Here is a 109,558-nt window from a genome sequence, read left to right on the forward strand (position 1 = left end):
TCTCTTAATATGAAAATCTTTATAATAAGTAAAAATAACATAATTTATTCACTATTTTATATTTTCCCAGCCATGTTCACAGCCATTTTTAAATGTAATCCTGCCACAGGGGGAGGTACTATTTACCCATTACACAATGAATAACCACAGAAGAAATGGGTGAATTATTTACTTAAGGTCACAAAATGAATTAATGAGGAAATGAATCTAGAACCTAAATAGTTTAGTTTAGAATTTTCTCCATTATATCATGCTAACAGATAATGCTTTTTACTTAAAATAAATCAAACTGTATTTGATAGTTAACACTATACAGAAAGTATAGTGTTTTTCCTTATTAAACTTAGAATTATAACACAATCTTTAATTTTTAATTCATGAGATTAATTTTGTTGAATGTAATTAACTGCCATTAATACAAACATTTGGGGAAAAGTGAGTTTTTTGATTTATTGGCTATTCTCAGAGTCAGTAAAGAATTATGGTATGTAACACTGCAGATAACCAATTTTGAACAAGTAGAATAAACTGTATATGACATTGAAACATGATGGTGCCGACTGCTCTGTTTGGTTCAGATGCTCACCCAGCATCCTCCAAGGTCCAGGAGCTGTGCTGGGCACAGAGGCTCCAGGAGCATGTCACTGCCTCTTCTCGACCTGCATCCATTGGTTCTGGCATCAGCTCAGGACATATGACTTACTTTTCTTGAAGAAGAGACACTAAACATGCAATAACCCAGGTTTGGAGCCCCGTGGCTGTGTGGCTCTTTGGACTTGAAATAAAGTAGTTGATGTGCATTTTAAAACTCCATCTTTAAAACTTCACCTACCGTTCTCACGTAATTGCAAGAAATAGGTGGTGTTTATTCATCTGTGTTCTCTGTAATACAGTGGTACCTTGGTTTTCTAACGTAATCCGTTCCGGAAAACTGTTCGAGTTCTGAAACATTTGAAAACCGAGGCATGATTTCCCCATAGAAAGTAATGCAAAATGGATTAATCCATTCCAGACCTTTAAAATCAACCCCTAAAACTGCAAATTTAGCATGAATTTTAGTGCCTAATGATACCAGAGATCCATAAAATTCACAGTGTTCATAAACCGAAATGTTCGTCAATGAAGACGTTCAAAAGCTGAGGCACTTCTGTAGGGGAAAATGTGGCCTCCTCTCTTTTCCCCTCACCTGTCCTTGTCCCTTCTGGGACGAATGTTTCCAGAGCACACACTGTGCACCAGGTCTTAGGCTCAGTGCTACCGGACTGAGCCCTGCCCTCATCAAGCACGTGGTCTTGTTGGGGAGAGAGTCACTCAAAGCCAAAGACGATGGGGGCTGTGATAAGTGCTGAAGGGACAAGTCAGAGGTACCCCTGACCTGGTTCATCCCTCTACCCATTCTCCTGTCCATGCACTCATCTATCCGTCCATCCATCCATCCATCCACCCACCAAAGAATGATTACCGAGTTCCAGTTCTTATCCTGAATATTAGGAAGACAAAAGGCATGAGGCAGAGTCCTTGCCCACAGCAACTTAGAATCCATCTGGAGACAAGCCCCTGAGACAACTACAGGCATGAGTCGGGGAGGCTGGGGAGGGAGGGAGAGGAAGAGAGAGGCTGGGTCCTCCTGCCTGTGGGGTAAGGCACGTGTGCACGTAGGCTCGTCCTCATGTACTTCCATGGAGCCTTCTGGGATGCTGCCATGTAGGAATATACTCAGATTGCCTGCATATTGCTTTACATCCTCTAATCCTAGAATCCCCTGCTGGCGTGGCTCAAGGAACTAATCCAAAGCGTATTGACACAGAAGGAGGAAGGGAGGGGCATCTGTACAGGTTGCTCACTGCTCTTCAATGTAGGTGTCACCCCCCAGCGTTGTGCAGTGCACAGCCTGTAAGGCCAGACTTGGGGGCCTTGGAGACCCTCCAGGAGACCCCTTCACAGACTGAGTGGGCTCTGGGTCCTCCTGCCTGTGGAGTGGAGGAGATGGTGTGCGAGCTGTGCCTGTGCTTGCAGATATTATCTTATTCAGTCCTCATTACAAGCCTTCCACCTACAATTATTCTCACTGTACAGTGAAGAATGGAGACATTATACAACTTTCCCAAAGTCAAACAGCTAGTCAGTGGAGGCGCTGGAATTAAAGCCAAGCCTGTATGGTTGTAAGGCCCATGCTTCCGCTCTGCCTCCTGCCACGGGCCATGGTAGGACAATGAACATGACCGTGAATGTTCTCCCCTCCCTCATCTAATTGTTGCAGCCACCCTTTGAGTTTGGAGTTGCTGATCCCATTTTACAGACAAGCAAACTGAGGCCAAAGTTTAAATCACAAGTCCAAGCATCTCGGAAAGCAAACTAAGATCTTCTCCCTCCTAGTTCAGGCTCTTCCTGCTCCTCCAGGAAAGACCTGGTTGTTTTACTGGTGAGGAATGAGGGTGCAGTTTGAGGACCTTAGAACTCAGAGTACCTCGAAGACGTGGAGAGACAGCCCGTGTGCTTCCCAAGGCAGGTTGGCCTCGGGTGGCTGTGGTTCTGGTCCCGTGCAGTTCTCACGTTCAGGTACCACTTGGGGCCCCAAGTCCTTCTTTGACCAGGAACCCAGGCGGTGATTCCGGCTGTGCTGGAGGGTCTGATGGAGTCAGCTGTGCCTCCCTTGCTCTCTCCAGACCAGGCTGCACTGACCCTGCACTACCACTAGGTGGCAGGACAGACCAGTGCAGGAGGTCCCTTTGTTTCCGCAGCCACCACAGCCCAGCTTCTCGTTTTCTTTTGCCCAATTTGAGCCTCTTGCAGGCAAAGGGGAATTTGAAATAATTGCGCAGTCCTGCGGGGTCCTGGGCTCATATATGCTGGGGTGGGGCCCTGGAAATAGCTCAGAAAACGACGTTGGTCACTCAGGCTGGACAGACCTGGCACCTTCAGAACAAGGAGTTACTGGACGCTCTGCTCTGCCAATGTGGCTATGTGGGCACAGCCAGTGTGGACTCTGCTTTCCCACCCCGACCTCCTGCAGGAGGGAGATGTCTTCTTCCCCTTCCCTCTCCGTTTCTGGGAGGGAAAGGGCAGCCACAGCAGGAAACAGTCTCCGTGTGCAATGGAACCCCTGGGAATGAGTGAGTGTGGGGGTTTCCTGAGTGAGGACTCAGGAGGAGACAGCGTCTGCTGCATGCAGCAGGGTCTCAGGGTTTGAGCAAAGTTGGAGACCTGGCCAACTCGAGGAGGAAAGCCTTGGTGTCACAGAGCAGAAGTGCCCCTAGCCTGGGCACAGCTTTGGCAGCTTTGCGGGTCTCAGTGCTGGGCAGTTATAGTCAGGCAGGGAGGGGGACGTGAGGGCACAGAGGGGAAGGAACCACAGCTCCGCCAGGTGCCCCCTCGACCTCCAACCTTGAGCCTGTGTTGGGCAGAAAGCGTCGTTCTCATCATCAGACTGCAGAGTCTCACTTTGGAGACCCTGGACACCAAAGTGATTCTGATGAAAAGAGAGTGACAGTAAGGACTTCACTTGGGGTTTCCTTAACCCAGAGAATATTTAGGATTTGCACCCCACAAAGTAGCATGTGATTTTGGGAGTCAGGTTAAAGGTACCAGCTTTCCCACACAGGGCATGTCACCTAACCTCCCTGAGCCTCAGTTTGCCCGCCTATGAAACAGGGATGGGATTAGCATTAGTTAGGGTGCTTTGGGCTACAAGTAATGGAAACATTGACTCCAACAGGCTGTAATGATAAAGACAATTTTTGGCCTCTTGCAAATGAGAAGTCCAAGGCAGGATGGGCTTCAGGAGAGGTTTGATCCTGCAGCTCCCAAGGACCCTGGTTTTGTCCATCTTTCTGCTCTCCTTCTGTGGTTTCAGCTTTAGCCAAAGTTCCGTCTTAGTTCCCAAATAACCATGAGCAGTAATCGCGACTAAATGTCCTTCATTGAGGTCTAGCAGAAGAAAGAGAGTGTTTCCCCAGCTATTAATCAAAGGGGCTGTAATTATCTCTTGATTCAGACATCCTGGGTCGTGTCCCCAGGCCCAATCACTGTGGCCAGGAGGATATCCTGTGCTCACTGCTGGGATCTGGGCCACAGGCCCAGCCCGGAGTTGCTTCCATCCAGGGGCATGGCATTGTGTGGAGGCCACAGGAAACCAATACACCCAGGAGAGAGATGGGCTCCGTGTTTCTGCTTCACACCGCCCAGGCCTGGCGCCTGGGCAGAGAAGAGAGGCCCTGAGATGATTTTGACTGAGTTTGTATCGATGTTCGTCTCTCTGCCTCATTCCAGGGCTGGCCTGGCTCCAGGCTCCGTGGGCTCCATCTCCTGAGATGTTTTCTGGGAACCAGGAAGAATAACACAGGCTTCTCAAACTGTCCTTCGAGAAGGCTCTTAGTGGGCGAGCGATGCCTTTGATGGATTGCTCCTGCAGGGAGGGCTCTGAAGGCCCCGTAGAAGCCATCTTCTGGTTGAAGGTGGGCCTGGCAGTGGTTGCGAGGTGTGTGGGGGGAACACTGGGGTGCCTGGGGCAGCCACTCGAGTTCTCTTTTGATCTCTGCCTTTGGAACCCAGAGAGACACCGAGGAATCACTTGCCCTTTAGGGTGGGGGCTCTGACACCCACCCTCTGAGTCAGGAGAGGACCAAGCTTGTCCAACGCTGACCGTGAGGCCGGGAGCGCTGGGGCTGCACACACATCCCCCGCGTCTCAGTGCCACCGTCTTGGGAGGCCAGTGTCCGCATCTCCAGACCAAGGAAGAGAACGGAGGCCTGAGACACTAGCAACTCCCCCTGAGGAACCAGCAAGTACAGGAGCTGAACCTGAACCCGGGGTTGTCCGCGGCCATGGCCTCTGCACCATTTCCCAAAACGTGGACTGCAAAACGCCAGTCCCACGGGTATTACTGGGTGTTTCAGGGGAAGAGGGTTTATGTTAGAGCACATGTGAGAAAGGCTGGCTAAATAAAGCCACACGGGTGTGCTGTCACAGGACCTCTCGGCCACTTAACTGTGTGGTGGACCAGTCTCCACCCCAGGCCCAGCTTTGACCTTTACTCTTTGTCTCTGGAAAGAGAAGTTTCGATGACTCAGGGTGGTGGAGAACAGTGAACACATGGAGCAGGGGTGAGTGCGATGCCTGCCCCCCCTCCAGGTAGAGCTGGGTAAAGGTTAGCCCATCCCCACCCTTGCTCTAGGATCCTTGTCCCCAAGGAGGGTAGGGGTCACCTCCTGGCATGACCCCACAGGGGCTCGGATGGAACCCTCCCCACAGCAGTTCCCGCTCTCTCTCTGAGTGGCCGTCAGAAGCCATCCGTGCTGGGACTTCATCTCCTGGGAACCCCCCTAGTTACCCCGGTGCAGTGGGGACTCCTGGTTGGGTGGTGGGCCGCTCAGTGACGAAGGAGGCCATGGAGCCTTAGCTGAAGATGGAGGGGCACTTTGCTGCTCACACCTTCCTCAAAGCTGAGTCACCATGGTGGCGGGGGGTGTGGCCTCTGGCCCCTGCTGTCCCCTGCCGTGCTCTAGAGCTGCCTCAAACCCCTGGACGGTCCCGGCTGAGAAGGACTCAGCTCACCCAGCACCCATGAGCCGATGCGCCTTATTTGGGGCAAGTCAGCTCCTTGCCTGAGGCAGGCCTCTTCACACCTCTTTCCCCTTCCACTTGAAAGTCTGTCGTCCTGCAGTTGGTCTCACCCCAGGAGCCCACCTGTGTCTGAATTCAGTCTCAACATAAGCCGTCCTCTCGAGGGGCCTGGCCCACTCACAACAAGAAGTCAGACCCACCCGACACCCGCTTTCCCTTCTCTTTCCCAGAAAGGGCCTTGTAATTCTTCAGTTTCACGAGGGCTCCCATGTGCTCCCTGGGACAGACGGGACCCCGCATCTTCCAGCAGCCTCAGCAGCTTGTTGACATGGAAGCTTTTTCTTCTGTTTCCTCCTCCCAGTGGCAGGACCGGGGATTCTCTGTGGGCAGCCCAGGTGCCTAAATGACCAGCTTGTCAAGTCTGCATGGGGCTCTTACCCACTGCCGGCTACGCCCGAAGGAGGCAGGTGAGGGGAGTAGAAGTGATGGCAACGCCTCTCAGCCTGTAGGGTGCCCTCTGCCAGCTGCCTCCTTCACCTGCCAGCCTGCAGCCAGGCCCACACCTGCAGTGGGAGGGGAACGAGACGGAGGCCGGGGGAGGAGGCAGCCTCAGGGTCAAGGTCACTGCCTCAGGCTCGTCCACCGTCCGGCACTCTGGCCCTGAGCTTCTGGGCCTTCAGGTCTTGGGGCTTCCTGGCTCTGCACCTGAACTCGGGACAAGGCCTGGGAGACCAGCTCCTCTGTAGGAGGTGGAGTCCGGTGTCAGGGTGACTCTTACCAAAGGTCTCAGCAGAGGCCCGATAGAACCATCCAGAATGTCTGCCATCCCAGGTCTCAAATGCAGGCCAAAATCTTTTACACTATGGAGAGGGTAACCCCTTCTTGTTTGGGGTGGGGAAATGGTTTCTATAGTGAGAAACCTCTCTGAACTCCAGGAATGTTAGAATCAGGCACAGATGATAAAATGAAATCAAACCCATCGTATTAATCCTTCCCGGTTACGTTCAGGGACAGTCTGTGTGTGTGTTGGGAAGTGTTCAGTGTTGAGGGATGAAGGCACATCAGAGGCTCCCACCGCATAGCGTTTCTGAGTTTATCCCTTAGAAGAGCTGACTCTAGTTTAAACTGTGCCGCTCCTTACGGACTGCCTAATTCGTGGGGAAACGTGTAAGAGAAACAAAATAAATGTGTAAACAGATTGCTCACTAGACCCCAGGGGCCACCAGGTTTCCACGTTCAGTCGTCATTACCTTCTCTCGAGTTCTTTAAACTGCGTGGACTGTGTAGCTGAGGCACCTTACAAAGAAAATCAAATCAAGTTGTGAACAGTTTAAAATGCCCAGGGCAATTGAACTAACGGGATCGATTGGTTATGAGGGTTTTTATCACCGGACTCCATCAAACTCAAAAGGTCCGCTAGAAAGATTGTTGACCGTCCCCAGATGTATGCGAAATGTAAATACATGAATAAGCTTCATGAGCTGAATTTACTTAAGGGAAATAAGGGATCTTTAACACGGGAGCCTCCATAAATTAGGATTAAAGTTTCGGTCGCCATGAAGGTGTTTTCTTTGCCCTGGAGCCTCCTGGACACGCGTGGAGCTGTCTGACAGACACCCTGTCACTTACGTCAGTCAGGGCTCAGGTGTGCACACGCTTCTCAGGTCGGACATTCATTCCCAGGACCCAAGAGCAGCCAGTGCTTTCTGGGAGGTGCAGGGTTTGGGCAGCCCCGCCCCGCTGAGTTAACCCTTTAGAGCACAGGGACCTGTGGAGGGGAGCGAGTGCCTGAGGGTGCCCGTGGCCCCTCTGAGTGCTGGATTCTCGTAAAGGGGTGTCCTGGCTGCCGGGAAGCTGGCCCCTTCCTGCCTCCAGCTCCAATTTCCTTACAGAGCAATTGGAGAATCTGCCCTGAGACCCAGGTAGAGCTGGGCTGAAGGAGCAGAGGGCTCGGCAGGGATCTCCCTGCCCCCAGCCATGTGAAACAGCCAGTGCCTTCCCAGTGCGCGGTCAGGCAGAGGTTGCCTCAGCCTTTATGCTGCACCATACTTTACACACCTCTCCAAGTGTTTATAAATATTTTCCAGAGTAGCCAAAATTGCTATCAGCTTAGCAAAATAAACATAGTGGGAACCATGGTAACGTGTCAAGCATTTCAGCACTGGGCAGGAACAGCGGCAGGCGGACACAGGGCTTAATGCGTTTATCCAGAGTTTGACTCAAGGCGGAACTGGTCAGATTGAAACCCTTCACAGTCCCTGGTGAACTGTAGTTCTCATCTTTCTGCAGGTGTCTGTCCCGTTTACAACAAGGAGGCATTGTCCCTGGTGCCCTGGCTGGTCTCCCGAGGCCACGTCCAGCTCCCTGGTCTCGGGCTTTGACTCACTAGGACACAGTCCAGCCCATTCCTGCCTCATGGCCCGGACCCAGCGTGTTTGGGTTTCTTTTTCACAGAGTTGGTACCCGAGTATTACAAAGCTCACCAGCTAACTCCAGTCTGCTCTCTGTACATGTTGTGATTAAATGGAGTGGGAGACAGAGAGAGACAGAGACAGAGAGAAACAACAAAACCCCAAGGAACTAAGAGTGACAAAAACTCAGCACGCAGAACTTCGGTCCACACGCTTTGGAGCTGCAGTCACCGCCGGTTATGACGTTATGAATAGAGCCCAGCCTCGTCCTTGTGAGTTTCGAGTTGAGTTTCGTAGGAGGGGTGAAGGAGAGAGAGGGCTGTGAACTTGAACCTCAGCGCAGGGAGCTTGCCTTCGCTGGTGGCCAGCAGGTGGGAGGGCGCGAGGGACTGTTCCTGGCTCTGGGTCTGGGGGTGGGGCATGCCGGCTGCACCTGAGTTGGGCTCTTTGGGCAAGGACCCGCCAGGCTCCCTCACCTGTGAGACGGAGGGTGGGTGCGATGACACAGGAGCACTCTGATCCTAAAAGGTCTTCACAAACGTTCACAGGCACTAGAACTACCTCGGCAGGGGGTGCGCGGGTTGTATTGCAGACTCCCAGGCCCCACTCAGTGGGGTTCTGATTCAATAAACCAGAGGCAGCCTCACTTTGTATCCATGTTTCTTACAAGCTTTGGATGACCGTCCCCCCACAGTGGACCCAGCATTGCTGGAATCTTCTTTGCAGGGGGATCTCATTGGTCTGGTTGCTCAGGTTGGCTTGCGCTATAACTGGAATGGAGGTCCCACCTACTGCCCTGCTCCTCAGACCAGGCTTTGTGGGTGCAGTGGAATAAGTCACACAGCTGCTGGTGAAGAAAAGACTTGTTGAGCACCTATTATGTGCAAAGCAAAGACAACATTCTGGGGAGAGAAAAAGGAAAAACCCCACAGCCCTGCCCCTGAGGACTTATTGCTGAGAAGCGAGGATGGGTGAGGCAGAAGCCAGACTCAGAAAACTGCCAAGGAGCTCCAGGGATGGGGCCCGGGGGTGCAGAGGGCGTGGTGCGGCCCACGGGGGTGGGGCGGCCTCCTGCCGAGCCCTAGGTCCGCCCAGTGTACTCAAGCAGGGCGTGAGTCCTGGCACCTCGCCTGGCACCTGGGGGGCCGCTGCTTGGCCAGATATTCCCCGCCCACCGCTGACCCCAGGTCCTTCAAGCCCTGAGATTTCTCCCTTGCCACCTGCAGGCACCAGGGCCCTGTGGGGACTGGCACTCTGACAACCTCCTGCAGCCACCTTCTCTGGGCAGAGTGACAAGGAGGCGTTTCTCTTCTTTTCTTGGGCGGAGTCTCTGCACCTCCCAGGGCTGAAGAAATGAGAGGCCTCAGGGTGCTTCTGGATGGCATGAACGCTGTGCATGTGTCCCACGAACACACCTCAAACCCCACCCAAGCTTCAGACAGTCCAGCAACTCGGGCAGAGCTGCCCAGCCTTCAGCTGCCAGGGTCTGACGTCCACACAGGCCCCTGTAGGCAGCTTCGGCAAATAGAACCTCTTCCCTGGGCAGGGGTGTGGGGCCAGCAGCCCCAGCTCCCCACATTTGGTAGTGACCCCTCCTGGCCCAATCTGCCTGGAGGCTGAGTAGACTGCAGAGGGAGAGGCAGCAGATGGAGATACCAGACCAGGCAGGAAGAGGGGGCAGAGGCACAGGCAGAAAGGGGAGCCTGGACCCCAGCTCCCAGCTTTGCTCTCAGCTCGCACTGTGGCAGCAAACGCTTTCTATGGATCTTTCCAGACTCTGAAGCCCATGCCTTTGAAGCTGGAAGGAAGCACCTGGGATCTCTGACTTGGGAGGGACTGGACCATGAGGATAAAGTCTGTCAAGGCAAGGTGAGGGAGGTGGCTCAGAAACGTGAGACGGGGTCTTGCTCTCTGACCTTTCTCCCAGCAGAGATCTCGCTGTGAAAACACCACCTGCTCATCCCTGCCCCAGCGTCTGACAGCTCTTACCCCTGTCTCCCTCCACTCCACTTTCTCTCAGGTGAGGCCACTCGCTAGGTTGGAAGCAGCACCCCCACCCCCGCCCCACCGCCCCTTCAGTGTTCAACTGGAAACCCCAGATGTGGGCTCTGAAGGCTGGGGGTGGGAGCCAGGTACCCCCAGTCCAGCTGTGGCCGAGGAAAGGGGCATTTTCTGCTTTGCTGATGTGTTTGAAGGACATAACGCCCAAGTCATTAAAGAACAAAGGCAAGCCGACACACCATGGCTTTGCTGGCCGGGGGCCACGCCAAGGTCAGGAGTCAGATTCTGCAGCCACATCTGTCGGAGAACAATGCACAGCAGCCCTTGTCCTGAGGATGTGGGCTGGCTTCCAACCACTGTCGTTTCTGGAAAAAGAGAAGCCAGTCTTCCCCGAGAAGCTGGCTCAGTAAGGACTCAGCCCTTCCTGCCCCTTGGTCCGCAACGGGAGGGACGGTCGTCGCTCACAGGCAGCAGCACTTCACCCTGTTGTCGCAATCAAATCCTTGTGAGGACACCATGAGGTCCATCCTGCTGTCCTTTCTCCTCTTCCATGAAGCTGAGCGACTGTCCAAGGCCGGAGGGTCTGCCAGGCCCCCCGCTGTTGCCCCCAGGCCAGTCCCAGTGGCCCCAGGCCAGGAGGTAGGAAGACGAGGGCTGTGTATGTACCCGTTCCAGTCCCCATGGCTGCTATAGCAAGTCACCTCACACTTAAAACAGCACAAATGTGTTCTCGTATACTTCTGGAGCTCAGAACTCCAACAGGTGTTGTCGTGCGGGGAGGCCTGCGGGGTCTCTGCTCCCGCTCCCCACAGAAGAACGCAGGACATGGTGAGGCCAAACAGGAACACCCACGGAGCCATAGGTAGGGGAGTCACACCACTATACTGTCACTGGCCGCTGGGTTGGAGACACAGGAAGCAGGAGCCACACAATTCTCAACCCTCACTGTGCCGCTTGCAGACTCAGCCACCATCTCCTTGCTAGCCCCCATTTTCTGCTAGCCTAGCCACGGCAGTTATATTAGTGCCCAATGGCTCACTGGTTACAGCTGATGGCCAACTAGCCACAGCTGATGGCCATTTGATCACAGTCGATGGCCATTTACTACCTGAGCCAGCACCTTTCTATGCGAGGCCGAGAGCCTGAAAGCTGCTTTTTGGGGCTCTGTCCCCACACTTCACCCCTACAGGTTCTCGCCTCACAATCTACGCGACAATCTTCCGCAAGGGGCCCTGTGCGAGGAACCTGGAGGTGAATGCTATTTCCTGGACACAGCCAGGCTCTCTGGCCACAGCCAGGGTTTCTCAGGGCACCACCAGTCCTTCTGGGCACAGCCAGACTTCCTGGGCTTCTTAGGGTACCACCAGTCTCCCCGGGCACAGCGAGGGCCTCTCAGGGCACTGCCACTCTCTCTGGGCACAGTCAGACTTCCTGGACTCAGCCAGGGCTCTCAGGGCACGGCCACTCTCTCTGGGCCTCTCGGTACCGTGCTGGAACAACAGCGGCTCACAGTCAAGGTGCTTACATATTCTCGATGGTGGCCAGTCAAGACACAAAAGCAAACATCCACCAGTTCCACTACATGGTGGTATGTCCCCAAACAGTCAAGTGGTCCATTAAATTAGGGATGGAAGGCAATTCCCCATAGTTCATAGTCATTTGCCAGGGCTGTCCTGGGGGTGAGGGATGACCTTGACCTCACCCTCAGCTCTCACGGAGGACTCAGCAAGCCTTTCCTCCTGGGACTACAAGTCCTGCATCCGGGCTGCCTCAGCAAGCACTTCCCAGCTCACAGGGCCGCAACAGCCTTCGCTTTCTCCGGTCTTTGCTGGTTGGGGAACCGTCCACGTCTTCCCATCCCTCCACGGGGGTCCAGCTCTCAGGCAGCTGCTCCTCCTGGTCTTCCTGAGACTGAGTGTTCATATGCACAAACTGCTCCACCGCCCTTTGGAGAGCTTTGGCCGGCACCGTACCCTGCTCGCTGTGCCATTTGTCGTGCAGGAGACCCTGCTCACAGCGCCATGTGTCGTGCGGGGTGGCCTGGGGTGTCTCAGCTCCCGCTCCCCACATAAGAACGCAGGACATGGTGAGGCCAAACAGGAACACCCACGGAGCCATAGGTAGGGGAGTCACACCACTATACTCTCGCTGGCGGCTGGGTTGGAGACACAGGAACCAGGAGCAACACAATTCGCAACCCTCACTGTGCCGCTTGCAGACTCAGCCACCATCCTCTTGCTAGCCCCCATTTTCTGCTAGCCTAGCCATGGCAGTTATATTCATGGCTAATGGCTCACTGGTTACAGCTGACGGCCAACTAGCCACAGCTGATGGCCATTTGATCACAGTCGATGGCCATTTATTACCTGAGCCAGCACCTTTCTATGTGAGGCCGAGAGCCTGGAAACTGCTTTTTGGGGCTCTGTCCCCACAGGTGTCTCACGGGGCTAACCTCGGGGAGTCAGGACGGCTGGTTCCTCCTGGAGGCTCCCAGGCTGCCTGGGCCAGCTCCCAGAGGCACCCTCGTTTCTTGGCTCGTGGCCCCTACTTCAAAGGCAGAACGCTGGGCGAGCCTCTCTCACCTCACATCACGCAGAGGTCCCTCTGCCACCTTTAAGGATCCTGGTGACCCCTCCGGCCCCGGCCAGATTAACCCAGACTAATCTCCCTGTTTTAACGCCAGCTGATAAACAACTTCAATTCCATCTGCTCCCTGGATCCCTCTCGCCTTGTAAGGTAATATGTTCACAGTTTCCAGAATTAGGAGCTGGAAACGGTTTCAGCTGGGATGACCCTCATATCTGTGCCCGCCCCCCACGCCGCCTGTCACTCTGTTACTTGGGCTGGGCACGCCCAGGTGCAGTCTCTACCTGGAGGAGGTGCTGGGGCCGGTGTTAAATAAAAAGTTATGTAAACACACAATCGAATAAATTATATTAAAACAAAGGTAACAAGTGCTCATATTTGTCACTTTCTAAGTATGTTACCACAGCGTGTCACTGTCATCTACATGCCTGTGGTTATTTGCCTCTGTTATATCTGAATGGCAGAAATTCCAACCTGACATCTCTCCCCAAATCTGCATTTAGTGACATCATGGTGGCAGTTCGAAGTCGGCCACGACTTACGCCGTGGACGGTTTACACCGTGGAAATGAGCAAACGCTAGAAATGGGGGCTTGGTTTATTTTTTTGTTCTTTAGACTCAAGAAAGTCATGGAGGAAATAGCAATAATGCAGATTAACTGAAAAGCATGACATGTTTGTCACTGTCCCAATTGTGAATAGCACAGAAAAATGGTCAGCTCATCATTGAACTATAACTATCGATGGCTACACATTTTTGAGTTTGGCAAAAATCAATGAAAGCATTGTGTGTGAATTAATTGGCTCTATGGAGTTTATAGCAAAGTACTATTTTGTTATCTGTGAACCGCATGCTGTGCCCACTTTATTGCGATGAAGCAGAGAATAAACTGACCGCGTCATGCAGGCGCCTGCTTCCTGCTGCGGAGGGGCTGCGTGTTCAGGCTTTCCGGGCCACTGCGCAGCTCACCTCCCAGCACCTCGTGCTCTGCGTTCTGCCCTCTGAGCCACTCGGCTTTCCCAGAATCCTCCCTGCTTGTTCCCGTGCTGTCGCTCAGTGGGGCAGGACCCACCTCACTCCACTTTGTCCCATTGCCTTGTGATCCTGTCTGGCTCCTCCAGGAGGCCATCCTGGCCCCGGGTCGGGTGCAGTGCCACTCCTGTGATCTCACTGTCCCCGGCTTCTTCCTGTCTCAGCTCACATCACCGCCCACGGAATCAGGCTTCCTTCTCTGTCGTTCCCACAGGCCCTGGCTGTGTCCGGTGCAGCCCAATTCCCACATAGTAGGTGCTCAGTGAACACTCACTCAGCGCATTCATGTGAGGAGCTGCAGTGTTTCTTGGCTGGGTAAGGACTTCAAGTCTCTCCCAGGACACGGAAGGAAAGAAGAGGGAAAGGAAAGCACAGAGGTAGACACAGTGCCCAAGAGAGCCGGCTCCCAGCAGGTGGAGCCTTCTGGGCGCCCTGAGGGGGCCGTGGGGGAAATGCCACACAGCGGTGCCCTGACAAAGAGTTTCTTTATGCAGATCCATGGAGGAGGGGGCATGTAGGACGGGGACAGATCAACATCCTCCCCAGGGGATCCTGTGCCAGGTGTGTTTAGAGGATAAACAGGAGTGAGGGTGAGGCCATTAACAGGGAGACAGCTGCTCGGGCCCCCCACCCCCACCCCGGCACAGTCAGCCCAGACGTAGAGGCCATCCTCGCGGGCCCCCTGTTCTCCACCCCAGCAAACGACAGGAGGCACTGATGATGGCAATGCAGGCCCCGCTGGCTTCATGCTGCTGCAGCCCCGAGGGGTGGGACGACGGGGATCCCCGGAGAGATGCCAGGCTGGGTAGCAGTGACGGCAGCAGCGCTGGCTGGCACCTTGCCATGCCAGGCGCTAGGCTAGGCCCTTTCCTTACACAAACCTGCGTGGACAGCTCTCAGGATTACCCATCTTACAGTTGGGGGACTGAGGTTTGGCCCTGGAAGTGGCAGCACAAGGACAGCCCCATAGACCCTGAGATCACAAAATACTTCTTGACCGGCATCTTACAAACATTTAGTGCCACTTGCAAGTTACGCACCTGGCTTGAGCCTGGAGAGTTCCCACAAGCACCTGTAACACCCTCTGTCCTTGCCCTCTTGGGGCGCCTCTTCTGCCCGACCCCCAGGTGGAGGCACCCATCCTGGCACCTCCTCTTACTTTACTTGGAGTTTGGAGACTGCCCTGGCACCATGGGGAGGGTGGGGTGGGAAGCAGGACCTTCCCAGCTGCCCTCACACCAGGACACGCCCGTGAAACGGCCCACGAAATGGCTGAGGCAAGTGACTGGCGGAAAGCAGGCCTCACACCTGGCCTCCCTTCCCAGACTTGAGAAGCAGAGGAAAACTTACTGGCCTAAGGGAGAGGGGAAGGACGGATGGCGGAGAAAGTGAAAGGGTGATCAGAGCGGATACACTTTTAGAATGAACAGTGAGACTTCTGGTTTACCAAGGTGGCCCAACCTCGAGAGGACCCACGGAGAACAAGAGGAATGAGGACGGAAGGATAGACTCTCTCTAACGAAATGAGGCCTCGGGCCATGAGAGAGGCGGAAGGGATCTCGACAGCAATGGCCAGGGGAGCTGGAGAGAGGATCCTGCAGCTGCAAATTTCAGAAAAGGCCATGACAGGACACATGGCTAAAGGAAAATGGGGGGGGGGGAGCGGGGCGGGGAGGTCCACGGGCAGGCACAGGGAGCGTCCCCAACCTGTTTGGTTCTGAGAAGCAGAGCCTATGGCTGAATGAGGAATTAGCCGGCTTCCATATACCTACCAGGAAGCTGTGTATGGAAGTCACATCTTCGTACAAACAGAGAGAGTGTGACCTACACGAATGCAGAACTCAGATTAGGAGCATGTCAGGTCATTGAATGTAAATGGTCTAAACTTAAGAACTAGAAACCCAGCTCCACGCCCCATCCAGGAGGCGTTCTCCACCTGTTGAAAGGTTGCAGCTCCAAGGATGGTGGTTAATGTCAGGTGAAAAGCATTAGGCAAGATCAAGGGAGGCTCTGTAGAATAACAGAGAATGCAATTCACAACTAACGGGTCCCACTTACGAAAACGTATGTACCACATATGTTTCAACCTGTAAGAGTAAAAACTAGGACACACGAGGAAGAATATGCAAGGTCATGGAAACAACAGGAGACTTTAAGAGAACAACTGTTGCGGTTTGTTAACTCTCCCCACACACACACACACTATTTTGCTATGGCAAGTTTCAAAGACACAAAAAAGTTGGAAGAATTGTACAACGAACACTCACATATCCTCCCTCTCCCTAGACCAGGAGTCAGCCTCACCCACTGACTTTTATACATGACCTGGAAGCTAAAAATGGCTTTATGTTTTTAAATGGTTGAAAAAGTGTTTTGTGTCACATAAAAAATGAAGTGAAATTCAAATTTCAGCGTTTATAAATAGAGTTGTACGGGAAGCAGGCTCACACATTCATATACGCATGTGCATGGCTGGTTTCTCTCCGCAATGGATGAGTTGACTGGATGTAACAGAGACTGTCTGGCCCATAAAGTCTACGATATTTACTATCTGGCCTTTTACAGTTTGACCGACCCTGGCCCTAGATTCTAAAAATGAACATTTTTCTATAATCGCTTTATCACACATCTGTCCATCCCTCTATTCATCCATTAATCCACACTGTTTGGGATGCATTTTAAAGTTGTAGACATCTGTGTACGTCACTCTTTAAAGGCTTCACATCGCATATCATTAAACAGAGTTCATTACTAGTTTGTGGGTGTTTTTAAGATCAAATTTACAAACCGCAAAATGTATAAAATTTAAGCCTAATCCAAACTTCTATCAAGATGAAGTTCCCTCACGGCCTTTTCCAGGCCCCATCCCCCCTGAGGCAACCACAGTCCCCTTTTTTATTTTCACTCTTGCTTAGTTTTGCCGGTTCTAGACCTTCATACACATGGAATTGCACGCTCCGTGCTCCTTTGTGCAAGGGTTCTTCCACTCTGCATAATATTCTGAGAATCACAGTTACATGGAATGGGAGTGTAGACCTTTCTACTGAAGAGTATTATTCCATTGTATGTTTGTTTATTTATTCTCCTGATGACGGGCTTCCAAGCTGAGTCCAGTATTTGACTAGTTTAGATAAAGCTACTGTTTCTTGTACTATCCCTCTGATGCTTTTACTTCTCTTGGGTAAATCCCTCAGAGCGGAAACTTGGCTCATGGAGTGGGTGGGTGTTTAGTTTAATGGGACACTCTCAGACTTTGTCCAAACTGGTTGTAGCATTTCACCTCCCAACAGTGAGAATTCCAGTTATACCACGTCTTTACCAACAATCGGTGGTGCCTTTCTTTTCCATTGCAGCCATTCTGATGGGTGTGTAATAATATGTGATTTAGTTGGATTTTTCCCGATTACTAATAATGTTGAACCTTTTTCATGTGCTTTTTAGACATTCATATGTCTTCCTTTGTCAAGTAAAAAAATGGTTTTTGCCAGGAAAATATTTGTTGGTCAACATTTATTTCTCACAGATGAACATTATAAGGCTGAAGATTCAATATTATGGATAGTTTCTGATCCTGACATAATCAGTTAAAAATAAACAGCTCTTAAAATTTTTAACTTTATTGAGGTATAATTGACATAACAATAATACACGCATTTTAAGCGTACACGCAGTAAATATGAGGTGAGGTAAGGTTTGCGGTTCATTTTTTTTCCTTCTCATATAGACGTCCTGCCATTCTAGCACCATTTGCTGGAAAGGCTACCCCTTCCCTCATTGAATTACCTGGGCCTCTTTGCTGAAAATTAATTGACCATCTATGTGAAGCTATGTTGCTGGCTTCTCCATTCTTTTCCACGAATGTCTTTATATCAGTGCTACAATGTCTTGATTATAGCTTTCTAGTAAGTCTTAAAATTATGTAGTATAAGACCACCAATTTTACTCATTTTCAAAAAAAGCTGGCTCTTTTAGGTTCTTTGCATTTCTTTATGGAATTTTATAATCAGCTTGTTGATTTCAACAAAAAAAAAGACTACTAGGATATTTTTGGAAGAATTTATACAGAATTACTATTATTTCTGCCTAACGTATTCAGTAGAATTCACCAATGAAGCTCCCTGGGATTAGAGTTTTCATTGAGGAAAGTTTTAAAGTACAAATTCAATTTCTTTAACAGATACAGGGATATTCAGGTTATTTATTTTTCTTGAATGAGATTTGGTTGTTTGCATTTTTCAAAAAATTTGTTCAAGTAATTTATCAAATGTATTGCCATAGCTGTTCATAATATTCCTTTACTGTTCTTTTAATGTTTATCTTATCTATAGTGAGGTTCTGTTTATAATTCCTAATACTTGTGATTTATGGCTTTTCTCTTCTTTTAATTTCTGATTTTGGGGGCTAGAGATTTATCAATTATATTAATCTCTTCAAAGAACTTAGTTTTGCTTTCATTGAATTTTCTGTTCTTTTCTTTTTTTCCCCCATTGATTTCTACTTATTATTTCCTTTCTTCTTAATTTGGGTTTAATTCACTGTTGTCTTTGTAGTTTCTTGGCTTGCAAATTTAGAGCATTGATTCCAGGCCTTTGTTCTTTTCTTACAAAAGCATTAAAAGCTGTAAGTTTCCTTTTAGTCACTACTTTTGCTACATCCCACAAATGCTGATATGTTGTGATTACATTTTCATTCAGTTCGAAATAGTCTAATCTCTTTTGTGATTTCTTCTTTGGCTCATGGGTTATTTAGAAGTGTGTTGTTTAATTTCCAAACATTCAGGAGGTTTTTCACATGCTTTTTGTTATTGATTTCTAGTTTAATTATTTTATGGTCAAAGAACAGACATTACATAATTTGAGGCACTTTACATTTATTATGGCCTCTTTTATGGCCTGACATATGGTCTCTCTTGGTGTATGTTCCATGTGTACTTAAAAAGAACATATTTTGCAGTTGTTGGGTGGAGTGTTTATAAATTAGGCAGATTGGTTGACACTGTGTTGCTGAGGCAATATTGTTACTAATTTTCTATTTGCTCTAGTAGTCATTGAGAGAACAACAATTAAATACTAACATTGTTGACTTGTCTCTTCCTCCGTTTAGGTCTGTTAGCTTTTCCTTCATGTACTTTTGAATCTCTGTAATTAGGTGCTTGCACATTTAGTATTGTTACATCCTCACGATGAACTTATTCCGTTACCATTCTAAAATCTTCCTTTTTATCCCCAGTGATAGTCCTGTTCTGAAGTCTACTTCAGCTAATGTTACTATGGCGAGTCCAGCTGATCTTGTGCGTAGGACATGCACGATATGTCTCTTCCATTCCTTTATCTTTAATCTATCTGTGTCACTACATTTAAGGCAGGTTTCCTGTAGACGACAGATACCCGGGCTCTATTTTGTGGTCCACTTTGACAATCTCTGCTTTCTCTTAGCCTGGTCAGCCCATTTATTTTTGAGATAATTTAGGGTATGGTTCGGTATAAACCTATCATCTTGTTTATTTTTCCTTTATTTCATTCCCTTATTTTGATCAATTGAGCATCGTGTGTGTGTGTGTGTGTGTGTGTGTGTGTGTGTAGTAAAACAAACAACATGCATTTGAAATTGAGTTCTTTTTAGTATTTCATTTTCTCTCCACTTTGGCTCGTTAGCTGTACTTCATTGTTTTGTTACTTAGTGGTGGCTCGATTGTACCTTTAACTTGTCACAGTCTACCTTCAGATAATATCGCACCACTGCACCTACAGAGTGTGAGAAGCTTACAACTGTATCTATGTACTTTATTCTCCCCCATCCCTTCCTTTATGATATTGCTTCATACATTTCATTTTTACACATGTTGGGAATCCCAGAATATTCGGTCATCATTTTTTAAAGCAGGTCTTTTAAAATCACAACTTAAAGGAAAAATAATTAAAAAAAAAATATATCGTTAACATAAAATGCCAAAATGTCACAGCAAATGCACGGCTTCTTCCTCTTTCTTCAAGAATGTACTATTTGTACTGTGATGGCAGCATTTTTTCATGCTGTCATTATTTATTTGTCTTTCTCCTGCATTAGACAAGAAAGTCCTTGAGAGCTGAAACAATATCTATTCATCTGGTAACCTTAGCACAGTGCGAGGAGCTCGACGGAGTCCAGCAAATGTCACACCCCTCACTAATTTCCTGACTACGCACCCGACTGATTTACCAAATGCAGGGATGATGAGATGGCTGAAACACATGCCCTAAACGCAGTTGCCTCACGCTCCAGCGGGCAGAGACGAGCAGGTGACCTCCTCATCGCTTCTTCCCATCCTCACTTTCACCATCTACCTGCCATCCAAAGCCCGGCAGTCGGGAAAAGAAGCACAAGGACTTCCAAAGCACGCTTCAAAGACATCCGACCTTAAAAGGTCACAGATCAGGGCTCAGATGTGTTTGTGTTGCAAACAAATATGACCGTGGGTGAGGTCTGGGAATGGAGAGTGGGTCACTTCTGGATGGTGCCCTTGCTGGCCTGGAAAGTGGCCCAGGGCCCTGTGCGAGTCTTTGTGGACCTGACGGCTCCCGATCTCATTGGGGAAACTGAGGCAGCTAAGTAGCTTTATCAAATGCAAAGAATTTTCTGCAGCGGAACTGGAACACTGACTGGTTATTGGTGTAGATGGCATTAATTCCCTGGGATGTGGAAATTTCACGTTTAAACCTTTGAAGTTATACATCGAATGCTTTCTAAAGCGGTTGGGAGGCTCGGGAATAGTTAAAGCCAGCTCACAGCGGGCAACAGTGAGTTCTTCTGAAAATGAGGATGTGGGAATATTTCTCTTCTAGCATTTTGAGTTCAGAACAATCAGAGCATTATGGATTTTACCCTGCTTTGCTGCCCTTTCTCTAATTTTCTAATCCTTGAAATGTTGAGAGAGTTATAAAAATGCTCACAATGTGCTTTAAACATTTCTACATAAACAAATAAAATGACAAAAAATATGTTTCTCCCTTCCAGCTTGTTTCAACCTTCTAGGAGAGAATTTATTTCAGAGAGGGATCTTTAATGCAAACAGAAAAATTTTTTTAAAGCTGTAGAATTTTCTTTTAAATGTAAAATTAAACATGTTCAACAACCTTCCTGTTTCATATTTTATTGATTAGCACACATGTAGTAAGTACTTATCGATGGGGTGAAGAAGGGAACATGTGCCCATTACATGGAATAAGGCAGTTGGTGCTTTATGCCCAAAGACAGGTGTGGGGCAGTTCCCCCCAAATGACCACCAATTCTCTAGGTTTACTTTTGTCTTTGTTTGATGCACGTACGGGTTAGCCATTCGTTTCCCGTTCCGTACATCACAGAACGAGAAAGGCGTTTGAGGATAATTTACTGCAGTAGTTTTCAAAACAAGTTTTTTTTCTAGCCAAGGGACCCACTGTCCAGTGATTCAGTTGCAAGAGGGACTGCCTGATTGGAGGCAGGAGATTTGTAGCTCTGTCCTCTTCCCACCAGCCCATGGCTGGCCCAGCCTTGGGCAGCGGACATTTTGAGAACCGTTGACCTCGTTCAATTCCTTCACTTACACATGAGGAAGAGATGTGTAACACACGTAGCCCAGAGAGGCTGTAACTGGTCCAAGGCCCCACAGCGCCCAGGGGCAGAGCTGGCCTGGATACGGGGTCTTGTGACTCTTGAGCCAGTGTTGCCTCGTCCTTGGAGCTTCCTCTCTCTGGGGCGAGCAGGGGTATAGGTGGGGAGAAGAGGGGCTGCCTTGGGAAGCGACTGGCATTTCTGGGTACCCAGACAATGACCTGGTGAGCCACAGTGGTGGTGACTGGCTGAGTCAGTGGCTGGGACTCCCCGTGTCCGGGGGCCTTGGAAGAGGGGACCTCATTAAGCTGAAGGCTAAGACAGGATCCTGCGAAAAGGCCCATTCTGGGTCTGTTTGGGCCCCAGCCAGTGTGGAGAGCTGCCGGCTGTGGCTGGCAGTCATGGGGACTGCTAACCTAGTGACCTGCACAGAGAGGTCAGGGGGGACCCTCCAAGGGGGATTTGGACAGAGCTTTCTCCTCAGCGAACATCCCGTATGGCTCATTGGGAAGGAGAGGCAGTACATCTGCTCCAGAACCTTCCAGATTGTCATCCAAGACCTCCAGCGTCTTTACCGTATAAGACAGTGCCAGTACGTCCTTTGTATGTGTCCTTTGCTGGAGCTTAGTTTTCTGGAACTACTCAGCCTGACTCAACCAATTCAAAGACTGCTCCAAGAACGTGAGCCTGGTGTTGTTCTAGAAGTTCCACTAACTCTTCCAAAATCGTAAGGTACCATTTAGTAAATTACTGCTTTCTCGTACTTAGTGACACCTGGGAAGATTCGTTTCATCTCGTAACACTCTCCAAAGTGTGTGGGGTGTGTGTGTGTGTGTGTGTGTGTGTGTGTGTGTGTGTGTGTGAGAGAGAGAGAGAGAGAGAGAGAGAGAGGAAAGTATTTGGGGAATTAATGTATAAATGCGAAGGTTTATCTGTACCTCTAAAATGTAGATCATTCTTCTCTCAATGGCCTGAATTAACAGCCAGTTCTAGTTCTATTCAGAGCACTTATTAGTTATAATTTCCTTAAAATGCCATTTGAAAAACCATTATCATAAAAGGCTGCATTAGTCAGGACACTCTCTGAGCAATAGCCACCTCAAACTAGCCTAAGCAAAATAGGGCGTTTGCTGGCTCACATAGATGGGAAGTCCAGGTGCCCACAGGAGGCCCTGGCAAGGCTGTAATGATGTCATCTTTCAAAGGCACTGTCAAGGCCAGGCTGACAGAGCCTTGGCTCATCACCAGTGGACACACACTGCTTTCCCATTGGCTCTAGTGCCAGAGGCCCAGGAGAGACTCTGATTGGCTCAGCCCAAGTCACATGAGAATGCCCAAACCAATCACTGTGGCCAGGAGGTAGGGGGCTCTGATTGGTCAGAGCGGGACCACATGGTTGGTAAGAAGTCAGCCCTACCTGGGCCAGCAAAGGACTCCTGCCAGGGCAAGGGGGTTGGTTAACTGCAGAAAGGCAGGACCCACAACCCCTCCCCCAGAGTTAGTCCCTGCTTTTCAGACCTCTCAATGTAACACAGGCCCACGAGTAACACAGATTCTACCACCCAGTCCTGTCTGGAATAAGGCTGGGTGTCAATACAGATGCATATACATTGTGTTTCCTTTGAAACCTTGTTGCCTGCTGGCTTTGTTGCTAGTGCTTTCATTGTATTTAACTTGCTGTTTGGCTGTATTTCTTCATATAGAAATGCACTTGTTCTGACAATGCACTTTGCCCTTGACTTCCAGAATTCAGAGTTTTAGCGGCATCTGGAAGCAGGGAGCTTTTAGCACTGGAATATCGATGCAGTTGTGCTTTCTTACCTGTTGTCCTTGGCTACTCAAATTTCCTACCACATCGACCTTAAATCTGCCAGGAAGAACATTCCCGCTCTTCCTGGCAATGTTCTTTTCCCCCATGGCCCTCTAGCACTGGTTTGCACACCTTCACGCATAGCCATCTGCATGACGTGGGAACCTTGTGATCACCCCAATTCTCAAGCTTCTTGGCTCCTCAGGCTTTCTCTTAGCTGCCATTTAGATATTTTAATCTGATGGATTTTTATACGAAATGACCTCAAATTGCACGAATGGCTCTACATCTCCAAAGCTGGGGACCCTACCCTTGGTCATCTGGTGACACCACCCAGTGGCTTCTTCCCTGCACATGATGGGTGCGGAATACTTGTGAATTTAACACCAGTACTCACCCGACACGCTCCCACTTCTTTCCAGAGACCATCCTGCTGCTTCATCTCACAGAAAGGTCTTTCTCCTTTGGGGTTCTACAAAACATTGACACTTGATCAAATGCTGGTTGAAGGTTTGTTACGTTTTGAATGCATGCGGGCATGTGCGTGTGTCTGTGTGTTCACACATGTGTTGCCCGTGTTCATAGAACTTTACTGTCAACGAGCTTGTAAAACTCGAGGCTGTGGACCAGTAATCCTCGGCTCTGGACGCCTCACAGTGTCTGCCTCGCACGATGACGTCCATCAGAGCAGGTGCTCAGTAAAGACTTTGAAATGAACTCAAGACCTAGCTCCACATTTGAAACACATTTGCAAATGGGTTTTCTCCTTCCTGGCTTCTACTCCCTGGCTCTACATAGCGCCCTCACAGATCAAAGCTCCGAGTCCCCACCCATCAGGCTGCTCTGACACCTGCTCAGCCCCCAGAGCGCTTTGGGGGTTTGTCAACTGCCACACAGTCACAGGGGCAGGGGACGATGGCACTGCTTTCATGTTGCTTTCTGAACCTACTTCAAGGTTCAACATCTGAGTGTACAAAACCCAATGCTGAGCTCAGTTATGGGCACCGTCCCTCGCAGGGACACTATGCTCCCCGAAAGTTGACAGGGAGCACCAGGCAGCTGGGGAGACACTCACGTCTCCCTAAGAACTCACAGCAAAACAGGAGAAATGCCAGGTGATGCTTTTCATCTGGAAATAACGAGCATGAGGACTCCCACCTTCCTCGGCTGAAAAGCCTGACTCCCAGGGGTGCATTGTCCGTGCACAGAATAAGGGAAGAATAGCTCCTAGAATTGGTCCCTCACGTGACGCTGTTCACCCCAAATCCAGTTCAACTTCTTAAAAACATGTAGAAACATTTCCTCCGGCCAAATACCCTTGCTTTCCTTTTAGAAAACAGGCCATTTTTATGCGGTGAAAACGTTCTTGAAAACATTTTCACCTGATTACACTGACATTTCGTGTTAGCATGAAAACTAAAACTACACCCCACTGGTGTTTTTTTCTCTACTTGAAATCTTGACATCCTTATATCGACACACTCAAGGAGCTGACATTTATTTGATGGTTACATCTTCTATTTGGATTAAATACTTCGGAAGTTGTTTTTCCATGAGACAATGATTAGAGTGAAAAAAAAGTCTTGCCTTCTTAAAATATCCGAGTGCCATCGGAGGGTGGTCACTGCACACAATGACTCTCCTTATGTGAGAGGCGGTGGGAGCCTGAGGACCAGCACCGGGCACTGCTGTGTGCTGACCACATAACCTAATGCCTGGACTACGAACCTCCCAACCTTTAGCTTTAAAAGGATCAGGTTGTAGAGGATCGGAATTTTCAAATTCACCAAATGCTGCCAAATTGCCTTCCAAAATGGTCATCCTGCTTTGCACCCCACAGAGAGTGGGAAGGCGTGTTTCTCCACGTGTGTGGGGACCCTTGTTATTGGCGGACGTAACCTGCCTGCCAGTCCGACCAGTGTGAAATGGTTCATCATTGTTTCAATTTCCACTTCCATCTTGACCGACACATTTGAGCATCTTTGCATGCGTTTATTGGATGCCAGAGTTTCTTCTGTGAATTTTCTGTTCGTCCACTTTTCCCATTTTAGATGTTACAGTGTTTTATGATCAATTTGTTGGATTTCTTTACATAGCCTCGTTATTACATGTTTGTGGTTGAATTACACATACATATTTTTCTCACCCAATTTTATTATCAAACTTATATTAGCATCTTAAAATGAATTGCAAAGCTCACCTGCTTTTCCTATTCTTTCAAACAATTCGTATAAGATAAAGATGATGTATTTCTTGAAGATTTGTTAAAATTCTTCTGAAAAATTCCCCTGAAAAATCTGGGATGTCTAAGCAGGTGGGACAATTGACTACTAATTCAGTTTACGTAAGGATTTATAGGTTTATTCAAGCTTTTGTTTTCTCCTTAATTTAATTTTGGTGATTTTCACTTTTCTAAAGACTATCCATTTCATTGCTGTTTTCAGCTTCGTCAGATAAGTTACGTAGCGTACCTCGTGAATGTGCTTTTGATTTTCCCTGCAATTAAATCCCACTTTTCACTCTTATTAGTCACAATTTGTTCTCATCCCTTTTCGTCTCCCTCCCTCCCTCTGTTCCCTCCCACACCTGCTCTCTCTTCTATATCATTCTGGCTAGAGGTGTGTCTATCAGTTTTTACAGAGAACTCACTTTTACGTTTGCTGATTTTTTGCTGTTCCTTCAACGGCTGATATTTAGCTGTTATGAAAGCACGTGTTCTTGCTGGCTACCCATTCAGGTGGACCCAGCATCTCATAATTTCTATTGTAATTTCTTCACCCAAGAGTCATTTAAGAGAGTATTTACATTTTCTAAACATGCCTTTGAGTGTTTGTATTATTGATTTGGAATTTAATTGCATTGAGATCTGAGAATGTGCTGTGGACAATTTTTAAAAATCTGTTGAAACTTAAGAGAGAAAAACAAACTTTGCTTATGGTTAATTAACAGAGTTCCGTGAGTACTTGAAAGAACGCACATGTTCTATTTCTTAGACGCTGAATGCCATCCACTGCTGTGGGCCCTTTAGCTTGACCCAGCTGGGCTGACTGAGGAGGGTGTAGAATTCTCTCAGACTTGCGTGTCCAATAAATGAAGGCCAGGGGTCCTGCTTCGAGCCCCAGATCCCAGTGGGGCTTTCTGGGTCCTTCCCAGGCCATGAGAATTTCAAACCTGGCTTTGGCTACAGCCTCTCTTTTCAGGCTTCATATTTGGGGCAGCCCAAGCTTCCTGCACCTTCTTGCCTGGAAATCCCCATCTCCGTTTCAGGGGCAGCAGCTCGGAGAAATGAGGCACTTGCCTGAGGTCATATGCCCCTTAGCGGAGGAACTAAAGGTAGGACTTCCCATCTTCACTGTCAGAGCTCTTGTCGCTCTGCCAGGTGACACCACAGCACTAAGAACAGAGTTTAAAATTGTCATGAACTAAGTGAACAACTGCAAAACCATATACTCGCATAAACTATTATGAAACTGCTTAGCAAATAAATTATTCAAAGCCAATGGTTTCATTTTACTAGAAAAGTAGAAGTGTGTGTGTGTGTGTGTGTGTGTGTGCACGCGTGCCTCAGTGTTTGTGCAGAAAAGTAACGAGGGGCTGAGTTACTGTATCAGGGGTCTACTGGAAAATTGGACCTAAGGTGATTTCTTTATGGTGGTTTCTTTATGGTGGTTTCTTATGGTTGGAAGTTGGGGAAATGGTTTTTTAAAACCATAAACAATTCCTGTGCCTAGAAGTGAAGAATTCCTTGGGCGGGCCGTGCCGTGGTTCTGCTAAACCTCCCAGGTGTAAGCGATGGCCTTCGGCTGGTGGCAGGAAGACGAGAAGATGCAGGCAGATCGTCAGGCTGCTGGCCCCCCAGTCCACGGTGGGACGGAGATGGTCTCTACCAGCCAACAAGAGTCAATTGCTAAACCCACTCATTATTCAAGAGTAAAGAACTTTCAAACCAAAGGTAATAGATACTCAAACACCATCACTTCCTAATCATTTTAACATTTTACTGGTATTTGTGCTCCTTGTGGCTTTGTGCCTGTCTTGGGGGACACTCCTGCTGGTCTGCCATGCATGTTTCTCCTTATGCTGTGTTCTGTGAAATCGCGTTGGGAGCTTGAAATCGGTCAATGATGGGAGTATTTATACCTTGGAAATCGGTGGACTCTGTAAGCCAGAGATTCTCCCCTCCCCCGATGGACACTTGTCACATCACACACTTGATCAGCACACCACTGCCCGGCGCTATAGCGTCTTCGTTTTCCAGGCAGATGAGGTGCCACCCATCCCACTCATCTGTGTCATTCCGGTTGGAATAGGAGCGTAGCAAAGCAGGTGCTCTTTTATTGGAGAGGTGAGTGTCTTATTGGAAAGTGAGTGTCGCAGGATCTGAGGTAAACAAATGGACAAAACAGTCCTTAAAAAAGCCTGTTTCAACTAGAAGAGGAAAAATTAGAAAAATCAATGTAAGAGAAAAGTTGGTTGTCGATTTCTTAGGAGCAAACCCTTAAGGATAAACCATGGCTTATAGAAAATGAATACAATAGGTTTGACAAGTCCCAGAATGAAGCTCTGAGGTAAGTGACATTTAGACTGACTGAGGAAACACAAAGATAAAGAGCTAGGTTTACCTTTATTAGAAAAAAAAATTAGCAAGAAATTTCATGTCATCCATTAGGGAATGGCTGAGTAAATAATTTAATAGAAGATTGTGTGGCTAATAAAATAACGCGTAAGATCTCTGTATGTTGCCATGGAATGCTTTCATGTTAGGGGGGAGAAAAGAAATGGTCCAAAATAATTCTGTATTTACTTAAAAGAAACAACTTTACATAAGTCACACACGCATGCGCACGCACACACACACACACACACACACATATTTGCTGGTTTTATGACTAAAGAGCAAGTTATGGGAGAATATTGTCCTGGTCAGCTCAGGCTGCTAAAAACAAAATACCACAGGCTGAGTGCCTTAAGCAACAGAAATTTCTCTCTCACGGCCTGGAGGCCACACTCTTAGTCTTCCCATATAAACATACTTTCTCGTTTTTTGAACTATGGATAGCCTGAAATTTTCCAGATCTTTAAGTTTTGGTTTCGTTTTTGCTTAGCAGTTTTTTTTTCCTTTGGTTCATTTCTTATTTCTCACATAAGCAGTTAGGAGGAACCGAGCTGCTCCTTCAACACTCTGCTTGGCAGTCTCCTCAGCCAAGTATCCGGTGTCATAGCTCACAAGCCCTTCCGTCCACAAAACACTAGGACACCATGCAGCCGAGCTCTCTGCCACTTTATAACCCCGTCCCCTTTCCTCCGGTCTCCAGCGGCATGGTCCTCGTTTCCATCTGAGACCTCTCCAGAATCACCTTTGATGTCCCTGTTTCTGCCGACAATCCCTTTGTGGCAACCTCAGCTTTTTCAAGCCGCGCCTCTAAACTCTTCCAGCTTCTCCCCATCACCCGGTTCTAAAGCCACTTCCACATTTTTAGGTCTTTCTAACCCCAGCACCCTCACTTCTCAGTACTAGTTTCTCTCTTAGTTCAGGCTCCTATAACAGGACACCATAGCTGGGGGGCTTATGAACAACAGACATTTATTTCTCACAGTTCTGGAGGCTGGGAGCCTGAGATCAGGGTGGCAGTATGGTAGGGTCTGGTGAGAAACTTCTTCTGTGTTCTCATATGGCAGAGAGAGGGAGGGAGGCAGGGAGGGAGGGACAGAAGGAGGAAGGGAGAGAGAGGTGAAGCTCTGTCTGGAGTCTGTTTATAAGGACATAATCCCATCACAAGGCACTCCCTCCGTCGTTACCTAATGACCTCCCAAAGGTCTCACCTCCAAACACATCACACTGGGGGTTAGGGCTTCAACATAGGAATTTGGGGAGACACAATTCAGACCACAGCAGATATACACAAAACTTTTAACAGTGGTGTCTTGTATGTATGTTGGAGATATTCACCTAGAAATAAAAGGCCAAAGTGAGAGGCAACAAGCATTTATTTGTGATAAAAAAAAGAAGAGCTAGTCAGGGTGCACTGATTCAGGCAGAAACCCAAATACTGTGCCGATGAGGAGACAAAGGCGAGGGGTGTCTGTCTGCGAGAGAGGGAAGGGGAACAATTCCATCCCCAGACGGAAGGCGGTTCTAAGTGCAGATGACATCACACAGTGATGTTCATTCTAAACACTGCTTGTCATTTCCAGTCCGTGGTCATCAGTCCAGCAGTCATCACACCTGCTTTCTGGTTATCTTTGCAAACGGTCCCCGGGGACACAGGTAGCTCAGGCCCAGGGCAAAGGTTGTTTTGCCCTGTTTTAGCATTCGGGAGGTTGAGGAGGGAGCCCGGCAGGCGGTTCCCCTGGGACGGCAGCACCAGTGCCACTGTAATTAAAGTGGCTCCATGTATCACTCTTTTGCAGCGGTAAAGAAGGCTACAAGCGTTTTTCACGTACCTTTATTTTGTTATGATAAGCATGTATAATTTGTCTTATTTTGAAAAAGAACTCTTCCTCTTCCTTTCACTTTCTGACAACTTTGTTTCTAAGGGTGTTAGGTGGGCAGGGCAGAGCAGGAATCTGCCCTGGGGGTGGGGGGCACTGCCAGGCCGTGGGCAGGGGGAAGCTTGTCCACACAGAGCGGAGATGCAGCATGGGGCTTGGAACCAGAGTGAGGGGTGACGTGTCCATGGTGGGGGCTGACCCCAGTTGTGGGTGCCCCACAGGGGCTGGGCAGTGCCACTATGTCCTGGCAGGCCTACCCCACTTTCTGTTCCTTATGTCCCCAGGATTAACTGAAGGCTGAGAAAGAGCCTTTCTCAGCACGCTCTTGCTTCGTATCCTCACCGTTAACAAAGACATTTTGCTAGTTGTGTGCAAGTAAGAACGTGCAGAGGAAGTTGTGGTGGGAAGGCCAGGGACGCAGGCCCCGGGCTCCGAGTGCGTGGGACCAGGAGCAGCCTCACTCGCTGTGGCCCTGGACACACTATGGGCTCCTCGGGCCTCAGCTGCCTCACCTGGAATATGGGATGCTATAGGGTGACCCCCTCATCCTGGTCACCCACATCCCAGGAGCCCCTCACCCCCACCTTCTCTCCTGGGCCTGGGAAAACCGGGACAGTTGGTCTCCCTAAACCACCCCCACCTCTAGGTTGTCCTAAGGGTAAAGTGTGGGATGTACACACACGGCAAGCAAGGTGCCAGGCATGTGGTCTGCCCTTGATGAAAGGTATTTACGGTTTTCATAATAATGGAGACTGTTTACAGACATAGTCTGCTTGGGAGAAGCGTGAAATGCTAAAACCTAGTGTGCAAGATAGAGTAGGGATTATAAACAAGCCAGTGGCTGATCAGAGGCCATGTTGATGTTTTGCTTAACTCTGCAGGCCTGTAACGAGCTGACCGGATGCTGGGCGCTAGCTGCCCGGGCGCACCCCTAACCCCGCTCAGGGCAGTGTCTCTAGGTCTGTTTCCCAGGCTGCACCTGCCCATTGGAAAAGCAACTGGGGGAAATGCAACAGTGACAACACTCCAGGGGGCCACCTGCCCAGCCCTCTGCAGTCTGAGACCTCCGGGATTTTAGAGGGGGCAGGGGCCCCACCAGTTGTCTCCTTCTCCTTTCCAGGTAGAGAGGGGCTGCAGGGAACGTCAAAACAGAAAGGCAAACAGAGAAACCGGGGTATTTTTCCGTGATCAAATGTCCCTGCCTAGGCGGTGACAACCAGACCAATTGCAGGAGCTGGGCAGCAATTGGTGGAGGAGTTTGCTCTCGAGGGCCGAGTGGCCTGTGACCAAGAAGAGCTTCGGCCACAGTCTCGAAGGTTGACTGAAGACGGGAAGTCAGATAAAGACAGGAAGAAGGGGTCTGGGCTGGGCATTACTCATTGCGAAATCATCCGCCATCAGTCTATCATCTATCTGTCTGTCTGTCTGTCTGTCTATCTATCTATCTATCTATCTGTCTGTCTGTCTATCTGTCTATCTATCATCTATCTATCTATCTGTCTATCTATCTGTCTGTCTGTCTGTCTGTCTATCACCTATCTATCATCATCTATATCTAATCTTTCTATCTATCTCATCTATCTACCTACCTACCTATCAGCTATCTTTCATCTGTTTATTCAAAAAGATGTCCTAAATGTGGTGGCTTCATGTGGGTTGTGCTCAGCTATGTTAATAAAAAGGCGTCTTTTCTATTTAAAAACCTAAAAGCTTTGCGGTGGGTTTCAGTGGAGACCTGAGTTCTGCAGGGCTTGGGGCTCTTCCCCTGAAGCTCCAGGCCCAGCCCATGCAGTTCTGCTGGCCAGCCGGGTCTCCGGCCATGGGAAGGCTCTCAGGTCAGCATTGTGTCTCAGATCTGACTTGCCAGCTCTCACCGGGGCTTCAGGAACATAGAGCTCTCCGCTACCCGAGGAGTCCCCCTCCCCCGGTGTCACGGGGTCAGGGTGCCGTGAACTCCGTGGGGACCTGTAAGCGCCTGCTTGCCCCTCAGGAACTATTGATACCTCAGGAGGAGTTCCCTGACACACCGAAACCCACAGTCTGAGGGGAGTAGTTGCAGATGAAAAACATTCTAGAATTTTAGCACTTTGGAGATAAGGTACCTTTTAAATTATGTTGCAAACCAATCAATAAACTATTATTTTACTTTCCCAAATATACTAATACAACTTTGGAGGCAGGTAAAGTTTGGTGAGATGAAATGACAGTACACATTCAGGCGCTACACACGGTGGCTACGTTTTTCTGGATGATGAACTAAGAAACACACAACTTTCAGCAGTTCTCCAGGCTACACTTCACTTCAGGGTCCGTGCGGGAATGCAGCACCTTTCTGCCAGACACGACCACTTTCTTTCCCTTCACACTGCACAGACACCAGGTGGAATGGAGCGTTTTTAGATTTATGTGCCCAATGGTGTAATCTTTAGCAAGTAACGCTTACTATGGACTTCGGGAAAAGACCCAAGTGTTTCGTGTGTATACGGACACATCTTTCCCTGGGGAATTCTGAAAACATGGCAGGCACTGGCTTTCCCAGCGCGGGTGTTGCCAGGCTTGGTAAGCCCGGAGACGGTCCCTGCCGCTTTCCTTGGCAGACATCACTAACGCATCAGAGCACCAGGTACATTGCCAGGGGTTAAGGCAATGACAGCCCCACGGATTGCTCCAACTCAGCCTGCGGGATGAACCCTAACTGCCCTCCTATGGTTAGGTCCTTATTCCTGACAGGGAGCTCTGGCTTGCTTCACTGTGTCTGCCTTTGCTGGTGTTAACCGTCAGAAACTTTAGCGCAGCCCTCCGGGCTCCACCCTCAGCAATTACGGTACCAGCAGATCTCCTGCACATCTAAAAGTCTCTCTCAGGCCGGGACCCAGCTCTTCCACCTCTTCCTCCCTGGCTTCTTTTCCCCCGCCCTGGGGTTAGACCGGAGCCCCAGACCACCCTCTGGGAAACGCTGGGCCACAGCGGCCCACACACCGACCCTGCGTGGACTCAGGTGGGTGCCCCAGGGCTGTGCAAGGGGGAAGACCAAGCCGTGCCCCACCTCCTGGAGGTCGGGGGCTGAATTTGGGATATTTTCGACAAATGCAGCGTGTGGAGCTCTCCATACTGAATTCCACAATGTAGTACCGTGAAGAATTGCAATCATGCAATTTATCTACAAATAAAACAAAAACGGGCTTTTATGGCCTGGCCTGGGAACCTAACCCCTGAGTCTATGGGAAAATGCAGCCCAAATTTTAGACAATACGCTGGAGAAAGTGCTGGCCCGCCCTGCGTAGGGACTGCCAGCACTCCGGATGTGGCGTGTGCCCCGTGGACCGAGGTGGAGCTGGCGGTGCCGCCCGCCGTGAGCCCCGAACCCTGAACCCTTCATTCCCAGCGGTGTGGGGCTGAGAGCAGGATTTGGTAAAGAGTTTCTAGTATTTAGTTCTCTCAGTTGGGATTTCGATGGCTCTGAAAGTCAAAGCCTTTGGAAGACAATGTGTTGATAACAAGGGCACATTTTCATTCTGGGCCCAGTGTGACTTAAAGAGCCTCCCCCACCCCCGGGGGACATTGGATCTCACTGCTGATCCCCTCGGCTGCCCTCTGGCTCCGTTTTCTTGGAATAGGAGGGAATGCCCTGAGTTTTCTTAGATGCTCAGCAGTCCAGGTTGATTCTCATAGGTTCTGGTCGTTAGATGGTGTTTCTGTGACCCTGGGCACAGTGGCTCCATGCTCAGCGCCTCCTGTACCCCACTCCTCTCGGCCCAGCTCTCCACCCCACACCCCACTGTCATCGCCCGGAGCCCACGTCTGTGGTGGCCCTGTGGGAATTTGCAGGTGAGCAGCACACATTGGCCCCCGACCACCTGACACTCCTGCCTCCGTCCTCTGCCCAGGGACAGGTGCTGCTGGGCTTGCCTCTGTCTCCCCTCGGCTCCAGGGTGGCACAGAGGGCTTCCCACAGATTATTGGGTCTGTTCCAGCCATGTGGGCAGGACTGAGGCTGCCTTAGTGAGCAGACTTGAGATTTGGCCAGCATCTTTGTGACTTATATTATACACAGCACACACACTCAGACACACACACTGTCACACTCACACACACACACACACTCACTCAAACTCACGCACACACTGACACACACACTCAGACACATATTCAGACACACACTAAGACACTCTCAAACACACTCCGACACACACACTCACAGTAACACACTCACACTCACGCATACACTCATGCACTCTCACACTCACATACTCACACACACACATGTTTTTCAATCCCAACTATTGAGATATTCTTATGCGCTTTTTCAGTTTTCACATTCTGAAATTATTCACTAGTTAATGGTGGCTGTAAAAATCAGCCACTGTCAACTGGGAGCCTCCTAGAACCCCTCTTCCTGTGCTGGGGAACACAACGCTTGGCCCTGACTTCCTATGTTTTTTGCTTGTTTGTTTTGGTGTCCTGTAGTTGTTCTCAAGCCCACTTAACCTTTGGCACATCAAGAAACGAATCCGGGACTTTTCTTGGAAGAGCAAATAAGGTAGTCGCCTTGGGTTCATGCACACTTCTCATTTCTTATCCTGTGCTTCATCAGGAAAAAACAAACGAAACAAGCTCACGCTTGTATCCTTGTGGGCCCGAGCTGCACACCACAGGCCTGCCCTGTAGTGGTCCCAGCACACACTGCCCCTGGGTGGGGGGCGGGCGGCACCAAGGGACCGGGCAGCGGGACAGATTCAGACCAACAGGTCAAGTTAGAGACGGACGGCCACTTCAGCAGGGCTGCCAAGCTACTAGGGGTGTGAGTGGCAGGACTGACGCAGGGCTGTGACAGAGGTGGGGTGGGTGGGGGCTTCCGATGGCTCAGAGTTGCTCAGGGGGCAAAGGTCATGATCTGTAGTAAATGGGTGGACAATCAGATGAGGGGCTTGACTGAGATGCCTGGGCTAAACAAGGAGCTAAGGGACCCCCATTGTGCTCAGGTGACAGCAAGGGCATCCACCTTAGACGTGTGTCCTGCTGTCCTCTGGGGAGCTCAGGCCACTTGGGGAGCACAGTGTGGACACTGCTTCCTTTGGGAGCCTGTGGAACCCTAGAAGCTCAGAGCAAGGTGGCCATATCCTGTGAGGGTCGGATGAAGGAGCTAAGAATGTTCTCCTTGGAGACCTGAAGGGCAGTCTGAGGACCGTAGGATGCTAGTGTGCATCCAGGAGAGGGTCAGGGTGGGATGGGAGGAGGTTGGCTGGGTGAGGTGGGGCCAGAAAGGCTCCAGGCACATGAGTGTCCCCAAGCACACCCAGGCCATCCCGGGTCCACAGTGCCTTCAGCACAGCTCTCACAGCCTTAGTTCCAGCTCTAAATCCTTGGCTGGCATTGAGTTCTCCTATTTATTTCCTGCCCAGGCAATGCCAGCGGACAGCCCACGTAGTTCTAATCTCCCATAGACTTAAATTGAAAACTTGATGCAGTTGAAAGAGTGAAGTATCTACACTGTGTCAAACTCTAAATTGTGTAGCAATTGAAACATAAAAACACTCTCAAGTTCTTCCATGGGTAGGTATCATTGAATCTCAAGTGCCCACTTGGGGTCTTGTCCATAACTAATCGCAAACATTTACAGACTCCCTCGAAATCCTGCATCAACAGCAGATAAAAACCCATTTTAGGGAGCTAGTTATCACATCCATGAGTTGCCTATGTTTTTAAGAGACTAGAGTTTGTAACAAGTGCAACATGTTAATTTAATTAAATTGCTGTTAAGGTCAAATTTAGGTTTTTTTTTTTTTAAATAAAGGACATTTTACAGAAGTTGTGGGTTGGAATTGGTTGAGTTAGCCATTTGTGATGAGGATGGGCCAATTCAAGGAAAATGGTGAAAATGATTTTTCTCTACAGACCTGATGTTGCCCAAGACAGCTTCCCAAATTGTAGGAAGAGAAAGCCACCTCCTGACTTCCTGTGACAACACGACTTGGGTTATTGTTTTGGTGCTGTTACTAAGGGTGGATTGCAGTGTTCACCTCCTGACTGATTCCTGGGGTTGCAGTCACAGAAATGGAGGATAAACCAGCCCAAACAGCCACAAGTTATAGGTGAAAGGTGATTCTACAGCAGACGTGGCAGAAGTCAGCAGACAGGTTTCAGTCTGTCTGTCTCCTCTCCTCTGTGGAAATGGTTTGCATGTTTAGAGGTCAAACTTCAGAGAATGACCCAGAGAATAAAGTTAGCAGCCAACAACTTCAAAATAACTGTGATAAATATGTTAAAAATGGAGTACAAGAGAGACAAAAAGGGTGGAAGGAGGAGGCATTTTCGTGGAGAATTGGAACCTACAAAAATCATTAACTGGGCATTCTAGAAATGCCAATAAATATTTAAAATGTGGGTATTGCAGAAGGTTTCAACACCTAACGGATTACAGCAGAATACAAGATTAATACATTTGAAGGTAGATCAATAGAAAATATCCAAACTGAATCACAGGGAGGAAAAACAATGGTAAAAACAGAACAAAGTGTAAGACATGTAGTGCAGGCTTAAGATCAACACAGGTGTAACTGGAATCCTGGAGGGAAAAGGGAGAGAGGGAGGGAGAGAAACAATATTTGAAGAAATAATAGTCAAATGTTTTCTAAAGCTTATGAAAAATAGCAACCCACAGGCAGCCATGACAACACAACTAAAGATACTCAAGAAAGAGGACTTCCAGAACTGCTTCAGAAAGTGGCAAGAATGATGGGATAAGTGTGTTTGAAGCGAGGGGGAGTATTTTGAGGGGATTAATGGCAATGTTTCTTTTATTGTAATAACTTTTTTTTTAATTTGAACATTCACTGTGTGTTTTGATCACACCTCATACACGGCGCTGGTGCAATTCAATGAAGAAAGGCTGATGTTTTCAGGAAACTGGTGCTGGAACAATTGCTTGAATAAGCATATGCAATAATGCACCTTGACCTCTGCCTTTCAGCTACACAGAAATTAATTCAAAGTTGATAAACTTTATGAATTCAAAATTGATCAACTTTAAAGTGAAGATGGGAACAATGGCACTTTCAGAAGAAAACAGGAAATACTTTCGTATTCTTGTGGTAGGCAGAGATTTCTTAAAGAAGACGTACAGGCAAAAACCACTCCCATAACTATGAAGGAAAATATTGATAAATTGAATTTTACTAAAACCGAGAACTTCCATCATTAAAAAGAAAAATTAACAAACTGAATGACAAGCTGCAGACTGGGGAACATATTCTCAATACATCTGTGTGACAGACAGTACATCCAGATTCTATCAAGAAATCCTACAAATCAATATTGAAAAAAGAAATTCAATTTTTAAATGGGGGAGAAATTGAACAGGCACAACGTTAGTCAGTACAGAAAGGCAAATGAACACCTTGCTGATCGAATCACCACACACCTATTAGAATGGGCACGTTAAAAACAAACAAACACCTGAAAATGGAAGGTGGCGAGGATCTGGCCCCGCTGGAGGCCTTCCATTGCTGGTGGGCGTGTAGATTGGTTTAAATTGGGAAAACTGAAATGAAACATATTCTTATCCCACAAAACAGCAATTTCACTGCTAGGCATATGCTCAGAGAACTGAGTGTTTATGTCCACCAAGACACACGTACAAGAATGTTGACTACACCCTTATTTATAATAGCTGAGAACTGAAAACAACTCAAGAGTCCATCAAGAGGAGAATGGGAAAATAAACCGTGGCAAAAAGGAGCGGTGGCATAATGGACATGTGTACAACATGGAAGACTTGTAAAAACATCATGTTTTGTGAAAGAAACCGGACCGAGTGGTACATGCTATATTCCAAATACATGAGGTCAAAATAAACCAAATGAATCTATAGGGATTGAAGCCAGAGTACTGTCATCTCCAGAGACAGGACTTGACGGACAGGGTACAAGGAACATTTCACACCAAGGAAGTGTTCTATGGGGTGAGTGATCTAGGTGGTGAATATACAGGGGTCTAGATATGTAAAATTCACCAAGCTAACAGTAAGATCTGTGTGCTTTATTAAAAAAGAAAGGAAAAATTGTTTCTTACAGGAAGAAAAGAAAATGTAACCTCTGGAGCCAGACCTGATTGTTTGGGATCTGAGATTGGCTACTCTCTTGCTGTGTGGCCTCAGAAAGTCACATAACCTCTCCGTGCCTTACTTCCTCGTTGTGGATAATAACAGTGTCTGACCTACAGAGTTGGGATGAGAATTAAGTGAGTTAGTGATTATAGAGTTCAAAGCACAGTACAGGGCACCTGCCCTGGCCTCCATGGCTGTCAGTCCTTGTCACCAGGGAGTGGCCACTGCCCTGAAGCTCTGAGGTCCCAGGCGCTTCACCAGCTCACTTTGCCTCCACTCTGCAGCAAGAGTCCTTGGCTAAAGCTATCATGATATGATATTATTTAAGTTATTCTAGACCTTCCACTAGGAAATACTCTATTTACCCTTAACTATTACCCTATAGACCCTGAGGAAGTTCGTTTTTGTTGTCAATGTGTGTTATGAAAAATTAATTCCACCATATTCACAAGTGCAAACTCTATCCTCTGTCCCAAAGTGGATTTCACACTTGGCCCAGCGGTGGACAGACAGGTGGAAGGCACTCTTTTGTGCCAGTAACCTGGAAGGGAGCAGAGTGCCCTTTAGTAACCTCTGTCACTTCCTGTTCTGGGAGTAACAATTGCACGGGGCAATATTATTACACATAGGATTGCATCATGCCTATATTAAAACAATTGTAGCATAAAACAGAAACTGAATCACTGTTTGTGGTTTGGGGGTTTTCACATGTCTGCAGTGGTGAAAATTGAAATTCTGTCCTACATAAGGCAGGGGCTTCTTCCTTTAGTTGCAAAATAAGTAACGCTTCACAGCAGACTGGTCCGTTTGTATCAGGAGGGCTCCTTGGGGCAGCTTTACACCTGAGCTTGTGGGTAAGTCACTGACAAAATGCTTTTTAGCCAAAAAATATTTTGTAATGTAAATGTATGGAGTAAATGTAACTACCTAGCTGTAGGTCAAAGAAAATATGTCATGTCTTTTAGTATAGGCAGCAAACGGTCATTTGGATTTAAACTGTGATGTAAAGTGTCTGTGACTGATACCAGTCAGTCAACAAATGTTGGAGAGTCACCTGGGACCAGGCCACACGCTGGGATCAGTGACCTTCTCCGTCCTCCAGGCCGAGAGACCAGCGAGGGAAACACATGAATCTGTAAATTTGGATGGGCTGGGTGTCAGTGAAACACAAGATACCTTAATATTTTTTCCAGTTTTATTGAGATATAATTTACATATCCCATTGTATTATATACAGATGACAACGTTATATGTACATATAACAAGATTAGTACAACATACTGATTTGAAGTATGTCTATATTGCGAAATAACCACAATACATAAGTTTAGTTAACATCCATCACCTCACAGAGTTACAATGTTTTTTTCTTGTGATAAACACTTTAAGCTCTACTCTCTTAGTAACTTTCAAACCGACAATACAGTGTGGGAAGCTACAGTCCTCATGCTGTAAGTTATATCCCCAGGTGAAAACTTCTAACTAGAAGAGTTTACCTTTGACCACCGTATTGGTTGCCTTAATAGTTCATACTGAAGTATTGTCACTCTGAGGTCGGTGACCCAGGAGTTCCTTTGTACCTATATCTATCTATTGTCCCTTGCAGAATGTCCCACACAACAGCTCTTTATAAGAAGCAAAGAGGAGCATCGCCTGCCGCTGGGGGTTTGGTGAGCCGTGAAAGCCATGGGGCAGACGAGGTAAGAGGAGGGTCATGGAGGAAAATGTTGGGAGCACACCAGCCCCCCGCCTTCTCTCTTCGCGGCTCCCACGCACCCTAACTACCCCAGGCCACTGGGCCTTCACGGTGGTGCTCCTTTGGTTCCCCTTGCACTGATGAGGACTGAGGCTTTGAGAGGTTCCCGACCGGCCGGCCGAGCATCCAGGCAGCGGGTGGTGGGCTGGCATCCCCCCCACCCCGCTGTCTGCCTGCAGATGCCGTTGATACCATTTTATTCTTCTTTATAGCTTATTTCTTTGCTGAGACTTTCTAATGTTTTGTTTCAAGTGTGTTCATAATTGCTCACTGAAGCGTTTTTCTGATGGCTGCTTTTAACCCTTTGTCAGCTTATTGTGACATCGTGTGTTGACATCTACTGATTGCCTTTTTTTTTTTTTTTGATTGTGACTTTCTTGGGGGAGGATGAATAATTTTTGGTGGAAACCTAGATATTTTCAGTATTGTGTTATGAGACTCTAGATCCTAGTCGAGCCTTTTGTTTGAGCTGGCTTCCTCTGACTTCACTCAGGCACAGGAAAGGGGCTGCACGTCCTCATTCCTGTCAGGTGAGTGTGGCAGTCCGGCTTCCCCACTCAGCCTGCACTGACACTCAAGGGAGGCGCTCCTGGGTAGGTGGTTCAGCTCTCCACGTGGCCACCACCCACCCCTCCGTGGCTGAGAGAGATAGGGGACCTCATTGCTGCTCCCACATTATCTCCACTGCACCATGGTGTGAGGAGAGCAGGTCCTTGTTGGCGCTGGTGGTGGGGACAGTCCTGATTCTAGTGGGTCTCCTCTGCCAGCACCCCAGTGAGGGTGGGAGGAGCGCCTCATTACCGCCTGGGGCGATGGATTCCAGCCTCCCTGTGTGGCCTTCTTGACACCATTTTGACTGGAGGTGAGAGCAGGTTTGGGGGCCCCCTTACAACCTGAGGGAGGTGAAAATCTAAGTTCCCCACTCATCCCTGCTGGGGTGGGTGGGCCCACAGTTTATGGTGTGGTGTTTGGCTGGAGCAGAGCAGTACTTGTGTAAACATTTTCTCCATTGCTAGGTTGCTCCTTTTCTATTCCTGTGGCTAGAGAGAGCAATCTTTTGTTGGGCCTTTGCGTGTGTGTGTGTGTGTGTGTGTGTGTGTCCATTAGCATTTCCAGGTTGTTGGCTTCTTCAGCTGAAAGTCTGGGATATGTGAGGCAAAAAGAAAGGGACCTCACACAGTGTGGTTCCTTGAACCTCAAGGTCGCTGGCCAGCCTGGCTTGTCTTCTCCACCTTTCAGAGTCTCCTCATGTTTCTTTTGTGTAATGTCTGGAGTTGTGCTCAAGGGGAATAGAGAAAAGCATGTCTATTGCATTTCCCAATTAGCCTGCCCTGTGACATGTAACACGCTGAGCGTGGGCTTCTTGTAGTTCTCTCTCCCTGTTTGGAATAGGATTGGCCTATTCGCCAACAAATATTGACAGCTGGGAAAAGTGGTGCTGGGAGGAGTCAGGAGTCCTGGGTTCTTGCTTGGGCACCGAGACCCTGGGCAGGTCTCCAACCTCACAGAGCTCCTGTCTCCTTATTTCCATGGGGCAGAAGGGCTTACTGAGATAATTTCTGACACTAATTTCCCTGCTCTAACTATTGTCCCTCCCCTGCCTTAAAAAGCAGGTTTTTTTTGTTTGTTTTGTTTTGTTTTAATAGAATTGTTTCTCTCTTGCCTTGGGGAGTTTTGAGTTGCAGGGCCCTGCCCAGAAGTTTCCAGAAATGCAGAGATAATCTCCCTAACCCAACTTTTGCTTTCGAAAGCTGGGGCTTCACAAGGGGACCAGACAGGTCTTCCTGAGGGGAGAGGATGGAGAGCTGGGGCTCTGGAGGAAAGAGGCAGGAGGTTCAGGCATCGTTTCCCAGGCCTGGGGAGGGGAAAAGTGTGTGTGGGGGGGAGGTTTGAAGATCCCGGGAGAGTCACGTGACTCAGGGAGCCAAGAGGACTTCTGCCGGGGTGAGCGAGCAAGGTTCTGAGTACCCTGCACTTGACCTGTGGTCTTTGGAGCCAGGAGAGTCCATCTGTGCCCGAGCTGGCATGACAGGAAGGCACCTCCAGGGACCAGAGGCAGATTATCTGACTGATAAGAAAAATAAGACATGGCCTTCCCTGCACCTGGGAGTGACATTCACGCATGTCCCAGGGATGGGTGCTGCCCCCCCGACCTCGCAGGGGCACATGAGTGTCACATGAGGTGATGCAGGTGACAGCACTCTCCAAACCATTACAGGTTGTTCAAATATAACTCATCACTTTCATCAAGCACCTACTCTGGTGAGATGCCACGCTAAGAATGATGTCGAAGGCAAAGGAATATCCGAGGGACGTTAGGATCTATGATTTTTGGGGGGAGATAAAGGATGTGGCGGGGTGAACAGAGTCTCAGGCAATAAAGGGTTACAGGGTTGACCTATGAAGTATTTGTAAGGATTTTCCCATAAACTGGCTTCTAGCTCCTGACTTTTAACAACTTTGTCAAACTGTCTTAATCAGTACTTTTTAGACTGCACGTGACTGAAATCTAATTCATGGTAGTTCAAGGTCAGAGGGAGAGTCCTGGGTCTCACACAGTGACTAAATAATGAGGACGACCAACATTTATTTATAAGTAGCACACTGTGGGCCAGACATGACTTTCAAAAATGAACTCATTTAATCCTCACGACGATTCTCTGAGATGGATCATCCCCCACTCCATAGCGGATGTTATGGAGCACCGAAACACAAGGTCCTGTTCATGGAGCTGACTCCTGGCTCTAGAGCCCAGCGCTTACCGCCGCGCGGCCCAGCCTCTGGGAACGGGCGCTGGGACTTCCTCCGTCTCCCAGCTCTGCCTTCCTCCGAGTGGTCACGTCATTCTCACCTAGACACTCTCCTTACGGCAAGAAAGTCGGCCACTGCAAATAGCTGCCAACCCCAAAAGGAAAAGAAACCCTCCCTTTCTTGGGGTCCATGCAAGACCCCAGGAAAACTCTGGTGGCCCCACTGGGTTCAAACATCCTTTCCAGAACAACTGCAGTGGCCCGAGGGATCCGTTCTGACTGACTGAGGTGGGGGTTGCGTTCTAGGATGGATTCCATGGAGTTAGGGGAGGGAGGCCCCTCAGAGGAAAAGCGAGGCCCATGGGCCACCAGTCATTTTTCCCTGCTGGAACCTTCTATGGCGTGATAGGAGCCCTTCATCTATGTGTCAGCAGGAGGCGTCCAGTACTTTCCCTGTGCCTGTCTCTGGGACTTCGGTCCTAATCTCCAGCTGTGAAGGTCATCTCGTTGCCAGATGTTATTTCCTCTTTCTTCATCTGCAGACAGTGTTTCCTAGGTCTGTCCTGCCACTCTGTTCTGTGCTAATGGAAGACAACAGAAATAATCTGTTTGCAATATTTACTTTGCCGCTTTCTAACTTAGTTTGCGCAATATTTACTTGCATTTTTCTTTCCTTGAAGACATTCCTCATTAACCTCATCTTTTCATCTCAGCCTCTGGGCACTTCCCCTCTTCCTGCCTCCACCCTGCAGGGTATTCTCATCTCCAGGCCTCTCCTCTGCCCCCACCTCCTGGCAGACACAGGAGGGAGGGACCCCCAGGGGATACCACGGTGGAGGGACATCTGGACATTGGAGACAGAACTTTGTGGGAGTCAGACCACGAGCAGGACCCTCGGGTGCCTCATCTCCCCTCATTCCCCAGCCTCAGCGGCTGGACAGAGATAAAGTGGACACTCCTTCAAAACGGAATCTGGGGATAAAGTGCAAACCAGGCAGGTGAAACTCCATAATTATAAGGAAAGTTAATGTCCCCAAATGGTGGTTGAGCACGTGGACCTGCTTGCCCCCAGGCCATCAGGTTGTTGGTTGAGTGGCAAGAAGGCTTGTCCTGACCGACAGTGTGAGGGGAACATGGGACAGCATGATCATTAGCGAGCGGAGGGAGTACCCTGAATAGGCGTTCCGTGGTGGACCCCAACTTTTACAAGGAACACCGAGGAAACGTAACTCATGCAGAGGAAGGTGAGCAGGAAGGGGCCTCTCTATGAAGCAACATTGGAGGGACAGGGATGTTTGGTCCACAGAAGTGAAGGCCTGCAGAGAAATGTGGTGCCGTGATTGTGTGTGGAGCGCTCGAGGCCCGTTGTGTGGAGGGACGGCTCCCTGATCTGTGACTGAGGAACGCAGAGCCCTCAGGGTGACAGGGAGTCCCATCAGGCAGGGAGTGCCAACCACTTACTATTGGAATGGAAGTGCGTCTGCACAGGAATTTCTCAGGCCAGCCTGGTCCACCTGTCAGCCATAGCTTAGCATCCCTGGGATTGGGGTCTGGACTGGACAGTCCTGTGGTGAGCTGCCTTGTATTTGTCCGTGTGGCACCCATATTTCTTCTCAAAGCTCCCTAACACGGCCTTGGTGAAGCATCCATGTCCCAATCTTTCTGCATGGTTCTGTTGGGGCTGACCTTCCCTTTGGCCTGTTTGGCACGTGTGACTCAAGCCAGGCCCATCGATGTTTGGCATCCCGCTGGGCACAGTGGCTGGGATACCAGGCTGCCTGGACCTGCTGGGGGGCCTTCCCGAGACGGCCCAGCTGAGGGGCAAGCCAGCAGATGGGAGCAGAGCCATGCAGAGAGCTGCAGACCAGGGGCTGAGGACATAAAATGGGTGCTTGGCCGGGGCAGGCCTGAAACCTATGCACCCAGAACCCTTGTGGTACCTAAGACAGTGCATTACCTTTAGCTTAAGCCACTTGCAGTTGAGTTTCTATCAGTAATGAGCCAGAGTCCAGACGCAAATGTGACAGATCTGACCTTCTTTACCATTTGCTCGTTCCCTGATTTGCACAAGAGGGACAGTGTTAGTGAGGATTAGAATTAGAGCGCTTGCTCCGTGCCACATGGTGGGAAGGGCTCGCCATGCACGATTTCCCATGAGGCTGAGATTATTCTTCCCACAATGTACAGATGTCTAAGTGAGAACACTTTCAGGGGCCTGTAACAGAAAGGTCAGCAGCTCAAGCCATGCCAACAAGGACCCAGTCTGTCACTGTCTTCCCTCTCTGGCTTCATCTGTAGGCTCTGCACGCTGTCCCCATGGCCACTCCCAGGGGCCCAGCAGGCATCCGTCACCTTACACTCCTGGTTCCTGACCAGCCACTGCTATAGATCACATGGCCTAGAACTCCGGGGGGAACAGTGCGGGGGGGGGGGGATTTCCAGAAGAAACCTGTGGACACATTGTTGGGAGTGAGGAGAATAGATGGCAGTGTAACAGGACCACAGTGTCCTGTCACTCGCCGTGGCCACATAGCGGGGAGTGTCCAGCCAGATGCCCACGGAGAGCCCTCTGGGACGTGAGCCCTGTCATCCTGTCCTGCCTTGTGTCCTGTCTGCCCCAGGAGCAAGCGGTGGCTGCAGGGCCACCAGGAATGAGGCATCATTTGGCCTAGACTCTCCCCAGGAGGTCTGTGAATTTGAGAACATTCGGAGATTGTTGGCTGCCCTGTTCAGTACATTGGAGGCACCCCACGGCCTCCTGGGCCTGGCACATGGAGAGTAGCACCTGGAACTACAGCAGTCAGATTCCCTTACTCGTGGCCAAGGATAGAAAAGAGCTAATGCATTGACTCTTCAAATGAAACTATTCAGAATAAAGCAGGGCCCTGTCCCCCTGAACTCATACATTACACCCCCTTTTCCTCCTTTGACATGAGGGGAGAATTGGGCTGTGGTCCTCAGACCCATGGGTATGAAGTCCCCCTGCCTGGCCTGAAAAGCTTTTTGCCCCGTTTCTAGGTGAGGAGAAAGACAGGGGTTCTCTCATCTGAGGGGTGGCCCAGGAGTGCTGGAGGTGAGAAGAAATGCTGTGTGTAGTCCCAACATGCAAACCACTAAACAAAAGCATTAGCCTCTGAGATTGGGAGTAAAGAATGCCTTGTCACCATGGTTACTGAGAAATGGTCCCACCTGTATAATAAGGGTTCTAGCATACACCCCGCCATCTGACATTCCAGTCTGGGGCCAAATGAGAGGGTGTTGGGAGTGTCATTCCCTATGCAGTTACAGGAACACAGCTGTGGACCAGGTATTAGGGTGGGCACTGGAAACACCACTCTGCAAACACAAGCTTTGTCTTTATTTGTTGGGGGGGGGGTTGGGCGGGGAGAGCAGAGTCTTGGGCATCTTCGCCTAAGCGCCCCGTTACCAGCACTTAACTCTGCGACTGGCACAAAGCAATGTTGCATGTATTGCCTCAGTGTAGGGGGTGTCACCCCAGATAGGGAGCTGTAGTGGTGGGGGGCGTTGGGACGGCCCTCCCTTCCTTAGTTCTCACGTTCCTACCTGGCCCGACAAAGAAAAAAGAAGATCCCCTGCCCCTTCCCCTTCCTCCTCGCACAGGCTTGGAGGTGGTGGTCCTGGAGGGGGATCCCGCTGTCTGTCGGAGCCCTGGGCCGCTGGCCCAGCCTCTGCGAGTTTCCGGTCTCGGAGGCTCCGAGGCTGGGCAGGGCCCGGGGGGCGGGCGGCTCCGGGAGCGGGGATGCCGGGCAGCTCCGCCAGCACCGCTAGCAGGAGCAAAACAAGAGCACGCGCACCTGCTGGCCCCGCCCCGCTTCCCTCCCCGGCCAATCGCGGGGAGTAGGCGGGACGTGGGCGGGGCCTGGGTGGGGCGGGGCAGGAGCCCAGCTGCAGCCGGAGACCGAGCTCGCGCCGGGCGCAGCGGCCGAGCCAGGAGCGAGCGCAGCCTCGTGCCCGCCGCCCGTCCCCGCCGCCGCCTTGTCCCCGCCGCTGCCGCCGCCGCCGCCCCCGGGGCATGGCCTGTCTGATGGCCGCTTTCTCGGTCGGCACCGCCATGGTGAGTGAGCGCATCCTTCGCCCCCGGGGCTTGGTTCTGTTTTCCAGGAGAGCAAGAAACACACAAAGACCCGCACCCTCACCTTGACACCTGCCCCTGGGTCCCCCGGGAGGCGCCATCGCCCACGTCCTGGGCACCTAGCGTCATGGGATGCTCCATGCACTGGCCGAGCACTCCTGGAAGGCGGAGGGGCCAGAAGTGGGCGGGAGGCAGCCAGCACCCCACAAGTGTACAGATGGTTTTGACCTCGTCCGCCTCTGACTGGGGGGCCTGGGGCCTGGGGATCGAGAGCGCACTGGGGATGGCTGCAGCCTGGGCCAGAGGGCGTCCCATCTTCCTGCCCGTGTGCGCAGCCAGGGCTCGGGAGGGGGCATTTCTCGCGCCACCCTCCGGAGCACCAGGCACGGTCTGGGGGAACAAAAGAGGAAGCAGCTCCCCGAAAGAGAGAGCTCCTCGGCGACAGCCTCTCCCGGACCTGCTTCGGAGGGGATGGCGGAGTCCCGGGGAGGCAGACGAAGGGCGAGCCTGGATACCCGCAGGCCCCCTTCGGTACCCTGGAGAGACACGGGTGGGGACAGAGGCGCTCATCCAGCGTCTCCCGAGGGTACCAGCTCCGTAGGGGGACCACCGGCTGCCAGCGAACTCATTGCTGGACACAGCATGTGCTGTTCCTGGGGGTGGTCAGTAATCTCCTCTTGATCGTTTACATTAGCGCCGTAAACTCACATTAGGACAAAACAAACATTTCTATGCCCAGCAGGCGGGCATTGCAGTTAGGTACTCACGGACTAGATTTCAGATCATCTAAAGTACAAATAGAAAGTATTACGCATTCCAACCCATATCGCTCTCCCCACCCATCCATCCGTCTCTCTATCTTCTATGTATTTACTATCCTGCTAGTTGCGTCCCAGAGGCTGTAAGCCCACAGCGCACAGCAGCACCGGTTTGTCACCCCCACCCTCCGCTTTATTTCATTTTTAGCATCCTGTATTGAAGTCAGCTGGGCTCAACAGGATTTGACCGACAGTTACCTCTTGCCTTGAGCTAAAGAAAAAAAAAAAAAGAAACGTAGCCGGGTTTCTGCGCATGCTCTGCTCTGCCAACGGCATCCTATGATTCCAAACAGGTTACTGTGGAACATACCGTGCCTCGCCAGCGCATTATATAATGATTTTGTGTAAACCGATAGAATGGGGCCGTGGGAGCGTTAAGGAGGTTGGTAGAACAGGGGAGAGCCAGTGGTAGGGGGACTCACAGCGGGGGGGTCCCATCTCTGGGCTTGCTCTGCCTTTATTACTTAGTTTCTTACAGATAAGGAGGGGATGGAAAAACAGAGAAGCCGTTTTGCTTTGGGTGAGTGTTTGGTCACACTTGGCAATTCTTCCTTTTACACTTGCCCTTCTCTTTGGGATCCCTCAAATATGCTGATAATGGAAAATGAAGGCGCTCATGGTTAGTGGTGAGCAAATAAAGTTTCACAACTTTTAGATGCTGGGTAACTCTTGTGGTCCTTTCAAAGTGGCTTATGCATGTGGGAAAGTAATGAACCAGAATGTTTTAAGGCGTAGAGGTTTTTATGTCACGATTTTTAATGTTATGTTATGGTTTGATACAGTCCCAGGACGCAAGTGTTTTGTTCTCACATGGAGAAGCTAATGGCTGGGCTCGTGTTTTTTTGTTTGTTTGTTTTGTTTTGCAGGGAACGTTGTTCTTTGTGAAAATAATTTTCCTCCCTGAAAACCTTGTACTTTTTAAATTATTATTACTTTAAAAATTTGATACAAATCATCAACAAGGAGCCCTTGAGAGACCCCCCCCAGGCCCGTGAGGTTTGCTGTACAGTCACCCCGGCTCTGGGATCCAGCCCAGCTGCCTGTGCCAGGTGTGAGTTTGTTCAGAGAAAGTTCCTTGAAGGGGGTGCTGGAGTCCCTGAGCTGGGTGAAGGGGTGGGCACAGATTCCCAATGGGATGCTGGTATTTGGGGTGATTTAAAGCGGGGTATTGGTGATGGTGAGGTTGCATTCCAAGGTACCACGCAAGTGGCATCTGCCCTTTGCTGAGTTAAGGGCATGCTGTTTGGATTATTTTCCTGTAGGCAGTGGTCTGGAGAATTCTCGTCAGTACATTTTCCTCTAGGGTGCTCAGGGGTCTGCTGGTCTAGGTGGGCACAAGGCTGGTGGCAATGAACCAAAGAGAGAAGTGAGAGAGTGCGTGCGAACACCTGGCGCCTGTGAGTTGCTCTTCCCTTTCCTCCCCTCCTCAGGTTGCTGTGGGTGGGGGTGTGGGGGTGTGTGTGTTGAGTTTCTATCTCTAACTGTGCTTCCCTGGGTAAATAGAGTGAGCGGGCTTACAATGGCCTTGTGTGTGTGTGTGTGTGGGGGGGTGCTGCTGCCTGTTGGAGACCCTCGCGAACCAGATATCTCTATACGTTAGCGTTCAAATTGAAGTCAGCACCCAAGGAAATATTCTCACCTATCAAAGGCAGGCTCTCTCCAAACAGGGTCTCTTCACATCCAACATCCGCGAATGGACTTACTATTATTTATCATTTATTACACAGCACAAATTGTGTGTAGAGTGGGGAGGAAAAGACGATGCTTTGGTAAGATAGGGGAACATACACTGAAAAGGAACCAGTGGGGAGAGAAGATGTATTTGTTTCATTTTTAATGAGCTCAGAAAGCGAAGGACAGCGAGCTGTAACCTACATTGCCAGCCGCTCTCATCTGAGGATTGTTTCCAGAGAGCTGGTCTATTTCAAAATGACAGCCACTGCCTCCCATCACACAGGATTTCATGATTTTATTAATTGGGCAAAGCCGTTGGACACCCGTGGAGGAAAGGTGCGCACAGCTTTGGCGTCAGTTTATTTGGGAGGGGGTTTGTATGGATTTCTGTTTCTTGTGTATTTCCCTATAATGGACAGGGACTGGAATGACCCAGGGTCACCTACAACTTGTGTGTAGAAAGCTAAGCAGCATTCGAGTGCAGCATCCTATGCTGGCGGGGAGGACGGGGTGCAGACCTGGACGCTGCTCAGCGTTGGACCCCAGCTTGGCTCCTCATTAACCATGGGGTCTCGGGCAGCCTCTTTGTGCCTTAGATCCCTCCTTCGACACGGAGGAAGGGGTGATGGTAATGCCCTCTGGGGAGATCGTAAGACCTGGGGAGATAGTAAGAGGCATCGTCTCTGCAGCCTGAAGTTTAATGGGCACCCTGTACTTGCTGAATCAACAGTCGTTGTTTGTGGTCATTTACCTCCTTCACAGGAGGCGTTATTATTCAATGCTTTAAATAGTGAGAACTTGACTCTGGCTTCTCTCTCTCACTCCCAAATCAGTTTAGTCACCAAGCTTTGTCCTGCGCTGCAGTGCATGTTTCTTCTGGGTGTCTGCATGGTCTCCTGGTCTCATTAGGCGCTTGCCTCGCAGTATTGTGATACCCGTATTCTTGCCTGGGTCCCAGCCTTGAGCTTGCGCTTGCTGAAACCTTAGGCCCCGACCGCTGACCCCCAGGGCTTTATTTGGTGCTCAAGTTGTTGAATGAATGAGACACTAGATAGGCTTCGAGTCTAGAGGGGAAACTTGGGTCCTCATCATAAAACAGGTCTGGCTTCTGCTACAGTCGGTGGGTGAGTGGGTGGGTGGAGTAATGGCTGTTCATCCCTGTCTTGGTGTAGGTTTCATCAAAAAACAAAGCCACAGCGTGGACCTCCTTAGGGGGTGGACACCTGTGGTGGGTGCCAGGGGAGGGTATGGATGGCCCATGGCAGCTGGAATGCTGGGAGGGCCACCACTGGAGAGAATATGCTAGATGCTCCCCGCCCCCAGCTGTGAACACACAATGATTGGGGGTTCCTGGTTAGAGCCAAATCTGCCAGCAGGATGTGGCTTTTAGAGCCAGATGGTTAGCCTTTGCACTTAGGTGGCAGGGTGGGGGTGAGAACGGACCTCGGGGACCAGGCCTGCAGCTAATTGGCTTGCCGACTGTTCCCTCCACTACCCCCCCAAGTACCTTGGAGGGGGTGCTGGGGTCCCTGAGCTGGGTGGAGGAGTGGGCACGGATTCCCAATGGGACGCTGGTATTTGGGGTGATTTAAAGCGGGGTATTGGTGATGGTGAGGTTGCATTCCCAGGCACCACGTAAGTGGCATCTGCTCTTTGCTGAGCTGGGTGCCAGGGGAGGGCAATTATGGAGTCAAAAAGGGTTATAAGCCTGGGACAGCAGCATGTGCCCTGAAAGGGGATTTGTCCAGTGAACCAAGGGATGGCATTGGGTGCCTGCACTGGGTGCTAGAGCTGAACTTGCACACCCTTTCCCCATCGTCTAAAGCCAAGAGTGAGCTACGGCAGGGTTCTCTTATTCTTCTTTCATGAGGCCTGGACAGAAGGTCCCCCAGTCCTGTCGCTGCCCCTTGGGAGCTGCAGAGGCACACACTCATGAATAGACTCTGCGGAGTCCCCTTGTCAGGCCAACACACACCTTCCCTGACTTTGTGCTGGGAAGGTATGAACCTACTTACGTCTGCCTTTGAAGCATTTCACATGCTCGGTGCCAGAAGTGAACCAAGCCTAAGTCCATCAGTTTTATTCTGTACTTGAATTTGTATCCGGAGTGTTCTAGTCAGTGAGATGAGTTTTGATTTGGTTAAGCTTTTCAGAGGTAGGAGATGCCTGGGGTGTGTGTGTGTGCGCACGCACACGTGCCTTTTTCTTAAACGGCAAAGCAACATTTTCAAATATCACCAGAACCAGAAACCCCTGTGCGCAGGTCTCCCCACCCCTTTGTGCTTTAAATACTCGAAAGCTCCAAGGCCTCCAAGACTTTTGAGCCCTTAACTACCACGTGGGAAAGGATGCCAGCTCTTTAGCCATACAGTCACATACCCTCAGGAGGTCATTCAAACGAGGGAAGGGCTTGTTCCGGCGAGTTGCTGGGGCTTGTGGAGATTATTTATAGAATGATCCACTCTCTGGGTTTATTTCAGATTTTTGATTAGAAACCATGATGATCAAAAAGCTATCAACTCTAAAGAAATACCTAACAAACCTATGGAAAAATAACAGTAAAGTGTTTTCCTTTTGAGCAAACAGTAACACTGCAGTGCCTCCCCCATCGTACCGCAGTCAGAAGGGCCTGACTTAGGCAGGAGGGTTACAGATGGGCTCTGCCAATCAGGGCGACTGAAGTCAACGCTACGAAGCAGCGTCTCCAGAGGCCCACGCTTCGGGTACTGTGGAATGTTCTCTCTTGATTCAAGAAACAGCTAGAGAAAGCATAGCATATTTGCCCACCCCACGGTTCTTCTGAGTTCTAGAGTTGCCTGAAGCATATTGATTTGCTCAGGCTTGCCAAGCCATTAGAAAAGGATATTCCTTTCTTTGCATAAATACTTTCGGTTCTTGGCACATCAGTAACTGGTCAGTTGACTCCCATGGAAGCTTTAAAAGCCAGTGTAGCTACAAAGGGGTAGGTGACTCAATGGAGAGAGCACCTAACTAACTGATTTTTGTTTTTTTTGATAACTCAGATTCTGGGATCACTTCTGCCCCTCACTTGATTGTAGGGCTCAGAGCAAGTTCCTTAAATTGTCTGTGCCTCAGTTTCCTTGTCTGTGTAATAGAGGAAAAAAATCAACATTTCCAACTTTTTTTCAGTGCTATTATTAAGATATGATGAGAGAGGAGAGGTGTAAGCGATTTAGAAGATTTACAAGGAAAATACAAAGGTCAACTCCCACAAAACCCAGAAATTCAAGTGGTGTCATTGCTCTTGGGAAATGTTGATGAGGTTCCACGAGGAACGCACGAAAAGAGCTCATTTTATAGAAAACTGTCAATTACATATTTCATAGGAGCCTCATGTGTCTTTATTGGGATTTTTGATGAGTGGATGGTAAATAGATAATTTTTTTATGGTGGCCAGTGTTTCAGTCTTTGAAACAAGTGATTCATTTATTATGGTTTTGTGATTAGATTTTATGATTCTCAAATAAATAGTAATATCTTATCTATCTTAAGCATTTTTAATAGAAGAACAAGTGATGGCTAGAGATGACAAATTCCTCTAAGCAAGCACCTTGCTTCTCGCACGGAGGGCACTCTGTTGTCTAAGAGCCGAATGGTGAGGCCCCTGAGCTCTTTTCCTTGATGTAGCTTCTAACCTCTCTTGGTGCTTCTCTCTTTTTTTCTAGAATGCCAGCAGTTACTCTACAGCGATGATGGAGCCCAAGTCGGTGTGCGTCTCGGTGGATGAGGTGGTCTCCAGCAACATGGAGACCACCGAGAAGGACCTGCTGAATGGACATCTGAAAAAAGTGGACAACAATCTCACTGAGGCCCAGCGCTTCTCCTCCTTGCCTCGGAGGGCGGCTGTCAACATTGAATTCAAGGACCTTTCCTATTCGGTCCCAGAAGGACCCTGGTGGAGGAAGAAAGGTAGGGAGGTGGCTGCTGGGTGTGTCAGGAGGCGGGAGGAAGCTGTGAAGGAAGCAACAGGTTGGGGAAATCTGGTTCTGGAGAGGCTGACTCTTCCATTCTGACTCTGCCATGGTCAACTTATTTCATTGCTTTTTGCCTGATTTGTTTCTCACCTATAATATGAACAGGTTGGATTAGATGATTCAGCCTTCATGGTGCCTTTTAACTTCTGAGATGATTACAAAGAATGTCACAAAGTTAGGCCAGGGTCCATGTGTGCTGGATTCCGGTGTGCACGCGAAGGGTCCTCTTCACTGGAGACTGTTTATGTTCATCCTTCAAGATGGGACTAGTTTTTAATGTTTCAGAGTAAAACGGGAGACAGGTGCTCCCTCCCCAGTTTGAAGTGTTAAACATCAATGTCGGTGACCTAGAGTGACCTCTCTTGAAAATATTACATTTATGGATCTTGGAAGGACTCTCTCATGGGTGGTGGGCTATAAAGAAAAATACATTGTTGTCAAATGAGCCGTAGAAACAAAAATAGAAGAGACAGAGAGGACGGCACTCAGGAGGGCTCTGGAAAGCCACACAGTCCAGGAGTTGGCCACCAGCTTGTTGCATGTTAACCTCAATTGACGACTCATGGTATTTTGAATTTTCTTAGTAACCTGGATGTTCCTTCGCCAGCCCTAGATTTTCCAAGTGTGCAGAGTTAGTGCCACCTGGGTTGGTGTTTCTTTTACAGTCTGATCTATTTCTTCCCATGGTACTTCTCATCTCCTGCTCTGTTCATCCATCACCCATCCATCTTCAGGTGGGTGGGGGACCAATTGAGAGAGGACAGTGTTACACATCACCAAGAAACGATGGTCCCTAGTTTCTAATGACTCATTTAAAACATCTTGAAAATCTCTGAGGAATTTGGAACAATAGAAGTGACTCGGGTACCACTGGAATATTGTAATTTTTTTAGGACTCTCAATTTAAATCTAGATTCGACCCTTCTTTCTTATTGAAGAAGACCCACCAAGGCTCACTTTTTTATTCTCCATTTTTCTTTCTTTCTTTTTCTTCTCTTACCTTCATTTTGTTTGCCTCTTCTCGTGAGGTTAAGCCATAGAGACTGTTGGCATGGGCACTCCTTGGGACCCGCTAGGCAAGTTGGTTGTTGCATGACTTTATGCTTGCACAACCAACCACGAACGGATCCTAAACCTTCTCAGTGGCTGGTTGTATAGCACTGTTATCTGATACTTAACATTTTCAGTTTGCCAGCCTGTTTTGTTAAGAAATTCTATGGCAGAGGGTTGGGCTCATTCGTTTGAGCCTATTGAATTGCCAACACACGGTTCTAGCCTTTTTCTTCTCAACTTGAAAAAAGATTTTACTGAAAAAAACGTGCACCAAGTGACCAGGAGGGCCTCGGTGTGTTTTGGCTTGATTTGTCTATACAGACAAATTGTGGATAATCTGAGCGACGTACATCATTTTCTATCCATCCGATACATGTGGCCTTTGAAATACTGTCCTGTTGGTTGAAGATGCTTGGATGGGTCTCCCTCAAATTGAAATAGCTTGCAATGCAGAGATGTAAACGTTTGAAAACTGGCAGAATCTTGGTTTGAAATTCACACAGCAGGCAAGTGAAGGATATCATTTCCTAGTCAGGTATGTGGCTTGCCAACACTATATTCTCTAAATCTCAGAACTGGTCACACCAATTGTCAAACTTAGCCAACGGTGATGGCGTCTAAACCAATGAGGGAAGGAGCACCACTGTGCATCCCTAGTAGCCTCCTTGGAAGCTCTGTCCAGGTGGCTGCCAGATAGACATATGCCCTATAGTAACCTCTGTGGGCTCTGGATGGGGAGGAGGAGGAAGTGGGCCCCAGGGACCTACCCATGAGTCAGAGATGGTTAGGGCGGGAGGGGAAGCTGTGCACGACTGGTCTGCTATATCCTGGTTGCTGGTTTCTCGAGCTGCTGAGGCCTGATTTCTCTGCCTGGCTTCCTCCCCGGCCCCCTTCTCCACAGCAGCCCCTGTGTCCACTTCACCCTGCCTGCCCTTCTTCCCCTGCATGCCCCATCGTTTCCTTTGTTCTTGGTACCCTGCAGTTCAGAAGGTTTCTCACTCCAGCACTAATTTAGGGTGGGAAATACTTGTCCATCTTCTCACTGAACAGAAAGGAAATGGAGTGGTTAAGCCTTGCCCATGTGCCAGAGCTGCAAGGCCGGCCTAGGACTGGGTGGTGATTTCTAACTCTGCAGTCTGACTTGGTGCCCACGCCTCGCCTGGCCCAGGGCCTCAGGGGTGCCAGGGTCCCCGTAGCCACAGGGAAGCAGTGCTTCTTCTCCAGGTTTGGTGCCTGCAGGGTGGGCTCTGCTTGGCTTGCTGAGTTGGTTGTCCCATCAGGCTGGAGGCTACATCCAGGAAAATCGAGAGTTTTCTCGAATGAAGTGAGTTACCTGCCGAGGTTCTTCTCAATGCTCACTGTGCCCTCGTCACCAGCAGGCTCCCGAGTGATACATCGACTCAGAACTTGGGGACCACATTTCCCCAACTAAGTGCCACCCTCAGGATGAACAATACAAGTCAGCATTAAATCTGGACCCGGGCAGCAGGCTACGAGGGGAGGTCCTGCGGGCTGGTGTGCATGAATGCCACTCACACTGTTCTCTCCAGCTCACTGCCCTGCTTGTCAGCCTCCACGCCGCTCCTCAGGTCTGGCTCCCCTCCCTCAATGTGGGGCCTCATCTTTCCTGCTTTGTCCTTCCGATGGCTGGCAGTTGTCTCCGAATGCAGTCATGATAAGGCTAAGCAGAGAAGTCAGGTTGAAGCCACGCTCTCATTTCCCTTTTCTGTCTGTGGCAGTTACATATTTGGCATCACCTCGGTGTGACACCAAGTATGACCAATCCTTGGGGCAGGGGCTCTTTCTCTTACTTTTCTCACCATGTTCGTTTTGCTCTCTGTACCAAGCTGATTGTTTTTACTTTCTGAAGTTCAACTTGCCACGTTGAACTCATTGTAAGGACACACTGGGGGTGGGATATCCCGGCATCATGTAGGGTCGGGCATCTCTGGATGTGAGAGCTGAAGTGCCTGGTTGTGTAGTGAAGGGAACAGAGCCTGAGAGCAGAAGTGATTCGATCAAGGTCAGAGCCAGTGCTGGGTCCCGGCTGTCTGACTCCTAGTCTAGGTTTCTTTGTATCACAAAGACACTGGACCACACCAGAAAATTCCAGGGGAGACTTTTCCTCACATGATTTCTCCCAGAACATGGCACTTGTCTCAAACTCGACATAGAATGCTGTAGCAAAGCTTGCATTGTGATTAGAATAATATTATAAACTGCTCCATAATTATTTTAAAGAAAGAAGACAGAGAGAGAGAATGTCATAATTCTTAGAAGAAAGTGATGAGTGATCAATAGTAATATTTTTAAGAGGGAGATGTCAGGCACCGATTCTTTCAAATTCTTGAGCTTGATGATTGCCAAGCATTAAATATGGTGTTTAACAAAACATCTTGTGTTTTCAATTGTAGTTACATTTTCACCATATGATTAATGATGTCTTTGGAGGAAAAACTAGATCATATAATAGATTCCTAGTAGAGAACATAATTGTGAAAGGAATTCTTCCCAAGAGAAAAAAGTACACCCCAAGGATAATTTCACTGGCTTCTGACACAGTAATTACTTTCCCTCAAGGAATTCACTCACGTAGTATAAGTTGATGGGACAAATGATTTGGAACAATATGGATTTTGGTGCCAACACACCAATTATTGTGTCGGAGCAACTTATGTACCTGAACAATCCGGGTTAGCTGTTATCACTCGCCTCAGTGTGACTTACTTGTGAAGGCAGCTTCTGTTTCCGGTATGGCAGACCAATGGCAGACACTTGGTCGGTAACATTTAGGACCCCTCACTCTGAAGGCAGTCCACATCCTGAGTTTTCTTGGCGAAGATGCGGGTGGTGATGAGAAGCTATGACACTTAGATAGCACTTCCTTGCTCTCAGGGCTCATTCACACATCCTCGCAATTTTTCATTAGGATGTGACTGGTCACAATTAGCAAGTGGAATGCTTTGGGCCCTCTGCATAACGATGCCCTCCTGACCCCCCAAGGAAACTGGAGCCCTTTCCGTTTGTGAAATTAAAGCAGGTCTTGTGTCCACTTGGCTCAGGGGCCAATTCTGCCCTTTGTACCCATGGAATACATGAGGTTCAAAGACATGTCCCAGGTCACAGGCTCACAGGTGAGAAGGGAAACGGGTCTGTGGGATTTGAGGCTAAGACCCAACAGGGAACCCAGGAAGCACCTGGCCCTGAGGTGAGCACACCACTGGGCCACGAGGGTGTGGATGGGCTTCACCCCATTTTACAAAACCACGAGGGGTCTCCTTGATGATTAGTACTGACTGATTTTCCTTTTCATTGGCCTGCTTGGATGTCAGTCCCCTCTGCCATTCCTTAGGACGCATAAAGGAATCTCTTGGTCGTTTGGGCAGTCTGTAGCTGTCCTGTCCCCTCACCAGAGGGGTGAGGCTGAGGTGTGTGGCACACTTTCACACAAACAGGTGACGTGATTCTTAGAAATTAAATTCACCTGCCAGGATTCCTTGTGATGAAGTTCAGGTCGAGAACAAAAGTAATCACATCTGGGGCGTTAGTGAGTTTTCCTTACTATCCTTCAGCCAGGCTGCTGTCTCAACGCGGTGACACTTTGATGGGATGAAATACCACCTGCTACTTTGAACCCCAACCCTCCAGCTCCCTCCTTGTCAAGTGCCAGCAAGGAATTAAACAATCTGGGCAGCCCCACCTCAGTTTGTCTGTATTGGTTTGTTCTTAGGCTATAAAAATGCCTTTGAATATACCCTTCGCCAATTCAAGTTTGCTTTTTCTTCATTTCAAAAGCTATATCCCGAGGCCTATAATGACGAACAGGTTGAAATGAGTAGAATTTGCCATTGATAAATGCCTTTCTGGAATTCCATTAAGGGAAGACCAGAGTCTAAACCAAGTACTGGGCGACTTGATCCAACCAAGTGGAGCAGAGATGAGAAGGGCGGCCAGTCAAAGGGTGCCTACAGAAATCCCAAGGCGGTGATGGGTTTTCAGGGGTGGGCTGCTCCTGTTCAAAGGGGACTTCTGCTCCCCTACCATGAATGGATTGCTCTCCTGTTTCTTGGGAGCCGTCCGCTAACGTGGGCTTTCTTTTGGGTGCAAAAGGAAATTGCTTTTAAATACTCTGCCTTTGTCTTTATTTGAAGCAGTAACTAGTCTTTTATGGTGAACCTAAACCTTGCTTGAGGCTGGGGCTTTTACACATCTAGCTGCCAGAGCTCCCCTCTTCCCCTGTGGGGCCAGTTCTTAGGTTCTCAGCATGTGGTAGCTCCCTGGGGCAGGCAGGCAGGACACTCACTCAGGCCTCATTGATGATGGATCTTCTGGAACACTTCTGATCATTGTCTCACAGGCTTTGAAAAAATGCTGAGAATGGGCCAACTCTCACGGCAGACTCATGGCAGAAGAATGTATAGTGACTAGGTACAAAACCAAAGGGTTTGCTAGTTTACCAGGAGAACATTATGTCCAAGGAGTCTAAATGCGTCCCTTCTCCAGCCAGCACACCTTCTCCCCCTGAGCATGCTGCATGGAAGGCAAACCATCACCTGCTGAGACCTGGGACCAGGGGTGCATGACTCAAAAGTGTGCCACTGTCAGGCTCAACACCCCCGTCGACAAGGCTGAGGTGGCCCTGCTAACATTGGCCTTGAGGTCTCTCCTTTCCTCCTTCGCTTCAATGTCCGGCCACTACTGTCCCCTTCCGATTGGCAGGTTCTTTATTTGGGCATGCTCACACTTCATCACTTTCCCAGAGAGTGCACCTGTTCTTGAGCCATCTGCTCCCTTCCATGAGACTTTGTAGGACTGTGCTCTGCTCAGCAGGGACTTGGTGTCACTGTTTCACTTTCTGAGAACATTCTTGCCACACTCATTTTCACCTGCTGTGTGGTGGGTGCCCCCTGCCTTCCTTTAACACCTCAAATATGCTTGGATCTGGAAAACTTCACATCTCAAACTAAAGTCCTCTCTTACAAACCAGAACCTAATACGCCAAAGCCAAGAAATAACCCAAAGTGACATCCTGCTGAACATGAAACCATGGCTTTTGTTTATAAATTGGCAGGAAAAAAATGTTTAGTAACCACACACCTGCTCTTTTTGAGTACAGTTCTAGAATCAACAGATTCCCTTATTTAAGAAACAAAGGTAACCACATGGGTCAGATTAAATGTTTAGAAAGAAGGAACCATACAAAGTAGGGGTTTATAGAATGGGGGTGATTCTCTGTCAAACCCATGCTGATGAAGTCCCAGAACCTTCAGAGGAAAGCTTACATTCAGATAAAATATATCTAATACCAAGTGCTTTTGCTCATAATATGAGCAGAGAAGAGTTTGCAAAGTCAGGTATGGAGGCTGGTACCTCTGCAGGCTTCAGTCCAGCCATTAATTGTACTTCTCACTTTGTCAGCTGTGCTATTGTTTGTCACCTTTGTGCCCTCTGGGATAAATGGCACTGGTGTCAAAGTTAAGATATGCCAGAGTGACTTCAAGACTGTGATTATGTCCAACGGAGATCTATATTGAACATGCAAATCTTGGAGCCCAAGGGGGCCCCAGAACTCCCTTGGTCTGACCTCTCACCTATGGAGCAATCCTTCTTGCCTCATTCCAGACAACAGGGTGTAAGCCTGTCTGAGCACTTCCAGTGACCAAGGACTGACACTTTCCCGGTGGCTAGGTCCATGTTTGCGCAATCTAATTCTTAGAAAAGACTTCTATCTGTTGAGCTGAAATCCGAATTCCAGTAATGTTCATTGGCTGATCCAAGTTCTGCTCTTTGGAACTCTGCAGTATACACCTTGCTCTTGGTCTTGAAACAAGCTCACAAATTAGAAGGAAAAAAGCCTACCAAGTACAAAACAGTCACCAAGTGCGTCAAGACCCAAGACTACCTGGAAAGGAAAAAGTCAGAAGCATGTGGGCCTTGGAGGAAACGAGGCCAGGGTCCCGCTTTGGGAGTGGGCACCAGGTGGCATTGTGGGGGCGGGGCAAGAAGCAGGAGCCCTGCCGGAATGTGCTTGCTCTGTTTATAAACTGATAAGGGTGGAGCCCATAGAAGAGCAGACGTGAGTCACTCTTTGTTTCTTTTACTGTCATAAGGCAAGCTGCTCCGCTCAGACAAAAAGTCCCTCGCCCTGATTCTCCCAACGGCAGGTCTTGAAAGTGAACGTTTTAGCAGGAGTTTTATGGGATTTCTCAGTTGTGGTTTCTCCTCTCCCACTTTTGGGGAGAGCGTTTATTTTTCAATGAAAAATAACTGTTTACGAAGCAAACGCTGTTTGCTGTAGCACACTGATTGCATCATTAAGTCCTCATGGGAAAGCCATGGGGGCATGGCGGTATGGATATCTTACGCGGGAGGGAGGGAGGGAGGCAGATCTCGGATTCGCCCAGAAATCTGCACTCTTGTCTACCTGCCTCTCAACAAGCTCCACTAACTGTCCCTTTGTCATTTCTCAGGCTGCCATAAAATGAGCTGTGCTAGGTTTACTTTGCCCATGACATACACAACCCCAGACCCTGGTGGCAGTGGAGGTGCCACAAAAGGCCTCTCCACCTCCCCTGGGGTGGCGGTTCCCAGATGTCCTTCCTGGGCTGGCCTGGGAGCAGGTCTGTCCTCCCTCCACCTGGCTGGGCACCTCTGCTCGCCCACCAGGATGGGGTTAAGGGCCACTTGTCCTGCACCCACCCGCTCCTTCCAAGGGCTTTTCTCCAAGGAGCTAATTGGTTCTGGCTGCTTTTCACCCACAGGCTCTGGGGAAGGGGAGGTTCAGGCCGCTGACGGAGAGGCGCCTCTTCCGCTGGCTTTTAATATGGAGTAAGAACCCATCCCTTTCCCAGCATGGTGCCATGCTGACTCTGCACGCCCTGGGCCCAGGGTGCTGTTTGTGCTGTCCCCGCCAGGCGGCCGGACACACCTGCTCTCAGATGTAGATCTGGCTGCGGGTCTCGTGGAGGCTGTCTGGAGGACTGTCGTGTTCGTTGGGAACGCCAAATGCTGAATGGTTGGACAAGACCACCGCCGGTGCCCTTAGCGCGCGCAGGTGCGGGCCCGGCCAAGTGCGGGCGGGGAAGGTGCGCGCCGCTGCGCGTGCGCAGTGGCCACCTCCGCCGCCGCCGCCGCCGCCGCCTGCGCCGGGGTTACTACCGGTCAACGCTCGCGGGTAACCTCGGCGGTGTGCAGCGCAATTGGCTGCGCTCGGGGCGCTGTTGCTAAGCGGGAGCAGAGGATGCAGAGCTCTTGGGGTCCCGGTGCTGCTGCCTCCTCGGCCGGCGGGGTCTCCGCCTCCCCCGGACTGGGGCCACCCTGTGCAAGTCTGATCCCTGGGGGTGCAAACCCCATGCTCCACCCCAGGTCTCTTGAACCCTGGGCCCTGAAAGTGCTAGAACCTTTACGGTAGCCTAATTTTCCTCGAGAAGACGTCTCTAAAACAGATCTGATGAAAGGAGATATTTTTTTAACCGATAATTATTATGTTGTAGTCTTTTTAAGCATAATTGGGAGACTTCACTGGGATGGAAATAGCACACAATATTTAGGACGGCCATCGTCGGGAAACGGCTGGCATCCAATGTGGTATCTGTCCGTCCTTGCACCAGCGTGGGGAGGCTTCACGAATTTCCCAGACTTCTATGTAAAGTGCAACGTGGTGCCACGAATGGCAGGTTGCACACGTTTTCTAGGAGACAACTGATATCTGAATCCTTATAAACGCTCTTGTTTTGTTTTGGATTCACGCTGTGGGTGAAGTGAGAAGTGGCATGGCCTCTAGGGTTGGGCCAAGCAGGTTAGACAGGAAGCAACCAACCTGCTTCGAGGTCAGCGTTTTAAAATGACCAGGGCGGTCTTTGGAATCTGGAATTCCCCTCAGGAATCTGAATTGGGGTCCAGTCAGCTAGCTGGAATCCATCAGTCACACTGCAAAGCAGCTGCTCCCTAGTTTCCTGCCAAGTCACTTCCATCCTGGGTGTGCTAATGAGACAAGGAGAAGTAATAGCTTAATTTGAGGTGTGTTTTCTTAGCACCTGGTACACAATTTTTGGTGAACCCACAAATGTGATAATAAACATGATTTCTGCCAGTTGGGCTCCATCCTAACACCTGCAAGGACTGGGCCACCTGCTGGAATCAGAAGTGCCATGCGTTGCCTCTTCCTGGGGACCATTAGGGCAGGTCACAATAGTCCCCAGTTGTCACAAATGCACTGTGTGTGTGCCTTCTCTAGACACCTGGACTGTCTGCTTCCTTTGGGCTTAATTTCGGTGTGTTTTGAAATGTCAAACATCACAATTCATATGCTTTGCTCAACCTTTTGGGTTCTTGACCAAATGCAAGGAGACCAAGGGCTAATGATTTTTCTCATAGTCTAGGGTCTCATTTGCTAATTTGATTTTGTGATTGCAGAGCTGGCATTTTTGTAAACCTACGCGGAGATCATAGTTCTCAAGTCTTTAAGACTCACTGAACTGAAGGTGGAATACAGGAAGTCAGACATGGTGGTGGGTTTGCACAATGACTTCCCTCTGTCTTCCTGAGGTTTCGCTGGTGAGGCAGGTGGAAAACTTTGCAAAAGAAAGGGAGGGCACATTTTTGATAACAGATGTTCCATTACTATAACAGTAACAGTGCATATTGCTAACATGAGAACATCCGATACACAGAAGTCTGGCTGAAAAGGGGAAGCCTTACATTTAGTTTCATTTTATCAGAGTCCCCGTTAAGACTTGCAGAGGAAGCTTGCCGGTTTCCTGTTTCTAAGACCTGCATATCAGCTTTTCCAAAAAATGCTTAGGTCCTAAATGGTGAGCAGGGAGTCATCTAACCATGTACTCTCCTTAAGTTGTCCCCAATGTGCCATGTGCCCTAGGCCAAACCATGTGGACTTGCATCTCCAATTTTTATCTGATTAAAGAGAAGGATGGTGATTATCATCTCGTTACTTTCTCTCTTCCCAGGGGTGTTCTATGCTTCTTGATTTCGGAATTGGATATGTCTCTAGAATACAAATTTCAAAGTGCTTAGCCTGTCTGAAAGGGTTTAAGGAGAGCCCTTCCTGACTGTCCCCAGCTTCTTTTCTCCACAACCATTCCCCAGGAGCTAGCCAGGAAGACTGCCTGTTGAGAAACGGGTCTGTTCACTCAGTGCTGTGTGTTCTTTGCCTGGGCTACGCCTTCTGCCAGGAACCCACCTTGCCCAGGGCCTGGCACTCTCTGGGCACCTGCCAAATGAATGAAATGATAGAAACCTCAATCCCAGTAGAAGAACATAAGTGGGGAGAAAAGCAAGGGGCTGGAGGAGATGGAATGTTTTGGTCTTTTCTTGCTTCCTTTCCCTTCCCTTGCTTCTCTCCCTTCCCACGAGCCATCTCTGACCAACCATCTAGTTGGCGGTTTCTAGGTGCCATTTCCTTGGGTCAGCCCAACCACTGGCTTCACCTACAGCATCCTAGACAGGCAGACAGGGTTTGGGTGGTGGTAAGAGCTTGGATTCTAGGCCAGGCAGCCTGCTCCTAAATCCTGGCTCCACCCCTTATTAACCATGTGACTTCTGCCTCAGTTTCTGCATCTGCAGAATAGGGCTGATAAGCGTGCTTATCTCAGAGGGTCAGAGTTGGGAATGGCTGAGATACACTTACCGTGTTTCTCTGAAAATAAGACCTAGCTGGACAATCGGCTCTAATGCGTCTTTTGGAGCAACAATTAATATAAGACCCAGTCTTATTTTACTATAATATAAGACCCAGTCTAATATAAGATAATATAATATAATGTAATGTAATGTAATGTGATATAATATAGACCGGGTCTTATATTAATTTTTGCTCCAAAAGACGCATTAGAGCTGATGGTCTGGCTAGGTCATATTTTCGGGGAAACACGGTAGCTGTACTACAGTGGGCTGCGTGCATTCTAGTGTGTGGGTCAAAGTTTACTGAAGGGTTGGTTTTTGGCTTCATTAAGGATTTTACTTATGAATAATAATAATAATAATAATAATAATAATAATAATAATAATATCAGCGTGGTGAGTTGTTCTCTGTGAGAATATCCACACAGGTCCTTGTCCAAGGCTCCCCAGGCTTCCTGCTCATGGCTTAACCCCGACATTTCAGAGCTGGGAATAAATACCGCTTCCTTACGGCTGTGGTGTCCATGCACCAGACAGGTAGAGGCTTTATTACTTCTGGGAGGTCTTTCAAGAAGTGCAGATCGCTGGCTGATGAGAGCTGCACGGTGGAGACTATTCACATTGAAGCATCTATGTTTGTCGTTACTGGATGGAAATTTCCACCAGTTGGAACAAAGCTCCGAGCAGCACTGCACTTCAGAATTTGGCTCTGGAGCAAGGTTCAGGAGGTTATCTTACGAGGATGTGAGGTTCTATCAGGTGCTGTGCATGTTAGTCTTGTGGCTGGATTCGTGACTGAAAGTTATGGGTGTCGTGTGCGCCGCTCCCGCCGGCGGCCATGGTGGGCCCGGTGGCCTCGCCAGCACTGGTGGGGGCTGTGGTCTCAACGTGGCAGAAGCATCTCCAGTGCGTGACTGCTGTTCTTGGATTTGCAGCTGTTTGATGTAAAATCCCATCAGGTTGTGGTTCTGTAGAAAATGTGCTTTCCTTTCTTTGCAGTGATTCTAAGTTAATCTGTACCAAGGAGGAGGTTAACACGAGTCGAACTATATGTGGGGCTTAGTTAAAATTTTCTTTCTCTCTTTCTTTTAATAAAACGATTCCAGGTCTAGCACCTCATAGCAGGGCGGGCTCGGTGGAGGAGGCGTTGTGGTTGTGGTGGGGAAGGCGGGCTCCAGAATAAGAGCCTGGGTTCAAAACCCAGCTCTTCCACTTAGTAGCTGGGTTACTTACCCTTCCTGTAAAAAGGGCATATTAATAATGATACTACCCATCATATTGGATGAGATGTCTTGATACATATGAAGGATCGCACCTGACTTGTGCTGTGTAATAAACAGGAGTTACAATCCTTAAGAATCGTGTTATATGTGATCTAATAAAATAATAATTGCCTAGAGGCGACAGGATGGATCAAAGCTTTTTCATTATCATTCTACAAGTAAGTTGGGGGTAAAATCTTGGGCTTGTCAAATAGAAGTGGAGAACTAATATGCGATTATGGTAAATGTCAACTTAGCTGAGCGTCTCTTAGATGCTGGGCATCGTTCTAAATGCCTCGTCCCTACGTGGCCGTGAGAGGAGAGAGGAGAGATGGATGGGCTTGCCCAAGGTCTCAGGGCTTGTCTTAGAGGGAGGGTCCAGCCCTGTGTGTTCATCTTGGGTGACAAGGTACCCCAGTGTGGACCTGCCTCGCCAAGTCCCCAGTGACCATGTGGGGCATCGTTTCCATGTCATCAACAAGAAAAGTGTGGCTGGAGGAGTGTAAGCAAGCTCAGAGTTCCCGTGAGGGCCACTAGGACCCCGGGATCAAGTCCAGCCTGACTGCCCCTCACACCCCTCCTCTTTGTCCTGTGTCCTGTGTGCGAAACAGATCCAGTGACCACCCAGGTCCACGGCCATTTTTAGTGACGTCAAAACATGAAAATATTTACTTGTGCCTGACAGTGTTGCTTTCAGTGAGAAGGAGGCAGTGTCATGGGAGAGAAGTCTTGTGAACTTGGGGGCTGAGCAGTGGTGGAGGCCTGCAGCCAGGTCTCATGAGCTGGCCCAGAGTAGACCCCACAACCCATCTTTCGGGAGAGTACGCAGCCGTGACAAGTGGACGCCGCACTTGCTCACTTGCAGCAGGTGTGCCCATTGGCGCCACTCAAGTGACTTCGCGCAGAGGTGGGCAGTTAGAAGTGAATTCGGCTGCTTTATCCATTGTCAGCACAGGGTGGGTGAGGAAAACGGGGGCCCGGGAGGTCTGCAATGGCCCCGGAATGGACATTCTGGCCGTCTGCAGGGAAGAGCCCAGGGAAGAGCACGTCGGTCTCTGGGAGTGTTATCTTTCTGATGTTCACAGACTTGTGAGAGCATTGCCCACCTTCAAAAGTGACTGCCTCCGAGCACGCTGTGTGCGAAGTCCCAGGCTGGCCACCAGTGCAAAGTGGACATGGACATGCTTTCTTCACCATGATGTCAGTGAGCGGGCCGTGCACTGACTGAAAGGGCTGTGTACCTGGGGGGGCGCGGGGGGTTGAAAATCCAGAGAGTGTTAGTAATTTATTTTGTAGCACTTCTTAAGAAGTTCCATTGTATTAAGAATGCCTCATGGTGCTTGGTTCCTTGTTTTACAAACATGCCTGTTATGGAAAGTACAGAAGATTGAGCTAGTAGGACGTTTCTAAGAAACGTGGGGCCAGTGTTAAGGTAGACTCTGGTGCACTTTAAGCCAAATGATCAAAGCATGTGCTGTTCTTACTGGTATATTTTGACTTTCTGAGTTTCCATTACGGAATATTGGCTTTTAAAAAAAACCTGTACTATGAGAGGGGAGGAGGGTGCTGTAACAGTTAGGGGCATAGATGTCTGATGTCTGGAACCAAATGGTAAGTGTAAGGAGGGATAACTGCTAAGGCGCAAAGGAGGCGAATCAGCCGCTGGGAGCTCCCTGGCCTTTCCCTACCTCTTGTATCATTTCACACGCCCATGTCCCTGGGTCCTCTTGGAGCTGATGGAGGGGCAGTGGCCCGTGTGTTGGTGTTCTGTTTGTTCGTGTCTCCAGAAGCTGAAGTGACACGAGGCAATGGTGCCACACCTGAGTGCGCCCCAGACTGGCCTGGAAGGCTTGTGAAACACAGGTAGCCGGGCCCACCCAGGGTCTGATTCAGCATGTCACCTGTGGGGGTTAAAGAAGATAATGTTTCTCTTTGCTTTTCTGTAAAACCTATTCAAGCTCCCAAATAAATCTGTTTTGATCTCTATCACTAATTTGCCCACTAGCCAGTTCCTCTGTGAAATCTGGAAAGAGGGCTAGTGTGAAGGGACATGTGTGGGTCATCAGATCCCAGGCTCTGTCCAGACAGAAGGGGTGGGAGAGAGCCAAGAGGGACACAGATCTAACTCAGTCCTTTTGTTTCTTGTCTATAAAACCCTCCTGATCTCTGACTAAAAGAAACATGGCTCTTTTCTGGCTAAAACATCGCTGGAAGTGGCAAGGTCATTTGCAAAGGCTGGAGCCTGGGGTTGGCCTGGGGTGGGGACAGCATGGCCGGAGCCAACACGGGGGCTTGTGGGCGATCAGCACGGGCAGCCCCGGACCCTGAGCTTCTCCTGTCCCCTCTGGTGCCAGGTTCCAGCAGGAGCCTACCTGAGCCATTTGCTCGGTATTTGTTAAACTCTACTCACAGAATAAGGTCACCATGGCCACAGTATTCTCAGCGCCAGCTCTAGCGACCAGACAGAAACATGGGCAGCTGACACAGTCATTGCTCTGCCAAGAAATCCGTGTGTCCCAAAGACCTCCAGGGTTTGTTCTCTTACTCTGCCCCTCTTTCCCGCGTAGAATCTAAGGTATTGTCTTACTTCGTAGCCCCACTCTGTTTTGGGGAAAGAACACGAGCCTCTTCCTCGTCTCACAGGTGACATATCCTGAATCTCAGGGATCATAATTCGTGAATTTTAAAAACATCACATAGCTGGTGATGCGACAGCTTCTTGTCTCTGAGCTGACAGGCAGGGTTGTTTACATGACATCTGATTTCCTGCCACAAAATAATTGACTTGACAAAAAGCTTGGAAAACACCCGCTGAGAGCTGACAGTGACCTTCCACTCTGCCCACTGGGGAAGCACTTTGTCACACAGAATGACCGTGGGCTGAGAAAGGCAGGCTGGGGGAACTTGGGGTTCAGAGAAAGTGGGCAGAAACCAGAAGTGTGGACACCACCATTTCCCAGCGCACTTGCTGAGGGTGGCCTCCGTGAAGAAGACCCTGTATTGGCAGGGTCCCAGATCCTCCTTCTTTGGCCCAGCCCTGCCCCCCAGAGGCTTCCTGCAATTCAGGTCCCTCCTGTGTCCCTGGGCTGCCGCTGGCCTCTCTCCAGTGAGTTCTGGACGCCCGTGCTGTGTGCCAGCATATATAAGATGAAGCAGACTTCTGGATCAGAGGACTTTTGAAAGTCCACAGATGGAAGAATCAGAGAAAATGGGGATTGTGTAAAAACGGGAACCTTTCTGTTGGCTTGTGTATAATAAGCCTGACTTGTAAGGAAGCTGTTGGGCTGGGGGTTTTGTAGTCATAAGAATGATAAAGGAACTGGGATATCGCATTCCTCTGTTGACATCAGGCATCCAGTCCAAACAAAGGCTTTACCAAACGAGGGAAACGGAATATGTCAACTCCAATTTGCTTCACGAAACCGCCTGAATGAAACACTGTCCTGGAGAGTGGGGTCCTTTCATCTGCAAGGTGGGACTCACTGCGGGTCCTGCAGTCGGCATAGTGAGAGGGTGAACCTGGGGGCCAGCGAGAGGACAGGGCAGATGGCAAAGCAGACACGCAGACTGAAGCCAGGTTCCCTTGTGTAAAGCGGGCAGGGAGAGGCCCAGGAGGCTGGATGCACAGGCGGGAGTCCCATTACAGGCAGAGAAGAGAGAGCAGCTCAGGGCTGAGACGGGCCCAGGCCAGTGGGGTGAGTGATAAGTTCATCACAGTGGTAAGTTCTCCCAAACCTGTGGGGAGAACCAGGCAAGTCAAGCATTTTCCCATCTGTTCCTGAGCTCCACCCTTTCTCGAACGCACCTGCACATCTGAGTATCTCACTGGAGCTCTGACGATGGAGCAGACAGGGCGCAAGTCAGAAGTGCCGATGTGTAAACAGCAGCCAGCCTTGCCTGTGTCTCTTCTCCCACGGAACGTTCTGGAATTAAATCAGCAACAGTGGCCCTTGGCGGGACATCCCAGATTGGCCAGGGCAGGTGGGGAGCACCTTCCAGTGGAGGAAGCAGCAGGTCAGGGCAGCTGGAGACAGCGAGCTGATGGTGAGGCGGGTGGCGGTCAGATTGGCTCCCACACCAGGGCTGCAGATGTTGGCTCCTAGGTTAGTGAGATGGCAGTCATTGAGTGTGCCACCCACGCACTTCAAGGGAATAAGTATGTGTGGGGGGGGTGTGGTTTACAGAGGCCGGATATATAAGGCAGTTTCTTATGGGGGAAAACATCATCGATGGATATAATCGCTTTGAAAAGGTGTGATCGCTAGCTATAGAGACAGTTTTCACCTAAGATACAGGCAAAACAAAAAGCTGTTCTAATAATTTTCCTGTGAGTGAATATGTTCATAAAGTAATCTCAGTCCAGTGCAAAAAGAATAAACAGGGCTGCTTAGGCTAAAAGGACACGACCGCCTGCCACAGCTTTTCCGCCCTGACAGAAAGGAGTGAGATGTAATCCCAAGAGCTTTTTAGTTCTCTTCAGGCTTTTGCTTTGCAAAAAGTAAGTAAGAGATGTCATTTCAGGAATCACTGGCATATGTGTCTATTTGTGCTTGTCTATTTAAACACATACATTTATGTGTGAGTATTTTTTTCAAGCCAGGAAAAGACCTTTAAGATGCATGTAGTCCACTCTTCTTATTTTACAGATTAGAAAGCCAAGGCCAGGTGAGAGACTTTTGGTTTAAGGTAAACCAGCTTTTGAGATCAAATTCTATTGCTGCCCCATCTAAATTAGGGTCTTTTATGCGTAAGTTTGTTTTGTTCTGAGCAAGATGGTGATGTGTGTTTGGAAATGGCCCTGAAGACGAGTCCTGGGTGTCCAGAGAAGGGTGTTTGGGAGCAGTGCTTCCTCCCTGGCAAGCTCCCAAGTTCTGCCTGTGGCTGTTCCTGGTCCTTCTGTGTTGAGTCTTTGGGGTCACATGTGCGTTAGCACACGTGGTCAGAACGCTGGTCTGCGTTAGGGTCCTGTGTGGCTTCTGGGTCTCGTGTTCACTAGATTGAAGATGGCACTTAAGCTGTTTTGTTTCTCTTGCAATCGTGACGTTTCTCCTTCTCGTGCCTCACTGCTGGCTTGGAGACTCGGTTGGGTGCCAGACAAGGGAGACACAAGCTGTGTGTGTAAGGCCCGTCCCGTGCACCCAGGAGGATCAGGCCTCCAGGGGTACACGCACCAGACCCCCCGGAGGGAAGCATTCCTGCCAACAGCAGAAGCTGTGGCAAGACAACAGCAATAACAGTAACTAGTGCTGACCACCGCCTTCCTCTCGCTGCCTTACCTAGCCCGATCATAGCCATATACGGAGTTATGTCACCCTTTCCTCTTTGTGGCCGTCCAACCTAGAACAACAGGGAATGTTCAGGAAGCAGGTGGGGGTCAGTAGCATCCTTCAGCCTGGCGGCCACCTTCGCCGCACCACTGTGTTCTTGGTAATCCCAAATGTGGAAATATGGCAGTGCTCTCGCTGCTTCTCCTGACATTGTCCCCCAAGCACTCTTTGGGTGTGGCTACACATGGTGGCAAGTGGCTGAGCTGAGTGTCTACTTGGAGGAGAATGAGCTGTTGACTGCCATTCTGTTTGAGAAATGCCATTAACGTAAACGTTCAGAGGCGCGATAAAGCCCAGTGGTCATCGGCCCAGTTCTGCTTCTGGAAGCCATCCAGAGCTCTCTGCACCTACATCTGTGTGTGTGCTGGCTGCGGCTCTGTGTTTGCCTCTCTTTCAGGGCTTGAATTTGGGATCAGGAATACCATAATATATTAGAACAGTGATCATGGCTTTCATGAAGTAGACCCCACTAAGTACAAACCGACCCAGTAGGGCTGGGAAGCCTGAGAGCACAAGAGAAGCACAAAGCTTGGAGGACTGTCCGGTGGATCTGGTGGGTCTAGCCTGGCCGATACGGCCACTGGGTAAACTTGTAGGCTGCCATGTCGGAGGGTCTCACCTATGCCTTTTTTGAGAGTTTGTGGCCGTGATCTTTCTTTAATGGAAGGTGGCTCCGATGTCATTCAGTGTTGAAATTTCTCCCAAGATAAACCTGTATTCACAGAAAAAGTGTTTGGATGACTAGGCAGTCAAAACTGCTTGGATGACAGCGAGCGCCCCTGCCACCACGGATGGGGAGTAAGCCGGAACCATGCCAGGCTCAGTTCAGCAAGGCACAGGATAATGCCCATTTCATCATTTTCTCACCCAGAGCCCTCTGTTAAAGGGTCCCTTCCCCTCATGTTGGGGAGGAAGGACTCCATGGGACCAGCTCCGCCAGGCAGTCAACGGCCGCCTGTCCCCCAGCCAGGAGCTGGCACAGAGAGGAGCTGCTAGGCCTGCCACTGTTGGTGCTACAACTGGTTTCCTGGGAACGTGAAAGGGAAATCACATTCGAATGACTCCTCTGTCATGCCGCTGTCCAAGTGTCTACAGAGTACCTGGGCCTTTGAATGAGAGATGAGGAACGCCGTGTTCTGGGGGTACATTTTCAGATGGTGGATTTGCCAACCGTTATCACTGGGATAAGAGGCAAGAGGAAGTTGTGTGCACCTGCTGGGACACTTGCGGACATGGCGTCAGTTTGCATGGTATTTATTGCCTAGGTAATTCCCCATTACTGCTCAAAACACTTCGATTCAAGCAGGTATACAGAGTGACACGCTGCTTCTGCTTAGATGAGGGGCAGAGCTGGAACTGAGGTGGGCACTGGGGTGCTTGGTGGTGGGGGAGGCAGATGGACTGCGGAACAGACAGGCAGTACCAAACATGAGGGAGACCACTGGAGCTGGATGGCAAAGTGGGGAGGGGCTCCAGGGGAAAAGGGATGAAAAAGCATCCTTGAGCGGTGGCCAGGTGACCATTTGCAGACCATTAAAGTTGTGCCTGGAGGAAGAAGCGCCTAGAAAGCTTGCTGCTTTGGCCATTTATCCAATTGAGTTTCCCAATTGAGTTTCCCCGAGTGCAGCGCCTGTTAAAAAGTCCAGGAGTGGATTGTCACCGTCTGACAAATTAGCTAGCTGTTCTCCTGAAGCCAGAAGGCACTTCCTGCCCCAACACCCCCTGGGGGGATGGTACGGAGGGGTGCTGTGCTATTTGTATGGTTTGGGGACAGGCAGTAACACCCTCGTTTTACAAGTGGTTCTTGCTCTGTGTGACTTGGAAGCCTGCATGCAGCACGTTCAGGTCATTTTGATGTTGTGAAGCCCAGCTTCCCAGACCCGCTTCCTTTAATTGTTGTTGGCGCAAAAGCCCCCGGACTATTTCAGAAGTTAGAGATGTGTTCGGTGGCTGTAGCATCACCCCTTAATGAGGAAACTGAGGCACAGCTCAGCGGGCCCTCGTCTGTTCTCAGCGAGAGCTCCTTGCAGCCTTGGGGCTGAGACTGAGGGGAGAGGGGGCGGGCAGGACTCTGCTGGGCTCTTGCGTGCTGGCATCTGGAGAGAAACCACGGCTGGGCGCAGGCACTGGGCGGCGCTGGGCTGTTTTCACAGGGAGGCTGACGTGATGCCGGGTGATTACCGGCACCTGTATCAGTGCTCTGGCCATAATCTCAATAGAAGGAATTCTTCCCTTCATTGATCTAGCCAGGTTTAGAAGCCTGTGAAGACCAGTTCTGCTTTCAGAAGTATAAAATGATGGCAGTCACGCCTGGCAGGCAGGTGTCAATGACTTCTGTGTATTTTTTAGGGCCTGTGCTGGGGCCCCACTGCCTGGCTGTGGGGTGTGTGTGTGTGTGTGTGTGTGTGTGTGCACATGACATGTGAGGGTACGTTTTGGGGGCACACAACAGGTTTTTGTCTTGTTGTCAGCATCAGACAGCTTGGAATGCCAGACCTGGGAGTGCTAAGTCCAGGTGACTGTGGCTCCAGGTGACCTGCATCACCTGGTGACAGGAAATGATGTCACAGCGTTATCCCATCGGTGTTCTCAGAGCTGCTGACCCTCAGGGGAAGACAGATGCAGGTCCGCTCCCCAGATGCTGGAGGCGGCATACCTGGCAACACTGTCCCTCCTCACAGAGGCTGACCAGCAGCATCTGGAGGGGTTCTGGAACATTCCAGGACAGGCTCTGGCTCTTGGAAAACACTGACAAGCTTAAGATGCAGAATATTCAACCTCAGCAGGCCCCGTGGTGGGAGCACTGCCCCTCGATGCGCCAGGAACCCCTCAGGGTCCTCAAGCCACGGGAAGGAGGATGTCCTTGCAGTTGTCACTCCCTGAGATGACACCTTGTGGTCACGTGGCTTGCCTTTCCCACTGTGCAATGTGTTGGAATGTTTCTCTCAGTTGCAGCCCCAGCAGCCACCACTCACTGACCCGTGGGCCCCAGATGAAGCACTTCCAACACAATCTCCTTCCTTCCGCTTTGCAAATACCTGGAAGGGTAAGAACTCGTTTCTCGCCCATTAGCAGAGGAGGAAATGAAGTGAGAAAAAATGAGGGTTTTTGAAGGAACTTGCTCCAGGCCACACAGCCAATCAGAGCAGATTGCAAGCCTTGGGGCCTCAGACTCACCTGGCCAAGCCCCAGACTGCTTCCATCAGAAGTGTTGTTCAAAGCTTCCCGGACATTGCAGGGTGCAAGCAGCCCTGAGAAACGTCGGGGTGGAGGCCACACAGCACTCCTTCATATACAGAGCTGCTTTGAGCTATTTCTTGTTTAGGAGTCATGGTGAAGGAGGCCCCGGACGCGTGAGCACAGATACGGCGCTAGCAGGACGTGCTGGAGTTTGTTGGTGGCAGGCACTGGGGCTGGGACCCACCACCCAGCCTCCCCACAGCACTCCTGTCCCAAGCGTGTCGGTGGGCCGGTGTGCACGGCCGGTGGCCGTGGGAAGCACAAGCCCCTCACTCTGGCCACATGTCCTTTATGCTCACCTCTTCCCACAGTGGCTGCAACACTCTAGAAATCGGAATGTGTTTCAGTTAGTGGCAAAGACGAATCTCACCTACTTTAGGGTGTGACTAACCTGGCCACTGAGATGTTTGCAGTCCAGAGACGCCCTCCTGCATGGTGGGAGCGAGGCCCCAGCCCCACTCCAGCAAAGCTGTTCTTGAGAACGACACTCCGTGATGGTGGGACATGTGTGTGGCCAGGCCTCAGCCAGGCCCCAGGCCAGCGAGTAAACACGGGCACTACCGGCATGCCCAGCACCGGGGCACTTCAGGGGAGACGTGAACAATCAGAGCAGGGTGTGCCCCCCCTTGAACCACAGGAGCAGCCCCTCCAGGACGCCGACACCTTCTCTGTGCCCCCGCCCCTCTCCCATCATGCACCTGACGTGCCCTCCTGGTCTCTGAACGGTGACAGTGATCGGGACGGTCTCCGTGTTAACCGGATCAGACAGACTTGATGGCTGTAATTGGACGGAAAATTCTGGGTCAGGCTCTGTGCTACGGTAAAGGTGGCTCCAGCCTCAGGAGCAACGCTAGCCGTGCTCTGGGGTTATCTATCAGTGGCCCTTATGTTGGGGCCCCCTGGCCATTTAGATCGGAACCTGCCCTCGAACCTCAGCTACCATTTGGTGGTCCAGGGAAAGAAAACCACATGCGACTACAGAATTCTAGTGCTGGAAGGGGCTTCGGGAGTAGACCTCTTCTTTTAACATGGGGAAACTGAGGCCAGGACAGGTAGGTAGTCGTGCGCATGCCTGGATTGAGGCCCAGCTGCCCTCTACCGCCTCGTTCTTCCCTCTCCAGAGGTCCCCACTGGGAACTCCAAGGCCCATCATTTTTGTTGTTGCATTTAATCGCATACATCTTGATCTGCTCCTTTAACCTCGGGAAAGCTCTGCACTGGGCGGGGACTTGTGCTAACCAGGCTTTGTGCCCATGTGGAGCACACAAGGAAGCCACTGAAAGGTAGCTGTCACCTCTCCTGGAACAGCGTGGAGCTTCCTGCTCCGCACACGGACCGCCCATCGGACGGCCGCTTGTGAGGGTTTGCTGGCGAATGCATCTCACTTCCGCATAATGTTCATACAGGAGGAAGGGAGTCGCCTTCAGAGGGAAGTGGGCCCCCCGAGGAGGACCTGGCAGGGCTGAGCAGCTGTGTGCCGGCTGCAGGTGACAGTGTTCTTGTCCAGGGGCTGCTGTAACAAAGCACAAACTTGGTGGCTTAACAAGGCACAGATTTACCATCTCGCAGTTCTGGAGGGCAGAAGTCAAAAATCAAAGGATTCCTTCTGGAGGCTTTGGGGAAGAATCCTGGCCTTGCCTTTTCCAGCTTCTAGAAGCTGCCACGTTCCTTGTGCCGGGGGCCCCTTCCTCCACCGTCAAAGCCAGCAGCTCAGCGTCTTTGGATCTGTCTCTACCCACCGCCCCCCTTCTCTGACCTCTGACCCTCATGCCTTCTTCTTCCCCTTAGAGACCCGTGCACTTTTGAGGGGCCCACCTGAATCACCCCAGCTAATCTCCCACCACAAGGTTTTTAATTTAATCCCATCTGCAAATCCCTTTTGCCATATAAGCTAACGTGTTCACAGGGTCCAAGGATTCGGGTGTGCATGTCTTTGGGGGCTATGATTCCGCTCAACACCATGAGGTAGACCATAAATCCTCCCTCCCTCCCCACTCCCCTCGTCCATCCACCCCTCCATCCACCCCTCCATACCCCCCATCCCTGCTTTTCTCCATACCACCCTCCATCCACAGTCCTCCTCACCCTGAGTCCCCAGCACAGCCTGAAAGCCAGCCTGTCATTCCTCGTGCTGGGTAAATTGGAGTCGTTAATTCCGGGAACTGGAGAACCATCCAGTCAGAGCTCCTTATTCATGGGTGTCTTCCTGTCAGACCTGCCTCAGTTCCCCTGTCCCCCCCAAGAACAGATGCACCTCAGCCTTACCTGTCCTTTCAACCTTGCAAATGTACCTGGGATTGCTGGGCGTCCAGGTGTCACTGGCCCTGGGCTAAACTCTGCTTCCTGTTTTGTAAATAAAGTTGTATTAGCATATTGCCCACTTGTTACTTCTGTACGGCTGCTTTTGCAGCAAAATAGCAGGGTTGAGCACTAGACTGTATGCCCCACAAAGCCTGAAACGTTAGTGAAAAGGATTTGAGCCTTGTCTCGAGCTGTCTGTTCAAAGGGCACTTCCTGGGGTCTCCCCTGGTTGGGGACACCGTCTGGCCCTGGGGCTATCAGGTGAACCTAGCGGTGTGGCTCTTGAGGGCTAGCCATTGTCTTGCTTTCCTAGCTGTCACTCATTTTATGAAACTGGCAGGATTGCTAGAACCACGTATTTGCAAACCATCAGGCGCCTGCACGTGAATTTAATGCTCACAGTGGTGCAGTGAGGGGTGTTTACAGAGAGCAGGTGACGCACAGATTTGTCACTTTCCACAGGTCACAGACTTGAGAAGAAGCGGAGCTGGGGTGTTTTCTCATTACACCTGTGCCTCCTCCCTTTGTGGGGAGGACTGCAGGAGGGCAGGAGGGCGGTCCAAAGGGAAGGACGCAGAGCGGGAGACAGAGGCTGCTGGAAGCTAGGCTGCTGCAGGTCACACCTGAGTGTCTGTCGGCTCCTCCAGGTGCTGCCTGCCACCCGTGGTTGATCCCACGTGGTTGATCATCTCGTGGACATGTTGTTCTGTCAACAGCAGTCATATCACTGGCTCACAGGGCGGGAGGGACAAAGGGCTGGGGTTTTCCCCGACAAGTCCTGAGGAAGGCGGGAGAATCTATGTCACCTCGCAGGTAAACCAGCGACACAGGCCATACATGTTTAGATGTTTACCCCACCTGCAGGTGGGATCGGGAGACTGGGCACCGAGCACTTCTGGCCCGAGTCCCGCCACTCGATGGTGGCTGAGCTGTACACTGTGAACCACAAGCTGTGCCAAGCCAGGAGGTGGCTGAGACCCGCGTATGCTTCCTTCCCACTGTTCCCTCCGAATGATTTCGTTTTGGTTCTTTTGCAGTTGAAAGGACTGAAAAAGAGCTCACCAATGATCTAAAACCACGCTATTTGCTAGGAGGACTGGAGAGCGTGGATATGGATGAGTGGCACTCTGGGGCAACTGAACACCGAGGGTGGCTAGAGAGGTTGAGCTCACCAGCACCCCACCCCAACTGGTGACATTAGAAGTGGCTGCAGGAAGCAGGGTGGCTTTCCTTGTTCCTGTGCTCTCCCCCACCCCAGCTTCTGCCGGGCAGCCAAGGTGCTGATGAAGGAAAATATCCATCAACAGAAACAAAATTAAACAGACTTCCAGAAACAGGAAAAACGCCCAGAAAGTCGCCCTGTCCTGTTGTCTGTGGGCTGCCAGCTCCTGGCCACTCTGTGTCCTCTTGCCCCCTCCTTCCAGCACCAAATCCCTGACTGCTGCCTTCAGCGGGAGTAGGGCACCGACGCCCCACACAGTGGCGTATGGGCCTCTAGTCGCTGCAGCTGACTCAGCGTCACCGTTTGTAGGGGAGTTCTGGATGTCCCTGGTGGGTAGGCGTGATGGCAGTGATGTGCTCAGTAGCTGGAAAACTGATGTCCTGGATGCAGATTGATGGGAGTGGGCTGGTGGGGGTCAAGTGATCATCGCTTTGGTGTCCCTGTGTGAGAGGAGGCGTCCTATGAGGACACCCTGTCTCCAGCCCCCTGGCTGACGGATGCAGGACCCTCAGGGGGGATGAGAGGGTAACGTGGCGGGGGGCAGGGAATCTGGGCAGCTCCCTGACCATCTCCCTATTGAAGAAATGGCCTTCCTCTGCGCAATGGGGGTGCGTCATTTGTGACGAGACTCACTTCTTTGCCAGGAGGCCTAGAGGTATTGGGTGTGCCCCAGCCAGCTAGGCGAGCTGTCAGGTGAAAACAAGCCGGGATCGTGACCCCTCTGTGGCTTCTGCCTGCAGAGCTCCACACGGTGATTTATTTACCGGTGACGGTTTTTACAGCATACCTCCCCCAGGAAGGGTCCGAACGCTGAGCTATCAGCCTGCATTTGACATTTGGACAAGCACGGAATGAGCCTGCTTCTCGATGGGCACCCATTCCACCTGCCCCGGCCCGCTCTGCACAGTGAGACCACAGCCTACTGTTGGGGGCCCCTCAGAAACAAACCCAGCAACTGACTGACCCTGGGGTCCCTCTAGAACCCGCTGTCCCTTCCAAACAGAAGCTCCTTAGATGAGACTCACTGGAGTTTGAGAGACAAGCTGCTTCTTATTTTGTGCAGGTCACCAGAGTCGGGCCTAATGGTCCCCAAAGGCCCCGGTGTGTCAGCAAGCTGCTCTGAAACACGTCTGCTCCAACCCCTGTGGTTGGGTCGCCCACGGCAGGGGCCAGGGTGTTTTATAACAAGGAGCTGTGGAGAGCGGCCACGCAGGGCAGGTCGGAGGACATACATTTCCTTGTACGTGCACCGAGGGGTCCTTCACAGGGGCCTGGGGCTTCAGCTCTCCTTAAGTGACAGAGGACCTGGCCACACCCTGGCAAGAGATTTTTTTTTTTTTTGACTTGAGGCCTTTTCATGGGAAGAAAAGGAAACTGAAAGATGAGGGACCATCGTGTGAATTAAGAGTTCTTTGGCTGCACCAGGGCATGTGAGCCTCAGCTTTCAGAACACCTGGCCACACCCACGCTGGGAGCTGCTCCACCTGCACCCTGGTGGTGGCCTTGGCCTTCGGAGACTGAGGGGATTTCATATGGGGGGAAGGAAAGGCATGTCATTTCTTTCCATCTTCTGTTAACTATGTCACGCCGCTGCAGACTAAATGCACGCTCAATTCAGTGAGAGGACAGAGGTGAGGGGAGCCATTGCCTGGATCCCTGAACTGTGCTGCCGGGACTGGCAGAGGCTCTGGCCGTGTGTAAGGGCCACTTCTGAAGTTGGGCAGAAGTCGTTGGCATGTTGGCTCCTCTGCTGAGCTGCTGTGTGGCCTTGGGCAGGTCGTTCACCCTCTCTGAGCTCTTGTTTGTCGTCTGCAAAATACGGAGAAGAACCCGGTACTCAGCTTGCTGTGAGGCATAAAGGCACAGATGTGAGTGAAGCTGGCGCCCTGCTTGCCTGTCGCGAGTGAGTACCCCCAGACCTGGTGCTTGCTGGAGGGCTGTCCTTCATGGGCACATTTCTATAAATGAGAAAATCTGTGCCCCTACCCAACTGAACCTACGTTCTGTGTGTCCCCAGAACATTAAAGGTGCTGACAGACACCGTTTCTCTTTAAAGGTTTGCTAACTTATATAGGACGTGTAAACAGTAGGTCATTCCATTTCTCCATAGTTTCCTGATATCCATTCTGGGCCCAAATCAGCTCATCCCAGGGCAGGGGTCACAGGGTGGCAGCAGGCGCTCACGAGATTATTGAGGCATAATTTCCCGTCGACGGAGCGTCCTGCGCATAAAGGGGTATTGGCTTCATTTCCAAGGGAGGAAAATATTTTCCCTTTCGGAGAAAAATGTATTCCTCTGTCAAAAAATCCACACCCCTGGGGATCTACTTAAGCTTCAAAAGCAATTACCCACTGAAGTGATGACAGGGGCCTCCCAGGGCTCATTACATCCCGTCTCTGTCTGACCTGGGGGCTGGTTCCCCCGCGGTCCAGTGTGGGGCGGGTCAAGCCGTGCACACACTTATGATTTGTGCACTTCCTCTGTGTTTGCTAAACTTCAGTGAAACTTGCATCAAAAAGTCATTACTCTGAAATAAATATAATCTCACATTTTGATTGTGACTACGTAAAGGTTTATAGGTGAGCTTTGTGCCACCCACAGAGGGACATCAGCGGCCCGTCTAAAACACATCGCACACCAATACTGGACTCTGTGGGTTGACCTCGGGGACTGTCTGGGCAGCTGGACCTCCAGGGGCTTCTGGGAATTTCCTCTGACCCAGACGGGTCCTATTGGGGCAGTGGCTTGAAAAGAGGCACAAGCCAAATGGTGGCTGTCACTCTGAATTCACTTGTGCAAAGAGCTCACCTTCTGCTCACTAAATCCACAAACAGTTTTGTCGGTGACCGCTACATGCCAAGCAGCAGCCTACACTTAACGCTAAGTGCTCATGAAAACCTTTGTCCGCGGGGTTTGTAAACGTCCATTCATGTATGTCTGTGTTCACCAACCTTTCCTGAGTGGACGCTGGGCCGGGCAGCAGTCATGGCCGCAGGTTCTGAGACGGAAGGCGAGGGTCCTGCGGTGACAGCATCCCTTCTTCAGCTGCCCTGCCTTGAATAGTCTTTCAGCCAGAGCTACGCATCACATTTGTTTCACAATTGTCCTCTTTCCCATGAAGACCCCCTCGCTCCGAGTCCCAAAGTGTGAAGCATCAGGGTCTGGGAGACAAACGGACCACGGGCTGGCGCTGGTTCCGTGGCTGAGAACCTGCGTCTCCACCTGCTCCGCCCACGGGGCCCTTCTCCTGCCCGCCCATCAGCCCCTTTGCCTCAGTGGTCCTGCTGCCTCTGGCCCCTGTCTTCTCACTGCAGGACGTGCCCGTCCCGTGTCAGAAGATGCTGGCCGAGCCCTCCACGGGGACCCAGTGTCTGAGCAGACCTCCCTTCACTGTGATGGAGGGGCCCGGGGCACTTCATCTCTCTGTCTCTCCGTCTCCATTTGTCTCTGTCTCTCCATCTCTCCTCTCTGGTTTTGGTCTGGGCCCTGCTATGGCTTCTGGTCTGGCTGTTTTAAGGATGGAACTCCTGCACCCTGTGGGGGCTGATGGGCACCCGTGGCCCTGCCTGTTGGGTAGTTTTCCCATTATGCCAAGAACAGGGCTGAGTGGGGCTCATAGGCCGGAAAGTAGGGCAGGGAAGGGTGGGGTTGGTGTGGGAGGGGCCCATCCGCATTTCACATTTCTGTAAGGGGACAAACACAGGCTGTGCAGCAAAGGGCGGTTTCGTTACATGACTATAGGTACGTGCACGTGTTGGACAGCAGTCCCTTAGCCTGCTGCTGGCAGTCCCTTAGCCTGCTGCTATGTCTCCCCCATCCCAGCCTCTGGGCCCACAAGAGGAAAGATCAGTGCCTCCTTGACTTCTGTTGCCAGTGTCACTTTTAAGAGTTTTCAATCCCAAATGCATGTTTGTCATTTTTAAAGAAAAACAGGTTTCTAATGTTAGAGGAGCCCCAAGTTGGATCTTGTACCATCTCTGCTGCCGAACCCCACGTGGGTCCCACATGGGAGGACCCTTCCCAACCGGCCCTGCAGCATGTCACACGCACTCCCTGTCCTAACACGTTACCCTGGGAGCCAGCGCCCCTCTCCGAGGCGTGAGCTGTCAGCCTTGTGAGGCAGCATAGCTCACTCAACCCTGTGGTGTGTGGTTTTAGCAGCGGGGCTCACGGTCAGACCCACAGGGACAGTCTGGTGGCTGTAAAGGAGGAGACCGTCGTGTGTACCCCCAGCCACCCCCATCCACGTTTTCCCAGGAAAGGGCTGGATGCTCTCGTAGCTCCCACACTTGTGCCTGTTCCTGGCGTCCTGGTCAAGGGCTTCACTGCAGCCAGTATTGTTATCTGCACCCCTGTGTGTGGACCCCCACTCCCGGGGCCAGCCTTAGTGACATCAGAGTGAGAGCAGTGCCCATGGGGCCTGCGTGGAGGGAAGGACCTCTCACAACCCCAGGAGCAAGGCTGCCCTCAGGTTGTCGTGACCCCTGTGCAGACTGCACTTGGCCTCCAAATGGCCAGTGGTCATCTCAGCAATGTGTTTGCACCCTCAGGCAGCTCCTGGTTTACGGGGGGCCAGCTGGGGATCAGCCCGAACTTTGAGAAGGAGGGTTTGCTCAGGAATAACCCTGCTCTGGACCTGAACCCACAAGAGGCCGGTAATTAGCAGACGTCTGGCATTTAGAGCTCCCTCAGTGATGTCACACAGGTTCCCTGTGGCCCAGGTCCCAAAGTGCCATCCTGATTCAGAGCCTGCTGTGCTGAGAGCTTGACTCATTAGAGGAGGGAGCTCTGCTGTGCCCCAGCTATTCCATCTGTCTGTCCACCCAGGGGCAGATGCAGTCCTTTGGGGTCCCCTCCCCCACACGGGTTTAACTCTCATGGGCCGTGTTTGCTGACCTATCACCAAGTGGTAGGAATCTGGCTCATTTGCAGTTCTGAGCTGTTCTTCTAGACACCCTCCTTTTGTCTCCCTGCACTTCCTTTGTCCCTCTGTCCCTGTCCCACCAGGAAGACTATGTCAGTCCTCCCCAGACGACTATCTCTCTCTCTCTCTGTAATGAGCCAGAACACAAGTTTCCTGCCTTTGCTTCCGCTCTTCTGTGCCTGATTAAACAAGGCCTTAGGGATTCTCCATCTAAATCAAGGTGGCACTGGTGACAGGTTGGGTGTTCAGGTGTCTCATTTGTGAGATGGGAACTCCCCGGACCTTGGCCAGGGCTCGAACAAACAGGAGTTTGGGGGTGCAGGGAGCATGCAGCCAGGGACTGGGAAGAGAGCTGGATCTGGTCGGTGCACACGCGCCCCTTTCTCATCAGGCCCCTAAACATCTTGAGGGAGCTCGAAGGTTGCATTTGCATGTCTCTGATCACTCATGGGTACGTCTGGGAGTGTTTCTCAGGACCCGAGAAATGTTTCTGAATCAGCAGTCTTTATCCACGAACCCAGCTGCTTCTATTTTATTCTTTATAGCACATTTGAACAGTCTACTTGAAAAAAATTAATATGGCTGTGTTTGGGATGTGTAGTTTTTTTGTCCTTTTACAAAGCTCTCAGATGGAGACTTGGCAGAAATTCCAAAGCCATTTGATGTGGCTGCAAAGTGATAAAGTTTAATTATTAATTAGTTAGTATATCAACTCGCTGATTATAGAGGAATGATTTATGAATAAATTCTATATGAATAATTTATATTCTTATAAATTATAAATATAAATTCATAGATGCAATATTAAGTTAATCATTTAATTAACAAGGTATGGGCTCACCATTGTGGGGACAGAAGCAGTGTGGCCAGCGGTGTGGCCCAGGGTTAGGTTAGGTTCTGTTCCCACCAGTTGTGGGGGCGTTAACAAGTCATGTGGGCACACTGGACACCAGCCTGCTCATTCCGAAAGGAGAATGGTGGATCCTGCTTCCCTTGATGTGCATATGAAAGTGCTGTGTACACTCTAAATAAAGCATCATACACCAACTGGTAAATGTCATAAACATAACCCATGACATGCAACTAAAGATGTTCACAGAGGTGTAAAAAAGATACGAGGTCCGTTTTCTTGCCCAGAAATCAGCATTGTATAGGGTGTGAAAAATCTTGCCTGGGGCTCCATGGGCAAATGTACTGTGTGCCTGGGCAGCACCGGGATAAAACCAGTGAGTCCTGTGATGGTTGGAGAGTGAATGTGATCTTCTTCTTGCAGGGTACAAGACCCTTCTGAAAGGGATTTCTGGAAAATTCAACAGCGGGGAGCTGGTGGCCATCATGGGTCCCTCCGGGGCCGGGAAGTCCACGTTCATGAACATTCTGGCTGGATACAGGTGAGCACGCCCAGCCGAGGAGTGAGGTCCTCACCTGCCGTCAGCCGTAGGTAGCGTGTGGCCACAATACCACAATACCAACAGCGTAGCCACTTCCGTCTGTCCCATCACTTCGTAAGTGGAGGCTTGTGCAGGACTAAGAGGCCCTGGCATCTGACAAGAATGACATTGGAAGGTCAAAAGGCAGCACCTGCTCGCTGCCACATGACTGGAAACGTCGCTCCTGCTCAGGGGAGGGAGGTCTTGGGGTGGAATGGCGATGGCTCCCACCACCTCCTGGGGCTGAGCTGAGGCCCCCAGAAGAGCAGAGGGCAGTAGGGAGGCTCGTGGGTCTGGGGCTGAGGCAGTGAGTGAGTGTGGCGGGCGGGGCTGTGCCCCTTCCGTTTCCACAGTGCGCACGGCATCCCCCACCTGTTCCCTGTGGTCACAGAGAAGGACCATGTGCTTGGCCAAATGGATGCAAGGCCCAGGCCGCCCTCTCTGAGCCACGTGAGCCCAGGGCCCTTGCTGTGCTCCCTCCCCGTCAGCCTCCGAGCCAGGCGCTTGGGAACTGGTTCTGATGAAGCGGCCACACTCCGGACTGCAGAATCTTGGCCTTTAGGGCAGTCGGTGTAGCCTCGGTTACACACAGGATCCTTCAGAAGCCAATCTTAGAATCCCCCAAAAGCCAGGGGTACGTCCGACATCCTGGCTGCGAGGAGGACCATCCACGTGTGTCTTTGTTGGTGTGTTTAGTGGGCTCTTGTTACAGACGTGCCGTCCCAGAGAGGCCCCCACTCAGCTTCCCCTCTCCGTCCACACTGGGCATTTTCTCTGCACACTTCCTTCCTGCGAGGGCTGGGGCTGCCCCTGGGCCCCTTTTCCTGCCCCTCGCTGTCTCTAGGCAAACGGTGCTGCAGGGAGGATGCGGGGAGGGGCTGCCTCTCTCTCACCCCTCCCCAGGCCCCGGAGGAGGAGAGCGGGGGCCGGGCTGACGTGTCCTCTCCTGGCCTTGCAGGGAGACCGGCATGAAGGGCTCTGTCCTCATCAACGGCATGCCCCGCGACCTGCGCTGCTTCCGGAAGGTGTCCTGTTACATCATGCAGGATGACATGCTGCTGCCCCACCTCACCGTGCAGGAAGCGATGATGGTGAGCAGCCCCTCCTTCAACAGCGTGGGGTGGGGGGCTCTGCCCAGCTGCCTGCAGTACTCAGCACCCCTATTCCAGGGGAGTTCTGACACCAGTCATGCCGTTTGGACAACTTCATGGAAAACAAACCCCAAGACCCTGGGTTCTCACCGACCTGGGATGGCAAAGTCAAGGTCAAGTGTCCGAGAAGGTTACTGACCCGACTGATATCGGTGACCATTCCCCGGGTGACCACAATCCTCGTGCCACCAACCCAGGATCTGTCCTTCCCACCAGCCGTCCTCCCGTTGTTTGGGCCCAAGTTCCAGTCAACCTGGTGACACGGTTACGGCCCCTCTGACTGGCCTGCCTGCCGGGCGGGGGAGTGAAAGCAGCGTTTGCTGCCCACCTACTGGGTCCCAGGCCCTGCACGCACATAGGCCAACACAGGCATCAAGCATGTAACCCTTGAAAGCACATGAGAAAGGCAGCCTCCAGAGTCAAGCGCCGAGCCCAGGGCGTCCTGTACAGTTGGGAACGGAGTGGCCTGGCCACGCTGCTCTTTGAACAGACTGCGACCCAGCCAAGTGCTGTGACCTGGGCTTCCAGGGCCAGTGTCTGAAAAGGCCCAGCCCACTGACAGGGACCACCCCCACCAGTCCTGGCAGTGGGCTGCTAGAATGCCTCCTACTGAGAGGAGGAGGGAGGGCCCCTCCAGGCCCTTTTGCTCAGCAGTGTGCTTTGTGGTGGGGCTGCTTGGTGCTTTCTCCTCATCCACTGCCAAACACAGGGCCTCTGGGACGCTCCTGGCACATTACGGGACTTCTCAGCCTGTCTGCCTTGCGCGCTGGTCAGTGGGCGGGTGTTCGCCCTGGTTTTGCAGCCTGGAGAGGTCTTGCCTGGTGCTTCTGCCTGGGACTGGGCAAAGCTTCCTCCCTGTGGTGTCCGAGAGTGGCAACTGGCCAGCTTTTTGTCCCAAGGGCAATTCCCAGGGAATCGGAGCAAAGGGAAGTGGGGTAAGGTGTCAGATAAGTGATCTGCTCCCTAACCTGCTTTGTGGCGAAGCAGAAAGAGGCTCCTGTGGAGCTGTTTCTGTCGCCGTCCCTGGTACTGAGTGTCCCGTAAGTAAGGGGAGACCTCTCCCCCACGCTGGCCTCCCGAGAAGGCACGTGCACTGGTGGCCTGATTGTTTTCACAGCCTCTAAACACGTCTTCTGTTGGGGGCACAGGGGACTTCGGAAGATCTCACAAACAGAACAGTCAGTTTAGTAAACACCCTTGCAGACTCCTTGGATGCTAGTTCATCTCATCTAGGGTGAGCAGAGCTTAGCTCCTCCGTGAGTTACTAAATTAAGCACTTGGTTACTTGTCTCAGAAAAGTCCCTTTGATTTCCGACTCAATCTCTGCTTTCTTTTGCACACAATATTGGTGACTTCTGTTGTCACCTGCCTCCTCCCCCAACCTGTCACTAGGCTCTGCTGTGAAATCCGTGTGTTTTCAGAGTATATTAAATGAGACTTTGATTTTAAGAATTTCACAATGCCTTTGAAGAATCCTTTGACATTGAGGCTGTGAGACCTTTCACCCTTCGAGGTCTTGTCACACACGTAGTGTTGATATAGGCTACCAGCTGCAGGCTGTGCATTTTCACCGGCTGCTTCTGACCCTTACAACCAGCAGGCCAACCGAGAAGTGACACTTGGTGTCACAGGGCAAGCAGCTAGCCTGACCTAAGCCAACCCCTGCCACGCTGACCCTTACAACCAGCAGGCCAACCAAGAAGTGACACTTGGTGTCACAGGGCAAGCAGCTGGCCTGACCTAAGCCAACCCCTGCCTGGACCGTGGCCTCTTCCCCACTCTCCCGTTCGTCTCAGTCGCTCATTGATTCTTACGGCAACTTCACCAGCTCCCTGGTGGGAGGTTCTAACCTCACCATTGTGCCCATAAGGAAACTGAGACTCCTTGTCTCCCAAAGCCACAGAAGTCGGCAGGACAGAACCAAGGCAGACCCTGGGCGTGATGATGGCCACTCAGTGTTTTACCACACAGGATCAGGGGCCCGAGGGTGTGCTGGCAAACAGGATCTCCAACAGAACCAGAGTCCTGCCAGGCAGCACCTGCCAATTCCTGTGGTGTAAATATTCAAACACGCCGCGCTGAGTAATGGGTAGTTTTAAGCCAGCACCGGTTAAACAGGTGGTTTGTGAAGTTCCTGAATACACACCGCTGGTCTTCAAGCCCCTGGTGCCTGGGTTTCCTTCTCTCTCAGTTGCCCACATCTTACTGCTCTCATGGCACAGCAGCAAATTCGACTGAGAGAATAGGAAGTGTCCCAGACCCACACTGTGCCCCTAGACCCCACCTTCATTGGGCCAAGGGAGGTGGGAGGCCAAGACTTCCAAGGGAGTTGCCCCAGCCACTGGGGCTCCTGGCTGACCATACGGCATGTGAGGTTTGCCCTGCTGATGGCCATCTGTCCTGACTGCACACTGTTGTCCTCGTCCCCTGCAGGTATCTGCACACCTGAAGCTCCAGGAGAAGGACGAAGGCAGAAGAGAGATGGTAAGTGTGTGCTTTGAGGCCACAAGGGGTCCAGAAGGTCCATTAAACCATTAGGCAAACATGTGGGACAGACTTTTGGGCGCTGGGTTTGTTGGTTTGTCCTTAGCCTTCTGTGTGCGGGACAGTGACAGCTCAGTGTGCACTCCAGCCTGGCATCCAGAGCTCAGGAGTGACCACTCTGCAGCAAGAGCCTGGGCCCGACTCTCATGTCCAGATGCTGCCACAGCAGCATAGCAAGGACGCTGCAGTCACCGGCCTGGAAGCTTCGGTTCAGCCCCAGTGCTGCCCTTGTAGTGTTTAATACGCTTCACACGCCATTGTTTTCTATAAAACTCTGACAGTGAAGAGGGTTAGTCATTCATTTAAAATAAGCAGCCTCCACCCACACACACTTGCAAGGAGAAATTTGGTTCTCACGTGTTATCACCAGCCTTTGAAAAGATAAAATAAACATGTTTCTAGGGTGATTGAGACCTCCTTCTAGTCCTTTTCATGACTTTCTTCGTTTCCCTAAAATCCCAGGGAGCAGGGAGCACCAGAAAACCCCACTCATGCGGGGAGGGCTGGCTCCTATTACACACTGTCTGATGGAAACCCAGCTTCCCTGCTCTCCACCACGAGTGCTCGTGGGATGTTCATGTGAGCACAGAATTTGGTGACGTTCCACTCACATAATACTATCTTGTTTCCTAAGACTGTTGGAGAGTCACAGTCCAGCCACGGGAAGGCAGGGTCTGCAGGGTTAGCACCAATGGGGCAATGCAGCCCTTCATGCATTGATTGAAAATGGAATGGTTGACAGGATACAGTTAAACGTGCTAAGGAAATAGGAATAGCAATCCGACTTACGCTTGTCCCCTCTCCTGTCCCACGTCAGTTACTGTTACGTAAATGTAAGCCACCTGGGTATGAAACGAAACGCTGGCATCTTCAGGGTCCTCCTCTCCTTGCCCCAGCGCTCCCCCCACAAGTCTTAGGGTTCAGCCCGTGAACCAGGGGAAGGGAGGGTTAACGACACCGTGTAGGCGGGAGCGCCCGATTTCTGTGACGAGTGAACCATGTTGCTGTCGGTTCACGTGGAGCTCCTCTATCCTGAGACTGAAAGGAATAAAATGGAGCCTGAAAGCAGAGAAGTAGAAAACGTGGGAAGCACACATGTTTCTATCCCTTTATGAAGGTGGAGGGCTGGGCTGTGACTTTATGTCATAGGTTGAAAGCAGAGAGTCCTGTAGGACCACTACTCATTTCAGAACGGGCACCTTAGGCTCACTGTAGGGAAGCGGGAGCAGGAAGAGGGCGGACCCATTTCTGTTTATATTCAGGAACCACACAGTGCAGGAGTGGGGGTGAGCACATGAGCTAGGTCAGAGGAGCTTGCTCACACGGAGAGGGCCTGTCGTGAAGGGGGACCAAGCCCACAAGGGGACCCCCTTCAGCCCTGGCCTCCCAAGACACACTGGATAACCACGGGCCACTGCCTCCAGCGCTCTGGGCTTCCTCCGTGTGTAACCAGGGACGGAAGGCCAGGCGCCACCTGCCTTCAGAGCAGCATGACACCGAATGAGATGCTGTCTTTACTCTCTCTGAACTGCACAGAACAGGCGTGATCCATGAGTAAGTGGGCCGCTCGGGATTTCCCGGCAGCATGACCCACACGGACCAGCCTTTCCATGTGGGAAGAGAGGCCTGGGGAAAGTAACTTTGCTGAAGGGCTGGGAGGACAAGTGAGCGCTTCTCAGCTGGAGCATAGCCCCCTTTTGCCTCCTGCACCATGTCTGTCACACCATGATCTTCAGAGGCAGCTTCTGGCCCCAATGGGATAGCTGCTTGGTGATATCCCGTTGGGTAGGGTCTTGATGGGAGCCACGGAACCCACCCTGCCTGCTTGAACAGAAGCGACAGCTGCGAGATGGCCTTCTTGGTAGGGAACGGAGGTGTCTCCTGCAAGGGCGTATCCTCTACACACCTGGCCTGTAAGACACAGACTACAAGAGAGCCTCGTGCTATTGTCAGCTGGGTTTACCTCCACTCGGTCAGGATCTTCCCGGACTATGTGGCTGAATCATCCAAGGGAATGAGAGCCTTGAACCTCTCTTCAGATCCAGCTACTGCCAAATTGAACAAGGCAGTGAGCCACCCCTGCAGGGCTGACAGGTGTCCTTGGTTCCTGCACACATCTCTCACCGGAAGCTCCCAGCCTGGGCCGGCCCACCCATCCTCCTGCTCCTCAGCCATGTGAGGGTTCCACCTCCTCCAATAATCCAGCAGCAGGGTTGTGTGATTGTTTCAAGGGCAAGACAGCCCATCGCTTGCCCTGACTCATTTCCCTGCAACTCCATGCGTGGCAACACAATAGGATGGACTATTCTGGCCGGAGAGGAATGTCCTGTCAGGCCTTCCTTGTTTCCCAGAAAAGCGGCCTCTGCCCTGAGAACCCCAAGGGAGGGGGCCTCCTTGGGAGCAACATCTTCAGACCACACATTGTTCTCTCTGACGAGTTTTCAAACAAAACCAGCCTGCAGAGCGTCACTCTTGAGAGAATGCTGGAGAAAACACTCCAGCTAGTCGGGGCAGGAAAAGGGAAGGCACCGCCCTTTGGCCTCTGTCTGCTTCCAGCATCCTGTCTGTGGCGGCTGAGGGCAGGTAGGGTGAGGGGACGCTCGGCCACAAGAGGCAGACAGGCAAAGGACATGTGCCATGTTTGGGGATGGCCCCAAAGCAGTCCTGGAATGACCAGCATGACTCTTCATCCTGTCACTTTGGCCTGTGGTTCCAAAAGACCTTGCCAGCGTCATCATTCTGAGAAAGCCAGCAGATAAACCACCTGCATGGGAGAGGACTTGTGCCAGGAAGAGCCCTCTCTACCTGCCCCACCTTGATGGCCTTTGCTGGGTGACCTCACTGACCTTATTCCTGGCTTGGTGTCCTTCAACGGCACCGCATTCTAGAAGAGGTAGTGGGGTGGGGTTTTGGGATCAACAAGGGAGAGGCTGAGTGGGATTCAAACCCAGGCCGGCTGACCTACTGCTTCCTGGCCCATGAAGTAGCAGTCCCTGGCTCTTCCTGTCACCAAAGCCACATTTTGTCCTGACCATGCTTTAGTAATTCAAGAGCCAAAATGGAAATTTTCTTTCTTGTGAGTTCTTTCTCCTTCTGGGTGACCTCATCTCCCCAGAGAAGCCGCTGGACTGGGTCCACCCATACAGGTCCAGGGGCCACCTGGGGCCAGGATGATGGCGAGGCGAATTCTGGCAGGACTGTTGGGAGGTGAGGCTGTCCTGGAGGCAGGGAGGCTGAAGACCGAGAAGACGTTGGGCTGAACCCTTAACGCTGCAGCTGAAGCTGGCGCCACAGCCTGCCCTGAAGTCTGCTGACCTTGGGACCCCTGCGTCAATACTGGATCTAGAATCGGGAGCAGACAGGGAGGGCTCAGTGCACAGTGGGCTGTTCATACCTCGGTGGCCAGGCTACAGCCCGGGCAGGCATCCGCGGGCCGCTGTGGGAGGGACTGGCTGCTTCAAACACTTTTATCGCCTTGCTGCCCCTTCAGAGACCTTGTTTTCCTATTGACAAGTGCCAAAGGGGCCCCGTTCCTTCTTTCCCAGAGGCCCGGCCTGTGTGGTTATGTGTCTACAGGAGCTGTGTCACTAGTAATTGTCTCATTAACAGCTGCCGTCGATTAAATGTTTACATGTGCCACGCACTTTGATTCATTCTCTCATTTAACCGTCACAGTGGCTGTCCCTTTGTGCTGTTCAGAAACCTGATGATCCGTTCATCTCTGGGTGAAGGGGCACATCCGTCTGTGTGTCTGGGAGCCGGGCTGGGGAGGTGACAGGTTTCCACGTGGGCCCTGGTGGTGGCAAGGTGTTGGGGGAGGTCCCTGACGGCCACTCTGCTCTCCCCGCAGGTCAAGGAGATCCTGACGGCTCTGGGCTTGCTGTCTTGTGCCAACACGCGGACCGGAAGCCTCTCGGGCGGCCAGCGGAAGCGCCTGGCCATCGCGCTGGAGCTGGTGAACAACCCTCCTGTCATGTTCTTTGATGAGCCCACAAGGTATTCAGGAGCACCTAGGGACAAACCCTGCCCCCTCCGCCAGCAGTTTTTACGGGGCCCCTACTGTAGCCTCAGGAGGGGGAGCTGTGTGCCCTGCCTTCCCCATCTCTTTCTCCTTCTGTTTCGGGGTCACAGAGCAGAAGCCTCACTTGCCCCCCTCTCCCTGTCTGAGTCTGGGAGACACCCATGGACACAGACCTACCCAGTGAGCTTTGAACGTGGGCATGGTTTGGGAGTCCCACAGGCATCTCATGGTGCCCCTTGACTTGCAGTGGCCTGGACAGCGCCTCCTGTTTCCAGGTGGTCTCCCTGATGAAAGGACTGGCTCAGGGAGGACGGTCCATCATCTGCACCATCCACCAGCCCAGTGCCAAGCTCTTCGAGCTGTTTGACCAGGTACACAGGCCCTGCGGGGTCCACCAGGGAGAAACCGACTCCCGTTGGCTCGTAGGGGTGCCTTCATTTCTGAGTGGCCTTCAGTGCTCTGTTTCATAAAACTTTGGAGCCATAAACGACTAAGGTGGCTGGGTCTGTGGGGGCAGGAAGGGGTAGGATGAGCTGGTCAGGGTCCTCTCTCTGGGCTGACATCTGGCCACAGGGTCTGCTGTGAGCCCCTGGCAACACTGAGGCCTCATTACCTCCCCTGTTACAATGGGGGGGTCACCTGTTTTAGTGAATTAAATGACAGGTTATTTTATTTGTATAATATATTTTATAAATTTTAGGTTTTAATATTATGAGCAAAAACAAAAAAAGCCCAAAGAGTTAAAATATGTATGGCTCCAAAATCTTTCCTTAGTAGATTGTTAGTGTGGAAAAAAGCAATATAATACAATTAGTCCTGGCCACATGATATCTTTAATTGTCCTGACTTATCATGGATTTCTCTTTGAACTTGAAAAGTCCTTAGGAGGTAATGGAGAGAGAGAGAGAGAGAGAGAGAGAGAGAGAGAGAGAGAGAGAGAGAGAGAGAGAGAGAGAGATTGGGTGGTTGGTGGTTAGATGGGTAGGTGGGTGGATGGATGGGTGGAAGGGTGGATGGTTTCGTGGGTGGATGGATGGATGAAAGACGGGTAGAAGGATGGGTGGATTGAGAGCACCTGTTGCTTTACAGAGGCAGGTAGGCTTGATGTTTTCCCTCTCCTTGCTTTTTTCCAGCTTTATGTCCTTAGTCAAGGACAATGTGTGTACCGGGGAAAAGTCTCCAATCTTGTACCATATTTGAGGGATTTAGGTCTGAACTGCCCAACCTACCACAACCCAGCCGATTTTGGTAAGTAGAGCCTTTACCAGCCAGAAGGAAAAACAAGGGTCTTTTTTGTTGTTGTTTTGTTTTTCCCATTCTTGCTTTTTCCACTTTTACCTGAACCCCCAAGTCAGGAACTACTTGATTATCTACAAATGGTTCAAGTGACATCCCGTGGTGAAATTTTTAAGATCAGAAAAAAAGGTTGTCTTTCCGCCAGATAAAAATATCTGGGAACTATTACAGGGGAGCTGTTGCTAGGCATAACATTTCCTAACCTTTTGTTGTGTCAGGCCCCTGTTTAAAGGAAGTTATTTCTAAAAAGAAATAACCTTTTAAAAGAAAGATCTGCTCCTCCCTAATCCTGCTCTGTTCCTCTTGCCTTCTCTTTCTCTCAAGCTTCATATTTACTAGTCCCCCGGGTTGTTCATCCCCAACCAGTCCCATTCTCCCCTTTGGTCACTGTACTTGGGGTCCCGTCCTTGCTATTCCATCCTGCCTTCCTGGGGTGGCTGCTACAAAGCACCACAGACTGAGCGGCCTAAACAGCAGGAATTCATTCCCTTGAATTTCTGGAGGCCGGAAGTCAAGGTGTGGACAGGGCCAGGTTTCCTCCCAGGGCTCCAGGGGAGCGTCCTGCCTGCCTCTTCCTGCTTCTGGTGGCTGCAGTATCCCTCGGGTTGTGGTCCCATCACTCCAATCTCTGCCTCTGTGTTCCCATGGCTTTTAACTCTGTGACCTCTGTGTTCTTATAAGGACACCATTCATTGGAATCAGGGGGCCCATCCTAAATCCAGGATAATTTCATCCAATTATACCTGCAAAGAACCTTTTCCAAATAAGGTCACATTCTGAGGTTCCAGGTGCACATGAATTTTCAGGAAACAGTATTGGCCCCACTCCAACCCTCCTCCTTGGCCATTAGCTCTTCTTGCTCTGTTGTTTTTCGTTCAAACATCTCCTAGGGTTCCTTATTTGCTGCAACATCAGCTCCCAAATTGTGTTCCATGAGCCACTGTTCCTGGGAAATGCTTCTCTTACGAGAAGTGGGCTTTGATCTGGAGGGAGGTGAGGGCTTTGTTTAAAGGGCAGGCTCGAGCACCTTGGAGAGGCAGTGAGTGTGGCGGGTTTGCCGTTGCATGTTCATTCAGGAGAGAGAAGTGTGGACAGGTGCTGCTGAGCAGGGGGAGGGCGGTGAGGTCCAAAGCCCGTAAAGAGGTGAGAACTTTGGGGGAAGGGCAGACAGGAGGAGAAATAGGGTGCATCGGACTTCGGGGAGGTCCCAGAAAGGTTAGAGTGTGGCTTCTATTTCCTTAATGTCACCTGAAGATGAGGTGAGGACAGAGTGGCCCTTTGGAGGGGTGAGTGTGAGTGACCAGTGGAGGAGGTGGTGCTGGGCTCATATGGCACCGGTGGTGATGAGGTCCTGGTGGGGTCACCGTATCCTGGTTCTGACCAGACTGGGGAGACTTGGACTCCGGTTCAGGCCTGGGGAGACCAGAGAGCCGCCTTTGCCAGAGGGCCGTGCAGCCTGAAATCAAAGCCTGGGACTCCGGGCATTAGCTGGGATGCTATTGAGGTGAGGGCTGGAGGGCTCGCCAGGGAGGATGTGGGGAACGAGAGGGAAGATGGACTGGGAGAGAGCAGGCGGGCGGATAGGGAAGAGCCGCGGTCACCCTGGGGGTGTAGAACCAGGAGAGAAGTGGGCAGAGTGGGACCTGGAACGGGTCTGGAGTGCTGTGTGGCCTGATGCCCAGGCCAGTGGAGGAGACGCTCCCCGGGGATCTCAGAGTTGGGGCTGATGGTCCCCGACCTCAATGTTCCCAGGGTGCCAAGCACACCTCGGGACCCCGGGTACCCCTTTCTCCATGGTCCCGCTGCACTGCCACCACTCTCATCACTCATGCCAGACCCCATGTGCAAAATGCTAGCTCTCCAATCAGGACTCCTGCTCCATTCACTCATCCACCAGCTCCAATGCAGAGGCTTGAGTGCCTGTTGCAGGTATCCAACCAGCATGGGATGGGCGCCTAAGGTAGTAGGGGATGCTCGTGAGAAATGGCCTTGCTGGGCATTTTAGAACCGAAAGAACATTGGCTGCTAAGTGATTTGGACATGTGATCGTCGTCCAGCAGCTCCTCTGTAATCACTTAAGAATATTCCCGCTGGACTCATGACTGTGTTGTTGAGAAATGAAAGGGACCCCCAATTCACATTAGTAATCTTGGGCGCCTGTCCTGGGGCCTGGCTGACCACATACATCTGTGTCTCACGCAGTCATGGAGGTGGCGTCCGGCGAGTATGGTGATCAGAACGGCCGCCTGGTGAGAGCCGTCCGGGAGGGCATGTGTGACTCCGACTACAGGAGAGAGCCTGGGGGGGATGCTGAGGTGAACCCCTTCCTATGGCACCGGCCCTCTGAAGAGGTAAAGCAGGCAAAACGATTAAAGGGGCTCAGAAAGGTAATGCCCACCCCCGGTTCCCGGGACAGCCGTGTGCTGCATTGCAGCCGGCTGCACGGAAACGTGTCACAGGCTAGGAGTCTCACCTCCTCTCCCTTCTCGGGTATGTCCTCAGGACTCCACGTCCATGGAAGGCTGTCACAGCTTCTCAGCCAGCTGCCTCACCCAGTTCTGCATCCTCTTCAAACGGACTTTTCTCAGTATCATGAGGGATTCGGTAAGCTTGCTCTCAATCGTCTCTCGTAGTAAAGGAAGCTGTCGGCCGTTTTCTGGTTTGTTTTTCCTGACTGAACTTCCAGATAGTTGTTCCTCCATTGCACTTGTCAGCTTTCACTCTGTGATGCTGCTGTAACAAACACTCCCCAAATGCCAGGTGGCTGTGACAGTGAAGATGCCTGTCGCGCTCCTGTTATCTGTTGGTGGCTGAGTGTTATGACTCTGCCCCACATCTTCTCACCCTGGGACCCAGCATGGAGGAACAGGTCCTTTCTAGAATGTGACAAAGGGGAAGTGCAAGAAAGGAATGAAATGGCAGCCCTTAAAACTTCTGGTTCATGGCGGCAATGTGTCACTCGTGCTCACGTCCCACTGGCCAAAGTCAGTCATGGGGCCAAGCGTGACACCAGGGGTTGTGTTCCTCCCTCAGGGAGGCACGGCAACTTGCACTGAGGCTTTTCAGGGAGGAGGTAGCGAATGGTTAGGAACCATGATAAAATCCACCCTTTAGCGTGGACAATCTGACAACCTGCTTGGGGGGTGGTGTTCCGTGGGCCTCTGGGACCGAGTTTGAAAGATGGAGGGGCTTGTAGTAACCCAGGCTGGAGCTCTTCAAGAGTAGGCCTTTGATCTGTCCTTCCTCTGTCCAACCCCCCACCATTGTCTCTTGTCCTTTCCTCTGAAGGTTGCCATTTTGGAATAGTTCTGTTTTAACAGCAACAAAATGCTCTGTGTGTGTGTGTGTGTGTGTGTGTGTGTGTGCGTGTGTGTGAGAGTTGCTTTGTCTTTCTGGAGGAGAAGGGCCATGGGAAGCACAGTTCTGCCTCCGGAGGCCTTGGCCCCCGGTTCTGTCACTGCCCGAGCTGCACTCCCGGCATGTGAGTAAGAGCTGTGTCCCCACCAGGTCCTGACACACCTGCGGATCACGTCCCACATCGGCATCGGCCTGCTCATCGGCCTGCTCTACCTGGGGATTGGGAACGAAGCCAAGAAAGTGCTGAGTAACTCCGGGTTCCTCTTCTTCTCCATGCTGTTCCTCATGTTCGCGGCCCTCATGCCCACCGTGCTCACCTGTGAGTGTCTGACTGGCCACAGACCCACCTCTCCTCCATTGTCTGTCCCTCCACCCCGTGACTGATGTCATGGCTTGGCCAAGAGATGGGTTTTCTGAACACACAGTGTCATGTTTTTATTTTTCATAAATACCATTTTCTTTGTTGACAGAGGTAGGTGTTATTGTAATTTCTGTTAGACAAGAAAATACATACCATGTTCAAGCCAAAGGAATGAAGCCCTGAGGGGGGGAACGGGGGTTCTCAGCGTGGTGGAAGGCAGATGACACAGATTTCTAAAAGGCTTTCTAATCAGGGGCCCCTCAAATTCTACTGCTTCCCTCGTCTCATGATTAAGACAGCCCCAGTACAGCCAAGCAGTGAGTGGATAATGCCAGTCTGGGTGGATTTCCGTGCCCGTCCTGATTGTTTGCAGAGTAGAGCACGCTGGGACCCTCTGGGCTCAGAGTGGAGAAGCGTTGGCTTCAGCAGAACTCCAGCATAAGCACTTCCTCCACCCCACGTCGCCTCTCTAAATGGGCCAGAATTTCCAAGACCAGCTGTCAAGGTCTTGCCCACGGGAAGGAATGACACTGTTTCAGTTATTCCAGGAGAATAAGTTAGGCAGTAAATTTCTTACGTGAATCACTAAAATAACGCTCAGTCCCTGCATAGATGTTCTCCACTCGATGACTCTTGGTGTAATTAAAATGGTCGGCCATGGCCCCAGCTGGTCACTCATTCCACCCCTTTCCATCCCCACCCCGAGAACTATAAGTGTGGAAAGGCGCACGCCGGCCACGCTATAACAAAGGCCAGCCGGGGCACAGAGAGCCCAGTGCCAGCCTGCACAGGGCCCGGGCACACGGGCACGTTGGCTTGACCGTCTTCCATTCCCTTGTCTCCTAGTTCCCCTGGAGATGGGAGTGTTTCTTCGGGAACACCTGAATTACTGGTACAGCCTGAAGGCCTACTACCTGGCCAAGACCATGGCCGACGTCCCCTTCCAGGTACATAAGTGAAGGGCGTGTACTTGAAGAGGGGCAAGAATTCTCCGTCATACCTTGTAGACCCGGGTGAGAGAGGCCGAGCTGCTTCCCTGAGGTGATGGCCCCTGTTTTTCCAGATCATGTTCCCAGTGGCCTACTGCAGCATCGTGTACTGGATGACGTCGCAGCCGTCTGACGCTGTGCGGTTCGTCCTGTTTGCCGCGCTGGGCACCATGACCTCACTGGTGGCGCAGTCCCTGGGCCTGCTGATCGGAGCTGCCTCCACGTCCCTGCAGGTACCAGCCCAGGAAACATCATGGGATAGACCTCCCTTCTCTGCCAAGGCTGACACTCAGCTCCTCCCCTCCTCCTGGTTCTGCCGTAACTTCCTAGACCAGCTTCACCAGGTCAAACCCCAGGGCAGGACTTGCATTGTCCTGGCTGGTCAGGATTGGCACATCAACAGCACAGGTGCCCCTACGTGGCTCCTACTGTATGCCAGGTGCTGTTCTCCATGCTTTCCACCTAATAGCTTCTTTAGTCCCAAGGATAAGCCCATCTTACATGTGAGGACACTGAGGCCCAAAGAGGCAACATGATTTGATCAGGGTCACGCAGCTGGCTTGGAGGCCTAGTTCTGGAGACCAAGGGGGGATCTAATTGGCCACCCCTTAAAGCCCCTCATTACCACCCCACTCCAAGTCTCTCCATGTGCCCCTTCTACACCTGGTACCACCCTGTCCCCCAACCTGTCAAACTCACATGCATTTGCAGCTTCTGCACCTCTGTGGCTTCAGGGAGACTCAGGCCAGGCTGTTCCTTAAAAACAGCCAGATCTGTGGTGAATCATGTAACCTCAAACAGGCTGCTTACTCCTCAAACCAGACACGTCTCTGTGCCACCCTGGCCCTTGTAAGATCCATCCTGAAAGCTGGTCCTTTCCCAGCTGCCCACATGGCTGTCCAGGAATATGGCGTCCGGGGGCCACATGAGGAGGAAGCTGGATGGGACTATGAGCTCTCTTTATGCCCCTCCCCCACTAGGTGGCAACCTTCGTGGGTCCTGTGACGGCCATCCCTGTCCTACTCTTCTCAGGATTTTTCGTCAGTTTTGACACCATCCCAACCTACCTGCAGTGGATGTCCTACATCTCCTACGTCAGGTAGCATGGGTGTCGGGGGGCGGGGGGGGCTGTAACTTGGGGCTTCACGATGACAGAAGGAAGGGGACGGTTGTGGAGATGCTCACAAAGCCACGTCCAGGCTGTCGGCTAAATGCCGTCATGATTCCTGGTGACTTTTATCTTTTCCTAGTGTCGTGTGCCCCACACTCCCCACCACACACACACAAGGAGAAGATAAGTACCAGTGATTCAGGCCCGAAGAAGCCCGGGTGCGCCCTGTATTCTGGGGCTTTGGAGAACTGCTTGGGGGGCGGGGAGCGTTCCCACCTTTTAGGCACATCAACCTTCTCTGAAACAAGCAGTGCTTATACGGGTTTCTGAGTGTCATAAACCCTAAAAGGAAATCCAGGGGAAAACAAGTCATGATGTAAGCATCCGAATATCTTTGGACAAGAGTATCCCGCACTCAGGCGCTTGCCATCAGATGTTGTGCTCTGTGCCCAGGTTGTTTGGCCCTTGGTCCTCGGGCATGCTTATCTTTAGAGCTTTTCTGCTCAGCTGTAGCAGGTCCACGTGACACACAGTCGGGAACAAGCTTTTCTTTTCTAGAATGTCAGTTCAGACCCAGGTGTATTGTTCGGGAAAACAGAATGGGAAGAAAGCGCCTGTACAGAGTTTCAGCAACCTGTGTGCGCGCCAATACCAAGAAATCTGAAACCCACGTCTTTCTTCTCAGAATTCGCGTTTCTGTTCTGACCATGTAGGGCTGGAGCAGAAGGGTAGACGGCACAGGAATCTTTTATTAAAGTGCTGCACAGGGCGTGGAAGCCTGTCCGACTCTTTATTATTTCCAACTTTAAAACAGTTTGTAATATCACACGTAACAAAAGTGGCTCTCCATTCATTTCATAGCTGAACAACTGCCTACACTTCCTTCAGTATGGTTTTTTGGTGGAGATTCTGGAGAAAATGAAACTGGAAAAAATGTAGTGAAGCTGTTGCCTGTGTTTGTGTTGGGAAGATGCTGGCAGGTTAGGGAAGGTTTCAGCCCGTTCAGGAAGGGAGCCACCTGGGAGGCCGGAGAAGGCGACTGCTTTTCTTCCCTCGGCAGACAGAGGCGGGGCAGGGGCCGTGGGGAGGCGTCTGGTCACCTGGACACAGCCTTCCTCACAGGGGCGCTTTCCTCCCCAGGTATGGGTTCGAAGGGGTCATCCTCTCCATCTATGGCCTCGACCGAGAGGACCTGCACTGTGACATTGACGACACCTGCCACTTTCAGAAGTCGGAGGCCATTCTGAGAGAGCTGGACGTGGAGAACGCCAAACTCTACCTGGACTTCATCGTCCTGGGCATTTTCTTCATCTCCCTGCGTCTCATCGCCTATTTTGTCCTGAGGTACAAAATCCGGGCAGAGAGGTAAAGCACCTGCATCCCACAAAAGAAGAGAAATAGACATTGCGGCCAAGGGCAACTTGTAGAATCATGGCGGCAAGCCTGTGCCTGCAGACAAAGGGACAACTGTGACCCAACCCGAGCCCCCACGCCTGGTTTGCGGGTGCCAAGTGTTCAACTGCCCTGCCCAGCTGGGTCGGGTCTTCTCTCCATTACCCTTTCTAGCTTTAACTAGGAAGAAGATGTAGAAAGGAATTTTTTTACATGCAGAATTTAAAAATACCACAACTGGGGCAGAAGTTAAAACTGCAACCAAGCTGGTGAGAAGAGGCCTCCTCAGTAAAATTCTTCCTTATGACCCAGGTGACACTGGTCTCGGATGGGGAAAGGAGCAGCCCTTCAGCTGGCCGCTGTGCAGGGAGCCGTCCTGGGGGAGAAAGGCAAAGGGTTGAGCGGTGCCATCTTATGACTGTTGTTTTTCATAGTTTTCGTCTTTCTACGGTTTGTCTCTTTTTCCAACAAGCAGTCATTTTCCAAGCCAAAAGTCGATGAATTTCGTTAATTTTAAGAAGCTGTATCTTTTTAGAACTTGTTAAAGAGAATTATTCAGGGTAAATAACATACTTTGTTTAGAGGTATGAGGAGTTTCGCAGAATCGCTGAGCTGGCCTCATTTATAGACAGAACTCAGGAGAAGATGTCAAGGCAGGTGTCAGGCGGAGAGGAGACTCTGGAACTGCGTGTGGTGTGCTAAGCCGTGCAGACATTTCAAAAAGTTGTACAAAACGCTGTAAGGTGAAATTGGCCAATTCTTTCAAAGTCTTTTATTTCTCCCCATACTTTTTATTTTAAGCCAAATACATTGCTTCTTTCTTCCTAACTCTCTGAGCACCTTAATTTTGCCTCAGAAAATTCCAGATCAACCCCGTTGAGTTTTTACAAACATTTCCCTTTCCTCATATCTCACATCAGCTACCTCCGCTGAACTTGCGAAAGCTGGGCTTAGGGACTTCCAGGTATGAACGCTGAGGGGTCTGCAGGTATGGCTGGGAGAAGACTAACTACATGACAGGGGAAGACACTGAGGCCTTATTAGAACCTAAGGCCTTTGCAAGAAACCGCAGACACTTAGTGAGGCCAAGGCGTCCACAGCTCCATCAAGCAGTGCCCTTGGAGCCGCGAGGGTCCGTTTCCTCAGGGTAGCTCTTGCGGCCCTCAGCTGCACCCCTTTCTCAGTGCTGGGTTGGTGTAGCCTCCTCAGACTGGACACCCCTTCTTGCCAGTGATGTAATCACATCAGTGACTCTCCCTCACACAGGAACAGGGGGCGCATCTGCAGGGTAAACAGCCTGCACTTCCCAACAGGGCACCCGTGCTGTCAGAGGCAGTGTGACTGCAGGGTGGGAAGCGGTTCTGGCCAAAGACGGTCATCTGAAGGAAAACGGAACTGCTTTCCCCTTCCAGAACGTCACTGTCCTGGAGTCAGGGTCTCCTATGGAAGATGGTATTTTTGTAGGCAAATTCATGAACCTCTCTGACCCTCGGTGTCTTCTTCTGTAAATGGTAGCACTAGATATTCTTCAAGGCCATTTTCAGCTCTAAGATTCCTTGGTTCTGCTCCCAAACCTCTTATTGCCTACTCCAGAGAACAAAGAGTTAAATTTTTACTTACACATGGATTTGATGTGCAAATGCTGAGAGATCCTCTTTTCACCCTTAGATCCTTTTTAGGAAACATAGTCAAGATATATTGAAATGTACTTTTCAGTTTGCGTGTCCTACACAAATATAGCTTTGCCTTCCAGACTCAGTTATTTAACCAGGGTCAAACTTAGCTTTTATAAAAAGTCTTCATTTAATTTCCAGACACATTTGCCTGTAAGACGTCACACATGGGAACAGCCTGGGGAAATACAGAGTCGGGAAGACGAGAAAGTCTTGATCACGCCTGAGTTACATCAGGCGAGGTCAGTATTTAAAGACCTCTGCCCCTCCCGGTAAGCCCTTCCTGTTGGCTGTGGCTCTGTGACCCTAGTGAGGACAGCGTGCCAGGAACCACACTGAGTAGGGTCGACGCCCTTCGCTCCACAGGCAGCTTCATCCCATTCGCTGAGCCCAGGGTCTCAGAAATTGTGGAAGGAAACAGTGAGATTCCTCTAGATTGAAAATCTAGTTCCCAAGCACACCTCAGCCCTCAGAAGGAAGGATTTCCGTAGGGGTTCATGTGTCCTGCATTTCGGTTTTCCACTGTTAGCAGATTATATTCATCCCTGAATAGATGAGGAACTGATTGAGGTCCCCCAAAGGGCAGATCTTGGGGGACGTGAGGGCTGCCAGACTGCTAGAAGGAAAACCCACGAGCAAAGTAACACAGGGGTTATTTTTTAAGGCTGCTAACTAGAGTGTAGTGAGTATACTGTCAGCACCTCAGGGTGATTCTCCTACAAGGACCTAAAGCCATGCTGAATGAGTGTGTCTGTCACCCGCAGCAAATGTCCACTCCCCCCCGCCCACCTGCTTGAGTTTTTTCATTAGAGACCCTTCCCAACATTTACTCCAATGCTGCTACTCTGTTTGGATCTCCAGATATTTGCCCTCCGCTTTTTGTTTTAGGGTAATTTGATAAAACACCTTATTCCAAGGGCCTAAGATCACATCCAAGCAACTGGTTGACTTATTTTTCTAACCAGTTGTGTCTGAGAGGTAGGTAGCTGTCTTTCATACATTAGCATTTAAATAGTCCAGCTTCCCAATTCTAATTCTTGTAAGTGATTTCAGAATGTAATCATTCTAATAGTCCTTTCTTCTCGGATTGAGCATCTTGATTTAGAAGGATGAAAGAAAGCTTGGCTAAAAAGATGCCTGGTCTCTCCAGCTGTTGGCAGAGGTGAAAATGGCCCAGAATTCCACTTTCAAATAAAACTTGTCGGAGAGAAGGGGGCACCCTGGGATTCCAACCCCTGCCCCTCTCATGACGGCATCTGCCCCTGCTTGGGAGACTCTCAGCTCTGTCCCTGTCAGGGCATTTCGTGCCCCCCTTTCTCGTATGCTTCCTGAATATCAGCTGGAGAATTCAATTCTCCCAAAGTTCTTCTGTGGGTGAAGTGAGACACTCTCCCCGGGAAGGGAAGAAAACCGGTGTAAACATTTACAAGGAAGATGCTGGAATCTGATAAGTCACCTGGCGGGGACTTAAGTTTTTAAGTAAAAGGGGACCAGGAAAAGGGACATAAGCTTTTAGGTAAAACCTCACCCTGGAGAACCACGGAAAGATCCTTTTCCCACCTGAGAAAGGCACTGCCAGGAGGTCAGGGGCAGGCCCTGTCGTGAGGTAGAGTCACCTTTGGTTGTTGTGCTGAGAGGAGAAAAAGTTGAGCTTCAAGGTGTTGCGCATCTTTCCTTCTGAGATTCTGGGCACTGTCTGCGTGCCTTACGAATCCCTTTGTTTGTTTACTCAGTAACCGTGGATTGACTACCCCACGTGCTTGGTGCTGTTCTAGGCACTGGGGTCTCAGGGGGAGGGGCCTCAGCCACGGGCCTGCCCTCCAGTGCGGCAGGCAGGAGGGGACCCATGACTGCGTCACACTGCTCACTCTGGAGGTGCAGGATGCAGAGGCTGGGAGAGGGGCAGGAAGGTCCTCCATCCCAGGGCCAGGAAAGAGCGGAGTTGGAATTCGAGCCCCAGGCTGACCCCAAAGTGTCACCTTTTTGCTTTGCCACATTGCCTCCGTTCATAGTGTACAAATGGACATGAAAATACTTTTTAGATATAAAATGCAATACTAGCTTAACGGCTGCTATTCATTCTGGACTTGCTGTCACCACACAGCTGAGATGGGAGGATGGCGCTCGCCCTGCCCCGTCAACCGCCTTGCATAGGGCACCAGAGCTGGCCCGGGCGCTGCTGGCCTGGGGGCTCAGCTCACTCCTGTCTCGGTGGAGTGCTGCCTTTTTCATGCTTTACTCCGAGAAGGAAAGGAAAATGCCCTGACTTCAGGCCTGCCGTGCAGATGGCAAAAGCATAGTCAAAACACGCTAAGGCTTCCATCCAACGCCAGTTAAATTTGAATGTGACAAAAAGTAAAAACAAAAAAAAGAAAAACAGCCCAGTGGGGTGGGGGGAGGTACAGAGCATATGAATATAAAGTTACTTTTAAGAAATGAAGACCACTAATAAAATACTTTATATAAAGCTTTTTCTTGTGTTCACTGTTAAATGCCTCAAACTCCAAATGGTGTGCTTGACTTTTGCGAGGTGAAATGGATGCTGAGGTTGTATTTTGAATACATTTGCTGTACATCTAGGAAGAGTTCAGGTTTGTTAGTGTTCTGGCTTAACCCCAACTGTAAACAGTCACCGTTCTGTCTCGGTAACGTTCATGTTCTACGTTGAACTGCCTTCAAGTTTTGTGGTTTTCCTCCATTCTCCCAGACGCCTCACCCACTTCCTGCTGCCTTGTTAATAATGTTGGCCATGACCTTGAAAAATGCCGAGGCCCCAGTACATGCGGCTCGCTGAGCTTCCTGTCCAGCCCCCTCGCCCTGCAGTGGTCTCTGTGACGCAGAGCGGAGGAACACCCCTCATTCATTGATCTAGGTCCGGGGAAACCCCTTTCTCTGCTGAGGCCTCTGTAGGCAGCTGCCTTGGGGGGAGCATCACCTCTGGGAAGTTTGGCTCCCTCTCGAGGTGAGCAGAACCCAGAAGGGGCTGAACCCATGAGCTGCATCAGCTCCCAGGTCCCTGAGCTTGAGCCCAGCCTGGGCACTGGGCTTCCCTCCCACCCGGGACAGAGCAGTGAGCCGGCTCTGCAAAGGCACAGCACTGAAGGCCCCTGCAGTCCTCCGATGTGACAGGCAGAGAGGGGTGGCGTGCACCGTGCCTCCCTACCTCTGCAGGCCCTCCCTCCGTCAAGGTCACTACAATTGGCCTCTCACATCAGGGAGACACCTTGGGGACAATCATTAGGGCCTCCCTGGGGCCAGAGGCTGGAAAAAGTGGGAGTGCCCCCTGCCCCGCTCCCTCCCCTGCCCCCATTGCATGCTCCTTCTCAGCTTGCAAGCTCATTTCACTGTGTCCTTAAAACCACACCTCCTGGGCGGGAAGACAACTGAAGAGGGTGCACTGGGCCTACCCTCCTGCTGGGTGTAGCTAGACTTTCTGAGAACTACTGCATATCCTTCCCCATTTCTTTCTCCCATCTTTGAGAAAACAGAAGGGTTTAGCCTTTGCTCAGTTTTTAACGTTCTCTCTGAACATGCCAACATGGAATTTTCCTTCAGCAGACAGTCTGCGGCCTCTTTGAGTGTGCCCGAGGCCTGCCGGGAAGCCTGCTATATACACCCCTGTGTCACACAGGTGGCTGCTCTGGGTGCAGGCTGGGCTTAGAGACCCCTGTGGTAAACAGGAGAAAACAAGCCACACACACCTGTTCCAGCCAGGGAGCGGGATTGTCATGGGTGGGACACAGTTTGGGGGCTTTTCTACCAGTGCAATGACCGTTGTGAGGCCGAAGAGAAAGGAACAGGAGCACAAAAGTGCCCTGTTGTGTCACCAGCCCTGTTGGGGCCTGCGCTGCCTTTGGAGGGCCTTTGGGACCATAGCCAGCTCTGTGTGTTCCCACAGCTGGGGGTGGAGCTTGCTCCCGGGTCCCAGGGAGACCCATCCCACAGCCACCGCCTCACAGGACAAGTGAAGGATATGGCCACAGACGTGTGTGAGTTTCTCACTGGGTTTCATGGTTTTAGCCAGATCTTGGGAACCGCGTGAGTCCAAGCCACACAAATGAAAAACATCAAAACTCAAAATGATTCCATTCAGTGAGAGGGTTCTCTGGGCAGAGTAGGACAGGTACCATCCTGTTTGCTGAGCGAACGTGGGGGACTCAGGCTGAGCACCCATGGGTGCTTTCGCCTGTGACTTTGCACCTGAGTTTAAGCGTGGCCCCGACGTTGTGCAGTTAAGTGGTATCGCCTGCGTTCACTGTTATTAGCGGATCTGATTGGGTGGACCTTGTAAGCCACCTGCTGTTACCTCTCACGATGGGTGTCATTCCTCATATGCAGCAGGGTCCTAGGTGAGCTGGGACATGACACTGAAGCCCGTCGGGCAAGCGTTCGTGCCGTGAGGGGTGACCCTCCCGTCCTGGCCTGTATGGTGGCCACTCTAAGTCCCCCAGACGTACCCGAAATGGACTGTTGTTTTGCTTCCCCTGCCCCGAGGCCTGGTCTGCCCCAGCCCTTCCTTCTAGCACAGCCCTGGACCACCACCGCGAACTTTCAAGAAAACAGTGTTTGCCAGCTGGGGCTTTGCTAGAGCACTGGGCACATCCACTTCCGGGGGGAGCTACCAAAACTGCCCCCCTTGGGGGCCCTGATGCGCCCTCTCCTGCTGGGTGAAATGGCTCAGGCCTCAAGGGGAAGCAGGAAGTCAGGGGCGTCATGGGTGTCAGGCTGCGCGCCCTACCTCCACGGGTTCCTGGAGGTCCCAGGGCCACCCGCCTGAACGGTACCACGGGGACGTGGTTCTTCTGAGGGTATTTCAGGGGCCGTGGTAGTGACTTTGTTTTTCTCTCTTTCCATTTTTTTTACAATTCTGTCATCATGTCCCTCTGGGGGTCTCTTTTCCAGGATCTTTGGAACACAGGCCGCCCGAGCTGAATCATAAATATCTCATCTTTAAGTCCTCGGCCAATTAAAAATTGTAGCAAAAGTCCTGTCATCCAAATTGCTACTAAAATTCACCACCAACCCCACACAAGGGGTTTCCATTTTCATAATCATAATCCCTGGGGTGGGGACGGGACGCAGAGGACTTTCTCCACAGAACACACATGTTTAGGTCAGTCTGTGTAACTGGCCCCCCGCCCCTCGTCAGTTCTTCCCTCGTAGCCATATTCGTGCAATGCCCGATTCTAGCCGCATCCGTTGTGAATTGTTGTCTTTTATTTGATGACCATTATTTTAATGTTTTTCCTTTGTATTCCTTCCAAAGCACGAGTCAATGCAAGTAACATTTTTTAACCAGCGTGCAAACATGTGCGAATGTCTGTATATCTAATATGTATTAATAATTATGTAAGCCCTGTTTTTATAATGCTGGGTGGATAACTTGACCTTGATTTAGCCATGTGACGTAGAAAATGCAATTGCTTGCACGTTGTCAGAGGTTTGCACTGTTGTAGATACATGAGACTTATATACATACGCACATATATACATATTTAAAAATAACATGGGCTCCCCTGGGCACTTGCTCCCTCTGTTTCACTCCATGGGAACACAGACCCGAGCAGACCCTGGGATGCCAGCCCTCCTTACAGACCACGGTCCTGCTTTGTATATCTCTGTACAGTTATCGCCTTAGATTTGTATGTGCATTTTTTGCAGACTTGAACTTTGTTTTCTGAAATTAGATGCCATTTATGAAAATGTGACACAAATCAAATAAAGCACCGTTATTTTCAGATTCCGTTTCTCTCTACTTCTTGCTTTCAACAACTCCAGCTCTCGGACCTGCTGGGAGAATTGGGCCTGGGTGTGGGAGAGCACATGTGGAGGAGAATGTTCACCTTTTTGCTCTTAATGGAGCAATTTCCATGGTAGGTGTTACAATGGATTCGGATGAAGCTGGGAAGAAAAATCAGAACGCTGCTCATGATACACCAGACCCCAGTTGTTATGTGGTAGCACAGGGTCCAGTGCTTTTTTACACATTGTCTCATTTCACCTGCAAACCCCATTGCGCTAAAGAGGAAACTGAGGCTCAGAGAGACTAGACAACTTGCCCGAGGCAAGTGATGAAGGTCGTGTTCAGATGGTGACAGTGAAGCTGCAGACCCGGAGCTCCTGACCCCTTAACCAGACTCCCCACCTTGGGAAGAAGACACAGAGCTGGGAGAAGAGTCCATCAGGTCACAGGAAGTGGCCTGGGGGAATGCTACCTGTGACCAGAGGACACTCCTCCCAGACACTTGCCTAAGGGGTTAGATGATGGATGAACATCCCCCGGAGTCAGCTTTGGGGGTCTTTATGCTCTGAGGGCCCCGTATGGGGCAGCAGTGGGGTTCGGGCTGGGTCCAGGAGTCACACTGGGACCATCACCTGCGTGTGGCCATGATGGGGAAAACTAGGCTAGTAGGCGTGCCCACAGGGAGGGAACAGAGAAAAAGTCCACAGCCCGCTGGCCGGTCACCCTGGTCCCTTCTTCTTACCCAGGTCTCTGTGTCCCTGTCTATTCAAACCATCTGTCACCTTCCCATCAAAATCCCTTTCCTCCCCACTTCTTCCAAAGTGATCTTTATTTGGATTTTTAAATCACAAATATTTTACACACTTGTGTTAACAAATAATACAAAAGTTAATCATCTCACCCCCAATCCATCCAAGCACACCCCCTTGGGGTGACCGGAGTTGACAGCCAGATAACAGTTTATCCACCCATCCTGTCATCACACCCAGGAAGAGAGGGACACCGCACCACACCCTCCACGCCTGCTTTCCTGCCTCGTGTGGAATCCAGACCAGAAGGCACAGCACTCCCTTGTCGCTCTGTAACCGCTGTGTGGCACACATCACGGAATGTTCCAGAATCCATGACGTCATTTCCCTTCTGCTAGGCCCTGTGGTTGTTTCCACGATAGTAACCACGCTACAGTAAATCAGAAATTTTGGAAAATATCCTTATACTGCTATCCTTACAACGTACAATTTAAACCACAGAAACTTTTCTGGAAACACAGGTGGAAGGAAATCCGAAACGCAAAACAGGTGCCTAAAGAAGTGTTCTGACTGAAGGTGGGGACCTGCAGACCCCACGTGTGCCCCCTCACTCTCACGGGGCTCACGGGGGCTGTTAAGGAGGAACCCCCAGCAGGGACATTCTGTCGCTAGCCCTCTGGCCTCCTGTTACACCTGAGGGTGGTGACGCTTGGGGACTGCAGGTGCCTGGGGCCCGGGACCCCCGTGATGTTGCCAGGAAGGATATGCCTGAGTGGGTCCCAGCTCCCCCTCAGGTACTAATCTTCACTGACACCACTGCCATGGCCTTGGCAGTAAAAGTGAGGGCCTCTGGTTAGCAACGTCATTCTGCAGGAAGGTGATGAAATAAGAAACAGAGATAAAACCCTACGGCAGCGTTCGCTTCTGGAAGAATCCACTGCTTTCCCCCCAAGTATTTCCTTCCTTTCTTTGCTCTTGCCCTCTTTGCTCTGTGTGGGTCTGTACTCAGTGCTACACGGAAGACAGTAATACAGCCACAGCCACGAGGGACGGCAGCCTGGTCGCCTATTGGCTCGTGACCTTGAAAGAAGATTCGTTTCTCCTAATTTCCCATATGGCTGTCATATGTGAGTGCAGGTGTCAGAAGGAAAAGGGACCTCTGCATATCCGGAGACGCACGATTCCCCGCCAGGGGTTGGTGAGGGCTGCGGGTGGGGCCTGCAGCTGCAAAGAAAGAATAGAGAGGTAGGTGTCCCAGGGCTCCCTCTAGCGGGCGCTGGAGAGGTGCACCGTTCTGGAGGAGAGCAGGTTTGTGGGATAGGGGAGGAACCAGGGTGTCTGTGACCCACAAAACCCAAGAGGGAAAGGCCCCGGTGTCCAGGCCAACAGGTGCAAGGCAGCTGCCCAATGGTGCCTGCTCCCCGAGTGTGGCCTGGATAAGGTGGAGAAAGCCCTCGGACTGGGTCCCCTGGAGGGGGCAGGGGGACACCTGCAGGACTAGTGGCACTGAGGACAAAATGAGCCAGTCCACACATTGGCCTTTGGTAAGCCCTTGGAACTTGTCATGCGGGGTGTCATGTGGGGTCTCTGGTCCCGCTCCCAACAAAGGAATGCAGGACATGGTGAGGCCAAAAAGGAACACTCATGGAGCCATAGATAGGGGAGTCACACCACTATAGTCTCGCTGGCGGCTGGATTGGTGTGGGGACAGAGCCCTAAAAAGCAGTTTCCAGGCTCTCGGCCTCACATAGAAAGGTGCTGGCTCAGGTAGTAAATGGCCGTCGACTGTGATCAAATGGCCATCAGCTGTGGCTAGTTGGCCGTCAGCTGTAACCAGTTAGCCATTGGCCACTAATATAACTGCCGTGGCTAGGCTAGCAGGAAATGGGGGCTAGCAAGAAGATGGTGGCTGAGCCTGCAAGCGGCGCAGTGAGGGTTGAGAATTGTGTGGCTCTTGGTTCCTGTGTCTCCAACCCAGCCGCCAGCGAGAGTGTAGTGGTGTGACTCCCCTACCTATGGCTCCATGGGTGTTCCTTTTTGGCCTCACCATGTCCTGCGTTCTTATGTGGGGAGCGGGACCAGAGACCCCGCAGGCCGCCCCACATGACAGTTGGAGACA

At 50.8% G+C, this 109,558-nt stretch overlaps 1 protein-coding gene across 4 annotated transcripts; it reads left to right on the forward strand.

The window, feature by feature from the left end:
• The first annotated feature begins 40,019 nt into the window (after window positions 1-40,019).
• ABCG1 (ATP binding cassette subfamily G member 1) lies at window positions 40,020-100,595 on the forward strand. Of its 4 annotated transcripts, none has more exons than XM_033126595.1 (15): window positions 40,020-40,185; window positions 52,345-52,588; window positions 82,896-83,013; window positions 84,011-84,143; window positions 86,637-86,687; window positions 90,598-90,743; window positions 91,016-91,139; window positions 91,902-92,016; window positions 94,267-94,451; window positions 94,567-94,668; window positions 95,572-95,740; window positions 96,629-96,729; window positions 96,846-97,004; window positions 97,752-97,870; window positions 99,023-100,595. In XM_033126595.1, exons 2-15 carry the CDS (start codon window positions 52,369-52,371, stop codon window positions 99,249-99,251), a joined length of 1,971 nt encoding a protein of 656 aa, XP_032982486.1. In that variant the 5' UTR covers window positions 40,020-40,185; window positions 52,345-52,368; the 3' UTR covers window positions 99,252-100,595. The 4 variants fall into 4 exon arrangements, with proteins under 4 accessions (XP_032982486.1, XP_032982478.1, XP_032982467.1 ...); XM_033126587.1 differs by lacking the exon at window positions 40,020-40,185 and adding an exon at window positions 46,002-46,148 and having other exon boundaries at window positions 94,267-94,415; window positions 99,023-100,102; XM_033126576.1 differs by lacking the exon at window positions 40,020-40,185 and adding an exon at window positions 46,015-46,148.
• The last annotated feature ends 8,963 nt before the right edge of the window (window positions 100,596-109,558 follow it).

This window comes from Rhinolophus ferrumequinum, chromosome 2, assembly GCF_004115265.2.
Source record: "Rhinolophus ferrumequinum isolate MPI-CBG mRhiFer1 chromosome 2, mRhiFer1_v1.p, whole genome shotgun sequence".
Classification (NCBI taxonomy): domain Eukaryota; kingdom Metazoa; phylum Chordata; class Mammalia; order Chiroptera; family Rhinolophidae; genus Rhinolophus; species Rhinolophus ferrumequinum.

Coding starts and splice junctions, on each gene's coding strand:
- ABCG1 (XM_033126576.1), top strand. CDS start 46,107: ATGGCCTGTCTGATGGCCGCTTTCTCGGTCGGCACCGCCATG. Junction 90,744..91,015: donor TTCTTTGATGAGCCCACAAG/GTATTCAGGAGC, acceptor CTTGACTTGCAG/TGGCCTGGACAGCGCCTCCT. Junction 92,017..94,266: donor CCACAACCCAGCCGATTTTG/GTAAGTAGAGCC, acceptor TGTCTCACGCAG/TCATGGAGGTGGCGTCCGGC.